Raw genomic sequence first — 143704 nt, 5'->3', positions numbered from 1 at the left:
GCTGTTGTAATGAGATTGAGCAGTTTGAGTAAACACAAACTGCAATGCATGAATTATTAATAACGCATAATCCCTGCCTGCCCCATCAGTGGTCTGCTTCTACCTCAGGTAGGGTTGGGGGCCTCACAGACAGATGGCTAGGTTAGTGTTTTAGAAGTGTAGTGTAAAAAAAGTGGGACAAAATTATTTAAATTACATTCTTCTAAGCAAAAGGTTGTTTAAAATCTTGTGAAGCTAGGAAACTTCTTTTGGTACGAGCATGCAAAACACCTTTTTAAGAAACTCTATCATCAGTCTTCACAGAAAGTCTAAAAAAGATGTTTTGATGAATATATATTAAAGAACAGATTTTCAAATTAATTTGTGTATCTCAAATTGTGAGTGACCCAGGTAGCACACATTAAGGGGACGTGGCTGTCTGACCTGCTGGGTGTCTGAAGCCATGTGCCCCCTGTAAACATACTAATATAATACTTGAGTTTTCCATTTGTGATGTTAAATGAATGGCAGGAGTGTTCATCACGTTGACTTTTGACTTGATGGCAAGCAGATGGGAGCAGAAATGGTTAGGTGTTCCAGCTGATGGCACAGCCGTGGTAAGAGGGTGGCACCAGTGGTGGTCACCGTGGGGAGGAGGTGAAGGGAGACCTTGAGGTCCATCTAGTGCCAGTACACATTAAGTATAATGCACCTGGTTCGATCTCACAATTTATATCTACTGTTTTTTAAATGTATATTTAACACCCTTACCCTCCCAAGACACTGTAAAAATATGGGAATCAAAAATCTTTCAAAATGGGAACACTCTACCCTTGTAAATCCTCCCAGGTGGGCAGTGGTGTTGTAGCTGGGAGCTGTACCGGGAGGTGACTCACCTGCCCTGTCATGCCAGCTGTACGTTGCCTATAGCTGGAGGTGGCCAGGTGCTGAGCTGGGGCTGGGGCAGCCCTGTGCTCCAAAGGGACAGGTCATCCTGCAGCCTGGTGTCCCAGCTGTGCTTGTAACCCTCCTGGGACATGTTTTTTTCAGCCAGTTTGACAGGTGGGAGAAATCCTGCTCCTGTTCACTTGTGGTGTCTCCAACATGAGTGAAGAACTGAAAAGAGCAACACGTTTTACAGGGAATGTTGGGAGTGCTCTAGCCACAGCACCAGCTGTATAAAAAGCCTTTTTGATACCCCTGCAAGACACAGGTATTGAAACAGCTGGGCAAACACAAGCTGGCTAACGATGCTAACTTGTGGGTGTTCCTCCCATTGTCTGTTGTGCTGTTTAAATATCTAGTGATCCTTGTTCTTACTGATATTATTATTTTGTTTATTTCAACTGAGCTGCCATCACATGGGGAGACTTTCAACAGGAGGCCCGAGGAATAGGCAGAGACCGTTTGTAGCTTCTTTGCTTTAAAAAGATTTCCCAAGGAGTCTGACAAAGCAGATAAATTAAAACGCTTTCCTTGTGGCGTTTTTCAGAGGCCGTATCATATCCGCTCCAGCACTTCCACAAATGAAATCGCTCACGTGTTCAGGACGGCCACAGTGATGTACCCTGCTGCCTGGTCTGCGGACATGGTAGCACTGATCAAAAAGGTGAGGGCAGCCAGGGAAGCGCCTGGCGCAGGGGCTGCCACATGTGGGTCCTGTCTGGGCACCTGCTAAAGCACCTGCCCTCGTGCTTTGTAGCCGTTGCAGTAAATTGTGGGGAGTCATCGCAAGCTGTGTCCAGACGCAGTGTTAGCGACCTTCAGATGGTGCCATCTGATAAATAGTCAGCTTTTAATGTTGTAGCCGCACTAGTGTAATAACCAGTTAGCAGTACAGCGTCCTGGGCTGGTGGGATGAAATCTGTGCCGGCGAGCGCAGCTGCTGCTAATGCATCTCTTCTAAGGTCACACGCAGTCTTTGCTTCCAGAGTTCCTCCTCTGACTTTGTCTCTATGGAATGACGTAACTTAGAAGTAGATATTAATGTATATGTCGAAAAATTTGGCCAAAAAACAGCATACATTTTTTTATTTTGAAAAAAAAATTCTCCCAACAATTAAAAGATTTGCAAGAAGTGCTGATGCTGTTGAAATCTTTCCGTGCCATGTGGTTTATGCACCACTGTAATTATTTTTTTAGTAAAGCTGTTATCAAAATTGCTTCAAAATCATTACTGGAATCATTCTGAAGCTGAAATCATGTTTGAAGTGGAGCCATAGCTTCAATAAACAAAACTATTGCTTGACAGTGTCAGACGCTGGTTGCATACAGTGGCAGCAAAGCTGAAATGCCAAACCTTGCATAACGGCACTAGCTGCGTGTTTTGGATAGCATGGAAATAGTTTTCTAATTTTCAAATGAGTATAGGCAATATAGTAGTACTTCATGTAGCTTTCATCTATTTTTTGTTCCAAACAGTATGAAGAAGTATTTTGCCGTCTCTAATGAAATACTCTCAAAAGTTTTAAATGAAAATGAGACATAAATTCTTTGCATGAGACAGAACCAATGGCGTATTTTCCAAGAAGAAAGTTGAAGAATATCTCAATTTGCTTAAAATGAAATAGAGCTAATATTTCATTAAGCCTAACAGTAATACAGAGATATTTACTGCAGATGTCCTCTGTGTTGTTATGCTGGAAGTTTTTCCCTGGACCACAGCGTGCCGCGAGCCATATAGGTTCCCTTGTGAATAAATAATGCAATGTCACAATTAAATTTCCCAGTGCCCCTCTGCAGTTGGTTTAACAGCCAGATGTATTATTTATGAGGCCACTGTGGTTCTGTCCTGGCTCAGACATCTGTGAATTTCTGTGTTTATTAATGTTCAAGGTAAATAATCGTTCCTCGCCAAGCCTCATTGCTCAAGTGAGGATGGGATTGCAGAGCTGATGGGAGCACAGGGCTGCACGGGGGGCGACCTGGGGGACACACCTCTGTGCCCTGGCTGCCCACAGCCGGTGCCCCGTGGTGGGGCTGGGGGGGTCACCTCATCCACCCCTTTCCCAAGGGTTTGGGTGGTTTGGTTTTCCTCCTAGGTTTTGGAGTGCATGCTATCGGGAGTTGATGCAATGTCAAATCCTTGAACTTTGGAGGCAAACCTCAATCATTTCTTTCCACAGCAGTAATTCCTACAGCAACGTTAAAAAAAAAATGCTGAAAATAAGCTGTGTGAATGCATTATTTCACACTGGAATTATACTTACGAATATTCCATTACTAGAGTGGGAAAACAGGGGATGATTTTCTGATACGGTGTTAAGTTGGGAAGACAAAGGCATGAGTTTAACTCCCCGTTCTGAAACAAATGCTTATTTTTAACCTTGGGCAAATTGTTTAATGTCATGGTACTGCCTTGTTGCCGGCTCCTATAACGTGGGTAAAAGTTGTTTGTAAAAATGATAATGAATAGAGTTAAAGACTGTGAGCCCTTGGCATCCACTGGCAAAGGGAAGCTGAGCCAGAGCACAGAGGAGAGGCACCCAGCTGAAGTGCGGGCGATAACGCAGCGGTCCTGAGCCCCGCTCAGTGCTACAGGCACTTCTGTGAGTACCTCATCTCTGACTTCGAATCTCAGGGTCTTGCTTTCTCACCTCTTCCATTTAACTCTGGCTGCAGTTGCTTGAGGTGAACCCTGAGAGGCGTTTTTCTCAGCTGAAAGATATCCAGGACTTCCCGTATCTGTCTGATGTGAACTGGGATGCTGTTCTCCAGAAAAGGATCATGCCAGGATTCATTCCCACGGTAAGGCAATTCGATTTTACAAGGTTCTCAGTGTGCCCAAGTCTTACACGCTGTAGCCTGCCCTCACACCTGGCACCACATCGTGGGACATTCTTAAACATTTCCAGAAGAACGTCAGATGTCATTGAGGACGGGGGAAAAGAGAGGCCGGGGCGACATTCTCACTTTCCTGTGGATGTAGTAAAGACTAATGGGGGATGACTACAAAGTGTGGGTGCCCCAAAATTAATCTGCTTTTTTAATAACATTCCCTGTTAGCAGCCTGGAGGGCACCCGCCGTTCTGCCATAATTGTTCCTTCCCGTAATGGCTCTCCCTAACAAGCCCATTGTTCATAGTAAAATAACACATACAGTAGATTACTGTTTCTGATCCTTTTTTAATTGGATTAAAACAGCACAGATGTAACATAACCCTTAGGGAAAATAATCCAAGGACTGTGGTGTGCAGTGCTACTCTGACTGTTTTTCAGCCAAACAAAAGTTGGGCTAAGCTATGAGTATTTGTTAATGTATTATTATATATTTTTAATAAATATAAATATTTATTATCTATTCCCCCCTCAGTTGCTGGTTTTCTCTGTGGTGGGTTTATTGCTTTTGCTATTGCTTTAAAACCAGTCCTGCAGGCTGCTGCACTCCTCCCAGCCAAGACACCCCGTCCTTGCTGTCACTTCAAAGCAGCCAAAGGGCAGAGTAGAAGCAGTGAGCACAAAAGGAGCACTTGTCACACCTTGACAATGTCCCCTGGCTGAAGGAACTGATAAAATATGTAAGAAGTACAGCAGGCATTCTGGCTATGTGTGCAGTTGTAATTAGTTTATTTTTTACAAAATTCAGCTCCCAGGCACGGTGCAGTTTGAGACACATTTCCAGGCAGGCTCTGATCACTTAGGGCCACCTTTTCTCTCCCCTCCAGAAAGGCAGACTGAACTGTGACCCAACCTTTGAACTAGAAGAAATGATCCTAGAATCCAAACCTCTTCACAAGAAAAAAAAGCGTTTGGCTAAGAAGGAGAAAGACACCAGCAAAAGCAATTCCTCCCAGGTGAGAGCACGCAGGTACAAGCACGTGGTCAAGGGAGTCCCTCATTTTGCAAGAAAGCTGTTTGTCATTTAGCTATCTAGCAAGACCACAGCAAACTGTTTAAACAGACCACTTTTTTCCCTTGGGACCAACTTTATTCCCAAAACTTTTCCATATCTTCCCCTGAGTGGAAGGCAGCATATATACCCGCCAGTCTGGTATGAGAGGAGAGTCTCAATGCCATTCTCCCCACTGGGGGGCTAAAGATGAGAGCTAAGATTTACAGCCATCTCCCCGTCTCCTTGAAATTGTCCTTGTAATGTCTTTCTGTGGCAACTGTGAATTTATTCCTCGTGTTTTTATTTTTCTACTTGAATGTGAAAGACCTGCCATCTTCAAAAGCACCTGGAGATGCTCCAGAGGGACTTCATTGTTTTCAACAGAGAAAAGTAAGTCCTGATGCAGAGGCAGTGTATGAGACCCTGGCCCTTGTCAGGGCCTCTGGCAGAGCCGGGGTGTGGGCACCCTGGTGAACAGGGGGGTCAGGGGCATCTGCCAGGGCAGAGGCAGCGTTTCTGGCCTTGAGGCAGCGGCTGGGCACACGGCCACCAGCTGCATTAATTGCCTCATTTGTGCACACGGACTGTTACTGTTGGGGCTGGGGGCTCGGAGGGCTGCAGGGGCTGGGGGCTGGGGTGGCTCGGGGCTGCAGGAGCCTGGAGCTGCAGGGTGCAGCCATGCAGTGGGTGGCAGCTCGGCCAGAGGACGGGATGCTCGTGGGCAGCCGTGGCGCTGCGTGGCTGGCACTGCCTGGTGTTCCCTCACGGCTCAGCCCACCCTTTCTCTCCCTAAGGGTGAGAGACCACCGGAGCGACACTCAGGAAGCCATAGCGCTGGTGAAAAGCAGAGGCGCCTACAAGGAGGACAACCAGAACAACCACCTCTGATTGCGGCACAGCCCCTGCTGGCTGTCCTGGGGGCCAGTGCACACCCACCCACTCACCTTCATGCTGCTGGGCCACCGAACTCACCTGCTGCTGCCGGGACAGTGCCGATGGCCCAGGGCAGGTGGCCGGGTGGGAGCGGGGACACCCATCCCTCTGCCTTCCAGCCCACGGCCGGCAGACCCTGGGTGTGCGGGAGGGGCTATGGGTGCTGCCTCCGCCGTTCCCCGCAGTCAGTTGGACTCTGTTCCTATTATTTTGCCTTTCTTGGCGGCAGGAATGTGACTGTGTGATCGTGGATGACAGTACTCACCCTTTGGCTCGGCTAGCCGGCATCACAGCCCTGGCGCTGCCTGCGCGGCGGCTGCCAACGGCATAACTGAAGGGCTGAGTGCGTGTTGTTCAGAGCGGTGTCACCGCTTGCCATCAGTCCTGGTGATGCTGTGAGACCAAGCTCTGGGGAGGGTGGGACTCCCCATGGGCTCACTGCTGGTTGCTCCAGCTGGAAGAAGCTTCTCTCAGCTGCAGGGTCACCACCAGTGCCCAGTGACAAAGGTGCCCTTTGCTTACAGATGCCTCCTGTGAACACCCCGTGAGTGTGGGCACGGAGGGCTGGAAGTGGCAATGATTGATCGATCTCCTTCCTTTGCTGGGAGGAGGCAGCAGTGGTTTCCCCTCCCTTCCCCCACTCTCCATGCTGGTTCCTGTTCCCATTTCTCGCAGAGCAGGACTGGCGTGGTGGGTGGTCAGAGCATGCAAGCAGATGCAGAAATAAAGAGGTAACAACCAGGCACTGGTAAATAACCAGCATCCAGTTGCTTTTCCAGGCCCACCTGAAAAAAACGTTGATCATCACATTAAACTACTGCAGTTCACTGAATCCAATTGGATTTGGCTTCCAACACCAGAGGTAAATTTGATTGTGCTTTTTTAATCTCTCTAACACTGAAATCATTCTTGATTTAAGCAGCTCTTGTAGTCCTGGTGCGGTCTTTGCCAATGCTGAGATTGGCCAAAGCATTTCTATTACAGTAATGCTGGGAATGATGTCATTATTTAAATGCTTTGGCAGACTGGAGCTTTCATGTCCTTATTTCACGTTTTTTCCTATACTCAGCAATATAATGAATTTGTGATGAACTATTTGCCTCCCATTTACCCAGAGGTGTTCCTTGCATCCCCTGTGCCTTCCTGTCTTTCTCTGGCTAAATCTGATCAACTCGAAGAGCTGAATGAAAGCAACAGCAAATGAAAGGCTCATGTGAGCCTTCCCATGGATTGCATTGGATGCCTGGGTCTCCCCTCCATGGTGGTGGTGTCTCTTGGGGGATGCAGTGGAGAATCAGGAACATTTCTGTGCTGCAGGAAGGCTAAGCAGGGCAGAGCAGTGTGGCCACAATGGGTCTGTACAGGGTCCTGACCAAGCCCTCTCCCACCGACTCTGGGGAACAGATGCTCTGGGCAGCCTGGTTTGTGTGGGTGATGCTGGAGAGCCCCAGCTCTGTGCTGAGAGCTCTGGTGTTTGCCTCTGTGCCTCCACCCTGCCAGCTTCAACCCTTGTGGGACAGTTTCTGCACTGCCTTTGCAGAAACTTTTTTTGCAATAATTTCTAACAGAAATGCGAGTGGCACCAAACACGGTTCTAGGTCCTGATACCTTTGTTAACAGGAGGGTACAGGGGGGCTGCTGGCACAGCAGTGCAAGCACCTCCCTGGGTTCCAAGGGGACCTGTTCCGACTTGCCCTGTGCATCCTCTTCCTGACATGGTGCCATGGCAGCATGTACCACCACCTGTGTACAATAAAGATAAGCAGTCCCCAGTTTTAGAAGACTACAGCCGTTTCTTTGCTGCCATCACATGAAGACGCAGGGAAAGGGGAAGCCAGTTCTGAGGGAGGGCTGCAGGAACTGAGGGCTGCAGCACTCGCTATGCAGCATACCCCGCTTTCCTCTGCCCAGCGGGCAAGGGCCTTGCAGGCACACAGATGGGTGTGCTGTGCCACCACCTTCCAGCACCTGGTTTGCTTTGCTCAGGTCAGGCTCTTGCCGTAGCTGCAGCACAGTGTGTGCATGCGGGCCAGGGAGCGGGGGCAGCAGCATTGCTGTGCATTGCTAGTGTGGAAACAACCGACCCTCTTCTGTCTAGGGAGCTGCAAAGCTGGAGTGGACTTAGTTCACCAGTAAGTGGTTATCCAAGAGTCCTCAGAGGGGGTCATTGCAAGGGGAAAGCCACCTTTCCCTGCTAAGTCACAGCACACCCCAATTAATAGCACCCTTCCCCAGCCACCCCTGCTTCTGAGCAATAAGACTTCCGAGCCGAGTAGGGGTCTCCATGTCTCTCTGCCTTCACTCTTGTCATTCCCAGGGAGGCTAGCCAGAGCACCCGCAGCACTTCCCATGGATTCTCTCTTCTTTGCCCAGTCCTGCACCAGGTCTGGGGCCAGGCACAGTCAAGAGGTTCTGTGCCAACAGCTGTACCCATCCCCTGCACAGCACACAGCTGTCACCACCTTGCTCTGGTGTGGGTGTTGGTTCGTACACCACCTGTGTTCATCTGGAGCCACAGACAAGGAATCTAGTCCTGCTCCTCCCTAGGGAAAAAACGACTGCTGTATAAATACTGTTGTACTGGCTGACAGAAAAAAAACCAACCCAACCCCCCCAAAAACTCAAGTACTTTAAATGGCACCTTTAAAAATCCCCCAAAGACTCCTACAACCATCTCTCCTTTCCCAACTTCCTCTGTAAACAGAGGCACAGTCTCAGCTTAATAACTACCAGGAAACAGGGAAAAATCTTTTAATTACTTAATAGCAGGACTTCACAAAACTTTAAAGTACGAACAGGTTTCCCTACCCCTGGCACAACTATTCTGGCATGGCCCCTTAAGGGCTGCTGCACGGACAACTTGTCCTGTCTGAGTTGCAGGCATGTAAAAATAAATATTTCAAGGTCAAATACTTAAGGAAGAAAAAAAGTATTTATTTAGCATAGCCTAAATTGACACATAATTTTTGTAAAATTTAAAAAACAATCAAGGGGTTTTTTGCATGCTTTGCAAGCCTTACAAGGCTGTGACCCTCAGTTTGATAAACACTGCTTGATAAAGGGGAGCATTTAACTCACAGGTGCCCACAGAAAACAGCCTCCAAGCCAGCCCCAGCTGGGGAGACCCAAACACGGCCCAGGCAGGGCTGTGCGGAGCTGGTCTCTTGTCACCACACAGGTGACAGGCGCAGCTCTTGCTGGCCATTAACAGCCTGTGGTAGCCAGGTCAGGCTGCAGCCAGAGACCAGACAGACAAACCAAATGGACTTTTACAAACACTTGCAATGTGGTCTTTTGCCAATAGCTTTGCTTTTGCCCATGAAGTTACACCAATACGCTGACACCTACAGCAGCAAGCACCCCACGCCTTCCACCAGACAGCCTGTCCCTGCACCACAGCTCCTCCAGCTCAAACACCGCCCAAAGCCCCTCCTGGAGCCCAGCCTGCCCACAGGGCACAGCTTCACACCACCCCTGCCCAGCAGCAGCAGCCTGAGGAATAAAAAAAAGCCAACCAGCAACATGAGTTGTTTGAAGGAACAACTTTTTTTTTTTTTAATAAAGTGTACAAAGTAGTAAAACTCCTTACATGAGGTGCTGTGACAGCTGTTACAGAGATGATTTGGGCTCCCTCATGGGCCTCATGGTGAAACTCCAACAAGCGTTGAGTGGAGACAAAGGACATGAACACGACAGAGACCCACCTGCCCCTACCAGCTCCCGTGAACCTGGCCTCCCCGTCCCACACTGTGGCTCCGGCCAGCCCCCACCACTTCACCTGCCTGGCTGGCTCACTCACACCGGGTTGTTTCTGCTGTCCCACATCATGGCATCCCACACGCGTTTAACACGAATAACACACTGAACCGAGCGACCTGTCTGAGCGGCATGCATACAGAAAGGAAGAGTAAAAACACAACCCGACCAAACCCACAACAACAGAATTTTAAGGCTATGCATAAAACAAAATGAAGCAGTATCTTTAAAGCTAGGTAGCAAGTAGCATTTGTGAAACATAAGGCTTGAGGCTTATTGATTCTTCAGAACAGGTTTATTTGCTTTTCCTTCTTAAACACCAATGTACCATTTTTCTTCCTTCACTTGAACAGGGATTTTGTTTCCTTCTCGGCAGGGGCATTTAACTCAGGGAGGTTATGTTGGAGCGGCCTCCTGGGGGTGCGACGATGCGCTTGCTCGCTGAGCGAACACCTTCATCAACCTGGGTACCTGGGAGAGGACAAGAAAGCACAAAAGGAAGGGGGAAAGCAAAGAGTGTTTTCTTCACAGGACTGAGCAGTCAGGCAGCCTGGGGTCTTGCCAAAGGGCATCCTGAGGCTGGCTGCAGCAACCTGTTCCCCCTCCAACTCCAGTAACAGCCCTGAGAGCAGCAGCAGCTTGAACGTCTCTGTAGACACTCCTCCATGAACAGACCCACACAGCAGAAGCAGGGTCTGATGCTGTGCCGGCACCTCCACAGCCACAGTCTGCCTTGCTTCTACTGCAAGGTGCAGCATGCCAGAGGGCCAGCTCCAGCCGTGGCCTTTAAGGGACATGGAGGGTCTCTCCCTGCCATGCTCCACTCATGCTCGGCTCACCCCAGGCCATCTCCCAGCTGCCTCCTGCCCCAGCCCAGAGGCTGGGACAGCATGGCCAGTGGCTCTGTGCTCTCCCAGCCCAGCCACCACATCTGTTCACCTGACAGGCTGAATCCAGACTGATGGAGGTTCCTGACGGGGGGTGTCTGCCGCGTGGGGGACCCCCTGGTTGACCCCGCAGGAGTGCCCCCCTTGGGCGTGGTGGTCAGGTCAAACACGGGTCCATCATACATGCCCCGGGGCACAGCATGCATCTCCGCCATCTGTCACCAGAGAGAAGACAGTGACATTTCTCTGCTCCCAGGGAGCATCCTGCCGATGGCAGCTCCACGCTCCAGCGATCCTTGGCTCCCCAGCCCCACTGCAGAGGCAATTCGCACTGCCAACCCTGCACCCCCCTCTGCCCTGAACACCCAAGACCTCCCTGCAGCACTGAAGCCTGGCACAGCCCCCCACCCACCGCAAGCTGAGGGCCTCCCTTCCCTCCCACCCTGCAGAGTGTGCAGAGCCTGGTGCAACAGGCAACCCCTCAGCACAGGTGTATGCTGATGGATGGGGAAGGTCATTCTGCCCAGTCTCTCCATTTTTCACTCTGCACTTCCCTCCAGACTCTGGCTGCAGCAGGACAGCAACAAGGGCACGCATCCCACACTGCTGACCAGACGAGCATCTGCCTCCAGTGCTAGCACATCATCAACGCTAAGGTCAAAGCCCTCTACCCAAGTCTTAGCTATCCCAGCCGTAGGTTCAGAATACACCAGTTTGCCACAGTTTCCAGGGTCCAGTGAGAACAGCAGCAGAAAACCAACCCGTTATTAGAGAAGAAGACAATTTGGGCTAACAGTGCCCCAGTTTTGTCTCTTGGCACCTCCATCTCCTCACCTTCCTCCTGGCTTTGATGCGCTTGTAGACATAGTCAGGGAAAGGGCTGCTGGGCAGGAAGCGTCCAGTCCCCTGGGTCACATGCAGGTTGCCATCCTCCAGCATGATCTTCCCCTGGCATATGACAACCAGCGGGGCCCCACGTAGCTCCATCCCTTCAAAGATGTTGTATTCAGCTGCCTGCAGCAACCAGAGGATGATGGTCAGGAGAGACAGGAGCACTGCCTGCCCACTCAGGGCTGTTTAGTCCCCACATCTCACTGCTGAAGTCACTAGTGCAGGGAAAGTAACAGCCTTCCCTGCCCCAGAGGATACCTCTATGTCACTAGTCCCTCACACTAAGAACCCACCAGAGCTCCCAACACAAACCAGGACCAGCTGCTTTAGAGCTCGTTGTGAGCAAGGACTCAAACAGCAGAGGAGGGCAGGACCTAGGCTTGAGGTAAGGCATGAACAAAGCATGCTGGCAAAGCCAGGAAAAATTTGTACCTGGAAGAGGAACCCAGATAAGGAGAAATGTGTGCCCCTACACCTGCATGGGCCAGGCTCAGGAGAAGAGCAACAGAGCAGGGTGAGAAAAGCCCTGTATGCAGAGCCCAGGGTTCACAGACATGCTACCCCACAGTCACAGCTGGCATCGCATGGAGCCTGGATTCAGTCCCTCCTCTTTGGAGCCCAGCACAGCAGTGCAGCACCACACTCGCAGCAGCCAGGCAGCCTTCACCCAGTGCCACTCGCACCCCACCCTCCAGCATTCCCACAGACAAGCAAAGGGCTTACAGATTGATGAGTTTTTGCTGTGACGATCTTCACTGCATCGGGATCCCATATAACCAGATCACTGTCTGAGCCCACTGCTATTCTCCCTTTCCGTGGGTACAGGTTGAAGATTTTTGCAGCATTAGTGCTTGTCACAGCCACAAACTGGTTTTCATCCATCTTCCCTGTGGCCTGCTCAGACAGGAAGAGAACTAAGAGGTCTTATGGGAAAAGGGAGAGTAAGAGCCCCGGCAAGTACCAGACTCACTCCCACACAAGCCACTGGCTGGCTGGACCCAGACCGCTGCGGCTGATCTTGTTATTGGTGCCAGACAAACTGAAACCGGGGAGCATGGCCACAGCTCCTGGTTGTTCATGCTGAACCCATGACAGCTGCCTCTGCTGCTCTGGCTTGTCCTGACTCTCAAAGCCAGAGAGGAGAGACAGGCAGCTGGGTGCTCAGCTCTGCAGGGGCAAAAGCACAGGTCTCAGGTGCCTGCCAACCCTGCCCACTCTGCCCTCTCCCTGGCATGACTCTTACCACTGCCTTGTCCCAGATGACAGACATTCGTTCCTCTATGCCATTGGTCCCTTCTGGAATCGCTGTGAAGTTGTCTTTTCCAATTGCTTTCTGCGCGGTGCTGAATGTACAGTGGGCACTTCCCGAAACCTGCAGGTCACCACTGAGGGGTGGTGGTAACAAAATCATCGTCAGTTGTTTTGCAGTCAGACAACAGCAGGGACACGAGGGCCATGGATCTCCTCTGGGCACGGGCAGCCCCTGGCTCAGTTCTGTTTTACTCCACACCCTCATTTCTACAGCCCCTCAGTCTGAAGACTTCTACCCAACTCTGCCCCTGTGGCAGCTGCGTCATCTGGGAGCACGGGGGCAAGAGAGCTCTGCCATGCTGTGCTGCCCGCCAGTGGCACAGGCAGTACCCTGCACACGAGAGGAGTCAGCAGCTTGGCTTCTGCAGGACAGGGTGGCCTTTGTGTCAAGCCAAAAGATGTCCTTCCATACCAACTCCATCATTTGCACTAACACAGAAAAAAAACCCATCCCACTGTGAGTCAGAAAAACCATTTCTGGTAGTTTGTCAGGTCTGCTTGGGAAAGCAGCCTTTCTGCTGCACAGGGAGGAAGAGCCTCTCCACCCAAGGACTGTCCCCCACAGCCAGCCCTTTCACCGTGTACTGCCAGCTCCTGCACCCCGAGGGGCAAGCACAGCCCTCCCCTGCCCCACAGGAAGCCTGCTGCAGGCTGGGACAGGGGACACGGCTGCAGGAGCGGCTTACAGGGGGCTGAGCCTGTGGGCTACCGTTGCTCACAATGCCAGCCTTCCCCAGTGAGGAGAGCACTTCAGCCCTGCTCCAGGGCTCTGGCTTGAGACATTTCCTCTGGCAGGAGCTCACCAAAGGCTCCTCTTAGCCCTGCATGGACAATGACAGCACGAGCTACAGCAGCCCACAGCGCAGACTGAGAAGGTGTGCTTGGAAGGGCAGCCTGGCCCAAGCTGCAGCATCTCTGCCACACCGCTACCACAAAAGTAGACGTCCCCCCTGGCCACACAAAAACTTGACAGTGGGATGAAGAGAGTCAGGACTCCCTGGAAGCAGCTCTCTCTGGAAGGCCCAGAAAAGCTTTACTACGATGCTCTGCACAGCTGCTGCCCTACACTGTTACCCAGAGCTCTCTGCCCAGAAGGGGCCACTGGTTGGACGAGATGCCCTGACCCATCCAGCTACTGACAGTGATGGCAGAGGGCAGGAACAGGCAGAGCAAGCGAGCTGCTCACAGGCAAGGCAAGGTGAGGAACAGCCCATGGCTCCCTGGAAGTCACCCAGCTGCTGCTGAGTCCTCGGGGAGCAGCAGACAGGCAGCAGCTGGAAAGTCATCGCTACTGGGCAAAAGGAAGCAGACCAGCTCAGGCCACCTCCCAGCACTCCCCGCAGGAGGCAAATGGTCCAAGCACCTGGGCTCCCAGACTGCCTGCACCTGAACCAGTGTGGCCATGACGTCTCTGCTCGGGGCTGCGAATCAGCCCTTAATCCACTAGTAATCTCCATCTTCCTCTGATAATTTCTGCCATATGTCTGACTGACTGCACAGCCACAGGCCCAGGCTGATGACACAACACGCTTCCTAATCTCCACCAGATTTATCCCGGTGGAAGAAAAGCCACCCAGCCCAGCTGGAGCTTCACAGCCTCTCCTCCTGCTGAAGCCTTACAGAAAACAGCAGAGGAAAGGTCTTAGGACAGATGCCTGTGGGCTGCAGGGACTTGCCTCTCTGAGATCTGGGGTGTATTTGAAGTGGAAGGGAAGGATTAGAAAGCCAGTTCAGGAGCTGGGCTCGCTTTTCCCTGCCAGTCCCTAACCTAAGGCCTTCTCCTAATTCATACATCCAGACCAAACAGAGGCATCTTTTACTCCCTGACCACAGCAAAATCCAGGGTGAGCTGCATATTCAGACTGCAAATGCACTGGCACCTCTCTTACACCAGCCATGGCATCTCCACCCTGGCATAACCCAGGTTTATCCTAACATGTCCCTCTGCCAAGACACCTCTTACTGACCAGTCATCCCTTGCTCATCTAGTCCTAGATGTTTCCAGCTTACTTCAAAGGTCATTTCCATTTACAACCCGCCCAGCGTCAGTCATCCCCTGGCTAACACAGGGCAGCCGCCACACACACAGTTCCATGTGCAAGCACCGGGTGAGAGGGGTGTGCAATTCACACGTGGCGCGTGGACAGGGCCAGCAATGAGCTCTGTGTCCCTAGCTGCTGTGCGTGCCTTGCCAGTGAGAGGATGGAGTATAACTGTGAAAGGTCAAAGCAAATCGCTGAAGTGCTTTTATTGTTTGCTCTCTATTTTCAACAAATCCCTGCCCCACCCCCTTGCCTTGAGGGTGAAAAAACGACCCACCATCCCTGTCAGATGTGCACGAGCTGCCCTTAAAGGCCTCCGGCACTCCTCAGGCTGTACTACTGCTCACCTGCACAGGCGTGAGAAAATGCCCACTTTGTATTTGACCAGTGCCCCCCCCCACCTACCCACCCCAACCTCTTGCTTCCCTACCTGAGGTCAGAGTCCACTTCTTGCCGGTAACGGCATTGCCCAGCAGAGCTATCACTCACCTGGCCAGGAGGGAGTTGATGTAGTCAGGAGTTGTTGGGTCTGGGCTCAGAGGTGGAGAGACCACAAATGCTGCAGCTTTGGCCCAGTTCTTGCTCCAGTAGTGTGTCCCATCAGTCCCGAGACTGGCCGTGATCGGCTCACCAAACACCACATTGCCTGGAAAGGGGGACAGAAAGGATACTGTTTTGGTGGAGCCTGGACACATTCTCTGTCCCACAGCACTACCAACAGCCTGCCGTGCCCAGAGAACACCCAGACCCATGTTGGGTTGTCCCACACTGCCTGCTTGGACCTCAGGTGCTGGGGGGCAGGCAGGAGGAACAGCAAGGCCCGCATCGATGTCAGGGGTGAGCCCCGTCCACCACCCCTGTAGGGCCCTCCTGCTTTAAGGGCACAGATCCTGCTGGTGCAGCAAGCCTGGCTGGAGCACAGTGCAGGAAGGCACAGCCACAGAGCTGTGTTCCCCAGAAGACACCACAGAGAGACAAACGACGCTTGCAACCTGGTCTCCTGTTCTAGCTGATGGCTGCTTTCCAATCTGCCCTGCCCCGGCCACTCTCCTGGGAAGTGAGGCCCCTGGTCCCTGGGCCCCCCCCTGCAAGCACTGGTGTCCCCACGCTGTAGCGGGGGCATTTCACCCCACGGACTTTCAGTCCGAGAGCAACAGTCACACCTCAGAGCTGACCAGCTGCACAGGCACACCTGGCAGGAGACAGGCAACCTGATAAGAAATGACAGCCCGCAATGGCAGGCAGAGCACAACGCTGACACTGAACCCATGCCAGACCAGCAACCAAGCCTCTCACCATGTCCTTCGTCATCGGCTGTGCATTCTTCCTCCCTTATCCCTCATAAATATTTACCATGTGCCACCATAGACTGGCAGGCTAGTCCCCCTCTCCTGTTCCTCACTCACCTTCTGGTGCCCCACGCCAGGGACAGCCCCGGGGAGACAGCAGCAGGTGGTGACCAAACGCTTTTTGCGGAGCAGGGCTCATCATGCTGCTAAGCTAGGATGGGGACTGAGAAATTGTGGTTTTCCTTCCAAATGCTCCACAGCCCGAGCAAGTACTTCTGGGAGACACTTGGCATTGCTATGTCCCACAGCTACCAACTCCACCAAGACCCTCTCTACAAATACATTTTTTACATTTCCCCTTCCCCTCTTCCTATAGAGGCTGCAGATCCTCAGAACCTTACTACCACTCAGCTAAAAGTTCTGTTCTCCCTGCCCAAAGGCAGGAGGGTGCACTGCTCCTTAACCCCCAGGAGAAACCCTGGTCCCAAAGCAGCCAGGCTGGCAGAACCCCCATGTCTGAGCTGGAATCAATGCACGTTGGCTAACCACAGGTACCTGCTGGTCACCCAGCCCAATCTGTGGACCAGCACCATCCTACAGTCCTGTTTGTAAGGGCGCCTCACTCACCCCAGACTGCACGTGTGCTCCTCTGCAAGCTGGCTGTGCAGCATGGAAGAAAGGTCCAGCTGGGCTGTTCCCAGATGGAAACCTGGGGTGGACACCGAGCGGTGCCTTTCAAAGTACCTGTGTGTGTTTACACGTGTCCTTCCTGCCAGCCAGGAGTGATGGACATGAGCAGGCAGCTGCTACTACAGGCACCTGGGGTCTGGCAGAGAAGAGCTGCCCACCAGCCTCCTCGTGCACCAGCTGATGGGGCAGGGGCACACAGCTCACTGAACGTGGCTCTGGATGTGCCATGTGCATGTGGGGAGTCCCTGTGCTCCATCACCGCTGACAAACAGAGCCTCCAGCCACCCGAAAAGGCACCCAGGTGCCTCAGAGGGGCTGGCACTTCAAAGGGAAGCCAGAGCTATATGCAGCAGCTCAAACCACTTGCACAGGGATCGGATTAGTCTCCTCAGAGAGCCCTTCGCAGCCACAGGCAAACTTTGGTGTTTAAAACATTGCTCCTACTTGCAACCCACATGCTGATGTCACTTGACGTGCAACAGGAGGTGGCTCCATGTGATCTGGTGCAGCGTTCCTGTGCCCTTCACAAGTCAGGTAAATCCCCCACCAATGGGGAAGTACTAGACTACACTCAAGGCACAGCCGTGGTCTTGGCAAAACAACCATGATGACACAGGGACCACCAAATCCAGCTGTCCGGGATCCCAGGGGCAACAGCAAGGCTGTGTGCGGCAGCAGCTGCCACTCACCTTTTTTTCTGGCTTGCGAGATGAGGTCAGCAGCGCTTTTGCTCATCACTTTAGTCACATAGAGAGGACAGTTGGTCTGGCTGGCAATAGTGATGGCCCGGAAGACAGCTTCGGCTTCCAGCTGGAAGACAGAACAGTGCATGGCTGCAGAAGAGCACTGGGTGGCCAGGGAGGAGCCCGTGCTCCTCTTGGCACACCATGGATTGCTGCCAGCACCCCTGGCTCCCCAAGGGCAGGTTAACCAAGGAGACCCGAGGGGCGAAGCTTCAGTCTCCTCGGGGCCTGGCCTCCCTGCAGGCTGCAGCCACAGGACACCTGGCAGGGGAGCACTGCCTGGTGCTCAGGGGCCAGCACAGAGCTGCATCTGCTGTTTTTTCCACTGCCTGGTTCCAGCTCTCCTGACAGCCAGAGAAGCCCAGGGACTGCTGCCCATGCCTGACAGCATGGCTCCCAGGCTGACGCCAGACAACGAAAGGGTCTGCCCTTCCAGACCACCCACTGCTCCAGGCTCTCCTGTGGCTGAATTTGGTTTAAGCAAATGTCACCCTGCCCATGGCTGGGGTGCAACGAGCTACATGCTGGTAGGTTGCTCCCGTCAGGGTCTGGCTGTCTGGGGCAGCTGCTGCTCATCCCAGCCTGCTGACACCCGCCCCATGCTTCACTGTCCTGCTGTTAGCAGAGGGTGCATTTCCATCACAGGGGGTATCTTTGGACTATTACATCAGTCCGTGCTCAGCCTGAGTTCAACCCCAGAGGTTCTCCAAGTGTTTGCTCTACAGTTTGGCTTCAAGCTTCGGCATGAGAAAGTTCAAAACAGAAGCCTTAAAAAGACAATGTACCAATCAGCCAGCTCCCAGGGGAGGCCAGGGCCGCCAGCTGCAGGGAACGCAGCAGCTGGCTGGGTAAGCTTCACTCTCCCAGCAGCAGCAGAATCAGACCACTGCACCCAGACACACGTGCATTCATACACCTCTAGTACTTCTGCAGGCCTATTCGCTGCACAGTGAAAACAGCATTTTCTCTTCTGCTTAAAGACATTTTAAACACAAATTTAAACAAGAAAACATTTTTGTCAGCACACTTATGGACTTGAGTAGTTGACAGGGTTTAGCATATGGACAGGAGCAAACAGAGCCGTCACTGAATACCCTTTAGAGCAGGCAACAATCCAGGACAGCACCATCCTGCCCTACCAAATCACCACCAGCACTTGACAGAATAGCATGTCTTTAACTCCCACTGAGGTCCCTCAGGGACAGAGCAGACCCACAGAGCTATGGACCGCTTCCCCTGTCCTTTGCTATCAACCTGAAGGCTTTATGGGAGGTAGAAGGGTTTTTGCGGTCTACCTAACATTTTCCCAGGTAGACTCCGTTCTGGAAAAGGGACAGTGTTCATTTTCAAAGGCAATGAGATCTGGATTTGGCTGAACAGATGGCACCTAGAGCCTTCTTCCACTGCCTTCATCTGTCTTATGCTTTAATGGCATTTCAAGATCAAACACTCAACAGTGTTTTACTGGCTTTGGACGAGAAGAGCCACAGTGCTATCTTACGATAATAGGACAGTTCTCAAATCCTGGCACAACCACAGCATCCTGCAATTGCAGGTTAGCTTGCCAGCTAGAGGCAATGGGTCTAGAGCCATAAAAATAAATGGCAGTTTACACACAGTGGGACTCTGATCTACTGGATTTGACACTGAGCGTCTTCCCTGTACAGGAAAATGCTTTATACTCTCATACTTCAAAGAGAACAAGCACTGTAGTACACTAGGCTATATACGTTGTTACCAGCCACAATACAGTCAACTTCTTACACTTTTAGTTTAAGCCAACTGATTTCTATTTCCTGAAGTACAAATATATCCCTGTGCTCCCCTGCTTGGCTTTGCTATTGTACCAAATTCCTATTGTTTTCTTCTTTCACATGCTGTGGAGAAAGTTAAAAGCACCTCTCAGCAGGGAGCTATCTCAAGAAAACCTATCTAAAATTAGACTCAACTCAGATTAATGGACCAAACAGAAAAATACTCTGTGAGCTAAAATTAGAAGTAATCTAATTAGTGTCTTGACAATGATTTGTAACCAGGGAATTTCCCCCCCTCTCCTTCCCTCCCACTCGTTCCACCAACGTCTTTGTCCATCTGATTTTAAAACACACTTTAGACCCTAAGCAGAGATTAAGCAGAAAGAGGCTGGAATCTGTCTGCACTCTGACGGACGTGAACAGTGAATTTTCAGAGAAACTAAAACTCACCATTTGGTTCTTCCCAGGCCTCTCACACCCGTGGAGGCACCTATACAAGACAAATGCCCCCAGACCAGCCCCAAATGCTGCTACAGCCAAATAGACCTTTTTGTTGATAGATTAATCTCTGGGAGGCTCAGAAGCCCTTGTCTCTGCTAGGAGACTTGAGCAAGACTGGAAAGTGTTTGTCACAAATGTGCACTTTGCTCTTTCCTGAGCTGCTGATGAGTAAGACTGTATTGCCTGTATAAATGAATACCCATGGATGCATACACACACACTGCTTGCTTGGCCCCACCACATACACTAAGCTCTACTGTGACTTGTGGGGAAAGCTCTTCAGTGCTGAGCAAGGCTGGTACTGTCCTTTGCATCTTACCTCCTCAGGTCTGCTTAGCACGTGGCCCTCGGGGCCAGTAATTCCCATCTCCAACATCCTGGTTTGTTCCTAGGACACCAAAAGGACAGAGGGACATTAGAAGACTGTGAAACTATCAACTACACAGAAAAGCAGATCCCTCCTGTGTTGAGCCCTTCTGTCAGGACTGCCACCACTTTATGTCCTGTGGGACCACCATGCACAGCGAGAGGCTGCTGCACCCTCAAGGGGTTTGGGGTTTGAGAGAGAAGAAAGGGAGGATGGGGAAACAGGAGGGCTTGGAGGGAGCACGGACACCAAAGGAAACCTCTTTGATGAAATGAGTGGTGTGGGTGAAAAACAGGCACAAAACTCCCCAGTTCCACGTACACCACTTGATGTTTACAGTCCCTTTCCAAGGCCCTCCCTGACTCCCCTTCTGAAAAGCAAATTGTCCAAGTAGAAACTATTGAGAAAACAATCATTAAAACCAGCAAAAAAATTATCCTCCCAAGGTTACTCGTGGGTCCCCAGTGATGTTATTTAATCACCTGGAAATCAGCAAGTGCTAAAACCTGTCCTGTGTAAATTTCTTTAGAAACGGGTGGTGTGGGGTGTTGGTTCCTGTATTAATGTTATTCCAAGTATTTTGCTGTTATAATTAAGACCATGGACAACTGTGTGTGTGCACCACATGCACTGGCCTGCCTATCTCCTGCCTGTACCCTAGAGACTTCTCTCATATTCCCTCATCTTCATCATCTCCTTTTGACAGAGGTCAAAGGAAACAGGCAAGGGGACTTCATGGTCTGCCCTGACCAAGGCACCTTTCTGGCCTTGGAGGCCTTGAGGCCTGGAGGATCTTTCTGACCCTCACATCTTCAACCACATGCTGTCACTGCCTGTGGCAATGCCCATGTTTGCTGCCACCCAACACCTGCCCTTGACTTGCAGAAACCATGTGCAGTTGCACAGCAAGCAACATTTCTCCAAGAGGTGTTGTGGAGCATGAAGTGGATGTACAGCAGCAGTAATAGCAAGCCTGTAAGCAAGCAGGTTTATGCACTTTTTCTTGCGTCTCCTAGAGTACTGAGTATATTATGAGAATTAAATAATGTCACCAATCTCTGTCAGGACTGTGTAACTCCAGCAACGATAACAGATGTGTTCATAGCTGTTGGAGGAGTGTATCAAAGGATGAGGCTTCACAGCAGGTAAGTGCTGTGTGTTACCTCCTCTGACACCTTCTCTGCTACAGTGAAAGCACCATGCAAGGACTTAACACTCCTAATGCGTCTTGCTCTTCGTCAAACAAGAAGCACTCTCTCACCACCTACAGCACATCAGTCTGAAGTCTAGAGCTCTGCTCATGTCCTATTTCTGTTCAGGCCATGCATCACATCTCTTCCCCTGCAACCTCCTCTCCCGTGTTGACCAAACTCCAGAGAAACACACAACCGCCCGGACCACTGAAAGTAAAATGGACTGAAATGACGAGTACAGAGAACAAATCCTCTGCTTTCTTCCTGGGAACCTCCACCAGCAGATGACCACAAGCATCGTGTCTCTGTGCTAACAACACTGAGCTCCACACCAGCTTGTGATGTTTCAATCAGTCCTGACAGAAGGAAGCAATTCCCAGGGCTGTGACGTGCTACCAGCTATTAGTTTTGGGGCATTTTGTGGTTAGGCTGGTGCTGAAGTAGAGGTAATCTCTAGGCAATACAACTCCTCTGATCACTCTTTGTATCCATGTGAAAGTGCCATACAATTGTGCACTGCAGCTCTAAAATGTCCAAAGAAAAACTGACTCTTGTAGTCTGAGAGGATGTTCAAAGAATGCCCTCTTAGTTCACACTCCTTCAACTCCCAAGAACGAGAGACAGGCAAAAACAAGTAGCTGCAGAGCATAACTGAGCAATGTCTTCTCTGTCTTAATGGAAATCAAAACATTTGGACTTTCTCTCATCCAGGACCAACTAAAAAGCAGCAGGCCAATACAGACCACCTACTTACACACCCAACCACATCCCTCATAACAACTCCCTCACAAATCCAGCTCCATTAGCCGGCTGCTTGCTTACAGCAGGGAGAAAATTCCTCTCTTGCTGCAGCACTTCTCAATACACTTTCAGTCTCTTAGCTAATTATGTGCAAGGCAAAGGTCTCCACCTCTCCACACTGAAGAAAGAGCTGTGGCTGGAGTGAACATACCATACTTGAGAGCCTGCTCTCTTCCATTTAAATTGCTAGTTTGCTATTTCAGATTCATTTATGGACCACATACAGCAGAAAATCTTGGTAAATGTGATATTTCTGCTCGAGCAGCAAATAGATCACCTAGCAAAAGACATCCATGCAGCTGTAGTCATTTTGCTAATGTCCCACACCGAACCTGCCTGGGACAGATTTTCAGTCCCTGCATACCAGAAGAGCAGTTAGTTACCTGTGCAATTATATCTCCATTTTCAGCATGAACTTGAGCTATGGCACCCAGTTCTGCCAGGCAGCTGAATATCTCGTACAGCTGAAATGGAGACAAGAGAAAATGATTGCCAAGCAAACAGACTGCCCAGGCTGCGCATGGCCATGGCACCCCCCACACACCCCCATGGCACCCCCACGGCCATGGCCCTGCATGGCCCTTCAGCCCGAGGCCCTGGCAGGTGCCAGGCGCTGCTCTCCGAAGACCATGGCTGCCGGTGGATGCTCTTGGTGATCTCCAGGCCAGACCCCTGTCTCCAGCCGCAGCACAGCATCTGGCCAGCCCACCACGGCCGCAGCCTGGGCGGCCCTGCAAAGGCGGAAGAGGAGAGGGGCCGCCTGCCACCCCAGCCTCCCTGTGCCCCCCGCGGCTGCCGCCCCCCGCTGCCCCTCATGCCAAAGGCATCTCACCTCGGTGTTTGACATCTGGTACGAATCCTTGTAGGCCATGTACACCATGAAGGAGTTAATTCCTAGGGGCAGAGGAGAGAGAGGTGAGCCAGGGCTCTCCCTCCCCGCCAGCCCCTCACAGGACAGCTCAAGGCTCCCAGCAGGCACCCGACAGCACGGCCACCCCTCAGCGAGGACGGGGCTGGCTGAGGCTGGAGCTGGGAGCGGCGGGCAGCAAACCTTTCTCCTGGACCAGGGTGTGCAGCTCCTGCCGGACACGGTCACTCCAGCGCGGCATGTCCACATGCAGCGCGTAGTCACAGCAAGCCTTGCCGTCGGCCCACTCCCGCCACCGCTCCAGCGCCTCCACCAAGCTGCTCTCGGGCTCTGGCACCACGTGGTCCACTGCAGGGGCACAGCGGGGGCAAGGGCTGGCAGGGGGTCCATGCCCCGGCCACCCCACCGCAGCCCTGCATGCTGCCGGCCATCCCCACAAGCCCAGGCTCGTCTCCCCAGCAGCTGCAGGGCAGCTCCGAAGATGTCCCCATCGCTGCCGTGGTGAGCCCTGCTCCTCTAAGTACATTTATTGGCAGGGAAGCACACAGAGCCTTTGCTTAATAGCCCCTGGCATGGGACCAGGGGCTTTTACAGGCTTCTGCTGAGAAATCAGCTGATAGCTGAAGGATCCTGTCCTTCCTCACCCCGACTTCCACCCCATTAGCACACAGCCTCCTCCCACGCCACAATACTAATGCACCTTTTACGGCCCACCATGTAATCCTCATGCCCTGCCACAGTCCATTTCGCACAACTTATCCTCTTGGCCCAGGGGGAAGGAGAACCGGTGCAGGGAGAAGAAAACCAGTCCTTTACTGGAAGGACGAACAGTTGCTCCTGCATCCCAAGAAACCCTGCGGTGCATGCAGCTGTGACCATTGCACAGCATTAAAACCTGGACCTCAAACCAGTGCCCAGCAGTGGCCCTCTACAGGGAAGGACCTCAGAATTCCCTTTCCTTTTTCGTTAGCACTGTTTATTTCCAGGCAGTGTGAGATGCCAGGACATTGCTCTGTTCCTCTGCTCAGAGTCATCTGAGCATCATGCTGCCCTATTTTTATTTAACAAGGAAAACCGTTACGCCATTGTTCCTTTTTGAGGGTCCCAGTGGCACAGTGGCTGCAGACAACGAAGCACTGCAGAACATCAGATCTGCAAGGGCAAGGGATCCTATACAAATCCCCTGTCCCACCCCTTCATTATTAATAAGGGTCCCAAAGATTCATCCCAATCCTCGCTCTCTAAACTGTATTGACAGAGATCGCAGAAAAGATGAGCGCGCACTGTCATGGACCTTTTAAGCAAAGATGACTGAGAAAAGCAAAGAGAGAAAGAAATAACTGGGCAATGTTCCAAGCATGCTGGGTGCTGTCATGCACAGGACCTGCCTGCTGCACTCACTGATCATGGTGGTGCCACCAGCCAGGGCTGCTTTCGTTCCTTGGAAGAAATCATCCACAGCTGTCATCCCCTTGTATGGCATCTGCAGGCGAGTGTGAACATCAATTCCTCCAGGGATCACCATCTTCCCGTTGGCTTCTATGGTTTTGACCCCTCCAGGGACAATCAGATTGTCTCCGATCTGCCTGATGAGATGACACCAAGATGAGTGAGCCCCCCACAAAGGACAACCAGCCACAACATAAGCAATGAACAGTCCAGCCAGGTCTGCTCGCGCCGGCAGCAGCAAAGCCACCCTCCTTCGCACTCCCAGACCTGGCCTTGCAGGAGCCAGCACAGTCAAACCACCTCACCTTGCAGCAAAATGCACACTTGTCCAGCTTGCTTAAACCTATGATTTGCACAGTCCAGGGGTGGCTGCCATCTGTCTGACTGCTCTAGTGGTGTCTGTGATGAGCCCTGCTGCCTGGGGCAGGCACAGGTTTGGGGTCGTTGGGGAGCATGGTCTGACAGGCATGCAGATCTCTGCAGCATATGGTGTGAAGCTGCCTAGGACACTTCGTACCCCACAGACTCACAAGTCAAGCTCCTGCAAGCATTGCCAGTGTAGCAGTCCTACCTGTTCACCGAGGGTGCATGCTCACAAAACCCAACACCAGCCCTGTTTCCAGTAAGCTGCACCCCTAATCTCTCCCCTCCCCCGTCCCTCTGCCCACCTTAAGTAAGGCTCAAGTCTGAGGCTTACTTACAAAGATGATTTCCCACTGTAATGCCACAACCGCTAGACCAGCTCAGGGCTCATCAGGGACTTGTAATGCTGCTCACAGCACAAGGCCCCGAGGGTAAAGGGAAGCCTCCCTCCAGGAAGCTGGGGAGGAGCTCACCAAGTGCACAGCACAGCCCGGCTGGGCTCGCAGCACAGCCTGGAAGTGCTGGGCTCACTCTCTTCGCAAGGAGTGCAGCCAGAGCCCTCCCCTCTCATGTTGTCACCTTCATGGCCCTGAAGGATGCCTCTGCTATCAGCAGGGCCACGCTGTAGTGAAGGCAGCTAAAATCCCAAGTACCTAAAAATATCTTCTGAAAACAGGAAACCTAAAAAGTTCCAGCATACGTGTACTCCTAAATTAAAACGCCACTATAGCTCTCTGGAGTTTGTACTGTTCCAGCACACAACAGTCTCCCCCCTGGATGTACTCAAGACCTCCTGCAGGCCAGGTCACCTGAACCTGAGGGCTCCTTTCACTCAGCCCCCTGCCCCCTCAATCCCTTTATCTGTCCATATGTAGCACCCAGCCTTCAAATCTCTTCTTTCAGAAATCCTATTTTCATCAAGCCTTCCTCAGTCTTCCCTGAATAAACCAAGACAAAAGACAAGTTGGTTTTAGTGGAAAACATCTGATTTCCTTGGGATACTGGGGAGGTAAATGAAGAGCAAATTCCATTTCTGCATTTCATTCAACCTCAGCCCTTTGCAGGTTTTTTTCCTTAGAATAACAAAAGTTCTATGGACAGAACTGCTGGCTCCAGTGTCCTCACAGCAATAAACCAGCCGCTCTTTCCACCACCTTTATTGAGATGAATCCATCACCAAAGGATTTAAAACTGCTTGCTCTATTCTTACCAGAATTCACTTGTGAGAGCATTTCACTTCCCAGGCAATGAGATTCTGTGACACACAAGGCTGCAGATGAGGCCAAGTGATTTGCTCAAGGATACCTAGCTAAGTCTGTGCCATAGCAAGACCTGAAGCTGGCTCTGATCCCTGCCTGGGTACAAGTACTAGTCAGTCATGAATGCTCTTGTCCACTAGCTAAAAACAGCCTCATAAAAATACAGTCGCACTGCTTGAAGTACTTCTCTGCTGCTGGATTTGTTAAATATACCACCCTGTTGGAAGGCTGGATATTTTCCTCTTACCATAGAGCAAGCAACACCTATTCAAGTCTTCCCGTTACGAACTATCACAGTTCTTTTAACTCACCCAGCTTGGGGTCCCAACATGATGCATTTGAACTGCAGCCTTTAAACAATGGAGTTATCACTGCACCTCTAAAACACACACAAAGAAGCTGGGGGGACCCAGAGGTTTGCCTGCAATTCCTGAAAATCTCAAGGCTGCAGATGACCTGCAGCACAACACTGTCCTTGTTAGTGCTAACAAATGGGATCTTGTGGGGCGTTGTTCAGGCTAATAGTGTTAACACAGAGCAAAACAGGAGTCAAAGATAAATCTTGTTCCTGGTGCAATTAAATACATCTTTGTTGTACAATGGATGCTGGATCACGAAGTCACCAGTCTGACTGCAATTCAGTCACTGGACTGACTGAGTAAACATGTCAGGCAATCATGTATGTGCTCACACACACTGCAGAGAGCTGAGCCGCTAACCAGAGCAGGCTATCAAGTTTTACTGGCTAGCAACTTGGGTACAGACCACATCCACAAAAAACCAATAACCACCCAACTTGAAGCTGATTCAAGGGGAGATGGAGATAACAGAAGCCCCATACTTACTTTATGAGGCCATCCTCCACGTAGATGTCAGCATAGAATGACTGGTCATCATTGACTATTCTCCCTCCTTTAATAAGGAGACGATCACTCTGCGAAGGAAAGAACAAGCAGCTGTCAGGAGCAGGCAATACAGGCACTTCTCAGCGGCCAGGACAGTGCCCTTCTTGGATGCTCATCAGTCAGCTCACCCAACAGCCAACACTGTGGAAAGCTCACATCTGTACCGACACTTGAAACGACAGGGCAAGAGCAAGGACTGAAAAACCCCCACACTCCTAGGGCTGTGTCTGAGTGGAACAGGTGCTGCCTGTTCACCTGAGACAAAGAGCCGCAGGTGAAGGTGATAGTGCTCCCCCGGTCGCTGCAGGCAGCACAAGCGAAGCACCACTATTTACAGCAAGTTTGTCACTAGGGGCGTGTCCTTAAATCCTATCCAAATACCACACAAAATAAGTTGCATTAAAGACGAGAATGTGTATCTCTCTAATCTGTTATCACCTCACAAAGACCACTAACAGGACAGGCAGCCCTGAAGACAATGCATCTGCTGTTGGAATCCATCCCGCCTCTGCAATGCTCAGGGTAGTCCTGAGGCGTTTCAGAAACGTCACAGGGCTACACAAGACCCAGAAGACATTAAACTGCATTTCCGACTCATCATTTACCACCTCCTCTGTTGTCCTTTCTACTGACCTAAAGTGGCCAGCAGCCTTCTCTGAAGGAGCGCAGCTGGATGGTGGGGAAGCGCCCAGACCACACCGGCTCTTACACCCTTCCTGTACACATGCTTTTGGACCTGGGCACCCCAGCGTATGCTGATGGGAGAGAACGGACCCTGTCCTGTGGGGAACAGACCCTGTCCTGAGGAGCTGGGAAGGCTGAGGTCCTGCTCTTCTACCTCCACCTGCACAAATCCGAACACTAGCTGCAGGCAGGGCAGGGGCAAACAGCCTGATCTCACACATGGCTACCATGAATTCAGGTGACATAAGCCAATCATGCTGTTCCAGAGAATATGCACTTCCTGACTGCTTAAAACATCTCCAACGACCCTCCAGCTCTAAGCTCCCCTTACCTTCCCCCTCTGCTCCCCCCTGGTGCCCACAGCCCAGGTTTTGACAGGTGAATACAACCTGTTCCACAGTCCGAGCCTGGACCGTGGCTGACCAGAGCCTTCGAGCAGGGCTCACACGCCAGCCTCGTTCTGTGAACCTCTTGCACAATTAATTCCCCTACAGAGAACTGGGTTTGTTCTTCATCCGCTGCCCCTGGGGTGATTTCTAGCAGTATCACCACAGTGGTGGTAATTTGCAGTTTCCTCCCTGGCAACAGAAGGATGCAGGAGAATCCCCCCACATCCCTGCAGCTTGCAGCAGCCAAAGCGAGGGGAGACCGTGAGCGTTTTTACAGCAATCTCATCCACACAGTCGAGACAAAGAAACTGGGTGGGGAAAGGATCAGAACGCACGGTGCGCTCAGCCCAGCAGCAGCTCAGTGCTGGCATAGGGGGAAGAGCCACGGTCTCCCCTCGCTTCCCAGGCAGGTGCCTGCCCACAGCTGCACCCATCGATGAGCAGCACCCCAAGTCCCAGCAAGCAGGACTTACCCCCACCCCCCCACCCCCACTCAGCACAGCGTAACACTGATCAGGAGCCTCGCCCCTCACCAAGAAAAGCGCACGTCCGGATTGTTCCTGTGTTCCCATCCGATCCACCATCCTCCCCGACGAGCAGACCTGGGGTCAGCTCCCCTTCTCCCCCAGAGGTCTAGCAGAACTGTGCGGGCTAAGCGGGGGTCTGGAAGCAAGGGCATGTTGCTGGTCACAGACCTCCCTGCGCAGCTCCCTTAAACAGCTAGCTTTAACAGATCACAAGCAGCACATGATGATACCGGCCTCAACTAGCGACCTGGGGGACCATCACCACCTCTCACCTGCAGCTCTTTGCCTCAAGTACAGCCGAGGCAGGAGGACAGCTGGGTACATGTTGGCACAGGAGTCCCAGGCAGCTAGATCTCAGCCTGCGCTGCATCTCTGCCCATCATCTGCAGGTGATGCTCAGCTTTGGGGCTAAGGACCCCAAGCACAAACAAATGCTATTGATGAGCCACTGATTCTCCTTCCCCAGCACAGGATACTCGTCCTTCCTTTTGTGTCAATCCAATTGTCGATTCACTAACAATACTGTAATTTTAAGTTCAGAAATCCCTAAAAGAGCAAAGCGTGACCCAGCCTGCTTATAGCCAGTCAGTGACAGGGGACAAGCAGCTGAGCCATGACTCCCATGCATGCAAATGATGAATATTTAAGTAACAGCACAAGAAACATAGGTAGAAACTACCAAGCAACAGTATCAGGTATCAGCCACACAAGAATCAGGGTCACAGTCAAAACACAGAGAAGGACTCATTGTTTTGTATTTCAGTCAACTGTACATACAGTTTCTCCCACATAACCCCTATGCCCTGGCAGATCCTCCTTGGCTTTACCTAGCCTACATAGTGAGAAAAAAAATGGGAGCCTACCTGCCCAGGTCCAGTAACACAACTGGGCTTCCACTTTTTTTTGCCTTTAAACCTGCCCAACTTGCTTTCCCAAAGGCCCTGGAGCTCGTTCTCACTAGAGTGCAGAAGCAACAGCAAATACTGATGCTGGCCTCTTCTCCCTGCGCATGGGACAAGACAAAGAGAAGGGAGACAGGCGCAGGCAGCGCGGGGGCAGGAGACCACAGCACTTGACCATTACTGAATAAACTGTTAATATGAACTCAGAAAATATGCCTGCCCACAAACACAAATGGTCATTCTGTGGCAGATGTGAAGGGCTGCTCAGTGCTAACTCTGTTAGTACACAGAACGGTGAGGTCCTTAATGGCTGGGGCACAAACAAGGCGTTCCTTCAGGGGATTGGGCACTGCCAGACACCCCCCGCACCCACGGAGAGCAGGGCGGCATCAGTGCCTACCCACCAGCTGTGAGGAAAAAATATAATTAAATAAAATGAGTAAAATCCAAGTGACACCACAGCTACAGGCTCTGGCACCATTCAGGAGGGCACCCAGATGCCAAGAGGCAGGGGAGCAAGAAAGGAAGAGGATGAAGCAGTTAGGAGGAAACAAGTGGAACTTAATAGACAGGCTTCTGCAGCACACACCGCCAGAGCAGCCTCAGATTACAGTAAATGCACTGTTTCCCCTGCCAGGGCTCATTTGTGCGTCTCCACACCCACCATGTCTCCCCGCCAGGCAGTGTTGGGCTGTTATCAGCCGTTGTCAGCAGATGGAAAAGCCCTCCTGCACCCTGCGCAGGGAGCACCTTGCTTGCCGGCTGGCAGAAGCATGGCGGGGATGGGGGGGGCGGGGGTGCATGCCCAGCCGCCTCTGCCTGCACACAGCACGTGGGGACCAGCCTCTGTGCAAAGGGTCCGGCATGCCAAAGCAGCAGCATGAGCAAAAGGTGCCACGCGACTGCACCTGACCGCTGGCACTGACCCGTCGGACATGCCGGGTGGGTCTCCTCCACTGACTGTGGCTCAAGTCTCCACACAGCCAGGGACAGCCCATTAGTCACCAGTGTGGTACCCTTCATGAGCATTCATTTCTACAGGCACAGGTGCTGTCCCACAAGGCCAAGCCTTGCAGCCTCTCCCCAGAACAGCTCTGCCAAAACCTGGTGGGATCAGCGCCAGCCCCGACACCCCTGCCCTGCTGGGAAGCCTTTCTGCCCAACACTCCCCGTCTCTCTGCCCATTGGCATTTGGGATTAAGCTTTCAAAACCATTACCCATTCCCTCATGCCCACACTCTGCTCCTGATGCTCTTAAGCATCACCTGGTCATTTGAGATCCCAAGATATCGGGGGGGTCTCTTAACATTTCTCAGCGTGACACTACAGAAGGGAGGCAGCAGCTTCCAGAAGGCTGCTGAATCCAGCCAAGAATAGTGCTCACCTTGTTTGCAAAGCCCAAGGGCATAATTAGTGTAGCATGGAAGCAGGTGTACGGCTTTATCGCCCTTTCCCTTGTAAAAGATACACTAATTGCAACGGTGTTTCACCAGTAGCTGGATGTCTCCTTACTCATGTACCACATGACAGCATGGAAAAACCCCTGGGTGGAATCACAGGGACAGCCAGCCAGCTGCCAGCTACACCCAGTGACCCCCCCAGTCTGTGGGCATGGTCACAAACGCCATACTGATTGCTGCCAGTTTACCAAAATCTGTCTAGTCAGTAACTGAGGCTTTTCTCCCTGCTTGCACCTCATACAACATACTAGCCGTCCCCGTGCAGACCTCATTGTCTTTAGAGATGCCAGAGACATCACAGAGATGGTGCTTGTGGGCTCTGACAGGGCGGTTGAACAGGACAGGCATGGCTTACACCAAGAAAAAATATGGTAACTCCAGTCTACCTGGGGTAGGGAAGGTTTCTGCAACCAAAACACAAAGACTGGGCAATTTTGATTCAACTGACAGCTCTGTTAACAGCTACTTTGTGAAACCAGGGCAAGGCATTTCACCACTTCAGTCTTCCACCTTTCTTTCCGCAGGGGTAGGAAAACATACTGTGGACAGCAGAAGTATTTTGATTGTATCTCCAAACAATCAAGGAAAAGGAACTAACAAAAAGTCTCTCAATAGACACACAAGGTTTGAAATTACTACTCTCCTGAGGTGGGCATCCCAGCATCAGCACACATCTGGAAAGTAATACTACGTTTACTGGTCTCTGATGCACTATGCACAACCTAAGCCACAGTGAAGAACAACACTTACATATCAAGCTGATGAAGCAATCACAGAGAAAGCCAAAAGACTCAGTTAACCTCTTCCCCATGTTTTCTCCACATCACAACCAACAAGTATGCCCACGTCCTGATCTTCCTTCAAGGGCTATGGTCCTGCCTGTCACACGTAGCTTTTGACTAGGCTTTTACAATTTAGTTTGGGAATATTTACCCCAGCAATTTATCTTGCACAAACACATGCACCCCTCACTCATGCTCCTGGCTTCTCCACTAAAATGGCTGTGCTAGAAAATACCAGAAATTGCTGCAAACAGATACAACAGGCAAATTGTGGTTTTTCACGTTATTATCAGAAACTAACTATGAATTCTGACTGCAGCACTGTTGTGTACAACAGGAAGGAGTGTTTGCACATCTCCAGAAAAATCACTAGATAGTTCAGACAATAGCTGTCAGGAAGTAAAAATACTCAAATTACCTAACTCCCACACAGAAGCCAAACCTGCTTATTGCTTGGGTGACAGAAGTGAGGAAGGCACTACTCCCTTCATATGCTATGCGGCTCAGTCACTGCTTCAGCGCTATCAGCTTTGCGATCTATAGGCGAGTCACCTGCCAGCATAAGGTGGCTCCTGTAATTCTCTGTATACTGTCATGCTCCCCAGATGTGATGCTTTAGATGCTTCCAAGGTCTCTGAGATGTCTTATGTTCTAATGGCACAACACAGTCCCCAAAATCTCTCTGTTAACAAGCAGAGCTTAGCTGACAATCTGCCGTGCCCAGAAGCTGCTATGTGTCTGGACATGCAAGAACAGATTCCCGGGTGGAAATCTAGGAAGAAGTAATAAACAAATAAAACAATCTGCAGAAAGGGACAGGAGAGGCTTTGTTCTACAGGAGACACCGTTGCTGATTTTCTTTCTGCCATTCCTTTGAACCAGAGAAGACCACCCAACACCTGACTTCACTTTGTTGCTTCCCTTGAGCCTCAAAGCATGGGTTCGGGACATACGGGTCATTTGACCAGAATTCCAGAGCAATCTCCTCCACCCCAACCAGGACACGATAACGCTGCAGAACAGGGCAAGTGAGTCCCGGAGGGCTGCCACCAAGCTGCAGAAGTCAGAGGAGAAAGCTACCTGTAACATCAGCTACACAGACACCGTGCGTCCACAGCACCTGCAGCCTCAGCAGGCTGAGGAAAGGATTTAACATGGAGAAATAAAGCAACTGGTGAGATTCTGTTACCACTGAGGTGAGAAAGCTCCTGCCAGATCCCAGAAGAGCAGGAACAAGCCCTGCATATTGTTAAAGCGTATCATAAAGGTCCTTGCAGAAAAGGCCCCAGAGAATGGGAGAACTCCTACCTGCAGCAGTACTGTTGTCAGCATGGTGGTCTAAGGATACAGAAAAGACAACATGTGTGAAGCGGTAATATTGCTTAAGAAAGGAATTCAATCTGGATTGACAAAGGGATTTCTTTTTACAGTGGTAATGATCTTTGCACTTCTTTGGGAGCACATTGTTCACATCTGTAGATTAAAAGGAGTAACGGAACTCAAGTGCTTTGTTTTCCCTTTATCTTCAAGGTGCCAAATCTGTCCTCAGGAGGAAAATCAGGAGCTATGCGAAGCCAGCAAAAAGCCACCTACAAGATGAAAGCCCCGCCTGCCCTCCCCGAAGAGAGCCCCGTGAGGCTGCCCTAGGGGGGCCGGGGCGAACAGCCGCCCCGCGGAGGAAGGGACAAGCTGGACCAGAGCACGGCAGCCGGGTCAGCGCCGCCAGGCACCGCGGGGACCCCGAGGCTCCGCACCGCCACACAGACCGTGTGAGCCAGCGCCTTTCTTCTCCCAGCCGTGCCGAGCCGTGCCGGCGGTAGGTGTGGTCCCTGCGCTACTGCGCCAGCCAGGGCCCGCTGCACCTGATGCGGCGACACCGGGGCGCAGCTGGGGATGCGGCGGGCGGCACCGAGCGCGGGGAACGCCCTGCGGGCCGGCCGGGCAGCCCGCACCGCACCGCCCCGGCCCCGCCGCGCCCCGGGAACGGCCGCCCGCTCCCCGCCGCCGGCCCCGCTCGGAGGGGCGCCCGCCCGTGCTGGGCTCGCCGGGCTCCGCGGGAGGCTGCCGCCGCTCTCCCCTGGGGGACGGGCAGCGGGTACCGCCGGACACCGGGGCACGGCTCCGCCCAGCCCGGGCTCACCGGCGGGGCCGGGGCACCTGTGCGGGCGGCGGGACGGGCCGCGGTTCTTCGTCTGCGCGCCGCCGCCGCCCCGGGCCGGGCCGCCTCGCAGCCGCACCCCCCACCCGCCCCGTGCTCCCCGGCGGCCCCGCGGGGCGCTGCGCACCGGCAGCGTCCCCCCCCCCCCACCCGCCCGCGGCACCCACCGTGATGCGCGGGATGTTCTTCTTGCCCTGGTACGACATGGCGCGTCCCGGCCCGGCCCGCCTCGCCGCCGCCTGCGCTGGCCTCCGCGCCCGCTCCGCACAAAGGCGAGCCCGCGCCCGCCGCACGCCGTGCCAGCCGCCACCGGGGCCCCCGCCCGCCCCGCCCCGCCCCGCCCACGCCCTCCGCGGCCGCCAGGGGGCGCCCGCCACGGCGCAGCCGGTACCGGCCACCGGGTACTGCTCCCAGTGCAGATAGTACCAAGTATTGGTTACTGGGCACCGCTCCCAGTGCAGCTGGTACCAGATTCCAACTATTGCTCCCACTACAGCCAGTACTGGGTACTGGGCTCCAGGTACCCCAGTGCAGCCGGTACCACATACCAGGCTGTAGGCACTGCTCCCAGTGCAGCCAGTACCGGGTACTGTGCTCCCTGTACTGGGCTCTGGGTACCGCTCTCAGTGCACTGGCACTGTGCACTGCCCCACAGAAAACTCCCCGCGCACTGACCGGGGCTTGCCACCCTCTGCACCTCAGGTGCTGGGCACCGGCACCCAGTGCCACACATCCAACTTCGCCCATTGCACAGCCGGCACGTAAGTAAAAGTGAAAGAAATTTCAAGAAGAATGGATTATTGGGTACTGCTGGAGTGCATCTGCATCACCCTAAGCTTTCTTTCACAGGCACACGAATTGGAAACATTTAAAAAATAGTAAAATGCACTGGAGGTCTGACTCCGGGATTCTTGCATCCTTTGTAAACACTGTGCGCGTCAGCAGTACTGAGGTCTCCTGTATCCCCTCAGCGGTGATCTTGGTAGGAAGGTTTGAACTGTGGAATTGGTTACAAGTATCCGCGTGTGCCAAGCCGGACGATGCTGGCCTGGGACCCCCCCCCCGCCAGCCGGCCAGACCACCCAGCCCGAGTCTGGGATGGGAAGAACTCGCCTGCCCTCTCCTGTCTGACGCGGTCCGATGCTGCCGGCAGGTCCCGCACAGTCACGGCCGGGCCTGAATCCTGCTTGCTCTCCCAGGCCAGCTGCGCCTCCTCTCACATGCAGAGCTCTGAACACCATCAGCAAGATCCTTCTACAGATCCTGCTGCTAATGGTGTGCCATCTGCCAGCCACATCCCACAGCTACACCTGGCACAGGTGTACATTGCTGTAAATCCCATTTCTAGCTCCTGCTGGAAAAACAAGCTGCCTGACCCAGCCCTCCCTTAAGTTCACCTTCCAAATTAGAACCTAACTATGGTTTGCAAGGGCTGCGGGACCTCAAAGAGCACCCTGCTCCCCAGCGCGTGCCTGGGCAAAGGAATCCTCACGGCACGACCCCTGGCACTGCAGCCAGCTCCAACTGCCACAAGCGCCAGAGAGGTGGGTGATTCCAGTGTGGACTGTCTGGAGTGCCAGCTCTGCTGCCGGGGTTCAGGGGAGGGTCACGCTCAACAGCATTAATCATACGTTCTCCTTGCTGAAGGGTTTAAGTACATCGATTGTTATGGCAGCTCTCCCTTACCAGAAGCTTTGATGTCTCTACTGGCTCAGAAACCCAGCCCACAGCTTTTATTACTCACCAAGTTTGTTATTCTGTGTGTGCTTCCGATGAAGCTCTTAGAAAGTTTACTGGATACATATTTATTCTAAACCCAAAAGGCATTCACCAGCTTAAAGTGAAAGTCATCAGCTTCTCTGTAACCTACTCATTACTGCCAGCACAACGAGGGTATCTGCAAAATTGCATGGGCTGCTTGGCCCAGCTGGACCACTGCCTCCGGCCTCCATTCCGTGCTGCCTGTGAGCTGCTGCACACCAGCAGTCGGCAAGACCCGGGCTGAAAGCCTTCCCACTCCTGGGTGGACCCGTGGGCAAGGAGGTGTCTGCAAGCGCCGGGAAGGGAATGGGGAAGCAGTGCTGCGCCAGAGCCCCTGCAACCAAGGAGCGTGCCAGGAGGACGTAAGGTAGCAGAGCATACTGTTCTTGCCATGATGCTGCAATGCTTCAAGAACAGGTCCTGGTCTCTACTGAAATTAGACTGAGTGGAGCTGGGACATGAGAAACACCCTCTATCCCCATCTCCAAATCTCCTGAAACTTCACTCACCCATTTTCCAGAAAGTTTAAGAGTATCCCTGTGCTGTGTGGTACCATGTTACTTTGTCTGGAGCCAGTAACAGAAAGAGTAGCAGTTAATAATAGATAAAAGACTACACACACAGATTCTGCTGACTTGAGCACTTAAGACACTTTCAAGCACTGAGCTTGCATCAACCCCCTGGATGCTGGCCAGCCACGGTGACTTCAGACCCCTCTTTTGAAGGGATGCGCTTTCCTTCTGGTTGCTATGTGACACTCGCACAAACAGAGTAAAACATGTTGCCCTGGGCCCAAAACATTCAGAATGGAGAAAGATTGTATTTTTTTCCATAGGACCTCTTCCAAGTGCAGTCCGAAAGTTGTTACTTGCATGCTTCGAAACATCCTCAATAAGAAAGCTGGTCAATTTGAAACTTATTTTAAAATGGCAATACTCTTACAGCTCATAACCTCCTCAGAAACACCTACAGGGATAACATGGCACTACATGTTTGTGGGCAGCCACGATGGGTGACAGGAACATGGTGAGGAACACCAGTGGTGTGAACATCGAATAGAAAGCACGTGCTGTTGCAAGGACTTCGTCACTGAAACAAACCCAGCTCTGACCGTGGCCCACCAGTGCTCAGCAGCCAGGCCACACACCTGTTGGAAAGACGAGGACTGTGCTGACCCAGCCCTAGTGCAAAGGCAGAAAGCAGATCCCACCAACCCCCCATGACTGTGATCAAGTAGCTCTTACAGACGGACACAACTGAGGTACAGTGAATATAACCAGACAGGGAATAATCAGGGCTCAAATGTCATCATGTTCAGTAGACTTGCCAGGACAGCCTGTCCCCATGCACAGGGTCTTCTCCTCCCCATACATATTCTTGACATAAAACCATCCCCTCTTCTCTCCTAGCAGAGGAGCTTTCAGGACCTGAGCTTCCTCAGAGCAGAGTGAATCCGAGGGATGGAAACACCGCAGCTGGTGCGCTCTCTCCAGGTGGAACCTCTGGCAAGATGTGGTGTCTCAAGAGGCTGGTCATGCACTCCTACCCAGCACACCAGGAACTTCCACCACACACAAACTTCAGAGAAGCTTTTCTTGCACTTGTGCCCGGAGGAAGGTGGTTACCGACCCAGAGCCGTGGCTCTTCCTCCACACTCCTTTGTGCCCTTCCCACTGGGATCCATGGGGTCACCCTTACTTCTGTGGGGGAGCCCAGCTCCAAGTGATGAGTGCTCACAAGCATTTGATGACCATGCTGTTCAGTGCTTCTGGCTCCAGCTCTCCCAACCTCTGATGCTCAACTTGAGAGCCAGAGCTGGAGGAAACTGGGAAGAGAGCCCACTGGCTCTGTTACTGAGAAACACAACTACACTGTCTTTCACACCATTCCCACCATCCACACCATCTCCCAGAGGCAATATGGAGCTCTGCAGCCTTGCAAACTCCCACTCTGGAGCAGACATGAATGGGAAGGAATCAAACTCAGCTGCTGGTGCTGGATGCACATAAGGTCTGCCAGGAGGCAGCAGGAGACTTTCTTTATGTTGTATGAGGCAGCCGGTGGGCACTGACACAAGTTTTTCCACAGTGGAGCAACTGCTGAGTTTTTCTCCTGGCTAGAATATACATCAGGGCTTTGGCAGTGGAAACAAGGAAGGAAATCAGCAGATGTATGGCCTGAAACAAACTAAACTTCCAGGTCAGCACTGAATGTTTTCAGGTAGGTGTTACCTCCACTCCAGCTGGATTACCGTAATTTCAATCACCTGTCCAAACTGACATCAGGGTGGGTTCAAGCCAGAATTTATCTGCAGCCTTATTAAGGATTAGAGGTCACAGCAACTTCAGGTCCATTCCCTTCTTTCTCCTTTGGACTGAAGGTGATGCCTTCCACAAAATCCTCATGAGGCAGCTTGCAGAGCCTGTCTGAGATGATGCTTCACAGCGGATAACAGAGGCTCTGTAAAAGCAGAAGTCCCTGGAAGGTATTGCCCTTGGCCATCAGGAGCCCACAGTGTGTCCACAGCAAACACCGAGACAACAGCCCTGTCAAAACATCAGTTTCCACCCGGTGGTCTGGGGACACCTTGAGGTCTGTGGGCTGCCTGGCACTGTCCCCATGAGACCACGGAGAACTGGGCACGGACATACTCAGGTGGTTAAAGCAGTTGGTAGCCTGATGCCCACAGCCTCAGGACTGCAGCCACACCACCTTGGGCTCCCAGCTGCCCCTCCTTTACACAATGGGATGTCAGTGCTTTAGACCGCAAAGACTGACCGGTTCCCCACACTGCAGCTGGGAAGTCTCGTCCCCATGGCACAAGCTCCTGCACCCTGCGGGCATGCAGAGGTGTCTGGCCAAGGGAGAAACAGCTTCATCTCTTTGCCAGAAATAAATCGGGTTGAAACCAAACATGTCAAATGGAATATGCTAGTATGTGTACACGAGTGACTGATGCTTCAAGGCCAATTAGTTCAATTACAGCCTGAACCTGCAGAGCAACGAAGTGCCGGTGACTTGGGTGGCTCAAAACGTGCTTCCCTTCCCCTGGTGCCAGGGCCGGCAGGGAGCCGCCAGCTGTGGGGGCTGCAGGACTGGGCACTGCCACCGCCCCTGTCCCTCTGCTCGGCATCGCTGCCAGCATCAGCAGCACCTGGGCGAGACACCTCACCCCACAGCTCCAGTGGGTCCTCGCCTCTCTCTGGTTCCTCCCTTCAAAGGCAGGATGGAAATGCGAGAGCCCAGCAGAGCAGCAGGCATTCCCTGGTTTTGTTACTGATCATGTGCATGAAGGGCAAAAATTGAATCTGCAAACTGCCTTGGGAGCTCAAGGGCTTAACACCTGGGTGAAGAAGTAGGGTCCAAATGGTCCAGTAAAGAAGCAGAAGTAGCAGAGCATACAACCAAGCTTGGAGGAAAAAACGAGGGGTGCCCCGAGAGGCGTTTCATTCTCAGTCAGAACTGTTCTTCCCCCATCCAGCCCCCAGCCCAGCAGAGCCACCCAGTGCCAGCAGCACGGGGCTGTGGTGGATGCTCCTGCTGCAGCACGTCACCAGAGCACAGAGCCAGACCCTCTGCAACCCACGGCTGGTGCAGCTGCTGGAGGGTGCTGCTGCCACCCTCCCTGTCCCTCCCTGCAGCCCTTCTTCCACCTGCCTGCACCTCTGACAGCCCCAGCCCCACTGACATGAGACCCCCAGGCCAGACAGGGTCCTCCCTGCAACACTAAGAGAAGGAGGCTCTTGGCCAAGTGGGTGGTGCTCCAGGGCACCAAAGAAATGCTCAAAAATAACTCTCCAGCCTTCAGCTGCGAGCAGAGAACCTGCTGCAGGCTGCTGTGCTGTCACAGCAAAGAGCCACATGAAAAAAGGAAGCCCAGGGACATCAAGACCTGGCTGCATCCCCTGCGGGAGGTCCGACACCCCTGGCCAGCAGACACAGGGAGCACACAGGCACCCCTTTCCAGCTGGAAAACGCCAGGCTAAGGAGAGCTCCCCTCTCCAGAGACATCTCTAACACTGAAGGCACCTGGCTGGGGCTGGCTCAGCTCACTGGAAGCATCATCTGTTTTACATCCCAGAGAAAACCAGATGCTGTAAACCATAGATGGACCCAAACCCCACCCACGAACAGATCCAGACTCGTGCCACGTGCATGATAAGTGCAGCTGCAATGGTGGCACAGCTCTTCTCCCACACGGGATCAGAGCACGTGCTGCGTCCAATGATGGCACCTCAGTCCCTTCTGCCTGTCTCCCCACTCCTTCATACATCAGTCTGATGCAAAGGGAAAGTTTGGGCCAAATTAGGGTCCCTCCTCACTTCTTTAATGTGTGTGTTGAGGAACAAGATTCTTATTAGGTTCAGCTATTTCACCGTGATGTTAAAGGCACAAGCTGCTGCTTCCTTTCTCCACTGACACACAGAACTTCTGCGAAGCTTTTTTGTGCAATTTGAACTCACTTCACCCTAGCAAAAGCACAGCCATTGCAACCCACTCTGCGTGTGACACGGAGCGGCCTGCAGACAGCTCTCTAGAGGTGACTGCCGAATCAGCAGCTACCCAAGCATTTTCAGGCACACCAGCCACCCGTTCCACTGGCCCGTGGCTGGGACAGGGTCTTGGCAGGTGCCCGAGCACACAGCAAGGATCTCGGGTCAGTGCTGTGACACAGCACACATCCTTGTGCATCCACGACAGGTACAGGGATGCCCTAAAGCTCTCCCTGGAGCGCTGCCCCAGAGCCCAGAGTAACAGCCACAGGCACCAGTGAAGCAGGATGCTATCAGCAATCATGGCAGCTACAAACAAAGAGAGCACAGCATGCCTGGCTGCTTTGTCATCTCATGATCTTTAATCCAGCATCAGTGTTCTTGAGGCCTGACCCACGGCAGCACGGCTGGGGATGCAGGCTCTCACCACACGAGGTAACAACCCCATTCTTTAGGACATATCCCGCAGACCCCACAACGACACCTGCAGCCACACCAGCAGCCGGCTGGGGCAGTGGGGTACCTGCATGCTGCGCTGCATGCTGCAATGGGGACCATGGTGCACAGCACCCCCCCACTGGAGATGCCTGCTCCCGCTGCGGGCAGCTGCATCCCTCCCTGCTGCACCCCGGCTAGAGGAGAACGCTCACCCTGAAACGTCATCCCTGGCAAAACGCTAATGCCAAGCCTGGAGGCTTCCACTTCATACTTGGCTCCCTCCGTGGGGTGAGCTTTGGCTACACAAGAGCATCTGGATTTCCACTGAAATGACTCAATCCCCTCAGAGCACAGGTGGGCCAGCTGAGCCCATGAAATACAGGTACCAATCTCGCCCCTTTAGGAGCAAGGACTAGAAAGGCCTGAGCTCTCTGTTCAGCGTCACTTCTCCCCTCTCAGCTGAACGGAAACACCCGTCACTGGATCCAAATCCATGCACTGTAAAATGGAGTTCGGCTGTTCCCAGCAGAGCCATGGGAAAGATGCTGCTGGATCCGACCCACAGCCAAGAGCCAGCCCAGCGGAACAAGCCAAGGTCCAGCTATATTTTCCAGCTTCTCAGCCCTGTCTCCAGGAAGGCTGCCGGCATGTTTGCTTTTTGTTTCTTCCTCCCATTTCCTCCAGCCATCCATAGCAACTGCTCCCCGGCAGAAAAATCAACCTTCTCTGCCTTCCACGTCTTTGCAGAGGTGACGATGGAAGGAGTCCGTGTAGCAAAAGCTTTTGCCTGAAGTAAAGAGGTCGAGCAAACGCAGCTCTAGCTGGTCTCCGCCATGGTTTCCCTCAGGATTAGGGCTGACCACCAGTGACCAGCTTTGCACTCGCCCAGACCATCTCTGGCGGGTAGGCCACATGTATGAAATCACTTTTCTGAGTCTCATCACAAAACCTCCTTGTTTTGATGCCACTTGCAACGGCATCGACATTTTACAGTCTTTCTCTAAGGCTGTTCTCTTGCACTTTTCAGAGCTGAACCTTTTTGTCATTCCCAGCTCACATCTCTGAGTCCTCAAGACCACATCGGGATTGTCCCTCCCCAGCTGGCATCCACAACACCACTGTCACCTGCACACATGCTGTACTTCTCCTTCCAGCTCACTAGTGACACCAAACAGTCACTTCAATGCATACAGCATTACAGATGCATACAGCTTCCCACCAAATGATTCCTACGCCCTCCCTTTAAGACCCACACAATTTTCCTACGTGGCTGTATCCGCCTAGACAATGTGCAAGCTCACGCTCTGGTGCCAGCCGCCCAGCTGGCAGGGTATACACAGACTCAGGCTATTTCCAGGTCCCCTCCCCTCACAGGTGAGACCGCAGCTTCAGCTTCTCCTGGACCACCCTGACCCACGTGCCTGGTGTGGAGGGCGCTGGCAGCCAGCCCCCAGCCCAGCCCCTGAGGGACCCCGGCTGCCCAGGCAGGACTGCGAGCAAAACCCTTCTGCAAAGGCGAAGCAGCGTGGCAGCACCCCAAGCACCCTGCGAGCCCGGACCCCGAGAAGATTGCTGGCACCCGCAGGGCAGAGCAGCGCAGTGGCGAGTGACATGTAAAAGCTGCTGAGCTACAGCCCTGTCACTCTGCTGAATCCTCCTGGAAGACCCGTACCCTGGCAGCTGCCTGTCTTCCAGCACGATGCCATGCCTTAGGAAAAGCCCCCCAGAAGCCTAGGCCACCTTGCCAACAGCAGCCTGGCATGGACTGGAGACAAACACTCCTCCCACCCGGTGAACTGGCAGAGCTGGGGCTGTTCTGGCCTCTTGGAGGTACTGACATCTTAGATAAAAAGAAAAGGAAAAAATTATTTTGGACAGAGCCTACTATTTTGCTGCAGCCAAACTGCAATGTTTCATTTCAATTTAAACCTACTGAAGTTTGCATTTGACACTTTCAATCACGTTCAGAAAAAAGCTCAGCATTTTCAGCACAACAAAGCCTCTTCCCAGTGAGAAAGCAAGGAGTCTTGCCTTGCAAATCCCAAAATGTTTAGCTGCTGCTTAGAATTTTTCATTGTTTGTGTTTCCTTCCCAAAACAGGGACCTCAAAAGTCACACAAAGTTGTGATAACCACAAGAAATGTCCATGTGGCTCGTGCAGTTCGGCTCCCAAAGCACGCTTGTTGGTGGAGCGCTGCCTGCCAGGAGGCTCCCAAGGCACCTCCGCATACCTCTGCCAGGCCCGCAGGCTCCAGCAGCCCCGCACCTCTGTGCCCCATCCCACCGCCAGCAGCTCGGTGGGGACAGAGGCAGCTCATGTCCTGCTGGGCTTCATCGCCCAGAGCCGCTTCAGAGGAGAGAAGCTGCTGCATCTCTGAAGCCACGTGTTGCTGCAGGTGTTTTTCTTGTGGCATCCCCCACCAGAGTACTGGGCGAGCCGCTGTGGGTCTGCGGGCATGGGAGAGGCAATCCCAGCCACGCTGGAAGCAACTCAGGAAAACAAGCCTTTCCTGACACAGCATCAGGTGCAGGTCTTGCTGCATTCTCTGAGAACTCCAGAAAAAATATACAGTATTAAAAGAAGCATCACCTCTCCTACCTGCTGCGACCGGCTATTGCTAAAGCATCTTGTAGACTTACTTCGTGGCATGCCTGGTGATGCCTAATTGCTTCCATAAAACGTGCCATGGCTAGGATCTATTATTCATTGTTAAACATTGAGAAAAAATATCACTGTCTTTTTATTTTAAAGGAAGAGTCTATGGGGGCATCATTTTGCAAAGATAAAGAGCGTTATAAACCCTCTCACGGACACAGAAAAGGCCTCCCTGCCCTGCACATGAGCCCCTTCTAAACCACCTGGACAGAACCCCTCTGAACACTGTGCATCCCCAGGGTTGTGCCCCAGCAGCAAGGCACCAGCAGAAACCCTCACCCCGCAGGTCGCGCCAGCCCACTGCCCGGTGCCCCCCGCCTCTTCAGGGGAGAGAGATCTGCTTCGGGAAGGCTGAGGACAGGCTGGACCAATGCGGGACTGAGCGATCAGTCAACCCATCTTGTTTACACCTGGCTGCAAAACCCAGTTTCTTTTGTGCATAAAAGTACCGGATAGACCTACATTTTCCTGGGAAAAGCATGAGGTTTTCCAGAACACATCACCCAGAATCACAATCACAGCATCCTTCCAAAGCCCCGGCAGCGCGAGCTCGGCGCGCCGTCATGGTGCCTTATGGATGTGGTAGCAAGGTACCGCCGTGCCCGTGTCCCCCTGCTCCCAGTGCACACCCACGGCACCAGGGCCAGCCGGCTGGCAAAGCCCTGGCCACCTGGAGCTGAGTGAGGACAGAAGGGAACCGAGCATTGTTGCCACGAGGTAGTGCGATAATCAAACTGCTTCCACGTTACAGTGAGGGTTTTGGCAAAACAAAGCCTCTTTGCAGCAATCAGGAACTCTTAAGTGAATTCTTAATTTCTTTAGAAAACTAACCCTACTGCATAACCCCCATGAAATCTAATATCTGTGTCTTCTCACACGGAGGGGTGGTTTATCAAACACTGCCGTTTTGCATAACTGCTGGCAACAATCTGTATCCTGGCACGAGCAGCCAAAGAACTGACTCCTTATTGTTGTGCTTCAGGCATCAGATTTCTCAAAAAACACCAAAAAACGTGCGGGAATTTTTTCAATTTTTTAGCATCAAACTCCATGAATTATAACATAGGTTTCGCTGTTGTATTTGCATTGTGGGAACTAGTTCAGTGGCTTAGGTTTGTTCCTATTGTTTGTAGAAATACCAGAAATAATGTAACTCCAAATACTTCTCTTAAAAAACAGTAAAACCAAACCGAAACCCAGAGCATTCTGCTGAATGGGGTGATACTGAGGTTATGAATTAATGTTATCAAAGTGCTTTATGACCCCTTTCACAAATGCCAGTCTTTAAACTGTGCTAAAAGGCAGTGCACAATGGCAGCTTTTTGATCACGCAAAGTTCACGCGTAAGAAAAGCCTGCAGCTGGCTTGGTGTTTCCGCTATAAAATACTGGCAATTGGAAAAAAAAAAGCTGAATGCTGAAGTCACAGCACATTTTACATGTGTCAAAAGGAAAACTAAGAGAGAACCGAATTAGTTCAAGCTTGATTCTCTATTTGAGGCAGCCTTGTGTCTCTTTCCAGGATTCATCACCACCTGAATCGGGGTGGTGTCACACAACTGGACACAACGAGGCACGCGTGACGCTGGCGACCTCCAGGAGAAAGCTACGGACTGGCTCCGGTGGGTCATCTGGAGGGATGGACCCCTCGCCTGCTTGCACTGCCTGGTAGTTTCCCTCACACTCCTGGCTCCGGCAAAGGGTGGAAGCCTCCTCATCCTCCTCCCCAGCCACCAGGCTGAGAAGCTGCCCCAGCCTGCAGTGAAGCTGCAATCCCGTGTTTGTGGGACCACAGCCAGTTGCCTTGGAAATGCCGACCTCACTGCAGAACCACGCAGCAAGCGTGTAATGAGCTGAGCGCTCCTGCCTGTGACACTGAACCGGCGGAGGAAAAAGCAGGGTCTCGGCACGGCTGAGCAGCGAGGAGGCACATGGAGGCGGCTACCACAGGCTGCTGGTTCACCTTCCTCCCAGGCACTGAGCACAAACTCCTTCCCCGCTCCTCAAACCCACATTGCCTCCACAGACGCCCGGCGGTGCAGCTCTCTGCTACCATCCGTACGCCGCTAGCCCTCGGAGAACATCCCGACCACAGGAATTCAGAGGGTGCTGCCTGCAACCTCCAGAGAAGCTCTCTGACTTCATTATAATAAAGTAAGCGCTGAAATCCCCTCTGGCAAAGGCATGGCAGCTCTCAAGGAAAACTGCAGGAAACTTCACAAGGGTAGCGTCCACATAGGCCATTACTGAAGGAAACCTGCGGCAAGTTAAATCGCTCTTGTAAAATCAGGTCTCTGCAAATAGCCTAGACCAGAGCAGAATGTGGCCCCCCAGCACTGCTCCTCCAAACCTTGAGTGTTCTGCAACAACAACCCCTGCTGCAGCAGATCCTTGTACCAGGGAGAGCAGGCTCCTGCTTGCAGCAAAGAGCACCCAAAAGGCATGTCTCTTGTTTGGGCAAGTCTGCACCAGGAGCGGGCACTGGGACGTGGCCAAGCCCCGAGAGCCCACCTTGCCCGCAGGGGCAGGCAGGCAGGCAGCAGCCTCGGTGGCCAGGGTCTCCTCCAGCCCCAGCGACCAGCCACTGCTCCCAAATTAACCAGCAAAGCTCAAATTCCCACTGACGAAGCAAAGGCCCAGCACCTAACAGCCCTTCGCCGTACCCCTTGCTGTACCGTGCTGTGGCTTCTCTGCACCCGAATCCACAGCTCAGCTGTTGTCCTTCTGACAGGCTTCGTGATAAAGGAAAGTGAGCCTGAAACACCCGCCTGGGCCCGCGTTACAGCAGCACATCGTACCACACCACGTGTTATCACTGGGCGGTTACATGCTGCAGTTGTCTTTCCTGCAGAAATGCCGGTGCTTTAACTGTAATTAATGCAAAAAAAAAAAAAAAAAGTATGTTGGTCTGTTGTACTTCCAAGAAACTGTTCACTGCAAAAGTTAGGAGACACATCTCTGCTGCCCTGTGCACAGGCAAGTCTCTTACTTTCAGCTTTCCTAATAAGTTGCTTGGTCAAGGGGAGATGACAATGTTTCTTAAGTCTGGGAAATTATTCCAAGAAGCTCCATTTGCCTTGACAAAAAGAGCCTTTGTGTGCTCTGAATGTGCAGAGTTCAACACAAGCGAACTCTCCGTGGTGGGGCAGGCACAGCACGGCTCAGCACACATGGCGCGCGCTCCCATCCTGGGGCATCCTACACTTCAAAGCTGAAGTACCAAGTCACACGATCCCTTCTAGCCACATATGCACAAGAACACATACATGAAGCTTCCCACCTTCTTAGGCAAGACAAGCAGATAAAAAGGGTTTGGTTCCTGGTGCTCATCAGCTGGAAGGCATCAGAGGAAGAAATCTAGGAGCAGAAATCCTCAGGAAGAGAGGAGCTGTTGAAGGAAAACCTCAGCTGCAAAACTCCAGAGATAAGGGTCTACTTAAGACCTTAAAAGGGAACAAGACTGTTCCAAATTTTTGGTATGGCTAATAAAGAAAAGCTCTGAGTAAAACCCACAGGCAGGCTGTCATGAGTTTCTGTCTCTTTTCCAACAAGCAGCAGCACAAAATTAACGCAGCGGTCAGAGTTCTGCAGCTGCTATTCAAACCATACAGACAAGGTCGGTACCGATAGCAGTAACGTTAGTTTTGCTCCTGACTGCGTAAAAAGGGCTGTAAAGGAGCAAAGCTCAGTAACAGGAACCAAATAGCATGCCAATAAGACACTAAAAAGCAGAGGCTGAAGAAATTAAAGTGCAATGAAGAAACCTCAAAGCAACCCGCTGCCTACCTAGAAGCTCCTGCAGAAGACCAGAGACATCAAGGACAGTCTGATGCTTTTCCCCAAAACACAGACAGGCCAAGCCACTGCCCTTCACTGCCGCTCTCCCACCAGGCTCCGGCTGCTGAGCTTAGTCCTCCAGGTCCCAAATGTCTGCAGTTTATCAAGGTTCATGCTCCGGACACAAGCAGAGGTTTCTGCAGAACCCTGAGACGGCCACACCACTTCTGCAGGCTCACTATTTACTTCGGTGACTTGTGCTTCCAATTTTAAAAATGGGGTTTAATAATTTGCCCTGTTCACCCTTGAAAACCCTTGCCCTTAAGATGACTATTTAGTAAAAATTTCAGCCCCCAATGAACTCATTGATCAAGAGGCCACCTAACGCCCTTACTTGCCTCATATGTAAATGAGCATCAGGCTCACCGAAATCCCAAGTCGGGTACCCACGTGGCACTGTTAATTCAATCATCCTTCTGCCAAACTCACGCTGGTGTAAATGGGACCAGAGCCAAAAAAGCATGACACCTTGGCCCCTGGCAGAAGGCACTACGCTGCGGAGGTGGTGAATCTGTTTATTACCTTGAGTTTGGCATAAGTTGAGAAACTTTGTGCCTGATGATACTTTCAGTGATGCCACTTCCAGATAGATGGGATGGTATAGAACCATGGAATGGTTTGGGCTGGAAGGGACCTTAAAGACCATCCAGTCTAGTGCACTGCCACGGGCAGGGACACCGGCCACCAGCCCAGGTTGCCCCCAGCCCCGTCCAGCCTGGCCTTGGGCACTGCCAGGGATGGGCATCACCTGTCCCTCACAGCTGATCTGGCAGTTGTGATCTGTGCCACTGGCAGATAAGGACCTGCCTGTTTGGACTGGCAACTCCAAAATCACACACACACACCCCCTTTTTTTTTTTTTTTTGGGGGGGGGGGGGGAGCGGGCAGGGGGGCGGTATTCGTTCATACGAGAAACCGAGCCGGCGGCAGCTCGGCCCTCCCCGTCGGGGAACGCGGGCGGCCGGCGCAGAGCCCACCGCCGGCCCGCCCCGGGCCCGGCTGCCCCGGGCCAGCCCCGCCGCGCCGCACCGCACCGCGCCCCGGCCCCTTACCCTGCCGTCCGCGGGGGCCAGGTCCTGGAGTCGCTCCTCGTCGGGGGCGGCGCGGGGCTCGCTGGGGCCCGGCTCGGACTCGGACTCGGGGCCGGGGTCGGGGCCGGGGCGGGCGGGCGGCGGGGCGCGGCGCTGCCCTACGCGCAGCGCACCGAAGTCCAGGGTCTTGCTCTCAAAGGCGCCCTCGACGCTGCAGAAGAGCCCCCCGCGCTTCTGCCGGGGCACGGCGGCCGAGCCGGGCCGCGCCAGGTACACCGGCAGCTCCTCGCCGCCGCGCCGCCCGCCCGCCGCCATGCCCGCCGCGCCGCGCCGCGCCGCCGGGACGGGGCGGGCCGGGACGGGCCGGGGCGGGCCGGGGCGGAGCCGCGGGGGCTCCCCGGCGGGGCGGGATGGGGCGGGCCCGCTCCCCGGCGGCGCCTGCGGCAGCGGTGCGGGGCTCCAGGGTGGCGGCGCGCGCTTGGCGGCGGCGCGGCCGCTCCCGCCGCCGGTGTGGCGGAGCCCGGGCTCGAAGCCGCGCGCGGCGGGGCCCCGGCGGCGGGCGGGGCACGTGCAGCCGCCTCCCGGCCCGGCCCGGCCCGGCCCGACCCCCGCGGGCGGCTGGCGCGGTGCCCCCGGGCCGCCGGTCCCGAGCGCCTGCAGCGGCGGGGTGCCAGCACCCCCTCCCAGACTCGGCAGGGACACGGGGACACGGGCAGCGGGGATTCGACGGGGCTCGGGGAGTCGCCGGGGACACGGGGAGCAGGGACTTTGACGGGGACGCGGACGGTGGGGACTCTGGGGGGGACACGGGGAAGGGAGACTCAGTGGAGGCACAGGGGAGCAGGGACTCGGGGGGGACACGGGCTCTAGGGACACGGGGAGCTGGGACACGGGGAGCAGAGACACTGCAGGGATCAGAGACTTGGCGGGGGACACAGGGAGTGGGGACTCGGTGGGGATCAGGGACCTGGTGGGGACACAGGGAGCAGGGACTCGGCAGGGACACAGGCAATGGGGACTCGGTGGGGATCAGGGACCTGGTGGGGACACAGGGAGCAGGGACTCGGCAGGGACACAGGCAATGGGGACTCGGTGGGGATCAGGGACCTGGTGGGGACACAGGGAGCAGGGACACAGGCAATGGGGACTCCGTGGGGATCAGGGACCTGGTGGGGACACAGGGAGCAGGGACTCGGCAGGGACACAGGCAATGGGGACTCAGTGGGTATCAGGGACTTGGTGGGGAGCACAGGGACTGGGGACTCGATGGGGACTGGGGGCTCCGTGGGGACACGGGGAGTGGGGACTCAGAGGGGACACGGGGAGCACCTGGCCTTGTACCCCACGGGCAGCAGCAAGCGCTGTGTGGCCACTAGCTGAGGCGCTGCTTTAAGAGCTCCGCTGTGACTTCGGTTCAGAAGTACAGGGGGACAGAGGGACAGCCGGGGGTCTGGCCTGCGTGGGTATCGGCCACGTAATGGAGTAGCAACCTGTGAAATCTATCACACAGCACCAAAACTGGAGTTTTAACTTTAAAATTCTTTCTCCAGGTTCTCATTTCTTTACACAGAATGAGTGTGGGTAGTACCTGAGCCCAACATCCTCTCCGGTGATTTCTCACACCACATATTTTTGTTACGTGATGTGGTCAGTGACACTTTTCCCAACTTTTTTTGTCCCTGCCAGTCCTTCAAGGGCAGACGTGGTTCTCACTTGTCGAAAAATTCCCATGGCACCTGCCCCGTCATGGGGACCAATGTCCCGGTTGTTACCCTGGGGGACCGTCTGTGGGCAGGGGGTGACACAGGCTTGGAGTTAGGAGGAAGGAAACGGTCTGGGGTTGTTTCCTTCCTTTCACGCTCTGGGAAGCAGCCTGCTCTTGTAACTGAACTTGTACCAGCGTCATTAACTCGGTCCCTATTTTCTCCACTGAAGTGGAACAATCTACGGGACCTTGAATTTGTAATCCAGGTCTGAAGAGCTGGGAGAAGGGAGGATGCACTAAATAATGTGTCAGTAAACTTCAATGAGTTACTTTCACAGCATTGTGTCACACAGCACAGTAAAACACTGCTCACTGTCTACCCTTGCTTTCCCTAAAGCAAGACCAGAGAGGGTTAAATCTGGGTTTTCTCATGATCATACATAAACTTTAATATGCAGCTGCCCCAGCTTTGTGGCTTCATGGAACTCACCACCATGGGCTTTGTGCCGGCGCCAGAGCCCTGCCGCTGCCTGGCCAGGGATGCACCAGGAGAGCCCCGTGCTGCTGCCCCTGTGATGTGTGATGCTCGCTGCCATGTTTTGGGTGCAGGGGCAGCAGCAGTGCCTGGGGCTGTGGGAGGAAGTATTCCTCCAAATAGCCAGAATAAGTTTGTTTTGTAGCTTTTCTACTGCTGCTCTCCTGGCAAACGCTCTCCCTCTGTAACTGGATGCTTGGCAGCCAGACCACCAGTACAGTCCAAATCGATGGACACAACGTGGCTGCCCAGCAGGTCTTTACCTTCCTAAGGGATTGCCTCAGCGTGAATGAATGCATCCTTCTCCTGCTGCAGGGTGGATCCTCTGAGCCGAAGCTGAAAACCATCTCAGCGAGTTTCTGCCCCTAGCAAGGGGGAAAATCTACAGATCTGCTGATTTCAGAGCTGGCAGCCAGGACAGACAGCGAGCAGAGCCCCCACCTCCTAGTTGCCAAGTAATGGCACTTGGAGTGAGCCTTTCTTGGGACCAAAAGCGAGCTGCAGCCTGCCCTGTGGCTTTGTGCACTGACCATGGGGAGGTCAGAGCGAACCCCTTGTTTTGGTTGGGACCTCTCCATATGGTTGTGTAGCTTTATGGGGAATTAAAATTCCTTGGAACGGGGCCTGGCCTTTGTTTGGTTCTGCAAATGTGCAAAAGTTTCAGCATTGTACTTTAATAGCAATATTTATTCAAATCCTGATTCTAATGTTTATCTTTCCTAGCGCCTTGCTGCATAAATGGTTGCACTGAAATTATCTGCACCAATGAAGGAGTATGGGGGGTCTTCTAAGAAGACAAGACTTTAAAATCTGGCCTTTAATGGCAGTTATTCACTGTATAAAAGAAAATTCTTTTATTTCTCAAATTGCCATTCACTTTTAAGATTCTTTTTGTTAGGTGTTGTAAGGCCTCTAATTCAAGGACACAAATGAAAACTGAAGTTTGGGTTCCGTGTGTGTTCACTGCAATAGCCTTGCTTTTTAGCCCAGCAGAATGCATTATTTATATTTCTGTACGTGTGTGTCTCAGGTCAGATTCGAAGGTTTTAATTATACAATGACAAAATGCCTGTCCCCTGTAATTAAGCACATTTGATTTTCTTTTAATCACATGTTTACATGCTATAGTTGACAAAAATGTTTTTCAGGCAAACGGTCATGAGTGATGCATCTTCAAATCCTGCTGGCAAACAAGATCTCCTCTTGCCTGCCTGTGCAAAGCAGATGAGATACAGATCAGGGAGAGGAGCCATGGAGAGGCTGTCTGTCCAGCCTGAGCCCCGCGAGGATGGAGATGGCAGGCGTTTCGATTCATGGCCGTGGGTGCTGCCGCGGGACCTGCATGCACGTCTCCGCCCCAAAACAAGAGTGCTTGTCCCTCACGGTTCAGGCACTGAGCTGAGCCTGCCAGATGGGCACTGCCGGCCACACCTCGAAGGGAAAGAAACAGCCCAGTATTCTGATTTAGGGAACAGCATTTATTTTACAGGAAATTACATTTTGTAGTGACAAGCTTCTAATTTACGTCTGACAAGACTGTCTCTGTCGAGTAAGAACTTTTTATTAAGCAGGGCTCAGAAATGGAAATCTGTCATGTTGTGGGGTGAACCGCACTAGTTATGAATGGGGGGAGTCGTGCAGCCTTCTTGGAAATGGTCTTTAGGCAAATTCCTTTCAGCAAAAGGATTAGTTAATAAGATGGGACATAATCACCCTGTCTGGGATGGGCGTTTTCTTATTCTGTGCACTCAGCGCCTGCATTGCTTTCCTTTGTTGTTCTCATCATCTGCTGCCAGAGCATCGGCTCGGTCTCCCATCAGTACCCATGCGGGGGAACTGTGGCTCCAAATGCCAACTGGCCAGGCTGCTGAGTAACCAGTGAGAGGCACAACATGCAGTATAATTTTCACAAGCATTTTCTCCATGAGGCTACCCACTTACTAAGTGTTATCTTTTAAATGTTTGAAGAGGAATTTAAATTGCCAACAGAATCATTCAAACACCAAAGGTATTGACAGAGAAGTCATATTAGGTCAACTTGCCTCTGCTGCCGAGGCACTGTTGCTCTCCGCTGGGTATTTTCTGATGATTTTGCTAATTCATTTTCTGTTTGTCAGGCCGGCAGGCAGTTTCTTGATTGGAAAACCCTGCATCCTCTGTTGGCAAACTGCTGTGCTTGTTCCCAGTTCCCAGGTGCTCTATGCAACATTATTCTCAACGTCTATAATAAAAACAGAAAACAATTAAAAAAAAAGTGAAGCACATCCCATATTGTGCCTTCTTGTTCATGTAATGTTGCCTGTGCCACTGGAAGTTGCTCGTTACACCAGGAAGTTAAGATCTTGTGTTTCCTTTGCCTCACCAACAAGGTGAAATCCACTGGCCCTCGCTTTAGTTTTAGTGAAGCAGAATCACGGTGCTAAATGCTACAGCTGGATTTTATCAAGCAGTGGATAATTTCAGGATCAATGGTAAATAGCTGGAGTTCTTTAGTCAGGTGATTTTCAGGAGCATCTATCGGTAAACAGAAGTCAAATACCATGTTTCAAAGCATGAGGTAGCAAACTGTCAAAAGGAAGCACCTCCCACCACGTACAGTGCGACAGTGGCAGAGGCACGTGCGTGGCGGGCAGGTGCCAGCGGCCGCTGGCTTGGGGGCAGAAGGATGTGGGGCAGCAGCAGGATGCATGATGCGCAGCAGCAGCAGATGTGTTGGCGCACCACAGGCACATGCTGTTTTTTCTCCTCGGTGGTCTCACTAGCAGCAATCACATCTTCATTTTAACCTCTATTTTGGTAAACTAAATGCCCTTCATTATTAACATTGAAGTTTTTGTCGTCTGCCATCTGTGTTAGAAATGACCCAATGTTCTGTCCTGGGTGACTGGTGAGAACATGAGACACGGTGTCACTGCATATGGGGTGTTTTCCCTTGGCTATGATGCTCCCAGCACCTGGGCAGCCCCACGGGGGACACAGCTTGCCTCTCATCAGCAGACGTCCAACTGTGCGGTTTCTGCACAAAGCACAGATGCCTGGCCCGCTGAAAAGGGCTCTCGCCTGCACAGGGATCGCGTCTGCGGCTCCGGGTGCAGCTCTCCACAGTTGTCCCTGCACCCCCAACGCCATTGGCTTGTTCCTCGGGCATCCGAGCACCAGCCAAGGACCAGACATGCTCACGGCAGCTAAGATGAGTTTGCAGGAATCAGACAGCTTCTAGTGCTTTCTAGCATTGCATGGCCACCAGTCTTCCCCTTTCACCCCCAAGAAACACAAAAACTTTGGAAGGAAGGAAGTCCTGCCTGAAATTCACTGTATTTAGTGTTCAGCTTTTTATTATTGCTTCTTTTTCTGGAGTTACTCAGCCTTTTTAAAGAAAGCTGAGGAGGTGGGAGGGAAGCGTCTCGGGCCCCATAGCTGTGACCACAATGCTCGTTAGGCTCTGAGAATGCCATGTTATTTAAAGGAAATAGGCTGTTGACATTAGGGGAGATCTGACACCCTCCTTCACCAATGCTCACAAGTTCAGCAAAGGAGAGCCATGTCCTGAGTGAGGACATTTCCTTCCTTGATGTCAAATCCATACAAAATGGTTTTACACTGGTTTTCCTGTGGGCCTGGAGGTAGCAGATCTCCAATTGTGCATGAAAGGGACATAATGGCAGCATAACGTTGCCAGCATGATAAATGCACATCTGGTTTCATAGCTCATGTTTTCTAAAGTCTGACGGTTCAGCTGGAGAAACACTGAGAAGCAGCAGGGCAGAGGTAGTGGCAGGTTAACACGAAGTTCTTCATCCCCATCCACTTCCTACAGGCTTTGATCAAATTGCGTCCCTTTGTTACGTGCATGACAAGTAGCAATGGCGAGATTAATTGGAGTTACCTTATTTCAGGCAAAGTTAGAGCTGCCTTCTCTTGCTCTGCAGCCCTGATTTACTCGGGTGCCCTGTTTTAGGAGACTGCCAGATAAACAGGATTGTTTTGCTGATTTGTTCTTGCAGCAATGCCACAACAGCCTCCAGCACTGCATTTCATGTGCCTCACGGAAGGTCAGGCTAAGGACAAGCACAGATGAAATAGTGAGAGCCAAACTTGACAAGAAAATCTGCTTGTCCTACTTAGATTTAGAGGCAGCGGTCAGAGATGGGTGGGTTCTTTCATGCCCCAAGAAATGGCACATTCATGAAGCGCAGGCAGTGGGTGAGCCTGGTGTCTCCATCGACCAGGGAATGCTAGTGGCTGGTGCTTCCATCACCATGCTCCAGTTTCTAAACTTTCAGACATAGCGGGTCAGAAGGTCAGAACAGGCCTTTGATCCTCCAGGCTGCTCTGCACATCAAGGGGTTCTCCATCTCAACTCTGTACATCTTTCAGAAAACCATCTGATCTTGATTTACGCTTCCAGTGCTGGGGAGTATATGACAGGCACAGTAAGGGCCTAAATCAGAATCCTACCCTTGCTGTTACAAATGGGCATCCCATATCTCCTCTAAATGTGCTCAACTTCAGGTTCCAGCAATAGGCTTCTCGTACACACCCATCTGTGAGCTTCAGGGGCCTCCTATATCAGGCATCCGCACCCCCATACTGGCACTTACAGACTGATCGAGTTGTTAACCTCTTCGACACGACGATCGTGGTGTTGTCCCTGAGACTGAACTACAAGGCATGTTTTCCAGTCCTTTTGCTGTGACTATGGAGGGGGTGGCAGTTTTGTCATCCCCTGGCAACGCAGGCAGCTAGAACCGAAGGCAGCGTGGCAATAGTACAGCAATGTTAAATACATCCATATGTGCTCCCATTTCATATGTCTGCTCACACACCCAAGGACTAGCATCAGTTGTCTTCACCACAAAGTCATGCTGGGAGCTGATGTTCAGCTGATTTAAAATCAGTTTTCCAGAACAGTTTGCAGTGCTGAAGGTATGTCTTTGTTCCCAGACGTACGGGTCTATGTGGGACCCTGTGAATGTGCCGTTTTGTGGGACTGGCCCCAGCCTTCCGCGGTATAGCCGGTGTGCCGCCCTGCCCAGCTGGATATGCTGTACTGGGTGGGAGAAGTTACAGGTGAGACTGGAAGGACATACCGTGCGTTGTCATAAACTCGAAAGGATGGGAACAGGATGGTTGTCTAACACAGAAGCAATGGTGGGGGGAAACACCCCTTTATACAGGGAAACGTTTCACCACAGGCACAGTCGTCATCTGGCGGACTGCTGTGCAGCGGCGTGGTGTCCTCCCTGAAATCCTTTGGCAAAGTCAAACCACTGCAGAGTTAGAAAGAAAAAACATCTGACCCTGTCAAAAGCCTGCTCAGTATTTCATGTCAAAGCCACAAGGAAAGTGGATTCATACCCTCTTAATTTCTGTTGCAAAATGCTGTTGTATTGTTGGAGGGTATAACTTCCAGCAACACTTACAGACGGCCTTCAGCATGCTGTCAGTCTGTCATGCTATCAAACATCACAACTCTGATGAGCAGTTGGAAGTTATAATCTTCTGTGATGGGTTATTCCAAGAATATTTCTGAAATGGAGTAATGCCTTTTGCTCCCAGATTGACTTAGTGCTGAGCAAAATCTATGGGAAGTTCCAACATTTTAGCATGTGGGTTTTTTCCTCCTGAAATGAGCTGATAGTCAAAATGTTAACAAATAATAATTGTGGAACAGGAGTTCTGAAAAGTTTTCTGTGGGGAATCTGTCCCCTCCTTCCTTCTCCCTTTCCTTGTCCTCCAAGAAGGGACTACTACTTCTCCTTCCATGCCCAAGGACCCTTGTGGTGCTGCAGGCATCACTATCAGGTGCAAACTGAGTCACTGAGTCATGAAGTTGTTGGAGACAAAATGTGCCAGAGATAAAGCTCTCAAAAGGCAACAGAAGTAGCATTTTGAAGAGGTTCAGAAGTACAGGTTTAGCACTAGTACAAAACCCCAAATATTCCAATCTAGGTAGAGTCTACACAGCTAGCTGGACCCACTCAAACTAACGAGGAGGAACATGTTCTGGGTTCATGCTCTGTCTCTCAAAATAATCTCTTTCCACCCACCCTGTTTGTTCCCTGCTTCCTGGGTGACATCATCCAGCATCTTCTCCCAAGCTGTGAAGCTGGATCAAGATCTCTGTCACAAAGGCCTGCGCTGTGACACCAAATGCTGATTTGCTTCCAAATGTCAGTCTGCTGTTGTGACTCCCTCTCACTCCAGCCAGTCCCAGGGACCACCAGCTGCTCCTCCCTGTGCTTGCTTTTATTCCTGGATGGGACTTTGAGGACTAAGCTGAGATTTCCTTGTTTCCGTGGGGTTGCACTTGACCTAATCAACCACTGCAGACCTAAAGTGGCCTTGCCTTCAGCCTCCCTGCCCACAGCTTCAGCACTGATGCCCTACAGCAAAACCAGGTGGTGTATCTAGAGATAATTACTGATTACATGCCTGTGATTACATGCTTATCACCAGTAATTAGACGTCAACAGGGTAGAATTATAGTGGATTTAAAGGTACTGTGTTTTTTTGTTTATATGGTGCCTTGTGACTGTGAGGAAGCAAGCAGTGAAATGTATTTTGGCCAGGCTGGTGACACAGGCAAGGCTGCTGTGTGTGCACATTTTCCCTCATGGCTGTCTAACCTCTGGTGTAACCCAGGACATAAGCACCTTAGCTGTGTAAATACCGCAGGAGCCAGGCTGCCACCGAAAGCTCCCCCTCTGCTTCCCTGTCAGTCCGTCTGCTAACACTTCAGAGGAAAAACCATATTCTCTGAACTGGAGTGCTGATGTCTTGCAGGAACTAGAACCTGTGCTTGCCATGGCCAGGACTGCTGCTCAATTTTCATTACTTCAGCTGAAAAGAAACTGGGTTGGGAAAAGGTTGTTATCTAATGATGTGTAAAGCTAAACTGTGCTAACCTGGTCCCGCGGTCCTTATCGTTCTGAGAAAGATGAATCCACTGCTCGCTGTCTAGCAGTGGTCCTGGCTCAGCGTTGGCTGCAGGTGAGTCAGGAGCAATAGCTGAGCAAAGTCTTACTATCTAAGAGAAAGGAAAAGTTGGCTCTAGCACTGCTTTAGGACTTGGCTTTTTCCTGGTGAGTCATGAATTCACTAGGATAAACTGTATTTGGAGACACAAATGGCTGCCAGCGATGTGCAGAGCAGGAGCAGGAGGCAGCCTTACCTGGCAGCTCATTCCGGTGTGATCAGCAGCTGAGAACCAGGCACTGATGAGTGGGTGATGGGCTCCTGGATGCTGACACGGCTTCTCCCTCCCATGCTGCAGAAGGAGCTGGTGGCATCAGGGCAGTGCGTGTGACATCGAGGACAGGGATCACCCAGGTGGCGTGGTCCTGCTCGGGGAGTGCCCAGGCAGCAGACTGGGGACTGGGGCGTGCATGGGACATGGCAAGGCAGACCAAGAGCTGAAAGCTCTGTCCTGTCACGGTAGATTAGCTGAAGAGAACTTAAATGTGCTGCGGTGATGGATACAGAGCAAGGACGCAGCTACAAAGGTCAGAACGCTGCTGGTCCAGAAGAAAGTCTGCAAGTACTGGTCTCCTCCCAAGCCAGGCAGCCAGCCCTGTGCTAACCGCTGAGCTTGTGTCTCCCATCTGTTGGAAAGCAAGGGTGGGGGAGGAATCACGGGAGAGAGATTTATCAGTGTTGGCCAGAGGATGAACCTAAGTCCTGGCTGAAATCTCTGTTTGTTGAAGGAAGACACTGCAGCAGAGAGTTATCTCAATGAAAAGAGATGTTTTGTGGATTTTATTTAAACAAAACCAGTGTCTTTCAAAGTTTTATGCATCAAAGAGAACTCCAAAAAGGCCCAAATGCAAAGATCCTTGTTAGATCCTCAAACATCAGACAAGTCACCTTCTGACCAGCTGAAGGTACTCTAGACATTTTCCAAAGCCTGTTTTTGCAGGTAAACTGACAGCTCTGAGGAATGACAATAAGCTCCATTTGCTTTCAGCTTTAATATACTTATGCAATTCTAACCAGGTTAGTAACAGCCAAAACATATCATGAAAATAATTTGCATTCATTTAATTAGCATAGTTCATCTGACAGTTGCAAAGTTTCAGGAGACCGATAAGTACCACCAGTACAGCCAGGAGTCAGTGACGGCAGCACAAGAAAACCTTGCTGGAGCCTCCTTGCCCTGTGCCCCTGCTGCTCCCTCCTCGGCATGGGGGTCCCAAGGGCACTGCGGTGCAACGCGGGAGCCGTCGATAGGCGACGCTTGGATTAGTCACTCGCCGGTGTGTAGTTTGCATTGGTTTGGTTTTCCAGTGCAGTGTACATCACACGCCTGTGCTGTGCCAGGGCAGAGGTGCGGTGGGGTGGGGGTCTTGGGGCTTTCTGCAGTGGCTCCCAGCCGAGCACTGCAGCCTTTGTCCTGTGGCTGGTGGGCACACTGATGTCAGGGCAGTGACGGTGCATCCGAGAGAGCTGTCGTCCCCCACCGGCACTCAGCCAGCGGTCGGGGTTGTCTGGCAGATGCTGTGCCTGCCATCAGGCACGGGCAGCAAAGGAGAAGTGCCGGGTCTAACTGACCAAACTGTGGCACCACCGTGGCAAAAGGGGCTGTTGGCAAGACCCCCAACAGCCAGTTGGTGTTTTCCTTGTGGCGAAGCCAAGATGAAAGGGGATGCTGACATTTCTGGTAGGGACTGACTTGCCAAGGTCATTTGGACTAAAATTTACCCATCCAAATTTTACTTCCATACCTACTTACTACTGCTTGCTGTCAAAAGTATCCAAAATAATGCTGGTTTCATCTCGCTGTGTTCCGCCTGGCTAGGAGAGTTGGTTTTATCACGTTCTTATTTTAACATTCCTGCTGTAAATCTGGGTTAACTGGAGTGTAGCTCAGTGGAGACACATTTGTGCAAAACTGGCTCACGAGGGAGCAGAATGAGGCTTGCTGTGTTTCGTAACAAAGCTAGACGGTGTTGGCAAATGAAAGATATCTGACTCCAGCAGCCAAGCATAGCAACTGAAGCTCTGAGATGCAGTGGGAAGAGAGAGGAAGGAAATGCATGAGCTCAAGGAACTTCAGGAAACTCCTCAGTGGGCAAAAAATGGTCAGGTTTCATCGGGTATAAAGAGCAAAGGAAGCAGGGCAGTGAAGACAGGCATCTTTCAGCAGACCCAGCGGCAGCAAGCCACACCTCCAGCTTATCTAGTGATATTAGTAATTTTGTTTAGTCTGGATTCACTGTCTCACCAAATTGCCCTTTGAAATCACTGCCAAGTTAGCCCACCCTTAAGGACTGGTGAGCAATCCCTTCAACACAGATGTTAAAATTGATAAACATAGATAACGTCCATCTATGTTGCTTGCTAAATATGTCCTAGGGAAAGGCGAGCACAGCTTATGGACACCCCTTTTCAGGGAACAGTAGAAAAAGGCTTCCGTACTGCTGCGATCTGCCAAATGCATCCTGCCCTTCACTCCTTTGCAAGCAGTCTTGGAAGAGGTTGTTCTGTAAACTCATCTTCAGCTGCTCACACGAAACCCAAGACTCTGTCAGAAGGCCAGAACCCAAGCTCAGATGCATCCAATACATCTGAAAAAGGGGGACTTAGCCCAGGGTAAATCCTGCCACATCAAGGTCAGCGTCAGGCCCGTGGTGTACCCAGGAGGTGGGGGAGCAGAGCAGGTTGTGCCAGTTTCAGATCACCCGGTGGATTCCTGTTTCCCAGGGAAATCCTCACCTTCCCGACTGGGTGAGCTCCCTGGCTGGACCGCGATGTGCCCAGCTGCTGAGGGTCTGGGCCATGGGGCTGTAGATGAAGGTCTCTGCAGGAGACCCCAAAACAAGTGGGATGTGCATGGGATACACATGCAGCATTATGTTCCTAGGGCCAAATGTTAAAGTTCTTAGTAACTTTTGCTTTAGGGGGCCAAAAAAGAGGCGATATACTATTCCAAAAAATGCTTTAAATTTTGCTGTTTTCTACATGATGTATTATTGTTCTGTCCTTTCTCTGTGGCAACTGATGGCAACAGGCACTTCAGTATCAAATTGCCCCTGCATGGTTGCACACCCGAGGTTAAATTTGTGACCCCACACCAGGGGCTCGAAGTGGAAGCCACAGGTATCTCCTACTCCTTTCAGGATGCTGTGATGTCTCTGGGCATGGTTCCGCATTGTTTTCCTCTGCAAAAGGGGATGTAAAGTGTTAGCAGGGGAGGAGGACACTCCGTTCCACCCTCAGCCCACGTACCAGTGCCAGCTGAAAGGGTGAGACAATAAAAATGTCGCCACCTAATCCCCAACAGTTTTGGAAGACTAGTTTAGAAGGGGTAGGGATTATCTGTCTTTATGGGATTACCGTGTTGCACAGACACTATATTAACATCAATATTTTGTCTTTATAAAATGAGTTCATACCCACCTTTGCTGAGGCTGAAGGGGCTTTGCCTAACTTCTGGCTTGGTTCTTTCATCTCAGCTGCTTTTATTTCTAGACCAACGGCTTGTCAGTGCCACACCAGAGCAGGCGGCGGTGAGAGCAATTAGACTGACTCATCACACCGCAGGCTGGTTCCTGTTTAATAGGGAACTGTGCACCACAAAATACCATTGTGCTGACTGTCACCACTCCATGAATTTTACCAAGTATGAAAAAACAGAGACCAGAGAGAGAGACACCGATGAACAGATAAAAAGCCAAATGCTTTTGTGCGGGAGAGGCTGGAACCCGGGGTCCAAGCTGCAGCATTTTGGTGTGGGCACTTTGCAGAGCACAGGTGAGTTGTGAATGTCAGTGGCTGTGAACTTTCAAAACACAGTGAAACGTTTTGGACTGGGAAGCTGTGAAAGGCAGCACATTAGTCACTTCCCTAGGAAAGCATATGAATGTTGTATCTGTTCATGATAAACTTCCAGTGTCTGGGTTTGAAATCAGTCTGCACCCCAGATGTGCTAATGCCTTAACTGCAATATAGCTTTCTCATAAAACATACAGTATTTGAAGAATTTCAGACCCATAACCGCCAAATGAACCACTCTCAGTCTGTGAAGCTAAAATCCTTTTCCTTGTCCCTACATTTGCCCATTACTACAGATTTGTCTTCGTAGAAAATGGAGAAGGACATGGCAGGTTATTTTTGCAGTGTGGGCCTTCTGCTTCACTGTGTTCGCCTCCTACCATTGCACTATTTCTGAGGTATTCATCGTGATATGGAAGTGAGGACTTGCCTGTGTCACACACAGATATGTGCAGGTGGTCAAACAGTTTTATGTACAATATCCATGGTATGTTCTTACAGGCTCAGACTAAGTGACTGCCCATCATTAGGGTATTCAAATCCTTCACTCAGTGCCTGGGCTAGCTGATAAAAAACCCAGTAATGGATACCAAGGTGACCTCTGGAAGTTTCTGTGCAGAGAATATACAAACAGAGGCTTGTCTTTCCTGCCAAGCTGGAATGCTGAATTCTTCTCACAGCCCCTATCAGTTAAGCAACTGCAACTGTACCCGCGGGTTTACCTGGGGCTTAAAGGGAGCACTTTGAGGTGCTGGCCATGTTAAAAGTTCCCTGTTTCATATATGAAGGAATCCAAACTGCTGTAGGTTGTTGTCATTTTATTATAATACTCAGTGGATATTGCCACCCTAACCTCATTCAGTGTCTTCATTCTCTGGAGTTACATAACACCAGTGCTTCCAGCTACGCCTAAACCCAGCAGCCTTGCCTGGTTCAGGATGAAGAGCTGTATGCAGGGTGCTTCCTGAGCATCACCTCTGCAACTCGTGACAGCTCAGGGGCACGGGAACTCCAGCTCACATAGCTGCCCATTGCTTTTCTCTGGCTTTCCTTATAAATGTGTAAAATGTTTGCCTTAACCCTGTGAAGGAGTGTGTACTTCTTCTGTCCTTCCCTTTGAAGCTCCAGTTTATTTACTTAGGCTTGCACAGTAACAGTTCCTAACTCATTAGCATTTTTCCTTTGAGGATTGCAAAGCACTTTCAGTGATGATGAGAAAAGGACCAGAGAGGTCCAGATTTTCTCCGCAGAGCTTCAACCAGGAGAAGTGGGGTGCTGGGGGCGGTGCGGGCATCAGCAGGGTATACTGCAGCTGAGGAAACATGTTGTTGGGATCATGGCAAGGAAAGCCCTAAAACATGCTGACTGAGAGAATTACAAGATACTATGGTTCTCATCCTGGAAAAATGTTTCACAGGTTCTACACTATTTATTAATGCTATTTATGTAGTTTAGAATGTTTACATGCTTTTAAGTTAAAGATAGTATCACAGCTTGCAAACTCAGGACCTACAAGACAGTTGCAGCCAGTGCTACCTGTCAGTGCAACCTGTTGCTTGGGTTTCATCCAAAAAAATATTTTTAGGTACCTAATGAAAACAGACTGATTTTCCTGTGTGCCAAGTACTTCCAAATCTGCCTCCATTTGCCCTCCTCCTTTTTCAGTGCTAACACTCTCCTTTAATCCTACAAACCATTCAGTTGTACTCTCTTCATGCCTGAACAGGAGCTCAGGTCCCTGACTTGGAAAATGCTGTTGAAAAACAGCGAAGTTTTTTTGCCAGCAAAATTTCTGGAAGGGCAGTGAATTCCCCACTGAGGGAGAAAGGCAGTGCTTTCAGACCTCCTTTATCTATCTCCAGGAAGTGAAGCTTATTATGTTTCCCCTGGACCATGCAAAGCAGAATAATAATCTTGTTTTGTAAAGTATGTTTTGTGTCAGGTTAATGTTACTGAACTTCTGGGATGGTTGAAAACATACAAAGAACGTACAAACAAAAGGCTGCCAATTCCAGAAGCTTTTCCATTCAAAACTCGGAATGCACATAACCTAATTAGGGCTATTATAAAGAAATAAAAATTAATGAGCCATTATTATGTGACTCTTACTGCATTTATATGGCAGTTTGTTCATAAAGGAAACAGACTGCTCAAGACCTGAGCCTTGAAAGCAACTGGGAGCCAGCAGCCGCTAACAAGCCGACGTGTAGCTCAGCCTCCGAGATGCTCTGACCTGTGAGAGTGTTTTCAGCAGAGCCTGAATCAAGACCACAGCAAGAAAGCACACCAGGAGTTTCTGCTGCGTCTTTAGCAGCGGGGAGAAGCACCTTCCCCTCCAAGCAGTACTGACAGGCAGCCTCAGGCAGCTTTGGGTGTAGCTGCTGGGCACTCAGGCGAAGTTTCAGAGCAAGGTTAGCTCATGAGAAGGATTGCACGTCCTCCCAGCACAGCAACTTCCCTGCAACAGATGTCTCCTGTGGGTGGGTACGGGCTGCGCATCTGCAGCGCAGAGGCATTCTGGAGCCGTGAGATCACCGCTGCGCGGCTGGCTGCGGGGAGGAAGCTGGTGGCCACCGTGGTCATGAACTCGCTCCCGCTGTGCTGGCGGATCCCGATGTCACCCACAGAGCAGACCACAGTTAATGTGCTGCCAGTGCAAAAAGCAGCGAGCAGGCACAGCCCTGCGTGTCACTGCCACGGACCTGGTCTGCCCCCTGCACTGCTCAGGCCCCCACCTTTACCTGGTGTCTTGTTTCTGCTGAACGGAGAGGGCTTTTCTTTAACTGCTTTTACTACTCACAGTGTCTCAGTTCTTTATGATACGAATTGAGCTATACATTCAGACAATTGTTAGGAAACCAATTCCAGAACAATTTTTAGTGGCTTTCTTCCAGTTTCCAACGCAATGTCAGATTCCTAGCACTTCAGTCATTTTACAGTTGCTAAGGCCAAGCAATGCCAAGTTTTGCCTTTCACAGTTTTGGCAGTCAGTCTTTGTTTTTCTGCTATAATTTTCATTAAAAAGTTTTTGGTCTGATTTTTATGAGAGTAGCTCATGATTTCTTTGGGTCTTGTGGTCATATTTTAAAATGGGTACCAGAGGTGAGAATATTTTTTGTCTAAATTTGTAAAACCACAGCTTCCCTGTCACATATTTCACACTCAAATACTAAAATGATGGACACGGACACTTCCAACCCCAGGCTTCACCCCGGCTTCAGGGACCACCAACGTGCCACCGCAGGGTTCCAGCAGGAAGGCTTTGCTGCCAGTTTCCTAACCACCTCCCCTGGACCCTTGGCTGGGCGGTTATCTCTGTGGCACCTCCGTAAATCGGGAGCATCAACTCATCCAAGCTGTTGCTGCTGCTCTCAGCAAGATCAAAGCGCATCCTTGTTGGTGCCTTGTTCTGCTGAAACCCAGCCACAGCGCAGTACTGAGCCAGCGTCCAGCTTCAAACCCGCCCAGGGAGAGGTAAATCGCTGGATAATGGTCTTGTTGTGGGAAATCCTGCAGCGCAGGCTGCCAGTAAGGGCTTGTGCCGGTCCAGTTATGCCCTGCTGGAGCGTATGCCGACACCTCTCACCTGCTCACTGTCTGCCCGGCTCTCGCACCATTCCAGTCTCCTTTCTCCTCCACAGTCCCAGGCTTTCGGGCACTTGAAGACTCGTTGCCCAAGAGCAGCTTAAACTGCCCATGAGTAAGGGGAGGATGCCCCGTGCCGTGGGGGGGCTGGGGAGGGGGTGCCCGGTCGGAACCAGCCGGTCCCTGGAGGTTGCAAGGCTGCTGGTGGCCGTTGCTGTGGCAGTGGGGAAATGGTAACAGTCAGCTGTGCCTCTGCACTTAATAATGCAATTTCATGTCCGACATCAGACAGGAATGCAATAACTCAGCAACTCTGCTTCAGGAAGCTAAAGGAAACCAGATGAAGCTATGCAATTTTTTTACAATATCCAAATTCTTTCTGCAAGTCACCTTGTTTTATAAGAATTAATTCTCCTCGAGTCCTCTGAGGATCAGAATCTAATAAAAGTGCATATTTGTGTGATTTTTATTTTTGGCTTGGCATGAGACCTCTGGACGCTCTTTATTTGCAGAACAACACTGTCTTATGAACCGAGTGAGATTCACTCACTAAGTCTCAGCTTTTAACCCAGCTTGCCAAGATTCTTCCCAGTAGCTATGGCATGCAGTGATCACCCATTTACACAGTGAAACACACACCTCAAACACTGCACTCTTAGAGATCCCAATCTCATGATTGCCGGCCTCCACTCCAGCAGATTAGTTGCTAGACCTCAAAACCCCATTTCGTACAGTCTGGCTAATGCTGTAATACATTTATTTGAATACTTAAATGCTTATCCTAGTTTGTGATTACTTGCTTTTAATACCATGTTCTTTTTTCTTTGCTTTTCTCAAAAATCAGGGAGAATGTGTACTAATATACAGTGAATTATAAGCCTGAATGGCCTAAGATTTTCACCTGAATCATTTTTAGAGTCGATACCCATGTGAATTTTAATCTGTGAACAGATAAGTATAACGTAACAGTCATTTACAGAGTCTGAAATTTGTACATTCTTTTGGCTTGCTATATATGTTCCCATGTAGATAAAAAGTATGTATGATCTATGTAATAGAATTTATAATTACCACGCAGGTTCATATTCTGTTTTTCCATAAATATTTCAGGAGCAAGCTCCAAGTCAGGATTATTTGGTGAAGATACTCATGGACCTATTGAATAGCAAAGACAGGCAGCCGCCTGCAGAAAATCCATCCATAGGAAACATGGTGGCACTTGTCAGTTGAAGTGGTATTTACAAATCACCCTATAGTCACCTGTAGTGAGGGAGGAATACGGCACATCCTTCCAACAGCCAGATGGTTACGCTGTGTATTATCAGTCAGGATGAGATATGCATTCACGTCAGCAGTGAGTACCATTTCATGATTCCTCAGGTGAGAGAATATTTTAAATCTAAACCAAATGCTGCCATCTTGCCAGGGCAGAGTGCAGAGCCCTTCTAACACCAAGCCTGGTGTTGGTCCGGAGACAGAAGGACTCTTCCCCTCCCAGCCCCCTGCAGTATTTGGCGCAGAAGACGCACCCCGCGCATGCTGCCACCCACGAGCCGTGCCAGACCGGCTTCAGGCTGGGCATGGCGCTGCGGGCATCGCGCCTGGCAGGCGGCAGAGCCACTGGCGAGCAGCGGGGCAGAGGTGCCGCAGGTGGCGGCTGAGGGCCGGTGGGTCCTACCTGGCCACCGGTGGTCCTGAGCTGGCAGCGAGTGGCCCCAGCACGTGCGGCCGGGGTTTGGCTGGCAGGGACCAGGACACGGTGGCAGGATGACTGGCGTGCACAGGAGCCACCAGCTTCCCAGCAGTCTGGAGCTCATATAGGCAATTAAGTCAGGCTTATTGTTGAAGTCAGCATTTTTGACTGGAGGCACTGAAAACCTATTTGACAACTGCATCTTGCCACATCCCCGGTTTTTGTTATTAATCTCTGCAATTGCCTTACCTTTACTCCTGTGGGTAAGAGATGTCCCCAAGGCATGAGTATAGATGGTGTACCGGAGTATGAAGTTGAAGAGCTTGAACTACCTGCTCCTACCAGGCTCTTGTGGCTCCAGTATGGGTGTTTCTCCTGTGTCGGAGGCAGCTGAGGAATTCAGACAACATATAGCATTAGGGTCCAGGCTCTGGTTGGTGTTCAGTTCAGTGATGGCTGTGGAGCTCAATCGGTTTCTGCATTTTACCAGATAGACTGGTATAGGATAAGGCTAGAAGTAAACAAATGAATTTTCATTAATTTGGGTAAGATGGGAAGTGGAGCAGATGCCTGCATCTTGGTCAGGACTGCTGATTTAAAGCACTGCTCATTCTAGGTAAGAGCTCCAGTGTCACCTCTGCTGGAGCTGCTTTGTCTCCTGGCCATTATCGTGTGGCTAAACCTGGAAATAAACAGCACAGGGACATGCTGACAGCATGGATTAGGATTGTTCTTAAGGTTAGTGATCTGCAATAAAGAACTGATGGCCTTAGTTAACAGATGACCCTTGTTTGGCCCATGCCAATGGAGTCACCACTTGGTTGCTGATTGCTTTAGTTCAGGGGTCCTCAGACTTTTTAAGCAGGGGGCCGGTGCGCGGATGAAGTGGCAGGCAGCCATCTGCGGCTGCTTGGTTTCCCCCCACAACCCCCAGCAGGGGAGCGGGGGGGGTCTGTAATACCAGGGGCCAGACTGTATCCGGCCCGCAGGCTGTAGTTTGAGGACCCCTGCTATAGTTCTTGTATCCCAGGGCATAGCATATGAAGGCACAGGCCCCAGGTGAGATCCCTCACTGCATACCTAAGTGCTGGTTATATACCATCACTTATCCACCCAAGTTCTGCCCTAGAATGTGCCCATGTGCAGCAAAGCAGCTTTGCAGCCAGCTCACACTCCACCGAGCTGTTTGCTCCCTCCAGGCTCACCTGAGAAGGTCCCTTCTTCCCCGATACTTAAGTGGTGGGAGGCTCTGGGCACACCCCTTGTTGCAGAAAGGTGTGCACAGGGTTGGTTTGAGGTGAGCTCAGAGCATCATCGCTCAGCAGCCTGGCACCCAGACCATGGACAAAGCCTTTCTCAGGAAGGGCCCTTACCACAGGGCTCAAGGAGACCAGCTGAGCGTGGGGCTGGAGTGAATATCAGGGTCCGGCTTTGTGGGATCTGTAGGTCTCAGTGTATGATTTGTTATACGACTGACTGGGACAGAATTAGGCACAAAGCTGCAGGAATAATGAGTTTTCATCTGCTCCAAGACCAGGAGTCGGTAAGATAGGACCATACCGGGATGAGTATTATGGTTCATGTTGAGGTTGGTGTTGGAAGGTGCTGAAGAGCTGACTGTGTTACTGATTCTGACAGGCTTCCCTGTTTGTGTTGAGAAATGTGTGGCTGACTGACAGCTCATCCTTGAGGGAGAGTGCCTGTTGCTGAGGAGCCTGCTTGGGTGAGGCTGTGGTCCACGTCCATGCCAGATTCTTCTGGGCCTTTTCCAGCACTGCTGTCAAGATCTGCAGTGGACCAGAACTCCACGCAGCATTCCGAGACACGAATGAGCGAGAGGTTGGTACAGTTACATTTTCCAAACTCTGTTCCTCCCCTTAGTTACCCCTAACATGGTGCTCGGTTCTCAAGCACTGCTCTGCAAGATCCCTGCCTCCCTCGGCTGGTAGTGCCTCTCAGAAATGGTAAGTGTCAGTCTATAATTAGGGAGTCTGTAATCTGTAGATTAGTGGCTCCATGCTCCAGAGTCTCCATCTGCTGTACACACTGAAATCATTTTATCTCTAGTCTCAGTCCTGTTCCAGGCTTCTGAAATGGTTTTCACAGGATTTTCTTTGTTGTGCAAAGCAGCTTGTTCATGGCTGTCATTGGGTGGCTGGGCACTAGAGCAGACATCGCACAATGGCCTCTTGTCAGCGTGGCACAAGCTGCAGGATGCTCCTCTGTCCAAGCAGGAACAGGGCTTTGGAATGTATTTTTCTGCTGTGTTCAGAGAATCAGCCCCCCTCGACAGAGAGCAGATGGCACGTTGCCAGTTATTAGGGTGTTTACTGTGTTTAGACGATCGCCCAAACAATGGAAATCTACTGCCATCCTAATGGGCTGCAGAGACCGCACATAGGAACCTTCACCGTACAGCCATACAACACACGAACCTTCACTTACAGCCATACAACACACGAACATTCACTGTACAGCCATACCTCCTTCTCACACACCACGAGCCCAGGCCGTGCCTGCCGCTGTGCAGGCGGTAACACAGCTCAGGGCTTCACCCACCAAAGCCCTGTATAATGGTAACAGGCTGGGCAAAACGGGCATGCCCCGAGGTCAGCCCTGAGCTGCAGCCTGGCTCTGGCTGCCATCACACCGGGGTACCCCCACCTAGGGGCGGCTGACGTGCCGCCATGTATCCAGGACAGCCTCACGCCAGGCTTGGCCGCTCACAACCATAGCACGGATGGGACCCCCTTGCATTGTCCCCTCTTTGCTATTGTCTCGTAGCTGGAGATGCCTTGCAGCTGTCCCAGAGAGACACCCAGAGTTCTTGACCCAAAATCTGGTGTCAGAATTCTTGTTATTATCATAAAAATGATCTCCTGGATGGCCGTGCTTCCATGCATAGCAGATGGCAAAATCAGACGTAACAGTTGTTGACACCCAGGCTTACCATTGAGTTGTATCAGTTCAGGATGCTGGCGTCATTGTGCTGTATCTTCATTCCTTCAGCAAAGCACTCCTGCTTTACACCAGCAGAAGTTCAGGCTCAGAGATTACACAGTAGCTTTCCTATACCCTTACTGATCTGGGTCCAATAAGGAGCACCCTGCCTGAAATACATTTCTAATTGTATTGCAGATTTGTAAAAGAGTAAATGAATCTCCTTGTCTGATAGCTGGGTAGCTGCAAGCAATAGCCTTATTGTGCTTTGTTTGGTAGAGGGACTATTCCATACTGGCACACGAGCTGCACTCCACCGCCTTATCTGGAAAGGACCTGCAAAGTCTTTCTGAGCCAGCCACACTGCTTCTGTCACCTCACAGCAGGATGCTGCTGACAGATATCTGGGGGAAATACGGTTTGCAGAATTTCTGCAGCATCCATGACCAGCTAGCACACTTCTGGTATTTTAAATGAAAATGTCCAGTGGAGCAAAGCAGCCTTTCTCAGGCAGGCAGTGTGACACTCATGGAATCTGTGGAAATTCTGGGGTACAGAGCTACCTTCCCAGCCCTCCAACACCACACTTGCTACACTAATGAGTTCCCACTGTGAGCTCAAGGGGCCAATTGAAAAGCTACAAATGAATTCATTTTCTACATAGGTTCAATCACTAACTTATACACAGCTGTCAGAACTGTAGGTGAAGACAGTGGTAGTGATGAGGATCTTTGTCGTACGTGTATACGCATTAGGAACAGCACAGACCGAGTAGCCCATACCCAGGCAACTAGTCGGGACACATCTGCTCTCACTGACATCGGAGCATCTGCGTTCTAGTGGATGAAATGGCGTTCCTCTTGTGCATGAGCAGCAGAACATTGAATATGGCCCATTCTTTCCCAAATGCATCACAGTTCATTTCAGTAACGACATTCTGGGCACAGGAGAGTCTCCAGAGAAGCGACTGCTAGAGCAACACTTGCACCTTAGACAAAGAGTGAGCATTTCCCTGATTTTCAGTCCTACGACTCACAGCACCCCTTGGAAGACTCCCCAGGATCTTACTTCACTAGCTAAAGTAGTGCATTAGAACAGTACAGCCAGGAAATTTTCTCCAATTCCTAACAAACCACAGCTAGCTGGGATGCATTCTTCCTTCTGTCAGCTTTGTCCTTTAGCTAAGAAGTCCCTCTGGCTGTCAGTGTTTAACTACCTTGATATATTTGCAGGGCAGACCCATGCCCTCACTGTGTTGGTTTCACTAGGTAAAACAAGCTAAGCCTATTCCACAAGTCCTGTAGCGCACATCAATTTTATATGCATATATATTCCCTTTGATTTAATTCTGAATTAGTGCATTTTAATATTAAATGCCCCTTCCATTTTTTCTAGCCAAAGGAAATGAGACTGCTTGGCTCAAGTTCTTGGCTTCATTCGTTATTTGAAGATCATTGTGCAAGGGGGATGGAGATGAATATTTTTGAACTCTGTAATAGTACAGATTTAAATTTAGACCCAAATTTCAGTGTCTTGGATGCATTTAATGTGTTTCAGTCTCGTAAGAACACTTTCAAGATATGAGGTGCGGTGGATCTTGGGAAAGATAATGGGTTTGGGTTTTTTTAAATAAAGTATACATTCACATACTGGGCTATTCTGCTGCAATATAATGCTCTTTAGCTTAGATTTTAGCTTAGATTAGCGGGGATTTGAGTGTAAAAAATGGGATAGGCGTAAATACCTGGCTACAACTTTGCACTTCCAAAATGTGCTTTCCATTTCCTCCCTAACATTTTCCTCAGCAATTTCCTTCCAAAAGGGTTGTTGGTTTTTTTGCAGTGCACACAGCTTCCAGGAGCTGTGCTGCCTTTCACCTCTGGGATTATGGGCTCTCCAAGCAGCGCTGCATAATATTTTGTCTCTCTGACAACAAATGCAATAAAAGCACCGCTGTTCACTGCTGCCCCAATTCTGATCATGAAGACTCTTCAAAATGAAAACCCCAGCAGAAGTGGGAAAAGTCCAGTCTGTTCTCCTGAACAAGAGAAGGCTGTGAAAACCCACGAGCGTGCTGCACCCAGGAGTTACCCTTAAATATCCTCCTGCTTATCCCTGCTCCTGGTGTGTGCTGGCATGGCAGCACAGTGCCCAGCTGCAGGACACCTCCAGCACAGCGGTTCAGCCCCTTACCTGCTGGTGGGCCAGCAGCACTTGCAAGAAGGGATGCTTCAGGGGAAGTTAGCCTTGGACACCTTGGGTGGCCTGTGTCCAGAGCAGCTAAATGGCTGCAGTGATGTGTGGCAGGGGCACGCCTGCCCTAAGGCACTGCAGTCTTTACAATGCCCATCTCTGGTGAAGCCAACAGGCTTAGGCACTGAGGTGAAGTCCCCACATGCTGAAAAGGTACCAAGACAGTCGTTCAGAACAGGGCTGCTGTAAAAGTAAGGACCTGGTAGGAGCTGGGAATGGTGGGTGCTAGAGGGGGCCCCAGTGTGGCCATGTAAACCTGGGGTTCCCAGTGCTTGCCGTAGCCTGGGCTCTTACCGCTCCTCTTTTCCTTGATGTTCCTGCTGGCAAAGATGAAGTGAAACTGTCTAGGAATTTTTTTTAATTTTTTTTTTTTTTGCTTGCTGAGTTGCCTGGTCTGATTTTGCAGACTGGGTTTTAAAACCAGCAGATGTTTGCCCTGAAGAGGACAACACACTGCTCAGAGATGGCAGCGAAGCTGTCCCTGCTCCTGTTGTGTGAACGTGCAGCCAGGTCAGGCGAGGTTTCGGGAGCTCCCAGGAGTTCAGCAGCTGCAGCTCATTTGTCTCCCCTGGAAGTCAAGTGCTCATGAGAAATCATAAACCTCATTTCCAAAATCATAACCCTTATAAGGGTTAAAATTTAATGGGAAAAAAAATAAATCGTTTTCAGCTCTGCGGTTCTTCTGTCTTCCAAAGAAGGTCGCTTTGCCTGACCGCTAACAACACAGCACAGCTCGGTGTAGACATTTTAGCAGTTTTACTCTATCAGCCAGCCCAGGCCTTTGCAGTGATAACCCACAAGGCAGGGCGCAAACCTGAATTTCGGGGTCGTTACCCCCCCATCCAGACACACCCGGCAGCTGGTCCAAGCACCTGGCCGCCTGGGCCGGGCCGGGCTGCAGCCAACGGGGCCGTTTGAAGTCCGTCCCGGGGTGAGGGCTGGCCCGAGTGAAGGCTTTGGCACAGCGTGGCCCGGAGCGGAGCTCGGCCGCGCCCGGCACCGGCACCGGCACCGGCACTGGCACTCGCTGCTGCTCGCCCCCACGCCCGTTCCTGCGGCGGTTCCGCTTCGCTTGAAATGACACGGGACCCGCCGCAGCGGCGGGTCTGCGTCGGTAACGGCCGGGGCTCCGCGCTGCGGCTGCCCCTGCGGCAGGGGAGGGCCGGGCCGGGAAGGGCCAGGCTGAACAACAGCCCGGGCGCCCGCAGGGCCGGTGGCGGGCCCGGGCCGGCCGGCGGAGGCCCCTGGTGCGGCGCGTTAGCTGCGGGCGGAGCGGCGCGGCGGCCGTGGCAGAGGGCAGCACTGCCCCCTGGCGGCTCCGCCCGGCCGGGGCGCGGGGAGGCGGCTCTGTGGACCCGCCCCGCCCCGGCAGAGCCCGCCCCCGGCCCGGTGCCGGTGCCGCTGCCGCTGCCGGTGCCGGTGCCCCAGCCCGGCGAGACCCGCGCTGCCCCGCACGCCCCGCCGAAGAGCCGGGGAGGCCGCGGGTGCGGCAGGGCAGGCCCGAGCCGGCGGCTGGCTCCGAACCCTTGGCCTCGCTGCGCTGGCCCAAACGGCAAATGGCCCAGGATGGGTTTGCTGGGCAAAACCCCTGTAAGGTCAAATGTGGCGCCATGCTGGGCAAGCTGGCTGCCCCCGCTGCCCACTCCTTGCCTTGGGCTGCCCACTCTGTCCCCCCGCTGCCTGCTCTGTCCCCCCTGCTGCCGGAGGGGCGAGCGGGCAAGGCGGGCATGTGCCTGGCTCAGCCTTAACACCATTCCTTGAACAGATTCCAGACAGATCTTGAATAGCTCCATGAATGCGAGATTATTTTTTAAAAAACACTGCTGTTTTATTTTTATACAAACTAAAACACCAGAGGTCATTGAATCCTATATTAAATACATAAATTAAAAAATAACCATTCATAAAACTTTACATACAATAAGGATTCTCTTCTACACGTTAATACATATAGTACAGATACATGTCCAGTGTTTATCAAAGGGTCATTCTGCCAAGTCATTTACAATGGTGTTCTGCAACAGACACCAAAAAAATTGGGAACAAAAGTGTAAATATACATAAAACCACACAGGTGCTGATGTGAGGGGGGCAGGGGAAAACAAAAAACCCTTTGAATCACCAGCAACCGTGTGGCTGCCCGCTGATCCTCACCCTAGTAAGAAGGATTGCCTGGCATGTTCAGTCCTCGTGGGCTGCCACGGAATGGAGAGTCTTGGGGTTCAGAGGGTGTTTCCTGCTGAGATGAGGGCAGGGAGCTGGAAAATGAAGAACATCTACAAAAAAAAGTCTCCACGGTTCTCCAGGCACATCAGTAAGAGAGGATGGAGCTGTGAGCCAGGCTGATAATACTGCAAGACGCCCTATTTCCTTCTGCAACCCCAACTACCCAAACCTTTCTCACCCAACTAGGCCCCCCACTGAAGAGCTTAAATTGACAGAATAGTCTTCAAAATCTCCCAGCTGGCCAGTGGAGAAAAAGCAGCAAGTCACGTTTTGGTCAAGCTGGCTTGCGCTGCGTCACACGGCTCACCTGCTGCTCTGACAGTACGGGTAGCCTGCAGCGTCATCACTCCTGCCACAGCGGGGACCGACGGAGGGGAGGAATCCAGGGCTACACTGGCTGTCCTCAAAGGCTGTAATAAATAGATTTTTTGCTGGTTCATTTTGGGGAGGTGAGGTTGGCTGCAGTGACTAATTTGAGGGAGGATTCTCAATACTTTGCCTCAGTGAGTGTCAGGAACAGCAGAAAAGCCCTGGATAAACAGCTTAAGCTTCAGGACAGAGAAGGCAGGAGACCCCAGAAAAACAGATCCAAAATCCAGTTGCCCATGAGATGTAAAACCATGAGGAGTGTACCAGCTGCGGCAGCTAAACAAGTCTAGATTCAGTTCCCCGTTCCTAGATTGGAATTTACTTTCATAAGCTATAGCAACAATTTACTATATACAATAGGGAATAGATAGATATATGCATATACATGTATATATATGTACATATACATATATGCTATATATAGATACATGTATATATATATACACAAACATCAAACTCAATTTGATCTGGCTGATAGAAAGTGTGTATTACTCAGCAAGTGTGTTTTAGGCATGGCATATGTTATGCTGCAAGGAGAGCAAAGCGGCTGTCATTCAGCTCTCTGGAGGGAATCCAGCAATCTTTCAAAGACTGCAGACCAAGATAAGCTGTGGACTGTCCACCACCACCACCACCACCCACACCACCACCCCCCTGAGCCCTTGGAAGTGGAGCACCTGCATGCATATGTATACATAAGAGCAAGGGAGGGGAAACTAGGCAAAAAAGAGAAGTGAAGGAAGATGTGTACAACACGGCTCAGAGGGCCTAAATGATGAAGCCTGCCGCAAGATCAGTCGTATGTTCTGAAGCTAGGGACTTCCATGTGCCATGACCCTTCCCCACGATTGCCTGAAACAAATGTTTCTAGTCCTCCTTTATTTTTTTAACCAACAGTCCTCCTTTTTCTTTTAACCAAAGCGGAGGCGGGAGTTATTGTACCATCACAGAAAATGAGTGCTGCTCATTCTTCTGCAAGAAGAGCTGAGTTTCAGTTGCCGGCCCTAATGCTAGGGTGAACAGTTTCCAGCCTGTAGTTACTTGCAGGACACTGCAGCCAAGTGTCCTTGTGAAATGTGTCCAAGTGAAATGAACTGGTGCTGTAACAGGGGGGGAAAAAGAGAGGAGGAAAAGGGAATAGAGAGGAAAGCCCCCTTTTTGTAGCTAGCAAGATGTGGTAAAGTTGCTTAGTGATCTAAAGGTGTCACAGGTGTGGGATGAGAGTCTCAAAGGGCCTGACTCCAGAACTTCAGGACTTAACTGGTAGCAGCACTCTTGGAAAGCACGTGTACGTTTGGGACAACCTTATCTGCAGATTCTTGTGCAGGGGAAAAGGAATTTGAACAAACAGCATGCAACGTACCTGTATTCATTTAACATACCTGCCTACAAGCCTGTTTTTTTAAAAATGAACCAACAAACATACAGCTGGTGCAGAATTCAGTAAACCCCTTGACTAAAACAGACTGCTTCAAGAAGATGTGGTCATTCTGTAATATAAAGTAATTTTAAAGAGCAGGGGGAAAAATACTTGCTAATAGCTTCTAACCTTTGATGGAAGGCTTAACACAATCTCAGGGCATGCAAGAAATGAGTACATTAGGAGTCTTTGTGGAGAAATGGAGCCCAGCACTGCAATCCAGTTGGGTGAATGGACACTAATTATTAAAAGCTATTCTGGCCAAAAAAAATCCATGAGGGGCAGGCATCGTCGATGCTAGAGGAACTTCATCCCTGCTACGGCTGAGGAACTGCTTTTGACCTGCTGAGCTGCTGTGGTAAGTTACTTCACTGCTTTGTGCCTCAGTTGCTTCATCTGTAAAAAGAAGCACGCAAACAAAAGAGAGACACTTTTAAAGCTTCTGATGGGCAGAGTCTGTGTGCGTAAGATCTTGGTACGTGTGAGCCCCATTTTGAAGGTTTAAGTAATGCACAGGCTGTATTCTGGCCCTTGGTTTTCTATTTTTAATACAGACATCCATTTCTCCCAGTTAAGGCTCCATCGTGAAAGACAGAGCACAAATAAGGAGCCTTGCCACAGGAACCTGAAGTCTAAACAGGCAGGACTCCATTTCCAGGGAAATAAAAGCAGAGGCACGAAGTGCATTATCAAGCCTGGTTCATACAGTACATCAGTGAGAAAAGGGAAAAGATGGGTGCAGCTGGTTGTGTTGCTCCCAGCAGGCACAGGAGAGTCACAACACTTGCTGCAGGTGTGACACTCCCCAGCATTCGTTTCTTGCTGACTACAGGGGGGCACGGACCCGTGAGCCTCAGGAAGACACCAGGACTGGGTTCCAGACTTTGTGATTAGAGATCAGTAATGCTTTGAAATGCAAACTACTTCTAGTTACTCTTAAGTGTGGAAAAATCTAAACAGACTAGTGATATTTCTTACTTCTAATAACGATGTGTTCACAGATTTTTCCCCCATTTTTGGTTTATGTATCATTGATCAGGAAGCCAGCTAACAAAGTCAGTTTGACAAGCCAAACCAAAACATTTATTCCAAGCTGGGACAAAACAGTTGGAAGCTGACACTTTCTGGATCGTAGTCCATAGACAAGGGGGTTGGCTTTTTTGCCCTCTGTCCTCCAACATACTACTTCTCTTTCTCAGAAGCTACTCTGTAGGTCAAATCCAGTGTTCCTCAGTGTATTATTCAAATAGTAAACCCAAGTATAGTCATTATTATCTCAGTGGCCGTCTTTAAAGATTATGAAAAGTATCTGACAATAGACAGACTGTTCTTCATGGAGGGAGGGTGAAGAGAGATAAGGCTACAACTCCATCAGAAATCCTCCTTACACCAGACACCCTCTTCTTCCCTTCCTTTGCAGAGTAGGGTGGTGCTTCATTATGACCTCAAGCGCAAAAGGTGGTGCCCTGTCCTGCCCATCCTGCAATAAAACAGACCGCATTTTTCCTTTCTTCCCTCCACGTTGCAGCTGTCATTTGTTCCTGAGGTTAAAACCAAAGGAAGGAGAGGAGGAGTCCCCGCAGTGAGAAAGCCAGACAGTTCAAACTGAAAGCTTTGTTGTCAGCATCTGTCCACAGCTCGTGTGTTTCTCCTGCTCTGTCCTGTTAACTTCAGATCCATTCGTGGGATGACAGTGTCACGTTTAAATGACTGCCCTGCACAGCAGGGATAGATTTTTCTGTTGTAACTTTGGTTACACTGACTTGATCAGCTGAAAGTGGTTCCTTCCCTTCAAGTTCTTCCTAAGTGATGTAGGTTCAGAGTTTATTTTTTTTCTCCTTTTGTAATTTCAACATACAGAATTTCATTAGATGCAGCATATACCATAGCTTTAAGTAACAAATCTTGAGTGATGGCTTTAAAATACAAGGTGGTTGCAGTCTTGGCTATAGGTTGCTCATTTTTATACTTTTTAAGATAGGTGTAAACAATGTTCTCTTCATCAGGGGGGTGGAAGCATTTGCCTTTATAAGGATTTATCTGTGTGGTCGGGCACTCTAAAAATAATACAAAAAAAACCCCAAAAACAGCTGTATCAGATAAATGGTAAGTTCCTCTGCCTACCTATCCCAGCTGACAAGATGCAGTCTTATCAGTCAGAAAGTTGATCAGGTCTGTTCTTACAGTTATCAGTATTAAACTGTTCATTTGTATGAAAGACATTTGTGAAAATTCTGGGTATTTTGCTAAGTCTATTCATTTAACCCTACGCAGTACTAGGAGTGGCACCACACACCAGCAGGCTCTCAGGGGTTGTAAACCACATTTCAGCACTCTCTGATGCTCCTTGTCCTCTCTATGAGGAGCAGAGACAAGCCATTTGGACTAGACCCTCACCCCCTCCCCAGGCCAGCCTCTATGCAGCAGTGATTCAACAACTCTTCTTGTGTTGGTACTGTGTTACAGCAGCCTTCCTGGGCTCCATGAAGTCCTACTCGATAAATGTGTGAGTGCATCAAATTAGTGCAGAGCTTGTGCTAGATGTGACCCAGCAGCCACATACAGGTAGAAGAGACTGCAAACAAGTAATAATAAATCTGCTAGAATTTTGGAAGGAATGTAGCAGCCAATATCTGCCCTTAAAATAGGCCAAAAGTAATTGTTATCAGCAAATGTGGAGGTTTTGTTGTATTTTTTTTTGATGGTCCTGATTCTTCTTTTATATGTGTGGTTCTCCCCTTCCTGCTTTGAGAAGAGGGAAGGAATGGCTCCTCTGCAACAAAGAATTCTGTCTGCCTTTAAATACATTGCAGAGCTAATTGTAAGGCTGTTAAAACACACATTTTTTTCTTAGTATGCAGACACAGAAATGTTACAGGCACCTCAGACACAGGCTCCAACACAGAGAGTTAATCAGCACTGCTGGAATTCCAGTGTCAGAATAATAGGGTATTTTTTTTTCTATTTCGGGAAATGCTTATTTCAAAAGATACTGGTATATACCGGCTATTCCTGAAAAGCCAAGTGACTCATTCATGTTATGTCTGTAATTCTCCTCGCCCTCCTTTCTTTTCTGTGCTGGCATACCAAAACCACGCATACAGCCTCAGGAAGCATCCGCTGACATTTTTGCCCTGGCACTCAGGATTTCCTATTCTAAGTTCAATTACAGGTGGATTAAATTTGACATGTGAATGATCTTTTTCTTTCTAATGAAAAACGTCATATCTATGAACAAAAATTGTTATGCACTTTTTGGATATTTTTGGCATTTCCATCTACCACTGAGGGTTTTTTAAAAAACTTCTGAAAAAAAAATATTTTCAAAACTAAAAAGTTTAAAAAAAAATCAGAAAGACACCATTTCCTCATGAGTTCTAATATTAATGAAAATTTTAATTTGTATTTCTCAGATGTATGCTCTACTGAAAAGACTTCACTGGGTGCATCACCTTAAAAGAGACAGGATTAAAAAAACTGTTCAGTAGTTTAATGTCATAAATGCATTTTTAATCAAGGTGATCTAAACTGAGCAAGGAATGTCTTTTGAAGCATATTTTCAAAGTAGTAAGAACCCCCTTGGCTTCTTATTTTTCTTCTACCATAGCTGATACCAGCATTGGTAAAAACTAGGATGTAGCAGCTTCTTACCAATTCTGTAGCTGTACCAGAAGCAGCAAATAGTCAATAGAAAACCAATTCCACACCCATACAGGTGGAAAATATAGGCGCCAACTGTATATACAGAAAATTCTGAACCTCTTACTGCCCCAGTTTTTCTCATGTGCTTTACAAGGGCTTTATCATAGCTGTGAAAAAACTGAAAAAAGGACAACAGTATAGGCAAATGGGAAAAACTCATGCAAACAGCTTCTTGCAAATATCACTATTGGTTCCTGTGAGTTTTCAGGGTGCACCTTAAATCCAAGATTTTTTTTAGGTTTTTTTTCACTTTCCTTCTAGGCTGGCACTTGTTCTGGACTCATGATTCTGTGGTATAGCAAAGGGACACAGTCATAAAAAATTATTTGCTACTACTGTGTACTGTGAAAACTTTGGCTTCTTAAAATTAGCCTATACATAATTTGGCTGTTTCAGAAGACTCTGATATTTTTCCCCACTAGGAATAAGCAAGAAACTGTAAAATCAAATTTTCACCAGTCATGGCCACTCAAAACATCTCACAGCTGCTGTGCTATGTCATGGTTTCCAGAAATCCTGCAGCAGGAACATTAGTAAGTATGCAGTCATAACTTAGTCTGTTTAATGCTTACAGGATCAAGGCAGTATGTTTTAAATAGCAGCAACTCTATAATGATATTGGCTACTGTTTACAAGAGCCTTGATCACTGATCTGTCCACATTCCTCTGATTCTTTCCCATGGTTCATTCCCCATTCAGTCCAACCTCCGTGTATATTGCTGCCTCAGCCCATGAAAACATTCATTTTGAGGTCTGGCCAGCCAAGGAGGCAGTGGATTGCAGTTGATGTGGCTAATTCCGAAAGTTGTTTCTGCATCAGCACAAAACTGCAAGAAATCATTGATCTAGCTGAAATGAAGCACAAGACTGGGGGCTCTCCCTTAGAGAGAAAGGAAAACCCACCAAACTGGACCCATGCCACTTAGTTATGATCAATACCTTGAATTGCACCTGGAAACAAAGGCTGAGCTAGTACAAATGGTGGGAGGGCATGGCAAAACATCTCATGCAATTGTATTCTCAGCTTGCCTCAAGTGCAGGGCAGAAGAATTTATTCACTAACAAAGCTCAAGCCAGAGCCAAGAGATACAATGAGAAATTTAACGGTATGGGTCTGTCCCCAAATCAGAAAATTTTTATCTGTCATTACATCTCTTATTCTATTATTCTACTTCTGTTATCCTGGATCAGAAGAAAGATCCTCCTAGTCCAGCATCCTGATGGTTCTGAAAGTGGCTAGTCACAGAAAGAAAAATGTGAAGGCCATGTACATTACAGTTCCCTGATTTATTTCCCCATCTTCACATCACTTTTTGAACTCTGAACTTTCAGCTGCTAAGCATGCTGTGGCAAAGACTTCTTTACATCCTACATCATTAACTATCATTTTTTGTTTAAACTTATTACGTGATAATTGCTTGTACTGGAGGAGACAGTGAACGATAGCAAACTATCCGTCCACCCATTCTATAACAAATTTTCTAGACCTCACCTGTACCTCCTTTTAACAGTGTCTCACTTTCTGAGCCAGAAAACCCCTTCCACCTCTCTGCCTCCCTCTTCCTGTCTCTCAGCAGCCGAACATTCTTTCTTGTCCTTTGTATCTCTCCTGCTTCTGGGCAGTGAGCTCTACATGTTATAACCTCCCAAACTATTTCCTGAGTGTCAGTTCAGAGCCCATCACAGTATCTATATGGTTGAGATTTGTAACTGTTTTCCACCTGCATCACTTTGCAAACATTGAGTTTCACCTGCAATTCTCTTAGCTATTTGATACTGTGAAATCCTTGTTAGCTTTCATTTTTACAATTCTGGATAGCTCAGTATCACCAGCAAGCTTTGGCAATTTCCTTACAAGTACACTGGATGGTGTTGGTGTGACTGCAACTCCCTCAACTCCCTGTAGAAACAGCTGTGTGACTACCCTCCTTATGAACTATTACAGACTAACAACGACCTGCTGAATTCTCTGACTCCAGACATACACAAGAACATACAAGGATGTGATGTGATCCTCAGCTCTGTGCAAGAAGCGTTAGCTTTGAGGAAACAAATAAAATAGTCTTACCTTTCCAAGAGGCACATTGACATCAAGGCCAAAGAATAAAGGCAAGAGAGAAGAACAAGAAGAGAAATAGAAACTGCAGAAGAAAAAGAGGATTGTGTAAAAACTAGAGGTCTTAGCAATGTAAGCATCAGAATTATTTTTGCTCTCTGTAGGACAACTAGAATAACTATGCCTTTAGAAAACACTGTATTTCCCTAGCTATTTCTCTATGTACCATACCACCTCCCAGGCTTAGAAAATAGATAGCATTAATTTTGGTGATAATTACAATTGCCACCATATTGAAAGCCTGAGGTATAACTGTCACTATGAACCACCATGGGCTGACTGAAGTCACAAAGCTGGACATCAAAAACAGCACAGGTAATATTTTTAAGTGCATTAAAAAACAGTGCCTGCAATCCATGCTGCAAATAGTCTGGGAATATATATATACACACATACATACACGCAGAGTATCAAACCCTAACCATTAAATGTTTAATAATATGTTCTTGGAGGTCTCATTTTAATCATGAATATATTGTTTTCTGAGATGTAAATTTTTGTGAGTTTAAAGCTCTTCTGAAAACTGACACTAAAAAAAGTCTCCTGTTCAAGGTCTCCAGTTGATCAACAGCATAAGTTTTGCTTTCTTTATTTTCATCACAAATTATCGTCTGTTATTTTCCCAAGTTATATATATTACAAAGAAAGACACTGAGTCCTTGTATCATAAAAATACTGTCAGAAAAGCAGAAAGAATTATGTGTATCAAGTTTTGCATTACGCCCACCTGTTTCACTTTAGGGACATACATATAAACTTGAAAGGGCTCATTAGCACTACTGTCATTATATTAACATAGCCATCATTCCATATTACAGTTTACACATGGATGTTAATATTCACTGGTGTAAGTACACCAGCACGGCTACCACTGGAAATGCACCTTACACCGGGCTGGCATTTCTAGAAAAGACATCATGGGTAGCAGCATGCTGTACCCATGCCATCATCTTTCTTCAACAATCTAACCTATCTGCAAGTAGCAAAACTCAGTGTGACAGAGTTGGCCTTACTCACCAACAAAAATGCAGTGCTTATTTGAGAGAGAGAGAAAGTATGTGTATGTATATATATATAGTATACATAAGAATGTGCACATATAGTTCTTTTGACAGTTCAGTTTAAGGGCAAGATTCTGGTACCATATTTACGTTGCAGTCCATTACAAGCTTCAATAAAGAGGACAGTGTCAGAACCTAAGCTCCCTAGTCCTGCCAGATAAGGACAACCTTCAAATCTTCAATCAATTTCATTCAGTCCTTCCTGCTTGCCAGTCTCACCTTGCCTGTATACCAACATGACATTTAACAGCCAAATAAAGGCTTCATCATTTGGTACAGTTATCATTCACCATAATTAAAAGTGTTTGGCATGTATTTTATAAAATGAAAGGTTGTGGAGGAGACTCTAAGATTAAAGTCTCTATATACTGAAACACAAACTGAAAGGAAAGCATAGTAGGACACCACCAACAGGTCCAACTGATGCAGCTAAACAAAAAGGTTTTGTAGTTCAAGAGAACTAGGTCATTACTTTCAAAAAAGTTGATCAGCATGCTTCAGAAGCATAACAGAACCAACCTTTTCCTCCAGATCCTTAATTTGTCTCTTTTGGATGTCAGTTTTATCTTCTAAATCTCGAATCCTCTGAAAATCAGAAAAGAAAGCATCTAGACTAAATTCTCAGTAAATCTGCTCTGCTGAACAAGTTAGTTAATGTTCCAAGTGCCAAAAGCCTAGAAATTAACAAGTCCGTTTCTTTGGCAGGGATAATCTTGTGTAGTACTGCAACTCCATCCACTAACCCTGCCTAACCACAACTTTACTGTGTGCACAACTGTTCAAAATATGCTACTGCATATATATGTGTCAAATGCTGGAAATCAATATCAATAGTGGAACTGCTTCATATTACCTATTTTATCTTAATTCTGTGTTAAATAGATGGAAAGCATAAGGTCACGTTTATACTCTTTAGAATTATATCATGATTCGTTAAAATTTCTCAGTTTGATGTGTTGGAAGAGGATAAAAGTGTTATTAGATCTGAAATTATTAATGTATACATTTATACATTCATTCTGTGGTAAGTGGGATATATGTAACTTATAGACAAGGTGTATTTTTTTAGTAGAGCTAGGAACTTCTAGAAAAAAACCCACCATGTAACATGAGTTAAACTTTTGGCCCCTTGGGCCAAAACAGAACAGGTAACAGATCTGCTAAGTATGAAAATGATGTCTTGAATCTCAGTATCTATTCAGTCAGGGCCTAAGACAGCTGGACAGCAAAGAGCAGAGATCCAAAGAGGCAAACCTGGAGACACCCAGAGAGCAGATGGCACTCCTGTGACCAGCTTTCTAATTGTCCGGAAGTGAGATGACTAGCTGATGAAACTCTTCCCTTCCTTGCCTTTCAGCCTTTCCCAACCCATCTGCAACTGAGGCTGGCTAAGTTGTTCAGAGAAGCCAGAACTGCTGTGGCAGTATTAATCAGGGCAGCAGTCATGGCTGAAATCAAGAAGCTCCTCACTCTGCGAAGGCCTGGTAAGAAGTAAGGGTGGACCCAGTCCTGAGACTCTGACTCAGGATCTGGCAGCACTGTGAAAACGAAGTCCTGTGAACCAGAAACCCTAACCACTGGGTGTATGTTTTCTCTTACTCTCATAAACATTTCAGTAAGTTTTGTTTCATTGTGCAACTGTCACGTTAATCAGCATGCTGTGACTGCTGTTTTGCTCTGGAATGTCACAGCTTGCAAAGTAGCAAACACTGGTCTTTGAAGGTGAAATGTAGGACTGTATCTCAGCAGTGAAACATAAAAACCGCCCACTTTGCAGGGGACAGAGCAGCAGTGTCTGGAAAAACAGATAGCTCCTCCTGTGTAACACAAGCCAGAAGCATTCATACAGTTCCTCTTGTGCCCAGTCCAGTAACCAGGGATGATCATTCTTATTACAAAGCCAGATTCATGTGGACAGAATTCTGCATGAAAACTTTGGTTTGGAATTTTAAAACTCAAAATACACCAAAACAATCCTCCACAAGCTAATATCACATGTGTTTGTGTACACAGTAAAGACATAAAATATGAAACAAAAAACTAGATGCCAGGTGCTCTCATGACCTGGAGCTTGTCTAAATTTGATCTCAGCTGATGTTCCCATACAGCAAAGCTGAGTAGATATACATGTGTGTGGTTCCTTTTTCTTACCTGATGAGCCTGCTGGAGTAGCTCCATCCTCTCCTGAAGAATCTGGCAATCATATTCTCTGCTTTTCCTCAGCATCTGACGTCTTAGTTTTTCTACTGCTGTTCTCAGCTCTTCCTGCTGTTTTTCAGTGAGTAGCTCCCCAAACTTTATCACCGTTTCTTGCTGCAAAGCATTGTACAAGGTGGCTTCAAGTTCCTGGATCCTCTGGTTGATGCAATACCAAAAGCCAGTTAGAGATGAAACATTGTTTAAAACACAGTGGGAACTGGGGGTTGGTGGCAGATTCAGGCGCCTGCATGAGAGGTGGTCCCTGTGCTCAAGTGCGCAAAAATGTGAAAAACAGAACTCACAAAATAGTTCAGCATTTTGACAAAAGGACACGAACTTTTATTTTTAAAATATTTTAATATTAATTTTCACGGAAATCCCTCACACTTTTTTTAAGCAGTTACAGAGATGATTAGGAGCTGGATAAATTTTCATACCTATTTTATAAGTGTAAAGATGAGTATTTCACCAATTCTAACATATTGACCCATTGTACTAAAAAACAAAAGAGGAAAAGTTGAAGGTCACTGTCAGGCTACTTTACTCTTAAACCTGCTAATCAACAAGCATCCTCATTAACTTGACAAACCAACCATGATGAACTTGCACAGCCAGTTATCAGACCTATGTATCAGAATTTGATATAGCAGTGTTTAGAGCAGGAACTCTTGCTTTTTGTGGCATACTGTCTTCTTGCTATAACATATGCAAAACAGCCAAGATTCCAGATCAGAGTTCCAGTTGGTTGCACTGACTCTAGTTGCACAAGGTGACATTAACGAGTAGTATCTGCCTTTAACTGACAAAAGAGTTTCACACTTCAGGAGACCTGCCTTTTTGTGACATGAAAAAACTAGGTGTCATGTTGAAGCTGTGCAGATTGCATGGTAGTGCATTAAAGGAATGGGGAAAAACCAAATAAATCTAGAAAGATACTACAGAAAAGCAAGAACCTCTCTTCCTGATCCGACAGGAGCCTGTGTCCTGTCACAGTGCTGGCCAATATGTGCTGTAGAACCTCCTTTGTACATACCATGTATGCTTGGTCAAGAGCTTGCTTCCTGTAGTCCAATTCTTCCTCCAAATAACCTTTTATTTTGCAAAATTGCTCCTACAATGAAGGGTCATTTGGACAGAAAAATGAATTAGTTACTCAAAGTATTTCACCAAGTTTTATTAAAGCAACTACAGATATCTGACTCAGGAGTAAAAGTCTTCAACTGACACTCTGCAGAGTTAATATCTGACTCAGCTAGAAAAGGCGGAAGGGAAAATAGCTGCGGATTGCTTTTTATGATAATACATCTGATCTACATGGAAATAAATCTATCATCTCGTTGCTGACTTCAGTGATATCGCCTAGCATTTCAGTAGTGTAATTCAGGGGTTTGTGTGTGATTTTTCTAAAGACACCTCCTCTGGTGTCATGGACAACTCCTTTTATGCTTTCTATTTTAGAAGTGTGGAAGTGCAATAAACAGGAACTAAATGGGCATATTCACATTATTTGGGCAAAGCTGCTGTGCTTTAACTTCTCAGCCTACCTTAAGCTGAACTGACCTAAGCATGGACATATTATAGGAACAGAACGTAAACCACTATAGCTACCCAACTCTTCTAGTTATGCTTGTTCATCTTGTAGGTTACTTCCATTGACTAGCATAAGAATAGGGTAAGGTACTAACTTTACTGGTGCTACAGGAAATTCAGTTCACCTGTGAATGTTCTGCCCTTCTGGATGATATTGGCTTAAAATGTAATGAAAGAAAACAGTGTGATAGTTCATTAGTTTCCCACGTACTGGTACTGAATAAAATGTGATACAACAGCTGATGTTTAGACTGTGAATCTTACAAGGCAAAAAGCGCAGTCATTTGCATCGCTGAAAATCACTGAGCAATGTTTGAGCCCTCTGTACTTATTAATACAGTCATCCTCATGGAAAAAGAAAGTTTTCAAATCTTCAGTATTTCTGTTTCTATGTTAGTCTGCTGTTGCATGTGAACCAAACAAGTAACAATTTTTTAGATCCACCAATAATCAGAGAAAGCCTACATACTTGTTTTGCCAAAAGGCTTTTTCAGTTATCTTTCAGCACACCAAGTAAATGTGACACAGTCAGTGTCTTGCCCCTAAAATGTGTATTAAGGAAAGTTCACTTACCATATCACTTTCCAGTTCCATCATCTTCTGATGCAGAGCAGCTTCAGCTCCCTCAATCTGCTGGATCCACTGGAAGGAAGACAATGAGAGCTGTGACCTGCTGTGTTTTCTAGGCACATGGGCAGTGGCAAGTGGGAGCTCTACAGCATCTTGTTAATCTATTTTTAGTAACCTACTTCTGGGCCCATGTTGATTAGGTAGTGCTTCACAGAGAAGCAGTAAGAGGATCACCATTACTGGATCATGGGAAGATGGAAAAGCATACTTTCTTGGATAGACAGGGAACCTATTTCATCCCATGGATAAGGGCCCATGATGGGGCTCTAGCATCTCAAAAACAGCTTAGCTGTGTAGATGGCAATTTACTTTGCAGAGGAGAAATTGCTAAGTAGAATCCTTGGAAGCTGTCATGTTGACAAAATTGTGTGCTGCATTTGAGCCACAGAAAGCAATTTTAATCTGCCCTAATTTTCTTTTTAATTTTCAAAATAAGAAACTTTGACACATTATTTCAGCGGGAATTATGCATACATATTCCTTCAGAAGTTTTGAAAATCTCAGGACCAGAAATCCCACACTCCAGCTAATTATGGTTTAAATGTCTGATGGTTTCTCATTCCATTTACAATAACAAGTTTCATTTGACATTATTTCTGTATTTGCAGTTGTTTTGAGTTCACAGCTTAAGCCAGCTGAGTCTGATATTTTTGCTGCTTTAGCAAGGTGTTTGGGACTGTGCTGGCAGTTGGCTTTACCTGGAGAATCGCTTCCTACACTAGAAAAGTTTGACAATATTGACAACAATAACAGAGCAGAAAATATCCAGTCTTAGATGAGGCCTTAGATAACACACGAGAAAAGCAAGCACACAATTTACCTTCTCTGCCAAGGACAATACAGTGGAAGCCTGAATTATGGCCACTTGTTCTTCATTTCTTAAATTCTGTGAAGAGAGAGAGGGAAGAAGAAAATTGGCAGCACCTTCCTGCATGAATAAAGATAATTCTGGCTACAGACTAGGTCTACAGTTTTCAGGGGATCCCTGTAGTACCAAGTATCCTATTCCCATCAAAACAGCCTGTTAACATATTAAAAAGAACACTGCTTTTGCCTTCCTCCATGATATGGACTATATGTTTTCATCCCATTGCATCTTATGAGAAACAAACTAAAATTAGACCCATGTATCTGTTTTCATGCTAGTTTTACAAAGCTGACTTTCCATTAAAGTTTTTGTAAAAATAATGCTGATTTACACCAGCATGTGAAGAGATAATCACGATCCTTCGTTTTTATTTCTTATACATTTTCTTAAAGCACATCTAACATTGGCCAGATACAGGATGATCTCTTTTACGTGACTAAAGTAGGCAGCAATGCCCACTTCGAAAGCCACAGGGAATTTGACAATTCTTGCCTATTAATGAAACTGTTTGCAGAGGAATCCAAGTCCTGATGAAGAGCAGTTGGCTCAGACTGCCAAGTTAATTCATGTGCTTTCCTGAATGACTGGAGTGCAGTCAGGCCCAGTTCCAAATATGAGTGACCTTTGGACACTCTTCCCAGTCTGCTAAACCAGACATTAAGGCTGCTACTTCATTACTAGTTCTCTGACTATTGAAATCTCACAAATCCTTAACTCAGAGAAACAAATACTCCTTAAATTAATTGTTCTGATATTACATAATTTAACAAGTATCTTAGAAAACAGTCATGATAATTATAGATTTCACTTACTCTACTGTACAAAATGCAGCTTCTAAAGGGAAAACACCTCCCACTTTAACTTACCCCATTATCACCTAGGATGTCTAACTGCTTTATGAGGTCTGGGATGCTGACATCCTGCAAAGACAGAATAAGGTAAAGGCATGGCATGCACATTTTATTACAGCTGCAATATTCATCCCTTCTATGAACCACGTTGAAATCAACCATATTGTTTTATCCCATGGAAATGCACCACACACTGATTTCAGTTGCCTTTGAGCCAGGTTTTATCATTACGTTGAAAATTATGAGTCCAATTCAATTGTGTCAGTCATCACACACCCTTACATTAGACTGAGTTTAAGTGCTTAAAGTTTAGTGTAGTTATTAGCAGAGATGAATGTAATGGGTTATAAGGGCAGCACCATCCACTCCTGTAGTTAGAAGTGCTGCCTTATAAAACTGACCTACCTTAACTCCTTCCTTCATGCAGTAGATCTGTAGAGCACTCACACCATCTGAGAATGGGTGAATCTGGAGATTAAATGGTGGGGAGCGTCTCTCTCTTTCCTGGAAGTAAATTGAAAAGATGCCAGAGAACATATTAGAATGAAGGAGATGCACACAGAACTCATTAAATGCCATAGCTACTGTTTATATCATTCTTCACAAATCCAAGCTCTTCATTTTACAAGTCAAAGAAACAAACATTTAGTCTTAGTCTGAAAAACAGTGTGCCAAGTGGGATAGGATCCTGAACCCAAGCTAACTATTTTACAGGAGACTATTTATTTGATCAGTTATTTTCCTTTGCAAATTGTCTGTGAAAAGGCTAAGAGACTCAAGTGCTTTGCTTAATGAAGTGCTGAACAACTACTTCTTGTAAATACACCCTTTAGAAACAGGTATTTGACTTAAGACTGCTAGGATACTCAGATTACACATTTGCTCATCCTGGTATGCTGCATGTTCTGATATCTGTGAAAGGTAGCAAGTTCAAAAAGGTTGATCAACTTAGCTATTTATACACCTTCATTGCATAAAATCTACAAATATTTGTCCAGTTTTAAAGTACCAAAGACAAAAATAAGAATGTGAAGATGTTATTTCCCTTTCAGGTATTCAGGCAAGCACAGAAGTGAAAATCAAATTTCACTTTCAAATATATTTTTTGTTTATGAACATGTAACTCACTTGATCAGTCCAGTTCCATGTCATATGAAAACACAGCTGTCACATAAAACTGTAGGAAAGTTCTATAAATATGGGACACATCTGTCCCAGCACTGACTCAGGAGAGCCAGGAAAGGCTCTGTGTTACCTACAAGCTCTGAATGACAAGTATATAAGGCCTTGGACAGCAACTGAAAAGAACAACTGAGAAATAAACCAGCTTATACTGGAAAAAAGACCAGGTGGAAGCAGGCACGCCTAAGAATCTATAACTAGGGGCCGTCTGGGAAGAGGGACACTGAGGTTCAACCCAGTCCTCTGGCTGCCTGCAGGGGCTTCTGGAGCTCCTCCATCACCCTACAGTGTCACCTGAGGGACCTTTCTTACCTAACACAGCTCACAAGAGAGCTCCTCAAGAAGGAACATGTCCAGTGCCTGCAAAAGTGACAGTGCTTGCAAGCGGGCAGACAAGCTGTCTCTATTCACTGTGCAAGGGCCTACAGCCTCCAGATGCAAATTAGGACAACTCCAGACCAAGCACTATATGCAACACAGGTGGGTGCTGTTGGCTTTTCACACATGCCAGCACTGGCAAGCATGATGATAAAAGGCTGCAGGAGCAAGACCACATTCACCTATATAAAATGTCTCTTACCCCTACCACAGTGGCAGGAAACTAAGGCACAGAGAGATTACATCTAAAAGGGCCTCAGCAATCAATAGTACAGAAGCTGTTGCAAACCACTGTGCAGGGAGCCTGTGCTCCTTGGGCACCTTGGCTCTGTAGCCCAGCTGTCCTCAGGTGCTCACAGCAGGGCAGAAGCCCCCAGCACAGCATAGCCCACAGCTGCAGCCCCAGGGAGCCCCAGCCATCCCCCAGCAGGGCTGGAGTGCCTGCGGGCTCTCAGAGACCTGGCTTCAGCTCCCTCCACCACACGAGCCGACGTGCACAGTCCTCTTCTGCAACAAGGAGAGCTCTAACCACCCAGTACAGATTGGTTTGAGTAAGACAGCTCCCATCTCCTCTCACAGCCCAGTGCCCACAGAGAAAAGAATTCAAGATTCACTGGCTCAGAGAGGACGAGGTACAACAACCCTTTTACCCCCATGGGTACGGTACTAGAATACAACAGCCCTGGGTCCAATACTTTCTTACAAATGCTTATGCAATTTCATCAATCATTGCTGATTCAAACTTCAAAGAGTTCCAGTCCTTCAAGCACAGGGCTAGAGAGGTGCACTTCTCACAGCAGCACTCTCAATGAAATTTGAACTCTTGTCTCATCACCCTTGCTGAAAGAGGGGAAAAGAACAAAGCCATTGTACATCAGCATTAAGGTTTTCTCAGGGGGAAACAGGGCTTTGAAGACCCTGAAGAGGGAACTGTACCTGCATCTCTGACTTCTTAGAGGAACACTCTACTCTTCAGCTATTAGAGATAAAAGCACGCTCAACATTTCTTTCTCCTCCAAGACCTGTTCAGGTTCATAAAAAAACCAAACAAAACAACAACAAAAAAACCTGGATGCCTATTCTCAGGAGGGATCTTAGCTGTGAACCAGGATGCAGCCCTGAGCAAGGTACATGAGGATGGGGTTTAAGCCTTGCTTATTCAGTTAATTTAAATGTAATTAATTTCTGTCCATTTTAGTAGACTCCAGGCCAGCAATAAGAACAAAGCATGTTCACAACAGACTGCTCCAAAGTACTGGAAAAACCATATCCACAGGTGGGGTAACCAAGAGCCGTACTGACACTAGTCAGTTAAGCTCATTTATGCACACTGGGCACCTAACCCAGAGAGAGGTGAACCAGTCAGGTATGGAACTTAGTATTTCCAGGACTTTGGAGCTGACATACTTCAGCTCACAATCAAAAATTCTGGGCCTTATTTGTTACTCTGTTCTATCACTACAATGTTTGCGTAAACACTTGATTAAAGTTGGTGTCCAGTACAAGTGCACTAGTTTAATTTGCTACCAGCTCTACTGTAACTGAGCTCATCCATCACCTCCAGCTCAAGGTTGCGGAACTCCAGCAGCTCATTCTGGTCTCGGGCATCCTGTAGCTCCTGTTGTAGACGGTTGTTTTCTGCTTCCAGTTTCTCTATCTAATAGAAATACGTAAATTCAGGATCTGTGTGACTGTTACAAGAAACACTGAATATCTGGTGAGTAACAGTTGAGGTAGCATAGGCAGAGCGAAATCCAAACTCTAGAGATGGTTCACTACTTGCTGTTTTACCTCAGTGAGTCTTTGGTTTACAGGTGAACTTCTTGTCAAAATCCTAAACTCATAAAATGCTTAGGCTGGAAGTTTTCCTAAAAAAATCCAATACTAGGGGAGATCAGCAGGGAAGTTAACTCTACAGAGGTGTCAGGTTTGCCAACAGATTAGTCTGCACTAACTATTAAACACACTATTCTTACAGAAAAACACTGGAATAGATTGTCTGGGGAGGGATGCGGAGACATCATTGTTGGAACAGTTTGGATAAATGCCTGTCAGGAATGACACAGAAACAGCTGCCCCTGCCTTGGAGAAGAGCTTGGGCTAGGTCAGAGATTCCCAGTACACGAAGCACAGATGCCAATGGAGGGAGAGCTGTCTTTGTGGAGAGTTACCTGAGCAGCCATTCCACCCATGCAAGCACCTGTGTGAACTGCATGTCAAGCATCTCCACATGAGTAGTTCTGTCAGTTAGCAGGTAAGATTTAAATACCACCACAGCTGTCCCTAGCTTGCTTGTTGTGGACAACCCCACCACTAGCTCTTCAGCCTGCTCTCTTCTGCAAGTCTCTAGCCGGTGCCAGGACATGTATTTTGCAGTCAGGTTGTCCAAGGAGGGCCCAGACAAGGACAGCTAAGGAGCATGGTAAGCCTGAGGTCAAATGAGCCCCCATGGGTCAGTCTGTCTGGATGGGGAAGGATGGCACAGGACTGGAGACTTGTTAGGGGCATTTACGGAAGGAGAGAAACACAGACTAAGAAACCTCATCTGGGGAGGTGAAAGACAGCAGGAGACATGGTGCTGGTAGTTATCACCTCTTGCTGATGGCAGTCATATGTATGACCAGTGCTGTTACTGTTGGCAATACACAAGCAATGTTGAAGTCCTTCATATCCTTATATTCCATGATTAAAAATACATAAATACAAATATATATACACACACAAACAGGTGATATTCCTAAATGCATCAAGGGACTGAACAGTGCAAGTTCTGCTGGACCTAGGGATGACTTTAAGCCCTTAACAGAACAGGGACTAGGAGTGTGAAAGGGTTAGAGGGTGACTGCATTTCTACTGCTATTTCATTTCAAGAAGCTAAGCTCAGACACCTTGCCAGTGCAGCAGCAGCAGCAGCAGCAGCAGCAGACCCTTCAGTGCAATTCTACTGGAACACAAAGGTCTGCGCCAGAACGACGAGCAGAGCTTCCAGCTCTACTGGAGCTTATCAGCCAAGCTGCTGCACCAGCAACTGCCAGCAACAACAGTGCCTAATCAGAGCTGGAGAGGGCTTGTCTTTCCGTATGTTATCCTGTCTGTATTAATCTGTGCTGTTCTATCCTTATACTATCCCTATAAGCACCAGACTGCATGTCCAAAAAGTACATTGCAGAATCCAGATTACCCTTCAGAGTGACCATGCAAAACTTGGGAACTTACCTTGTCTAAAAGCTCTTGGTTCCTCTTAATGAATAGCTGTTTGTCTTCCACCCAGTGTGAGTCCTGTTGGATGAACAAGTACTATTACAGAATAATCAAACTCTGTGAGATTGGGCGCATTTATTGAAAATTGGAGCCTGTTTACTGAACAGTGACATTACATCTCATGGAAGTCCATATTGAAATTGTGCTAGGTATTCTGCAAACAGAGCAGATAAGAACCAAAACAGAAAAGGAAAATACACAAAAAGTGCTTACCTGCCCTTTCTGTGCCAAAGTTTTCTCCAGATCTTCTATTTTGGCTTTATATCTCTGGACTTCAGCTTGGAGCTGCTCCTGAGCCTGTTGAAGTCAGGCACAGCATGAAATAGTAAAAAAAGCAGCAATGTGACCAGTATTAAAAGAAAATCAAACACAGCAGAGTCTGGGTTTATGCTGTTGCTTCCAATGAGTGAGTAACCTTTATGAAGACTGTGGCTCAGCGATGTTTTGTGCCACTCCTCAGACTGGCATACAGATGACCCAAGGGAACAGAGAGGTAACAGATCAGTCCCCTCTCCCCACTCAAGCCTATTATTACCATGTATTGCATTAGAGTAGCAAAACACAAGCTCAGGTATTCAGGGTGACAGGCTTTGCTCAAAGATCCTTGTAAGGGGCAGTCTCTGAATTGAAAAAAAAGTCCTTAGTAGATGAGAGTGCCAGAAGCTAGCAGAAAGAAGCAAGTAAAACTGCCTGGGGGGCTCTTCAAGAGCCAACTCAACAAGCTGTGATCTCACAGCTGACACTTTTAAGCAGGAATTTGGGCTGGAGACCATTTGAGGTCCCTTCCAGCCTGAACAATTCTACAATTTAATCAGAGGGACAACATTTTTAGCCTTGGAAGATTTACTGTAGTCTGCACCACACTTAAATTTGAATGTAATTTGCATTTCTCTGTTTGACACATCCAGGTGAACATTCCTGAAGCTGGCACATATGTGTGCCTTTGTGAAAACCCACAGGCCTCTATTTTCCTTTAAACCCTAAACTCTCACACCTGGACAAAAGATGAGAAACCCCATGTGATTCTGCACTGAATTGCAGAATTGCCTGCTTTGGCATTCCTGCTCAGCTGTAGTTCTCAGGTTCAGGCAGAGGACAGCCCCTTGTAAACTGAGTGATCGCATCCATTCTTAATTGTCACTCTCTTTAAATGTACCCAGCAAATGAGTGAAGCAGACATCTCTCAGTTGTATGGATGCTGTATGTAACTCCATTACCTTGTACGTCACTTTGAGGGGTTTGTACGTCTTGATAGCAATGAAATGCTTTCACCCTCAAACAAATACTAACCTTGGCTTCTCTTTCAGCATCTATGATGCCTCCTGTCTGCTCCTGCAGCAGTGCATATGCTCTCTGCAGGGCCTGGTACTCCTTTGTCAGCTGTCGAAACCGCAGCTCTGATTCTTCCGCTGCTAAACCGCACTGCCAAAGCAAAGAATGTAAGTGTGATTTGTTAAGCACAACAGTTGGTTTACAGGTCTTGATTTGGTGAGCTTGCTGTGATATGAAGTAACAAGAATGTGGAATTTATACAGCGTTTATAGATCTTGTAGGTTAAAGAAATGTGATGTTTATTTTCTTGAAGGGGGAAAGGAAAAAAATAATCTCAGATTGCGATGACGTCATAGCTGTAGACTCTATAGATTATGTTTTGAAGGAACCTCTCAGCGTTTCAGTAACCAAAATTGAGGCCAAACTTAATGAAGAACTTACCACTCAATATGCACTACAAAAACCTAACTTTTTTTAAGAGTCTGGCCACTTGTTTTGGAACTCAAAGTCTCTTGAAAACCTGTCCATGCCTATGGAAACAGTCAGATCTTACCTCATCCAGATCATCATCTGGGGTTGCTGGTGTTCTGTCTGTTCTGTATGAGGCCACAGAGGATGTTTCAGAGTCCATGGAATCATCATCGTACCCAAAAACTGTATCTACCACATGTCTCTAAAGAAGGGAAAACATGATTTCTGAATCTCCTTGGTAACAGGTAGCATGAGTTTCTGATGCGGGGGAAAGGTTCGTTCAAAATCACACTGCTAGTTACTTAAAAAAGGCAATATGAAAAAAGAGCAACGGGCTACCCCTGCAATTACTATCTCCAAACAAATCCAAAAGGAACTATGTTGAAGATTAGGTCTTGTGCTGGTGACGAATGAGTGTGCCAAGTAATTCTGAGCAGAGGATCTGGCTCAGTCTAAAACTTGGAAAGCATAATGGCAGCAGCAACACGCTGAAGTCTCTGCCATTGCAGGAAGGCAGGAGCATTGTCTGTTAACCCCAAAGCTGTTCAGAAGACATCTACCAACATGCAGACTGGTGGCAAACCATATGGTGTGTAACACCAGAAAGAGCTGGAAATGTGTGCAGACTAGTGAACCCTCCTCCTTCTCTCACAAACACCACTGGTATTTTTAATATCACAGTGCTTTTCTCACCGATATTGCTGTTGGAGTAAGTGAGTGAAAGCTATGCTAATACAAAACCAGCGTGAAGGAACTTTTCTCTCACACATCTTTCCAGTACTATAGTAACTGCCACGTTGTAAGAGATTGCTCGTGCTACACATTTTGGTTGTATGTCTGACACCTCACTATCTCCCATCTCAGTAATGGAATTAAATCAAATTAAAACTGTGAGTCATGTTCTATGAAGGTACAGAAGCTTGACCCTGCAGGCTTGGTTTCAGGGTACAGATCTGGGCATTTAAATACTTAGCTTATGAATAATTCTACAAACTGATTGACAAGCATTTCAGATGCACTTCTGCTTTGCAACACTTTTCACTTTTGCTGACAGGTTACAACCTTCTAAACATGGAATTTAAATCACACAAAAAACATGTACCAAAGATGCCAATAACCTTTTGCATATATTATCTTTTTCTGTTCATTATTTTTTTCAAGTGAAGACAATAGCCATGTTCTCCCATATTATAATCTCTGGCTTTGAAATAAAGTTGACTGATAAAAATACTTTTTAGTCCTTGTCTCCTTACGTCTGCTGTACATTGTTTCAAAACCCATACAGAACAATGTGATGATACATCTAGGATTTACTGGTCTGAAATTCTCTGTGTGTAGGATAGCACTGCATTACTTTCACAGAACATGGCTGACATACTAAAGGATGTCCTCGGAGGACAAAGAACAACCAAGCTCTGTTTTCTACACAGTATTTCCACTTTCTGGATCTGAGACGTGGCTGTTGCAAAATCATTCTTCACACTTAGATGATAAAGGATCTACTTGAACCACTACTGACTACTTGGCTCTAAAATTGTAAATTATACCAGCTTCTGACTTGACCCAATTCCAAGTAATAAAACAGGTAACCAAAGGCCTGTGGATCTGAGCAGGACAGAATAACACTCAATTTCTCAGGGAGAAACCTCCGCTTCAAGAATAAAAATGCACAAGAACTTTGTTTTAGCCCATATGTGCTGTGAAAAATAGACAGCAAAAGATAGATGGGAAGATCTCTGGAAATGTAAATACATCTCAGCATAATAGACCTTGAGAACAATATTTATAGAAACCAGATGGAAGGAAAATTGTTACTATTTCAAGGGGAAAAAAAGTACCATTTTTCTGAAAATAAAATAGCTATGCACCCTTAACTGAATTTCCAAGTGGACTTAAAAAGCTCTCCCAAAGTAACTAAGGTGTTTATAAACCTGATCACTAAAGCAGACTGTTATAATCACAAAGCTCTCTTTAATCAGATTGGTAAAAGTATGCTTTCCTCAGAGCCTACTAGCTCTGTATATAAGCTGAAAACAATTTTTCCTCTTACCTTAATTGGCTTTGAGCTCCTTTTATGTTTTCTGCGACGAATGAGTTTCTCTCTGTCCTAGAAAATAAGATTTAAAAGTTACTCTCTCCTCTTTTGTTTGCAGCTGTAAAAGGACAAATCTACAGAGGAAATAAAACACTTGGCTTCTATCAAGTCTCCATTCATACATTCAAATAGGAATCTGATTCCAGGTGGAACAGAGGATTCATATCCAAATCTGTACATGTGTTGGCCGAAAACTACTTGAAGAAGGGAAGATGGGATATCTGAAAAAAAAAACCCACCACCCTCTCGTTTGACAAGACACTGATGGATTTCCTGTTAAAATCACTGGGAGGCCTGTTGCAGGCTTGGGCTTTGTGTAAGAGGCTGTCTACCTTCCCTGCAGAAGGGATGCTGCTTCTGTCTCAAAGTCATCAAATGTTGGTAGTGATGATCTCACCAGTCCTAGCAATGATGTCTTAGAAGAGGGAAAAGCCTGTTTTGGAGTCTCTCTCCTTCCTCTCGACATCATAATGCAAAGTCAGGTGAAAAAGAAATTGTCAGTATTAAGTGACAGAAGAACTACTCAATCACCCTCTAGCAGCTCACACTTCTCCAGCACATGATATCGTACTGTGTGCCTGCCTCTTGTTAAGGAAACTTTTTAATGGTAGCTTAGTTATACCCTGCCTTGTGAACATGTAGCTATCTTCCCAAGCTCCACTGTTCTTAGTCTGTGTTCATTTCTAGAGCTCAATTCACACACAAGAGTTATGCTTTTGAGTTGTAGGGGCTGATGCCCCACTAGAAATTCAGTTAAACTGCACCCATGCATACCTACATCTAAAAATTTGCAGGTGTTAAAAATAAGATATTAACCCTCACACCTCTAGTTAGAAGACATACTATCAGTGGTAAACTGTGCACAGGAATCCTCCCTAGTTTCCCAGTGCTCTGGACATACCCTTGTTAACTCATCAATTATGTTCTGTTGTTCTATGACTTGAAGCTTTAAGAATTCAGTTTCTTGTTCCTCATTAGCCTGATCCAGGTCATTGAGAGATCTTAATTTCTTTAGAGGAGGATGTGATGTCATTTTTTCTCTCTGTGGCAAGAAGAAGAAAGAAATAAAGTAAGATCCACCAATCAGAAGACAAAAAGACCACCTTTCAGTCAAAAATCAGGCATTATCTTTCATTTAAGTTGTACAGCCCTTTAAATATACTTCAGCTACGCCATTTTTATAATTTTATTAATACTTGTCAGCACTTCTTAACAATAAAGCAGCACAGAAAGGCTGAGTTCTTCAACCAGAACAACAAAGCTTTATCTATTTACTTATTGCGTGGCATACAACCTCTACAGCAGCACTTAAAGGTCATATACCATAGCTCTTCCTTTGCCATGCATCAAGATGCCTCAACACATGGCAAATACAGTAGAACTCCCTATCTTTCCAGTGGGTATGCAAATAGTATCTACACCCATGACCCCATGCCCTTACTGATACCCATCGTATCACCACATACAGTGAGGAAATGGACATGCTTTAATCATGTGAAATACATGCATCCAGTCAGAACAGGAGAAAAGGCAAAAGATGTGGTACCAGATCTATTTTAACTGGAAGTCCACATCCCGCCTGCTCCTGAGCATATGTGGGAGAAAAGACGACTACAGCCCGTAAGAATCACTCTAGCCACCCACATCTTGCTAACTTACATAATCTGGGCATTTACAGAGTAAAGAGCAGATGTCAGGGACCTAAGATGTGCTATGCCTGCATATATTCACCAGTGGTGCGGCTCACTGATGCCTAATGCATGCAGATCCAAAGTCCCTTCTCTTTGCTGTGGGAGAGCCCAGGGGGCTGTGATCTGTACTACCACAGCTGTGGAAGAAGAATTCTGACCCGTGACACCCACAGTAAGTTTATTGGTCTTCTGGGCATGGGTGAATTGCAGAGTCTTAAAGTGGATTAACCTTGTAACACTAAAGCCTTTTTTCTTTAAGACAAAAAAGTGAATCTGACCATCTCATCCTCACTGGCAGGAAAGCTGCGTTCATTGCAGAACAGTCAGCCTGCTCAAGATGAGAACAGTGGCTACTGCAATCCAGAGACAAGGCATGCAAACACACTTAGCACAGGAAGTCATCTCAGCCTGCCAGCTTACATCAGAACTTCCGCCTCCTTTTTCTATTAATGCCAAAGCAACAACAGCGCCTGCATAGGGACTGCATTCTGACTGATACTCAGGACAATTCCATTTGAAGGATACACTGGCATAACTGCTTTGACCCTGCTTCATGAAAGTGATAACCCTAGCCAAACTTGTAACACCATCACTCTCCCTGTCCCATATCCATCTACCATGCATATGCTTTATGGAAAGATTGTACATGCTCAGTGCCAGAACAGAATGTTACTTTGCCATCATCAGATCTAAAAAGAACAGGTACATTCAAAGACAAACACCATGCTGGCTGAAAACATCACTCTTAAGCTTCCTTTTTGAGTTCCAGATGCAAAACAGCACGGTGGGATATGACTGAATGATTTGACTTTTTTTTCCTTTTTCTTTTTTTAAAATTTGAAACTCAATATTCTAATTTTTGAGGATTGTTAATTATGCATTCACTTAAATATATTGCACACGTATGCATAATACACAATGCTACACTATGCAAGTCCAGTATATACAGACTTAAGCACGGTTATATCTTATCAATAGTATTACACACTATATACAACACGTTTTCTCTATGTATATATATGCATACACTATGCAGATGTGGCCACCGTAACAGACATAGATCATACAGTGATCCTCATTTTGCTCTTAAGTACCAACCATTTCTATATTTTCTTTAGTGACTGCTTTCAGTTTATCTTCCATGCGCTGCAAAGACTGCATAAGTTCATCATTTCTCTTCGTGAGGCACTTGTTCTTTTCCAGAAGAGGTTTACACTGTTTCTCAGCTTCTCGGACACGCTTCAACTGGGTTGATAATAACAATTAATGATTGTAAATTATCCAAATAAAAGGTATATTTTCCTCCCTCCTTTCTTAAAAGTACTTTCGTTAGTTCCCTGTTGGACTACTGTCTGAGTAAAATGCCAAAGTGATCTAATGGAACTGATGCTTACAGCTTCCATAACTAGTTTTACCTGTAAATCTCAAAGCACAATTCTGCATATCTGTTTCCAAAAGACGGCTTTATCTATAGGAAAATTCAGACATACAGATAAAGCAACCTTTTTTTTTTTTTTTTGGCAGTTTACCTGCAAGAAACTCACTGATTTTCTCATTGAAAGACAGATTTGCAAAGGTACCTACTCAGTCTGGATCACAGCAATACCAACATAGTTTTAAGTGTGGTTCTTAATGCCCCCCAGTGAAATACTTGTGCACATGCACAAGCACAATGAACTTTGGTTTAAATAAACAAATTACATAACATTTAAACAACAGATCCCATAAGATAGGAAGGTATCTTAGGGCATGCTTGGAAGTTCCAGTATTGGTACAACTAGAGTTTTAACCAAGATCTCTTCCTCTGAAAAATTAGTTCCAAGCAGTAATACTGAGCGTTTTATTGATATTTCTTTTTCTAAGAGCGCCCAAGGAAGATGGCATGTGGCTGTGGAAAGACATCATCTTTGTGTCCAGATCATCTATCAAAGGCACTGTCCCAGTTCTCTATTACTGTTTGTCACTGGGAGGTTGCAGTTCTGCTGAGGAAAAGACCAAGAGTTTTCTGTAGCTATCAAGCACAGTTAACCACATCTGCTTACATCATCGTAGCATCTCACATTAAACTAACCCAATGATTTTGTCTGAAGCAGGTAAGCAAGTACTGGGAGACCCCTCCTGCTAACAGAAAAAGGGGGAGCAGCTAGGAAGCAGTTACATCTTTGACCAGCACAGCTGTGGGCAAAACAGCCATCTGTTCTACCCTAAGAATGAAGTTATCTGTTGCTAGTCTGAATGTTTCTTAAAGTGTATGGTATTTCCAGCAGTACTCCTGGTCACATTTAACAAAATGTGTTCACTGTAGTCACATTGTGCTAGATACAGCTCAGAAGCCTTTTAAAATTATTTTTTTTCCTTGTGAAAAAATAGGCTGAATATTTAATGAAAAGCAACAGGTAATCAAGCTGACTCAGACTCCAAGCTATTCAGTATCACAGAAATTTGGGGATTGAGAGCTTTTCATAACTGAAAAGAGACACATGAATATATGTCTAATTTGCAATCTTGATATGACATTATTTTGCAAATATTACATTAAGAACATTGAGGAGACTGAAGCCAGCTAAAGTGATACGAAAGGAGTGCATTAGGACTCCTAGCTCAGGATAAAAAAAGTAAATTAAAAAAAAAGTAATCAAGAGCTGAATTTCAGCACCGTCATCTTTAATCACAGACGTAGAAACATGGACAAGTTAAAAAGCCAGGGTGCTGACTCCAACACACAGGTACCACCACCTAGGAGTAAATCAGATGAAGGGATCAATTCACCATTGCCCATCCTCCCTTGATCCAATACTTAACTGTTCTCAACCCGGTCAAATACTGGACTACAGACATTATTTAATTTACAAGATAAGTCTCACCATACACTGTTGTATGCTCAAAAGGTCAAGGAGGGAACATAAGCGTTCATAATACAAACCTACAAGCCTCTCTCCTCAACTTTCATTATGATTTTATACCACATAACTTCAGTGAAATTACTGTTTAGTTCTAGGATTAAGAAAAAAAAAAAAAAAATCACCCTCAGCCTCCTGAGTGACTAGACTGAGAGATGGAAAAGGCATATTCATCACTGGCTATCATCCTTGGATCCTCCCCTCTTTGCCTTTCCCTGTGGCTACCGACCTCCTCTGTCTGATAGTGCAAAGCTCACACACCAGTTCGTTTCGTTCATCAACAAGCAACGTGTTCCTGTCTTCCAGCTTCCGGATTGTGGCATTCAGCTCTGCTATCCTCTTCTGGTTTCTGCGCAAGTCCTGTTCATTGGCAACAACATAATACAGTTACTGATTTTTTTTCAAAATGCATGCTTGGGAAAAAGAATCCTCAAAAACCACACACCGGTCAACTTAAGCTGTCATCAAGAAATTACATTTATGGATTTTTACAGCATTGAACATGCTGGCAAAAATACACATATTTTTGGAAGAATGTATCTGGTTTGGGGGATAATTTAATTGAAAATTTTTACCTCCTTAAAAAAATAAAGAGAAAATAACCAAACAGATATCAATAATTTTTTTTTATGATGGGGAAGAAAAAGCAAAAAGCTAAAAATTCTAATTTTTATTGCCTTTTCCTATACATCTGCTGAGCTGCTATGTCAGGTGAAAAAGTAAGGACATTCCTTTCAGTATCAATTGCATTTACTTTTTTATTCCTCATTTGTATATGTGTATATACATGTATATATACACATCTGTGGTGTAAACATATATTCAGTCACAGAACCAGTGAGTTGCATGCTTTGTGAATGACAGCAAGGGCTGTATATGTGGAGAATAAGACAGAGAAAGAGGAGGACCTCCTAAAAGTCTCCTGGATGCCACCCCCACCCCTTCTCCCTGCCCATCTTCCCAATTCTATCTGTTTTTGAGCATGTATGCTAACGAGGTAGTTATGATCATGGAACAATTCTTTCAAATGGGCACTAATTATTTAAGATGTTTTATATCTGTAAAAAGAGCAACTGAGGGAACAGCCTTACAAAGCTTTGTTGTCCCACTAGCATTCTCTCTGAAGAATCTATAGACACAACAACTCTGTAGTGACTAAGAGTGGGAATGTTTTCCCAGGGCCTGAAAAAATCTGAGCACAAGAAACACAGCCATGTTTCTGTTTTGCAGGGGCCAGTAAAACCTGCGTACAGGGCTGCTGCAGTGCTCTGAACCATCTCCGGCCCTTCCTGGGATCTCTCTCTTGGGACTGCTCATGTTACACTCTGCCTCCTTCACCAAGAAGAGCTGTTCATCCAGAGCTTCCTTCTGCAGCTGCAGCTTCTGCACATAGCCTGTCTGTGTCTCCAGCTCTTTCTCCAAGGAGAAGATGATCCTGTCTTTAGCCTTGATCTCATCCATCTGAATAAGAGAAACACCAGAACGATATTACTGGGTAAAGGCAACAGCATTCTTCAATCTAGCAGTATATAATTTACTTAATAGCAGTGTTCACCACTTAAATCTGCTATATCATACTGCATCAGGCTTGTAAAACAATACACTTTGAGGTTTCAGCCATAACCGTACATTGGCACAGCAGCAGATTCACCAGCCTCACACAGAGTAAAGCCCAGGAACTGAGCATGATACGACGTGTTAACAAAAAGTTGGACGAAGAGTTCAGGCTTTCACTTGGATTTTGGTCAGTTATTTATACTAGTAAAAAATAAGTACAGACTGACAAACTCAAAAAAGTTTAGACTAGCTCCTGCTCATGTAAACAGAGCTACAATAGCTGAGGCAGTAGAAGTTATGGTCCCATTCTCACAAACAAAAGACCTGTGCAGACCCAGTATTTCTTAAATCTGATTGTCATGTTATTAATCTTCTGCTGAGTGCAAACTCAAGGCTATCCATTTTATTGTTACTTCATTTCTGCCTAATAGCCCAGGGCTATCCAATACAAAAAGTAAGTCTAATTTCACCTCATAGCAACTTTTTAGAACAATGGCTTATAGGAAAATTTGAGATTAAAACTTTAGAATAAGATTAGCCCATGCAAGCCTTGCAACCATAAAAATTGATACAAAACCACTAACATCATTGAGCTCAAGAAAATTTGGTGAACCAGAACTTGCACATGCTCGAGCGAAATAAAGCTGCTGTTGTCTGGAAATTGCATGAATTGCTCCCTGAAAACAAAAATGCTATCTATGCTAAATTTTGCCTGAAGCTGCCAAAGATACTTTCTGGTCTTGCAGCTTTCTAGGCTTGCTGAAATCCTACCCAAAGTATTTTTCAATGACCAGGGCTAAATTCTGATGTCCATTAACTAGATGTCACTCTGAGGTAATCTCCTCCACTCTGATAGCAATACAATGGAGGTGGAAAATATTTGTCTAAGTCAGATAAAAGTAATTCTGGACTTGTTCAAGGCTCTTATGCAAGTAAATAGCCTTCAAAAAGCTTTTCATCAGCTGCTAAAGACAAAATCACACAATACATAGGTGGAACCTGAGTTGATCTTAGTGTTACTAAATGGCTCAGTTTTATCCTGAATTTCACTATAGTTTCTTTTTATATTAAAACTCTAAAAATGGATCCTCAATTTCAGATGAGAAAAAAAGAAAAGTAACTTGTCCTCATGGTTAGAAGGGTCAAAATTCAGAATACAGATATGAAAAATCCCCCACTATTAGTCTGTACTACATTACTGAGCATTTTGGCAACATACGAACATACCTCCAGTACATGGACTTTGAATTGGGGGTGAGGGGGGAATCAAGGCAGGGGGGAGAATATCTTTCTGGACAGTTTAAATTACCATTTCTCTTACTTAACTGTCAAATCTTGAATCCCAGTTTTCAAGCCAAACTGTCCACCACTGCATGCAGGTCCAGCTCCCCAGATGATAGGGAAACATGGCAACTTGCACCATTGCTGATGTGGGCCTCATGTTGCCCATTTTCCCCAGTAATTACTGAAGACTATGCCAAGACCAAAACAAAAGACATCTCCCCTTCTGCCATGGTTTAATGTGTTCAAGATACCATCACAAGGGCTACAGAAACTAGCAAACTGCAAGTGCAGATGCAAACGCTTTTTCTAACACTTTGCACTGCACATGTATTAGCATCTCAGCAAGCCAAATCCTCATGGACTAGGCCCATCACTCTCTTACTTTAAGGTGTTAGCTACCATCACGGTGGTTGCTCTAGCTGACTCACCATGATCTACTTACTGCTGAGGAATGACAGTGAGAAGTTTGTAATACTTTTGCAAACTAAGGTGCATTGCAATGTTCTGTTTTTCAGAAAAAGTTAAGAGGCACAAGAGGCAAACTCACTACAGCCTAAGAGAACACATGAATTGTTTCGGTTACTGACCAGGCGACGAATATCCCTTTCGCTCTCCCATTTGATCTTGGAAATGGCTTCCTGGTGTGACTGATGCTCACTCCGAAGATCCCCTGCCTTGATCTTATCAGCTTGGATCATATTGTTAAGGGCCTCATCTACCTGCTTTTTGGCAGACTTCAGTTCAGTAATTTCCTGCAGAAGCTTAAGGCGCTCCGAGTCAAACTGTTTTCTGGCCTCTTCACGAGCCTCAATAGTCAGCGCTGTCCTTACTTTATCACTGCTCCCATCCCGCAGCGCGCACAGCGCTGACTTGAGGCGCTGGATTTCGCTGTCTCGGACTTTGACCATCCGCGTCATCTCCTGCTCGTGCTGTTTGATGAGGTTCTCCCTCACAGCCTGCAGCTCCTTCATTTTCTCCTCATGGAGTTTGGCTTTTAGCTCCGTGATCTGCACAGTCTGCTTGCGCTGCTCCACCTCACGGATACGCTTAGTTTCTTGAGTCTTCTCTCTTTCAAGTTTAGCAACCTACATTGAGATAAAATGAAAGTCACCTGCTACCAACGTGTTATCAAAACAAGCCCACCCAGACACAGAGCCATGCCAAACGGAGGAAGACCTTGCTGCAGACCCTAACCAATCCTCCACCCTCCTACATCAAAATATGGGCCAACTCCTAGGGCACTGACCTAGATTTTACACTGTCTTTACTCAAGCCAAAACAAGCCTTCTCCAGGTGTCTTGCCTCATGCAGTGACACTACATGTACTTCCAATAGTTCCTTAGGAAATAAGACTCCATGATATGGGTGCATTTGCCTAACAACTTTTTAACTCATCAGTCAACATCAGTCAAATTCACCAGAAAATTAGAGGGCTCAGAAACAGCAAGGTTCCTACAACTTTCATGACCATGGACAGTCAATCAGATGAGAGAGAAGTGCTTGCCTCTGTATGATCCCAACAGGGGTAAGGTGCAAGTGTGAAAGTCCAGGAAACATTTCATCTTTTACAGATGTTCTTATCCATACAGAGAGCTTTATTGGGCATCTGTAGTCACTTCTTAGACACATATCTACAGAAAAGCATGCTTCATTGTTTATTATGCTTATGGAACAGCTAGCTTTACTTGAAATACGCCCTTTGCTACTCTTCATTAATGACAATTTTTAAAAGTTCTTTGTCCATAGCTTTGGAGTCAAAGTTACAGAGCAACCAACCAGTCCTCAGTACTGAATCTCTAGGTGTAACTTCACACCTCTGAGCAATTCCACAAAAGAAACCTACGCCAAAGAAAAGTAATGGATAAAGAATGATGTCAGTTCAAATCAAACTCGGGTTTGTCATTTACAGTGAAAAAGAATGTGGTTTCAAAGATTGTATGAACTTCCTTGTTAATTCCTTTTTAAATAAAGACCAAAAAGAACAAAGAAGAGTGAGCAAACCTTTCAGAAAGAAAAAACAGTGGAAAACCCATTCAATATGAATAAGCATAGTAGCAGGCCACCTGAAAGCCCTCCAAGAAACACTGGTGGTTTAGCCTGCAGGCCTACTAGATTACTTAAGAGAAGATTTAGCTAAGGTAGGAAGTGCTTTCAGCTATTTGCAGAGCTGATTGACTTTTGGGTTTTTTCTCCCACGCTATCTCCATCTTATTTCAGATACACCTTTCCCAAAATAAGCCACTAGAAGAGTTTGAAAGCATAGTTTTCAGTTTCAATCACCAAAGTCATCCTGACAAGTAACAGACTCTACAAATGAGAGGAATCTTCCTCAGAAGGCTCCTTGGAAAACAAATCTGAAAGATTTTCCTAGAACTCCCTTCACAGGGCTCTGTGAAGGCCCCTTTCCAGTGTTACTCGAGCACATAAAACATATTTCAGATAAACTTGTTTTGATTTTGTTTTCAAGACTTTTCTACTCTTGTAACTCTCATTATTTTGGACCATCCCTGAACTGATGTCTAGTAACAAAAATCTGCACTGGCAGCTTCCATATTGGAATTCCATAGCTGCAGTGATAATAAAAGCAGCAAGACTCAGAACGTAGTGGAAAGCATTACAGAAACTCCCTGGGCCATCAGTTTTCTGGCAGCCAGCCTGTGGCTCCTTAAGAGAGTAAGTTAAGCCTTGCCTGTGTGCACCACATGAAAGCCAAAGCCTGCAAGGCAAATGAAAGAATCAAAAACCATTTTTGCCTTCAAGACTGTCATTGACCATTTGACAAAGAAAAGGATGCAGAATGCGTTTGAAAGAGTGACGATATCCGCTTTGTTGCCATTTTCAAATCTTGTCCATTTTAAAAGGCTGCAAAATAACAGCTATAAATCTGACTGGTAGGTGAAGGGAGAATGCCCCCAGAGATTCTTAGAACATCAGGTAACACAGAACTGGCTATTCTTGCTTTCATTTAGCTTCTCCTAAACTACAGAAACCAACTTCCGCTATACTGGCTAACACGTGTCAGAGATTACCAGTATGATTAACCTTGATATATTGGCATGAACATCTGTTCCTAAAAGAAATAAATTATCAAAAAGACCTTACAGGCTGAAGGATTTGTGGTTATTCAGGTTTGGAAGCTAGAGGCAAGTCATTCTGGGTTTATTTGCCCAACATATATGCTTATCTGTGAAGGAATCAAAGAGGCAGGTTGATGGATTTCAATTATATTCCATTTGGAAAAACAATATATCACTAGGCATCATCCTTTGATAATGTGGCTGCCACCAGGCTGCAGGTGGGGGTTGCCCAGGTGCAGTTAGTACTGCCTCCAGTCCCCTTCATGAAAACTCACTAGGAGTAATTAAGCAGAGATTTGTTATCTTTACTGCTTATAAAGAACACACTACTAAACCTGAAGACTGCCTTAATCACCACCCATGTGCAGGGAACTTTAGCACTTACCACAAAAGGGTTTATTGCACAAAAGCCATACTCTGACTATAAAACATACAGTGCTTGCCACTAGAAGCATCTCTAAATGAAGAGGGAGAAACACTGTGGAGAGCAAAAAGTACACTTCCTTGCAAAGCCACTTTGGCATCAGCTGCGGGAAAATTGGTGCCACTTGCAAGGATTTTAACAGAATGCGGGCAGGGTATGTGCAGAGTAGGTGTAAAACAACAGCTAGTATTTTATACTTGGATAACACCCAGCCCATTACCTTTTCACAGTTTACAAAACTAGTAGTGTAAACAGGTGATATGTGTTTCGCAAGGGTGGCCCCAGCACAGACAACGTAGGAAAAGAGAGTGAAAAGTTAAGCAGAAGATGAAGGCAAGAGCTGAAGCCACAGCACACAGCCCTGAGGTGGTACCAAAGGCTTCTGAAGTATATGGGAGGCACCTCAAACCTTCACAGGTACATCTGTCCCCTGCATGCATTATACTCAGCTGGCTTTAGCCTAACTCTACACATCTGAGACTGTAACTCCAGCATACTGTTAGCACCTGAACAAGCTTTAAATAATGCATACATATGCTAGCATATACAATACCGTTTGGCTGCACTGGAGATGGATTGCAAGGGTTGACATGGATTGTCATGCTATACACTTAGGGAATACTTAACTTCAAAATAAGGGCATGCCTTGCTGAAATATCAGCCATTCAAAAAACAGCAACAGTACCCAGTTTCTAAACACCAAGAGGGCAGGATGAAACCCACTAACTGGAATATGGCCAAAGATGTTACAAAAGACATATCACTCCCATTTGAGGGCCAAAGACTTCTTAATCTTGTACCTCAGTAAAAAAGAGGCTGTTCCACAGAAGCAACAGGACATCCACCAAAGAAAATGTTATATGGGGGGAAATTATCATACCACTGTTCTAGGAAAGAGTTGCATTGCATATGTTAATTTCTGTGATATTATTTTTTCCATGTGTTTCCCTCTTTCAGTGCAGACACTGTTATTTAAAACCAAACCCTCACTCACCTTGGATTTCTCCTGATGCAGCTCAATTTGAATGTCTGTTAGCTTGGTCCTGAGTTCCTCATTGGCAGCCTGTAGGGCAACAATCAGCGCCTCAGGCTTTTCGCCCTTGCTACGTCCTTTCTTTGACATGGTTTCTTATCAGCAGAAGTCCACGTGTTTAATTATTTCAAATATGGTCTGCCATCTTTTTCTGTTCCTTTCAGTGCCAGTTAGTTCAGCACCTACTGCGTGACATTCCTTAAGGTCCTGGACTCAGCTGCTTTGGAAGCCCTGCGAGAAGTAAGACATACTATTATTTGTCAGTGGACACTGCAGCATGACAGCTCACATGGTTACAGAACACAAGAGATAGCTCACTTCTCCAAACACTGCAATCTCTGTCTGAAAACCTGCAAGGGAGATCCCACACAATCAGGCTTCTGTATGCAAGTTTGGCATACTAGTGGAGATTCCACATATGTCCTTTTTCTGTTCTCAGAAGGGACGCCATGCAAGGAAGATAGGAGTTTGTTTACCATAAAGATTAGTGCTGTTAAGAGTACAGGACTGGAAAGGGCTGGCCACTTAATCCAAGACTTGCAGTCAGAGGTAACCACAAAGCAGGCACTTCAGTCTCAAGCATCTACCAACAGTATCTTCCTCTTACCCTTCCCAACCCTTGATCCCCCACAAGACCCCGTGCCAAACTCAGACTTCCCACAAGACACCTACAATCTCCCACAGGAAGAAAAGGAAAGTGCTGAAGTACTCACCAGTGTTCTGGATCTCCATAGAATCAGAGAACTAATAGCATGCAAAAGCCTGTATCAGACTAGAAAATGTCCCCTTTGCCATTTCCAAGAGAAATTTAAAAAAAAATAAAAATCCACCAACGGTTTCCATTTTTGGGGTAAAACTCTGTCCTAAGCCAAAGTGATGCAGTAAGCTTAAACCCATCAGCAAGGTATGCAGATCAGGAAGCCAAGGGTTTTTTCCACATCACTATGAATATGGGTATCCCTCTGTCCCGTATACCTATTAGGGTTTTGGTTGGTTTGATTTTGTGGGGTTTTTTTGGGAGGGGGACAGGTAGCATTTGTCTTGGTTACTGGCATTGACTGACAGCTTTGGATAAAGAGGTATTCTGTTGATATGGAGAAATAGTGTGAAATGGGGACAATGGACACCGACTGATTGTATATGTCTGCTCAAGGAATGTGGGTACGGTGACTAGTCATGGGTGCGGTTGAGGAGACGCCTGCCCTTCTTCCTCTAACAAAGGGGAGACGGGGAGACGCTGCCCTTCTTCCTCTAACAAAGGGGATATTTAAAAAAGAATGAGAAAAGGATGAGAGACATTCCAAGGCTATCTAGAGGGAGGGAGTGCTAAGTCTCCTTGCTGGAGAAGATCGGATGGTCACAAGGACATGAATCACCTACAAACATGCAAGACCACCGCATTCCAGGCAAAGGACTGATAAGCTAATTAACATACGAAGCGGGGTTTAGGTAACGAATATGTATAGGCGTCAATTGAATATTCATTTGTTTTATTGTATAAATGTGAGATGGTTCGTCACTTCGGGCATGCACGCTTGTGGAGGAGCGATCCCCCGTGTATCTGCGCGCAATAAACATACCTACTTTATAACTTTCGAGTTATAGAGTCTAATTCTGCACGTCACTAATTGTGGATTTAATAAGCTCCCTAGAAAGTTCTGTGCCCATGTGTCTCAGCACTAAACAGGAACTGAGACAGTGCCATGCTCATGTTCAGTCACACTGACATTCCTATCACATCAACAAAACCTGCAGAAATGACACATAGCCTTTGAGACAACAGCAGAATCCTCAGTAAAGAATGTCATTGTAAACTGAACAAAGCAGATTCACTTCTTGCCACACTGATCCTGCTACCCTGAAAACACTGTCCTGTATCACCCAGGGCTTCCCACGCTGCTCCCAGTTACAGTAACTCTGAAATCCTGACATTGCATTGCACATGTACAACTACAAATGAGAGCAGGATCTGATCCATATTTCCCACAGTGCCTCATATTCAATACTGGTAATAAAGGATCTAATCATGCTAGTTACACGAAGACTTTTTCACCAGGAGAGCTGAAACAATAGAGATTTCAGTACAGCTGAAACAGAGCTGAGCCTGCTGTAGGTGCAGACGATTGAGAAAGAAAATGGGCTTTAGAAAGCAGTTAATAAATATGGCTTGTTCTTGTCATGTATCATATGACACAGCACATACAGATCTGATTTAGTGCTGGCTTGGAAAACAACCAGGTCAGATGGGACAAAAATAGTCAAGAAAGCAGAAATCTTTGGCTGTCAATACCAAATGAATAATAATAATACATGAAGACTTGTTGGGTTTGAGCAATGGATGACACTTTAGCCAGATTAGGCATGCAAAGGATGGCTTTCAATAAAGAAAACAGTACATAAACAAAGCAGTAAGGATAATAGATTTGAAAAATCACAGAAGATTATCTCCTGCATAGGGGAAATGCTTCTTTGCTGTGTCGTTTATGATCCTCAACCACCCTGAAAGCAGAAAGCACTTTCAGATGCTCCTCCAGCCCAGAGGCCTCTTCAGCAGACAGCACGAGAGACTGTGAGTACACGTGGCAGCTCCTGCTGGCTGAGGCTGCCCCCACAACGGGCACATTTCAATAACTGCTGCCACACAACACCAAGGGCAGTCCTACAGTCGCAGGCACCACACCACGTCATGCAACGAGCTGCTGGCAGGTCTGCCTCCCAGAGACCAGCAGCAGTTCATACCAGATGAATGTTTCCATGCAGGAATAAGATACCTTGTAAGTTTACGCTTGACAGAATAAAGACATGCAATTACAGATACCATCACCCTGCAGATGGAACGCTGCGGTGCTACCCAGTCACTGCATATGGACAGTACAGACTGGAACAGCAGCAAAAAAGCTCAAGTCAAACAGCAACAGAGCATACACACTTCAGTTCGGAAAAGAACACAATAAAGAGAAAATCCAGAATGAGGTGCAAAAACCACAATCTCAGTCTTCTACAAAAGGGTAATTTACTCTCTAACAGCTAATCAAACAGGCTTTGATATTTTTTTCTCTGCAGATGTAAAACACAAGTTTAGCATTTGTAGAGAAAGCCATTCTAGAGGCAATGGTGACATGCTACAGGCTGAGATAACAGAAACTTCTACTAATGTACCAGGGCCACACAGCCCAAATGTGGCTTGGATGGTGTTTACTGGGGAGCTCTTGTGATCACTTCTGCTTCCTCTTTCTAGGCATGGAGTCAGCAGACACAGCTCTAGTGCTGCCAGGCTTTTCCAGTTTTCCCTGAGAGAAATTTAGAAAGGTAATCAATTAGAGATGGATTAGGGGGAAAAATATCCACTGAAAAAAGAAAAAGAAACTGAGGCAAAATTTGTTACCTGCAAGATGGTCTCCAAGAGACATTCCTGACAGTGGAAAATGCTTTAATAAAAACAGAGAAGTGTTTCAGAGCCTAAGACAGCCAGTACTACAGAGGAAAAAAGAACTGAGAGGGACCTAACTGGTCACTTCCATCTTGCAGTCCTGTTCTTCATTGATTAATGAAATCAAGTAACTACCTCCCAGGATGTCAGAGTGATGCTGTTAGGCCTACAATACATTAACAGAGCTGAGGTTACAGCAGGTACAACATACATATGAAGCTACACTGGAACAGGCTTCCTGGAGAGGCGGTCGATGCCCCGTGCCTATCAGCGTTTAAAAGTCATTTGGACAATGCCCTCAGCACGCTTTAGCTTTTGGCCAGCCATGATGGGTCAGCAGTTGGACTAGGTGATTGTTGGAAGGGACCTACAACTGAAATATTCTGTTTTAACAGACCAGATCAACCTTACAAATTTAGTCTATTGATCTGGCTAAGTATCCCATTGAAGACACGGGGAGATCCATAATTGTGAAGCTATGTTATTACTCTATGTGGAGCAGCTCTAAATAGGTAAAGATCAGTCAAAAAATGTACCCCAAAACTGCTTTTTCACTGAAACTTCCATTTGAGTAAATTAATATTTTTGGCAAGAATTATCTTCTTTCTGTGGAATTATTTTTCCCTGAAAGAGCACTACAATATTCAGATGCCTACAGTTGTATCTTTTCACTTGTCAGGGCGGCCTACCATTCCTTCAGAGGGAAGGCCCAATGAGTTTGTCAGTTCTCCATCATACTGCTTTTAATGCATAAAGCTTGAATTCTATGCCAAAGCATTTCTAAATATCTGCTTTACCAGTGCTGGCTCACAGACCTTCGCAGACTGCACTGAGGGAATAGCCCTTCATAAAAAACCCTGGTATCTTGCAATACCACACACTCCGCACAGGGTGCTAATTATATTACTGAAGAGCACTGCACCTGCAGTCTGCTGTGGTAATCTAGGCAAGTTAGGAGGCTAATTTCACTGACTGCCATGTCCTTGCTACACTGAGCACTCTCAGTTCCAAAGGAGGTAAGGCAGCCAACAAGATGTACTGGTTCTCAGCAGTACACATTACCAAATCTTTGATTTGAAGAAGAAACAGGTTAGTTCCTTAGATAAATTCCCTTGTTTTCAATGGGACACAGCCTTCAGTATATAGACCTCTATGAAGTACACAGGGCACTGTGTGGACACCATTAGATACATCAACTCAACAAAATTACACCACAATAGTATTCCCAGATTGTGGGAATAACACGACCCTAATAACTGTTTCAAAACCTGGTAGTCTATTTGGCAATGCAACTATTCAGAGATTGCAAGAAGCATCTGTCAGATGTCTCTAAGCAAAAAGACTGGCAGAATTATTTACGATGAATGACTGCCAAGTACAATAGCAGCTGGAGTGTCTCCTATCAGCTTTGCCCTCTACCAGCATGTGTCAGTATAATCTGTAGGAATTATTGTTGGAGCCCTTGGAGCCATGAAGACCTCTGGTTATGCAAAAGAGGGCTTAAAAAAAAAATTAAGAAATCCTATGTACAAATTTCCATCCAAGATGGCAGGATAAAACCCATTCCTAAAACATAATAAATTCAGTCAGGAGCTCATCAGGAAAGATTCCATTTTGCCCCTCAGAAAATCCACCCAGTAAATTCTGAAGTAACCGCTGCACACATTTCTTTTGTGACGCATCTTGAATGAGAATCTAAATGAAGTAATGAATAATTTGCCACCTTTTTTTTTTATGAGAAACAGCAACACATTGCTACAGGCTGTGAAGCGTTTATCAGCAAGAGATATTGGCTACACTTGAACTTAATTGGAATTGGTACAGCATGAAACAGCACATTTGAACCGCAAGGTTTGCTTGTTGGTTGGTTTGGGGTTTTGTTGTGGAGTTGTTTGGTTTAAGATCAGTTCAAGCTTAGCTGCATGATATAAGCAGGGAGAAAAAGTATTCACACTCCCAGAGGTCTGAAGCAAATATTAGTCTCATAGTTGGGACTTTGAATGTGTGGATACCGGTGTACTGCTTCCCATGGCAGAACGAGCCATTAAAAAAAAGGGGGGGAAAAAAAAAAAAGTCTCAAAGAAAGCACTCCATAATCTTTAAGACTGAATGTAAACAGGCAAGTACAACTAGTGGGATAAGCAATCCCACTAGAAGTGTTTTTCTACCTAGTCTCTTTAATCTTCCATTTTCCTTCCTACAAATCTCACCCATTCCTATTACTATTCTTTTGGCTTACATGCTTTTAAAATTATTTTTCTCCTTTATTTGCTGTTTGCTCTCTAGTCCTTTCTTTTCCATGGCAGTCTAGGTTACGTTCTTGTTAATACCTGGGTTTGGTAATATGCTAGCAAAAGCACAGAGGAAAACTATACCTATGCATACTCCCAGATAACACTATTAGCCTTTACCTGAAGTGGCCAGGGGATCTACTCTGAACATTGCTTCTACTGATAATCTATGGTTAGTCCATTTTACTTCCTTTCTTTGCTAGTCATTGGTCACTTTGTTTTCCCTAAGACAATTAACAGCTTATTTACAAAAACAGGCTTTGCATATTATAGAAGTGCCTTTACAAGGGACACCTAGGGATAGAAACACCTCAGAAAGAAGAAATGAGCAATTTGCCACCACAGCCTCTACCCTACTGAATCACAGTGTTCTGAGCCCTCAGGCTGGTGCAGATACAAGCATTTCAAAGCCCTGTGCCCCTGCTCCAGGGATGTTTGGGATCATAGAATCATCAGGGTTAGAAGGGACCTTGGAGATCATCTAGTCCAAACCCCTGTTAAAGCAGGTCCCCCTAGAGCAGGCTGAACAGAATTGCATCCAAGTGGGTTTTTTATGTCTCCAGAGCAGGAAATTCCAGAACCTCTCTGGGCAGCCAGAGATCTGACCCCAGACTTGCCTCTGCAAGTCTGAGCAGGACCTGGATATACCCCAGGCTGCTTCCCCCAAGGTCACACTGAAAGGTTAGCATGATCCTAGGCTAAACAGTCTTCAGCCTCTGAGACGGTGAGGCCAACCAGGACATATTAGTAGGGCAGGATTCATCTGTAACATAGGTTTCCTACCTGGGCTTGTCCCCTGAAGCTGCCTTTGCAGTCAGTTCAGAGACATGCTTGCTTGCTCACATTAGGATAAGGTTAAGTCATACCCCTCTCATCTAAAAGGATCCAGGACAAAAGAATCCCACTGAAGATATCTGAAAGTCTGGGGCAGGGTGGAGTTTAGCAGCCTGTATGAAAGCCTTCCCACCATATTTTTCAAGGCTAGAAGCTCATGCAAACTGCACTCAGACACGTTTCACTGGATACCCTTATTAGCATAAGCACCAGGAAGGCTCAGCCCCAAGCAGAAGCGCTGAACAAGTCTTACATCCAAGGCAGTCCAGAGGTGAATGCAGGGGAAGTGCTCCGCGTTTGTATTGTGGTTCTATAGTTATGTGGAAGACGCTTTCTAAAGAAATTATCAGCAGAAAGCCCTCTTGCTGCCTGCCTTCCCTGTAAATATGTAAAAATCACTATTATCATACGGAATGTTAATTTGATAAGTTGGGGTCAGACTTCTTCAAAACAATGTGTCTTTAGGGAAAGCCTTTGTCATGAGAGCTGAAGGTTCAAATTGGCTCTTTTCTCTGTTTTGGTTTGCAATGAACGAGGCAAGTTGCAGAAAATGCCTTCCCAGTCTCACTGGAATAACAGCATAAGCACAAGAGAAACAATACACTCTTTGCAGGGGAAGTTCAGCTGAGTATGAAGAGGCTCAAGCACGTACCAATCAAACAGCCACAGGCATGCTCCAGTTCGCACATCTGACAGGCGAGCCTATATTTATGTTACAGGAATTGCCTGGGGCCTTGTCAGGAAAATAGCCGAGGCCATCGTTCTCTTACAGCATTGCAATAGCTCCCTGTTTGACTCTACCCACTTGTGCTAAGAATCTTAGCCATTTTATCTTGTTTTACTATAATAAAGTGCATTAGTGGAATCTAGCCAGACAATTTTTGTCTTCTGAACCATGGGTTTGCTTTTCCCATGAATTACGTACAAGATCCACTTGAAACGTGATGCCCAAATTGTGCATTGCAAAATGAAATTAACATAGGGGACAAACATACTACACACGGTGGATGTAACTCGACTGTGGGTACAGAAGGTCAAGGTCACACACTTAGAAAATAATATGCATAAAGTGAATTTTGCTTGTGCCCCAGTAAACACACTATGTTACACATCTTTTATGTGTGGCTAGACATACAGGCCTATGTTCAAGTGCATATACCTAATGACATAACTTCAGACTATGCATGCCTTTTCCACATAGTAGTTACTTGGTAGTTTGTCTATGAATTTCAAAACAGTGCAAACCTATGAAGCCTTTAAAACACAAGTCCCAAGCTCCTTCTAGCCACAGATAAGTGATCCTGGGCACGTTAGGACATATTTTACCCTCTCTTCACCTCAGGTTTAAATTGCCACATCCATGGGTGACACAGGAGGGTTTCACTGGCAAGTAGTGACTCAGAAAAACTGCACCAGCCTGATAAGCCATTAAAAAAAAAAAAAAAAAAGAAAAAAATTATGTTGTGCTCCCATCACTCTATCACTCTTGCCTACAGCTGTTGTGAAAAACAAGAGAAAAACAGTCCCCAAAACATGATCCCAGGGAAGCTAAAAATCAGAACAACGGGAGAACACAACGAATCCCAGTTTATTTCTCATCTCAGTTGAAAGAGACTTGCTGTTTTATTTTGGGAGCTCCTTGGGAGGAAAACTTATGTTTTTTCTTATGGGGAATCAGTTTCAAATAACAATTGGAAGAGATACCAGGCCCCCAGAAATCTGCCTGCCCCAACCACTTCTACACCCTCACATGCTCCTCTCCCTCAGTGCTCCGGGGGAGCTGGGGGGGGGGGGGGGGCAGGATGATGGGGATGACATACGCAGATAATTAACAGGTAATCACATACACCCAGGCAACATCTAGCCACGAGAACATGGGCTCTGGCATTCAGCGTTCCCAAAACAAGACCCATGTAGCCTGCCCACGCAGCCAAGGGAAGGCAGCTATCTGGCCCACACACAGGCCTCTGGGCACCTAGGCCCCTTTGCCTTGTCTCTCTCTCAGCCATCCACATCACTACCTTCTTTAATCGACTCTCCAAAGTACTGGGCCTGGACAGCCATGCAGTGCCCGATGACCCGTGCAGTGAGGGAGCCCTACCTTCTGTCACTGCAGCCTGAGAGAGGCGGCCAGCCATGGCTGTCCCCTAGGCCACCGACAGCACAGGGCTGCAGCACGTGGTTAGAAGTGACCGTGGTGAGCTTGGCCACAAGGGCCAGGTTCCAAAACGTACTTACCAAAGTAACAGGTGATTTTGTCTAAAACTGCTGTCACCTCTCCAGGTGAGCATGCCGGGGCACGGAGGCTCGCAGGCCGCAGCCCTCCTGCGGCCCAGCTGGTTACACAGTGCTGAGGCGAGTTGGCTTCTTGCTGCTGTGTGCACTTCCTAGGGCACCTCCACACACACAGCCAGAGCAGAAACACGGCTTCAGCACACTCAGAAAAAGCCAGCAAATTGGAATTGATCTGGGTGATGGGGGAACAGTCGAAGGCTCTGGATGCAGGAGAGCCGGGCGAGCCCTGCAGGGCGCGTTCCCCAGGCCCCTGTCTTTGCTTTGGTCACTCTGAAGTTCCTGCTTAGAACCAGGACTGTAGCAGCGCACTCCCCTGAAACCCAGCTGGAATTCTTACTGAAAGGTCAAGAAGCGCAGGGTTTTACACCTACATTTAGCAAGGGCAGAGAAATCAGCTCATCCCAATGATTCTTTCATCATCTGGCCTTCAAACACATAACAGAAGTGGACCCAAAAAAGAGACTAAGAATGCCTCCTCCTGCGTATTTTGTGCCAAAATACTCAGTGGAATTTGGGCCCATAACTCTTTAAGCTTTGTGAAAATTCCAGCTGTAATATTTTCCTTTAAACAAATAAAATCAACAGTGGTTGAACAAACCTTTTTTCTCTTTAGTGGTGGGAAAATTGAAAGCATTTAAACTCCCATCCATCAGAGCTCGGCTTGCTCTGACAAGCAGCACCTCGGTACAACCCACTGTTCAGTATATATTTTGTTTTCCCCTCTGTGCCTGATCCAGAGAACAGAACTCTCCCAAAGCTACCATCTGTGGGAATGCACGACCAGATTTATAAAGGTAATAAAGCACCAAAACATTCACAAGGGGTTCTCAGCAGTGCCTGGGCTCTAACTTAACTCCCATGTGAAGTGGGGACACTTACCTCATGTCTTTCAAAAATACCACCAGTCTCGTCTTCACTCTTAATGGTCTAAGTAGCTTTAAAATAAATAGTCAGGTCCTGCGTCCTTAGGTTTACACTTTAACATCTCAAGTTTCAGAACCTGAAACCTCCAATTCAGGTCCTAGCAATAACTAAGAGAGCATCCTCTTGTTTGGCAGCTTCTTTTTTTCCAGTCCACACCTGAGCTTTAACAGCTGATGTCTCAGTAATGAGCCAGATGCTCAAGTAACAAAAATTCATTGCTTTTGATGATCTGGTCCCATCCATCCTGCCAGCTTCTGCCCCTGGGAAGGATTATGCCTGACGCCAGCACAAACTGGGAGAGGAGTGGCTGGAGAGCAGCCCTGCAGCAAGGGACCTGTGGGTGCTGGTGGGCAGCAGCTCAAGAGGAGCCAGCAGCGAGCCCTGGCACCAAGAGGGCAAACCGCATCCCGGGGGCATCAGCCACAGCTCAGCCCGCCGGTCAGGAGGGGACTGTCCCACTGTGCCCAGCGCTGCTGCGGCCTCACTTAGAGCGCTGCCTGCGCCGCTGGGCCCCACCATTTGAGAAGGATGTGAAGGTCCTCGAATGTGTCCAGAGAGGGCAACGGAGCTGGTGAGGGGCTGGAAGGCACATCCCGCCAGCAGCCGCCCAGGACTCTGGGTTTGCCTAGTTTGGGGCAGAGGCTGAGGGGCGACCCCGTTGCTCTCTGCAGCTCTGAGGAGGGGACGTGGAGAGGGAGGTGATCTCTGCTCCCTCAGATCCAGGGACAGGATGCGTGGGGACGGGGACGGCTCAAAGCTGTGCCAGGGGAGGTTCAGGCTGGACAAAAGGGAACGGACACATTTCTTTACCGAGAGGGTGGTCAGACACTGCAACAGGCTTCCTGGAGAGGCAGTCGATGCCCCGCGCTTGTCAGTGTTTAAAGAGGCGTTTGGACAATGCCCTTAATAACACGCTTTAGCTTTTGGTCAGCCCTGAAGCGGTCAGCAGTTGGACTAGACTATCATTATAGGTCCCTTCCAACTGAACTATTCTATTTATAATTCCAGAAAGCCTCTGAGCGTGTTGAGCTTCCAAATAATTTGTGCTTTCTAGCTACAGAATAAGGCAAGATACTGGCCACTAAATCTAAGGCACAGGCAATGCAAGATGTTAATCACAAGGATTTATTTTCAGCGTGTAGTATCTTACAATGTGCCACAGGGTGAGAAATGAGTGCCTGTATCTTTAGGAGGATAAGATCCTAGCTTAAAAATGACACAAGGAATGGCAATATCACACCATAATATAACCACAGAAGTTTTAACATCTGGTTGTTAACCACACAAAATAAAATACTGGACATTAGGCAAACATCATCATCATCCCTGTGTTCACTTTCATTTGATAGCATTATTATTCCCACTTGCAGATGCAGACAGGGAACGTTTGGAGATCTGGTTTGCAATGTTGGAAAAGATCGGTTTATCTGTTTGGAGAAGGGCAAAGTGCTGAAAAATGAAGCCTGCAAAGACAGGGTAGTGCATACTGCAGCGACAGTGGTAAAGCTTTGTAGGAGCAACAAATCGGCACTCTGATGCTACATTCCAGGCAAGCTTTCTTGCATTATTGTCAGGCTGCACATTAATTTTCATTTTCTACTTACTTCAAGTACAAAACAAACAGATCATAATCACCTGTATTCAAAAGAAGTAGAGAGGCCTCAAAGTATAAAAGTCTGCTTAGCTCCACAAAAACCTGCATGCACCAGTGGGAGGAAGGGAAAGAAAGTAACTTCATTTCCCTGTGTTTTTAACCCAAGAGGGAATTTTGAGGCTGTTTCAGTGAACCTGATCAAACCCTCATCTGAAGGTACAGCATTTCTTGTGGCTCTTTACTCATCCCTGTTCTTCTCTGGAGTGCTACAATGACAGCATCAGGACATTATGACAGCAGCTTAATACTAAGGCTGATAGGAGAAGGTCACTTGCAAACTGTGGACCACGTTCCCTAGCATGCTGCAGCTATGGAGTGCTGTTTGCAAAACCAAAAGCAACCACAGACCTTGTTTAGCCAGAAAATCAAATGGGATTTACCATCAGTATCAGAAAGCAAAGCAGACAAAATACAGTAACATATCTCCTTTTAATGTACGGAGACTGATATGATGTACAAAATTCGAACCTGTATTTCAGAACAAAGGGTCCCGGTTCAGCAATACTATTTCAGTTAAAACCACAGCAGCAATCTCACACACTAATGAATCCTTAGAATTAAGTCTTCCTCAGTTATTACGCAGCATAGCGACAGACAGAGGAAAAATTAAGATGTAGTCACTGACCCAGTGGTCTTAACTTGTTCAAAAATCCTATTGCAATTACTGTGATGAAAGCACTTTCCAAAAGACAGAAAAACCTACCCCTTTTCTAACCCTGGGTGCTGCTGTCCACTTTGTACACCATGCACAGCATGCACCTGTGTAACAGTCATCACAGTCACTTAAGTCTGTCACTACTGCATCTCCCAGTAGGCCTCATTACAGAAGAATATGCATATAGATGTACATTTATAGCAAAAAGGAAGACTCTGCTAATTATGCAACAGCTGCCTAATGAGGGCCACCAAATACAAGAGGTATCTGAAACTGCAGAACTCAGAGAAACACTTGTGTGAAATAACTTCACAGATAAACACTGAAAAACTGTTGTACTGAGCTCTCCGTTTCCCTCCCCCTAACAAGAAGTTCCAATCAAGTATTTATCTACTCGGCTACCAAACTGCAGTTAAAAAAACCCAAACTTACTTGAAATATGAAAAAGTGCCTTCAGTTGAAAACTACTTTACCAGTATGCCTGAACAGTGCTAAAGTAAAAGGGAACTTTGTGACTGACTGCAACAGGAGCATAAAGTAGAAGACCAGGATGTCTCCCAGGGTAAGTGAATTTGTAAGATGTACAGCTGAGCCTGGGGACTTAGGGAAAAAATAATGAAACAGAATTCTATTTACTCTTAGAATCTTAATCAGCCATGCTGCCTTTCATCTTGATGAACGAATAAATTAATGTACTAATATTTTTTCTTGCTCTTTGAAAAATGCCACACGCGTACTAGAGTGCTGTAGTGATGCGTTGGCGGTGAGAGGCTGAGAACTCATAGCTCTGGTTTGACTAACAACACTTCAGCTGCGTTAAACAGAATTCAGATTATTCATAATGACATGTCTTAATTTCCTCTCCCCAATGAGATCCACAGAAGCATCATTTAGCCCAATTAAAGTTTAAATACAAAATAAGGTTTAAAGTGAAACATAATCAAACAGTCCCCTTTGCTGTACAGCTATTGTCTGCCCTAGATGTATATTGAAGATGGGCACAAGTACCCAACTCGCACCTCCGCTGAGTAACCTCTCCAGTGGATGCTTGGGCTCTTTTCAGTGTCACTCCAGCTTTTCATACCACAAACATGAATGCTAGAAGACATATACTGTAATCATAGATGTGTTTTGACACACCAGATTGAGATTCAAATAAAATAACTTGGAACAAACTACACAAAACTCTGGCAGTGCAAGCTGCAGAGAACAGAAAATATTCACTAACAGGTGTTGCATTCTTGAAGGGAGATGAATATAATGGTACCACAATTCAAAGCAGTGATTTATCCGATCCAGCCACAGGAGTCCTAAAACATCTTGGGTTATTGTGAAAGATAAGTACAGACTCAGCAGTCTCCTCTCAAAATAGAAAATCCTTTTTCCACACAGAAAAAAAAAAAGTATTTTAGCTGAGGGATCTATGAAGTATCTTTGGATTCAAAGCAAAATAAGCAAAATAAATCAACTTATGAAGTTAAGTGTGGCTTTGGCTGAATAGCTAGCATAGGCTATAGCTGGTACACAGTGGCTGAACTCTACTTTTGAGAAATCCAGTTTTGTTTGTGTGATACAAGTTTGTCAAGGAAAAAAATGACAACCAATCATGATTATAATTTTCATTTCAAAGAAGTGTTTGTTTTAAATCCAAGCATATATCTACACATAAAATATATAGTGAAGTATTTTGGATAATTGTATCACCCCAGGTTTCTGTTTTATGAGGCATATCACGCTGCTTTTTAGGCGTATTACTGATTTCTGGAGTTCGATGTGGTACACACAACACTTTGCTTTATCAAGAAGCATCAGGTCAAAACATTGCAGAATACAATAAATTCTGCTCAGGCATAGTTTTACGATCTCATTCCACATGGTGGAATTTCAAACATTTAACACATTTTCTGCCTTTCCAATGCAGGAGGTAAATAATACCAATTATTTTACCACTTCTGTAACAAAATAAAGTGTTAGCTGTATTTCCAACTATGGTATTTGCTCCCAGTTACTAACAGGATAAAACAAAGTGTATGCATAACTGTGAGAAAGTGTTATTCATGGACTTTAAGCCCCACATAGGGATATGCCCCATGTAATTTTATCACATCCCACAACGATAAGATGCAAGTGCAATAATAAGATGGGAAAGGTATATGGTTTTAAACTGAAAGAGGACAGATTTAGATTAGGTAGTAGGAAGGAATTCTTCACTCTGAAGATGATGAGGCACTGCAACAGGTTGCCCAGAGAATCTGTGGATGCTCCATCCCTGGGAGTGTTCATGGTCAGGTAGAATGGAGCTTTAAGCAGCTTGATCTAGTGAAAGATGTCCTAAATGATCTTTAAAGATCCCTTCCAACCAAAACCATCCTATGGTTCTATGACCTGAAGACAGTGATGTTTTCCTGGCTAGGTGTTGAGAGATTTCCTGAACTTCTGTGTTTCCTAGACCGCTCTTCAGTAGTGCTACATTTTCAACTTGTAGAATCACAGTTTGCAGACTTCTAATTTGGGCAGTAGTTTGGCAACTCCCATATAGACATAGGGAATTTGATGCTGTTTTTCTTGAGCACTGCACAGATTATTTCTGTCAAGTCTTAAGTGACAGAGGACAGTGTTTTACTAGAACTGGATCAGATGTTTCAGTTACTTGCTAATACATTGACTGTTCCCTGACATCCATACCTTTTTCCAGGTCCTTGAAAACAGTTATTTTAACAACAAACACATTAAAAACCATTATTCTACTTTCTGTCTCTCCTACCTGCAAAGGAGATGATAGAAGATTCCCCCCACCCTCAAATGGCATCTCCATCTTAAGCCTATGCACATCCCTAACGTATTATTCTGGCATAGCAAAGGTCTGTATAAAAATTTGAAGTTCTTCTTAGTGATCAAAATCTTTACCAAAAAATACGAAACTACACTTCATGGAGGAAATTTTCATTATTAGCCATCTAGGAGACTTACTGGGCATCCCGTATGTACTGTTCATACAGTTGTGAAATAGATATATGGCCTTTTGCCAGTAAACATTCTCTTCAGGCATCCAATTTTAAAGACCCAAAGGAAAATGTATTGCCGTTTTGACAGGCTATGCCCACCAGGAGGTTTAAGTGTATACGGTGTTTTTGAAAACACATTTGCTTGTATAGAAATCAAAAACTAGTAGTTTCAGCAGCCACTAACTGTTATTCCTTGGCATCTCTCAATGGTTAATGTATCTCAAACATGAGCCTTACATAAATTACTTGATGGCAAATGCCCCTCTTCTAGGACTTCTCAGAGGCCCATGTGTCCATGGGAGGGGAGATAGAAATGTATTCCCAATTGATGAGACAGTGCACCCCACTACCACAAGGGCAAAAGAGGATCAGACACCTGTGCATCTTCGCACATACAAAAAAATTGCACAGTTCTTCAATAGATGATAGCTCCTTTTAGACAGGAGGTATCCTTCATCACTTTTGGAAGCAATAGTTTAGATACAGGCAGTGGCACAGATACAATAAACAAAGAGACAAATCATGCTAAACATAGATTAGGCTAGGATTAGGAATACAAAATGTTGACCAAGAGACAAGCATGTATTTATGCATTAAAAAGCCACATGGAAGTCCACTGTCATAACAGTATTTACTAATATGCAGCACAAAAAGCATAATATTTTGTCATATCGCTAAAAGTAATGAGAAACATTAGGCTTGTGGTTTTGTTTCCAAACCTAGCAGTGTTATGCTTTATTTTCTTGGTCAACATCATTTACTTCTTTGTCCCCCCAAAGACCCCAGCATCATCAATAAAGAAAATAATTATCTGCACAACGCATCTTCACAGATCCAAATAAGTTCACAATATGACCCTATTAATCATCTGGCTGCATCTGTCCCTAAAATTGTACTGACCCTGTTGAGTCTGAAGGCATGGAATTCTAGACCAGATCATGATTAATACTGTAAGACAAATCCGCTCTGTGTAATTTCTAAATCTCTTCCCTTCTCAGCATTAAAAAAATTAGAAAGTCCTGCAGGATGAGGGGGAGGGAGGAAAAGGGGTCAAATCTAAGTAGGTTTCAATATAGTCTCAAAATCTAGAGTTGGTTTAAAAAAAAATATCATAATTTATGTAGTGTGGGAAGTCCTGAAAATTAAGAATTTCCCTGCTGAACAGAAAAGAAATGGAAACTTTGATATTTCTTTTTTGGAAATACTGAAACAGTCTTATTAAATTGCCCTGCTATTGTGAAATCAATGCATCATTGTTGAGAATACTACTTTGATTTATAAACTGTCACACTTAAAAATGAAACAGCTGTGTCAAAACCAAGCAACTCCATCAAACCAAGCACTAATTAAATGTTGTTGAAAACTGTAGCAAACGGGATGCTTCAGTTCACACCACCTGTGAGTTCTGTAAAGATTTATTTACCAAATCTGACATCAACTAGTTGGCAGAGCAGTTTTTACAGCATAAAGAAAAAAAATCTTAATAGATAGCAACTACTTTTCACCAGTTTCCACTCTTGCGCTGATCTATAGAGCTGCCAGAAAGACTTGCTTCCTTCATGAATAAGGAAAGCAGACTAAAGAAGCTGTAAACCCTTGTCCGGTTGGATTCCAACGTGCAGTATCACCAAACATACACTTCAAATCAAATCAACATTGCATGCTAACTCTGGAAAAAACTCTGCCTCCATGTAAGTTATTGTCAGGCCAGCCCCTTGCCAAGTTTGGATTTTGTGGTCTCACTGAACCTAGGCTGCAGTTCAGAACCTCATCAGCATTTCTATAAGTGCTAATGCTCCCCTTGTAGCAGCAGAGTAAGGTGTTTAATGCACATATGCTCGCTATCCGTACTAGTATACTTGACTCTGTGAGGCTTACCAAAAAAGAAAACTTATCAATGGACTCACGATCTCCAGAGTGGGAGGTCAGTTTCAGCTCCTCCGTGCATGGGAGGACAGCAGAAATGCAAGTAAACACTGAGCAGTTCAGCACAACTGACACTGACAATCACTACTCAACAGTATTTAAAAGTTAATAGCTCAGTGAACTGTTAGTATTAACCTGTTCCACCAACAATGAGAAACATGGCACATGTGACCAAGTATTCTTCCTTACTCCCAGCAATATTCAGTGATACCCAGTGTGACATTCACCTTTCTCAGAAGTCACCACCACAAAGAAAAAAATACTTCAGAAAGGATGTTGGTGCAAGCATCAGCTCTTATCTTCTGTCCTCAAGAGATCAACTGGTCACCTGTAACAGAGCAGACTAATCTGCTTTTCATTCTCTGACTGAATCCTCCAAAATCTGCAAAGTCCGGGAGGAAGTTTCTGGGGATAACACAGCACCTAAAATATTAGGGAAGGCCTATCACAAATTCTTGAACTGTCTCGTTTGTCTAATCACCTATGTTCTACTAAAGAGGAACCTGTCACGTGGGCAAGTCATTTTATCACCACTGAACAAGTTGCTTGTATCTGAAATTGCACTTAAAGGAAGAAGCGCTTTTTTTTTTCTTGCCCACAGAATGGTCTCATGCCACCTGATCTCATGCTAAGGGTCATATTTCTATTTTACTTATATTTAAATTTTCTGCTTTCTGAGGGCATGAGCAGACAGGGACCACAAGTCATACACATGTGCCTTCCCAAAGCCCTGCTACCAGACACACAGCTCTGCTCAAGGAGAGGGTGACATTCATTCCACTGTGAAGTGGATTTAGCTATGTGAACAAACAGAAACTCTAACCTAAACTTGTTTTCCTCAGGGCCCAGAGCCAGCACTTCAACTCTTGCCATGGTAAGGATTAACATGCTAATTTCAGAACTCCGCTGACCCAACTCTCCTCCAGAAAAGGGTGCTGGGATTCAGGTGAGGTAATCCTAACATCAGGGGATTTTCCAAATAGAGACTGTAGATCCAAGCACCCTGGCTCTAGACCCCAACACTGATTCTAGAACCAGAAGTTCAGAACACAGCAACTCAGAACACCAAATCAAGCTGTTACGCCTTTCCATCAATTACAGAAGCCTGAGGGCAGTTCAGGGATAAACACTAACACCCACCCCTATGTCAGACAAAAAGACAACTTCTTCTGCAAGCTTTAGACAAATAAAACTCTGCGGCCTTTAGTAGTTCTTCCCTGGGTTTGCAGGTTCTTAATGCAAATTAAGAAAACTAATGCAAATACCACTGTGAAGGTTTTTCATCCTCAGCAAATCCTTGTGGCCCTGCTTTATTTCACCATCTCTGCCAATGATCTGGAACAATTTTGAGAGACATTTTCCACTCCCACAAAATGGTGACACTCTCTTGGAACTGGAGTAGTAGTTCCAGTGCTTACCTGCTGGAAATTTCATTCCAGTAGCCAGACTGGATCCATGCTTGTTCATTGATCTGGTCTTAATATTTTAAGGAAATAACATTTCCACGTAAGCCAATTCCCATCACTGCAACAATTCTGTTAGCTACAAGGGGAACACTGGCCATATGCAACTCCCTAGCTCCCCAAAACCTGTCTCGTTTTGCTAGTGGGATTCAAACAAATCCAAAATTAAGGTTTTGTTTTGTTTTTTATTTACCAGGTTTCACCTATGCTTTGCGTTATTTCAGAATAAAATTCAAGCCCTAGTTATCGCATTCCACACTGCGTGTGTTATACCACATAACAGAATACATGATTCATGAAAACCATGGTTAAAAACCCAATTATTTCAGTACAAAATTATAATTCAACATCCCAATAACAACCCAAAAACTCAGCTCAGAGTTGCTGCAAATATTTGCAGCATTTACACAATTCTGTTCTGTATTTCATCTTTTATTCCACCAAATGGTGATAAACAGCACTTCAGAACAGATCCTAACCTAACCACCCCCTGCTTTTGATTGCACAAAAATCACAGTACTGTAGTAGATTTTTAATCAATACCACAACAATTTTCAGGAATATTAAAATACCTTCAGAATGGAACTGGCAATATCCCTTAGATTCAGGGCTCTCTCTGCACAAGGAATGCAGGATGAACCTGATGCTGCCAGGCCGCTCACGCTAAAATTGCCATTGGCCCTCACTCTAAAACATGAACCAAAAAACCCTATCCAAGTTGCTGGCGGCTCCATGGAAACAGTCAAAAGGGGACAGAAGCATTATTGTTATCCGCAGCAAAGCTGAGGAGATTTGTTAAACCAATATTCTAGTATTCTGTGGCTAAAATACCATCTGTCTCTTTTTCATACAATTATTTCCCTAGAAGTTCCCATAAACAGGATGCACACTGAGAAGAACACTACCAGTGAAAACACACAATCTTGCCCTGTCCTAAAAGAAAATGGAAATTTTCCGGAATTGATATTTTTCAGCATGAGATGTACATGGACACAGATTAGACACACTTTAAGAATGGTGGGATTGTCCAGAAAAGGATGGACTCTACCAACCTGCCCAGCTCCTTGCTAGACGAGGGCCTAAGAAAACATGTCAGTGGTTTTGTTCTCTGAGCATTATTCAAGGCCTGTTCTTAGTTTACTGAAAAGATGCTTTTGTAAATGTATTTTACGCAAGTAGGGTCGCACAGCCACTGCCAGAGACAACATGTACAGCCAGAAACAGAAACACTGCGGTTCCTGAAGTTTATAGTAGCAGGCTCTCCTTTCTTTGATTTTGATTGTAACAAGCCAGCAAAACCACATTTTAACTGAAATGCATATAAACAAGAAAAAACCAAACAATGACAGAAAGTTCATGTCCCATATCTTTCTCCTGGAAATGCTTCCTTTTCTTTCTAAGGCCATAACCATGATTACCTATTGTCTTACAGGTATCACAGGAGGATATTTTACGTCCAGTACTAAAGATCATCAGATATTAAAGAGGATTAACTTGTGAAAGTTTTTGCCGTTTTATCTCAGGTCTTGCTAAAGCAAATAAAACTAGAGAAATATGTCAAAATAAATCAGAAAAAATCTGCATTCTGGCCTCCTGCATTCACTTGTAACAACTTAGATCTCTACAATGAAGTGTTCTAGACACCTTACTTCCAACCAGATTACTACCATCTCACAGTTTCTTATCAGCTTGCAGTTCAATATAACTTCAAAACATGTATTCTCTTTTCCCACCATATCACCATCAATGCCTTTGCAGAACCTTGTGTCCATGTTGCTCTAATTTCCCACGTCCTGTATCCCTCTTGTCCTTTCTGTTTTCTGGGAAAAGAATCTGAACATTCAACCCATCACCTGGGAAGTTTGGCAAAAACTAAGCCAACATGAATTACAGTTTGTGTGTTCACATCAGCTTTTCAGCAGAAACATGCATGTAAACATCCCATTAGCCATTTCTATCCATCTTCCAGAGTCAAAATACCTTTAAAAATATAAACATTACAAGCAACGTTCACTAGAAAGATTCAAGAGTTGTTCTTTTTCATTCTGAATTGTTGTGGTTCTCACCCTTCTATCATATGTTGAAAGGTTGGTTCCTTCAACATCCCTAAGGTCTGTAAGCTCTTTAACAATGGTCCAAAACAAGACTTTCACCAGGTAACATCAGAAATCTTCTTTTTCATCAATGACATTGATCAGCTGAGGGATTATAGTAGTAGTAACTGTCACTCCCTGCTCTCTCAACAAATCAAATCAAAGCATACCAAGTAACCTTTTTCAAGTAACACCATACACGCTCACTTAAGTAGCTCTACTTGTAATGGGAAGAACAGGAATCGACAAATAAACAACCAGGAAAAAGTGAAACTCACGTTAAATGTAGAAGTTATCCTTATAGTCTACTATTTGAAAACTACCCATGAAATTTACAGGATGATTTTTACCTGAACTGCACTGCTTTAAAAATGGAAGCATCAGCTAGTATAGATCAGGGGAGCAGCATTCTCCTCCCATGTAAGCTGGGATGGGTCAGATTCTCAACTGGCAAAGGTGTACGCATGAAACAGCACCCATTAAACCCAGCTGAGATGCTGGTTCATACGTGACAAAGTACAAAAAAACCTAAAATATTTCACCTGTAAGACATTCAGGATACTGTCCTGAACACACAGATTTCCATTAAGGCTACATCTGAAACCAGAATTCACGGTAATTTCAGAGAGATTAAGCTATTGTATGTAATTTCAAATCAATTTCCAAGGGCAATTCATTGAGTTCACCTAACAGGCTACCACGCAGATCACTGACTGCATATTCCAAAAAAATGGTAACATGTAGGTCATTCTGTGACCCACAAAAACATGTGACACAATTCAAAAGGGATCTGCTCACACTGAACCTTGCGAACATGGGCTGAACACCACTAGGTCAGTAATACTGCTGGATATGCACGGATGTTTATTAGCTATCAGTTGTGCCTCTGAAACACTTAGGAGACACCCTCTAAACCTACAGGTTTATTCCTGAAAGCACTTCCAAATTAATTAATGCAAACTTTTGCTTAGTTATAAGCCACCAAATAGTCACCAACACAGCTGCTCTTTCAGCTGTAAATAATTCCACATTCTTCAAGTCAACAGTCCACATATACTCTTTCTTCATCTAAAACGGATTATAATTTCCCATCAGAGAGGGAAGATGAGAAGGGGATATCACTAAGGGTTGCATTAAATCAAAGCAGATTCTCCTCGCCAATTCTCAAAACCCGACTACATCTCATTTTGTTCTTTGCCAATGCACAGAGACAGAATACAGAAGTTTGCAGAACCTTAAATATTAAGTACAAATAAATACAGTGTAAAAAACCCCAAGGACTTATCCATGAATAACAGAACTTCAGGAACAAAAATAGCATTCATATTCATGAAAATATAAGTGTCTATTATGTATTAATACAATTTAAGGCTTTATAAAATTCATCACTAACATATCTGTACACCAGGCCTACCCCAAATACATATAAAACAGTACAGTATTGATTCTAATTAATTTTTATTACCGGTACTATTAAGAGTTATAAAGATTTTGCATACACCATAGAAATTAATAAAGAAAAATTTCTGCATCCATTTAAAAAAATAGGAGGGGGGCAGGAAATCAATTTTAGCAAACCAGCACACACACAGGGGGGAAAAAACCCTATATCCAGAAGCCCTGACTCCACCATTTCTCCCAACTTTATTTGCTCATTCATTACTGATTACTCTAAACCACCTGGGACCTCAATGCAATTTCCAACAGCTGTTTCTTCTTCTCAGTTTTAATTTCCATGTTACTTAGACCTTTTGTTTACAGTCTATGCAATGTAAGGTTTAACAAGTCTTTCCCTTAAACACTTAAGAATAATACAATAAACAATTTCAAAAAAATTCAACAACTGTCTTGACAAATGGAGCACAGGTGTTAAACGGTAACTGTGAGGTATTACTGGTGGAGATGGAAGGAATGCATAAAGTGAAAATGGGAGACAACATGCATTTCAGCATCAATTAATTCAAATAATTCATTTTTTTATTTTTTATAAATAAAAAACTCTGAGATAATGTTATGCTTTGCATTATAATTTTTAACATAAAAGATGACCTGGCATGCCATAGCAGATATTCTATCTAAACAATTTTTTCAAGTACATCACTTTGCTTTATTATTCATCATAGAGAGATATTTCATCCAAAGTTAGAAATGGAATTGTGCTCTATCCAGCCTTCATTTGTATTCCTTATTTTTTGGTGTTTGTTAAACTGTTAACTAAGAGGATTTCATTATGCAGCTGTGAAATAAAAGGTTTGCTGCATTCAGTTGCCTCTTTCTCAACTATGCTATGTAGATGGTCACGTACATCAGTTCACTTTGCTTCTCTTCTGACAATAGCTGATTTAGACTATTTAACATAGAAAACTGGCTGTGATGTCTAAATGCAATATTCCAGATAAAACACAGGTCCTAAAGTTTCCAGGATGCCTGACAGTGTCTCAGCTACGCAACAGCGACCCAAACGCATGGCAAGCAAATCGTACAGCACCATCAATTTTGGTGAGATAAGCTGAAAGCCTGCATTCCTGTAAGTGCTTACATGCAATTATTTTTCCTTTAAAGTTCACTGGATGTTTTAGAATCCAGACTGCAGAACATGACCCACGCTGTTTTTCTGTCATTTACAAAGAAGCTGTATTTATGCTCATTTAACTTGACAGCATTCAGTGTGGCTAGACCGTAGAGCTTTTTAATGACATTTCCAACATGCTGTTGAATTTTCTATATAGAGCCCCACCTCCTGAGGCAAAGATTGCTAGTCCTCATATTTTAAAGGAGAAATTCAAATAGATCTATAAAAACTTGAAGTACGACAAAAACTACATTTTTCTGCCCTCATGGATTCTGGATATTGAGTGCTGACAACACAGAGAATTGCGCAGATGCTTTGCACAGATGTAGACAATTACTAAAGAGATAGCAGCAGAGAATCCATCTCTGAGAATGGGAAGCTAAATTTCTTCTCATCTGGTGAAGATCAGATCTTCAAGTGATACAGATTTATAGCGGAACTTTGAAGCAGTTACCTGCTGGGAATCTGAGCAAGCTATTGATTTAGAAACACATTAACACAAACATGTCATTGTAAATTCAAGTAAAATAATTGGGCAAAAACATTTGTTCTGTAGTCTTGTAAATGCAAATATCACATTTCCATGCACAAAGATTAAAAAGAAATCTGATGGAACCCAGAAGATACAAAGAATGACTGACTAGAAAGTCACAGGTATCTAGTAAGGACTATTTTGCTGCCTTACAATTTCACAAACCAAACAGAAAGCACAACTATCAACGACAATGAAAACCAATCACGACTCAGTAGTGAAAGTCAAAAAGCATCTTCAGTCTCCCACAGTTTGGTTAAAAAGAAGGGACAGGGGGGAAGATGCTATAATTAACAAACTATTTGGATTTCAGTTGCTCACAGTTACACCTGGGTTATACCAGCCTTATGACAGTAGAATCCATCACCATACCTTTTTTACAGTTGGAGGACTTTTTAAACCACAGTATCAACGGTCTATCAAATGGATGAATAGAAATAAAAATTAAAAATTATTCTGGGATCATTTTGCCAGTTACATTTCACAATATTTTCCTGACTTGAATACCCTGAGGTCACTTATCCTTTGTAATGACAAAGAAACTATGCAGCATCTTTCCAGCTACATTAATTAAGGTCCTGATACTAAAATGTCTACCAGAACCCAGCACACATTTACAAATTACAATAGCCGATCACTTCCTTAACACACAGCCATCCTTTAGCTGTACCTTAGGTTCAATTCCTAATAAGCAGGGTACAAAAGTTCTTATTCAGAAGATTATTTAGCTGGGAATGGCCTCTGGAAGCAGAGGCATTATCAGAAGCCCTCAAAGGTTACAGGGAGGAGGTTTTCAAAAGGGAGGCTGAGGCAATGCATTAGCACTTGCAGTATCACAGAGCCTGAAGTTAGGCTTGGGGGTGGATGCTGTGGAAGTACCTGGCTCGAAAGGGCCATGTTCCTCTACCTTAGACGCTAGTAGTCAGTCCAAGATTAGCAAGTCAAAAAGGCGGCAGCATCTGCCATTGGCAGCCTGGTCCTCTCAGCTAGGAGCTCTGCTGACAACCAGAGAATCCTAGCAGTCTGCCACACTGCCACAGCTCTGGGAAAGGGATAAGGCCAAAGAGGCAATCACATCCACAGCTCCTGGCAGCCAGGCAACTCCGATGGAAATCCCAACAGCAGCTTTCCAGCTTTTCCCCCAAGGCTCCTCCTCGGGACTGTGCTCACTGTGGAAGCAAGGGTGGAACTGGCTGCAACCCAATTAACTTGATTAGAATCACAGGCTATCTCAAGTTGAAAAGTACCCATAAGGATCATTAAGTCCAACTCCCTGCACCTTGCAGGACCAGGTAAAACTAAACCATACAAAACTAAGACTGCCATCCAGACTCTCCTTGAACTCTGACAGACTTGGTGCCATGATGACTTCCCTGGAGAGCCTGTTCCAGCAACCGACCACCCTCTCCACAAAGAGCCTGATGTCCATCCAACCTGAACTTCCCCTGGCACAGCCTCACCCCATTCCCCCATGTCCTGTCACTGCTCACCTCAGAGGAGGTCAGCACCCCCCTCTCGCTGCCCTCCTTGAGGAAGCTGCAGGATGTGATGAAGCCACCCTTCGGTCTTCTCTTCTTCAAGCTGAAGAAGCCAAGTGACCTCAACCACTCCTCGTAAGGCTTGTTCTCAAGGCTTTCACCAGCTTGGCCACCCTCCTCTGGACACACCAGCAGCCTGATGTCCTACTGAGGCACCCATGGTGTCTCTCCATTGCTGCAGAATTACTTATAGACCACTCATGTCTTACGTCCTCCTCGACAATTACCAGCTAACCACTCTCAGACTCCACCAATATTGTAACCATTCCCAGAGAACCTCTTCAAATCACCAGATATCCACCTCACTCAAGCACCAATCTGAAACTGGTTGGGTGCCAGCAAAGCTAGTGTTCACAGTACAGCAGGCCTGGAACAGAAATCTGTATGTCGAGCAGCAGGCCAGATCAACAGAAGCAAAACCTGAGTCAGAGCAGAAGCAATAAATCTTGTATTATTGTTTGAAAAGGGACAAGCCAGTCTCCTGATGGGCTACCCACGCCCAAGATGAGCACTAGTGCAGAATTTGACCCAGTAAACGGGAGACACTGAGAACGGGACTCCAAGTGGCACCTTATAGCGATGCACAGGACAGCATCAGAATGCAAATGTTTGAAAAAAAAAAAATACATCTCATTCACGTTTTCCTCACAAGAGCTCAAATTAAACTTTTAAAATATATACCTATGTCCTCAGCATCTTTTATATACTTGCATTCACAGCACAAAAAATAGAAGCGGACTGCAAAGGAGTATTCAGCGCCATACGCCAGCCCAAACGCCCATCTCTGGCAGTCCAAAGTAGCCATAAGGAAACCGAGGGATGGCAATCCGGTCATGCAAGGATAAATCGCACGCCAGCCCAAGAGGCACGTTTCAGCAGCTAATGGCTGGGGACGAAGGCATGTGCTACACGTACAAAGGGATTCATCTTGCAGGGTCTGCGCTTGCACACACCCGCCGGGGGAAACACCCGCCCGGCACCCCCCGACACGCACGGGCGCGTTGCTAAAAAGACACGCCGGGCACGACCCCCGGGGCGACACCGCGTGTGTAAATGGCACCGGCGAAGATGCGCCGCGAGCCAAGATGCCCGCGGGGCGCGTGCCCCGAGAGCCGCCCCGGCCACGCCGCGCCCAGGCCTGGCCCAGCCGCCCGCCGCCCCCGCCGGGCACGGCCGCTCCTTTGTGGCCGCGGCCCCTCGGCAGCGGCGGGGCCGACAATGCCCGGCCCGCCGCAGTGGTGCGGGGCCGGTAGCGGCTGGGCGGCTTCGTGCGGCGCTGCGGGCTGCGTCCTGCCGCACCTCTCCCTCCGCCCCGTCACCGGCCCCGGCTCCCTCCATCGCCCCCGCACCGCCCCCCCGCTCCCGCCACCGCCCTCGCCCCGGCCCGCCGCTGCCGGCCGGGGTCATTGTTCCGCCGCCGCGGGGCCCGGCCGCCGCTCACCGTGCCGCGGCCAGGAGAGGATGCCGAGCGGCGATGGACGAGCGCGGCGCATCCATCTTCCAGCCGCCGCGGCGGCTCCAGCGCCAAGCACCGGGTCCTCCTGCGCGCCGACGCTGAGGGCGGCAGCCCGCCCGCCCCGCCGCCTCCCCGCGGCGGAGGCCTGCGCTGCCGGGCCGGGGTCTGCGGCAGGCCCCGCCCCGCGCCGCAGCGCGCGCGGCCGCCATGGCAACGCCGCGGCGCTGAGGGGAGCCGCAGGCCCGGCGGATGCAGCGCCCGCCCAGGCCGCCCGCGGCCCCCTCGGGCCGACCCCCGGCGTGGGGCTGACCCGGCTGTCAGGCACCGGGCGGGGCGGCCGGAGACCCGCAGGGGCCGGGCCTGGCGGTGCCCACCCGACGGCGGCTGAGGGCGGCGGCCCCGGCCCTCGGAGGGCAACACGAAGACGCCACAGCCCCCGGGGCCCGCGGCCGTTGTGTAGGCCGGACCGAGGGGGGGTCCCGCCACCCCCCACCCGTGGCCGCGCCTCGGGCCCGGAGACGCCCGCCCGAAGAAGGAGCCGTCGAGGATACGGGTGCTGGACAGTGCTCCACGGGGCCTCGGTACATGGCATCTCGCAGCACTCTGGGGAGCGCCCCAGCCCGGGCCGAGCGAACCAGAGCTGGAACCTGAATAAACTGCAGCAGCGGCCCTGCGGCCTGCGCGCCACCCAGACACCCGTGAGCAGCAGGCCCAGCGCTGGCCGAGGGGCCCCGCACCTCGAGTTCGTCAGAAGCTGCCTCATCTCCATCCTTCTGAAGGATGACCCTGGAAGAGGTCGGTAGGCAGACAGTAATGAACGCATCAGGAATTCCAATCGTTATCCTTTTGGCACTTTATGGATAAGTACCGCTATCAGACCTGGTCAGATAAGTTCTGCAAAAATAGTCACTTCTTTTGTGGCCAAAGTGAAGACAAACGCAGTATTCTGGTCTTTTTTTTCCTAACCACAGCAACATGCAAGAAAAAACATTTTTGGAAACTAAAGGGTAGTTTGGTTGGGTACTGGGTTTGCAGCTTATCTCCATTCTATAAAGTTGTTCCCTGGTCGGTGGCAAAATCACAACAAAACCAGTGAAAAGCCTGACATTTGAGTCCTCCACCCTGAACACCAAATTCCGTCAGAGTTCCTCTTAACACCTGCTTGTTAGGCCTCACTTTTAAGTGCCAGTGTGTCAAACCTTTGCCATGAAATCTTTCAGAAAAGGAGAAGAAAACCCAGCACTAGAAGCAGAGGTCTCAGAGTAAAGAGTCTGGCACCATATACCTGACTCATGGCTGACCAGCTTCCTCACCTGTAAAGTGGAGGCATTTAGTGTTTCTCAGAGCGATGTAAGAGATTGAGTGAATGGGGTGTTTTGAAATGTTGTTCAGCAGGATCTGTAACATGATACCAAGGGATCCACTTGAGCATTAGATGTATGTAGTACAGTCTAACACTTACCAAGGGGTGCAATAGGTTCGTTCCTCTGTTCAAGCCCATGTGAGCTCTGTCCTTACACACCTGAACTTGCCTAAAAGGAAAAGCACTTGCCATTTGTGTAACAAGCCCCAAAAGCCTGAAGTGGAAGACACTATAAATGGGCTTTATAAAATTACAGTGTTTTCATAATAAATATCCCACGAAAAGTTAACACATTCAGTGATTGAAAAAAGTTTCAATGCCCAAAATAAACCCAAGTTCTGTATTTTAAAAGTTGCTGTCTGTACATGTCTAGCTTTATTTTTCATGTCTTGGCTGATTGCACAGCTCTGGAAATGGCCTTATGAAAGACCAGTGCAGTGGCTGTACAAGACAAATGGAAGGTCTGAAGTATATAAAAAAGGGAAAGAACAACTGTAAAGAGCATGATTCCTCTGGAACTGCAGGTACAAAGAGACTGTAAAATTAGCCTAGCAGGTTCTGGCAGTCAGTTCAGTGTCGTAGGGGATCCTATGGCAAAGAGTCAGCAAAATACCTTGTAGGCCCCTTCCTCTGTCTGCAGGCTCCTTGGGAGGCAAGACTGCAGTGTCATAGAATCATCAAATGGTTTGGTTGGAAGGGACCTTAAAGATCACATAGCCCAGCATGCTGCCACAGGCAAGGACACCAGCCACCAGCCCAGGTTGCCCCCAGCCCCGTCCAGCCTGGCCTTGGGCACTGCCAGGGATGGGGCACCCACAGCTGCTCTGGGCAGCCCGTGCCAGCGCCTCACCGCCCTCACAGGGAAGGATTTCTTCCTAATATCTAATATAAGTTTACCCTCTTTCAATTTAAAACTGTTACCCCTCATCCTATCACGGATGCTAATGTCCCTGACACGTGTGAGCCTTATGGAGTTCATGAGATAGTGCGCGCCTGCACTTAGCTTAAACTTAAAAGTTTACATACACTAAGGTGCATAAACTATTTTTGTTTTTCACTGAGTATAAAGGCAGGCAAGCTTTGGGACTGGGCAGAAGCTTCACCCACAGGTGGACACACTGCGCAGGAATTTCCCAGTTCCCAGAGACTCCTGGCACTGGCTGCAATGGGGCTCCCAGCCCAAGTGCGGGCCTGGGTGATGTTAAGGCAGTAATTGGTGATGGATCCTTTCCCTAGTCTCTAAAGCTTTGCAGGAATTATTTGCTGCTTCACTCCTATTGCTCTTTTATCATATTGTGCATAATATCTAGTGCTGTTTCCTTTTATCATATTGCATGCTATTTTCCTTTATTATATTGTAATATAATAATCTGGATTTATTCTTATATTTGGAATTCATTTTTGCTTGGTAACCAGTCAATCAGGAAAACCCTATCTCTACCTGCAAGTAAGAGCACTTGCAGCCTCTAGTAAGAGGGGCAAAACTCCATGGTCTCTATAATGACTGAATTATCCAGTTAGTTGACCAGAGTGTGTCAGGGAGCAGCAAGGGTTTGCTGCTGTGCGAGGGAAGGTGAGCCAGGAGCAAAGTGTGACAACAATTTTACAGTCTCATTCATATCCTCAGGCTTGCGTGGAGTAAGAGTGCTTGCAAAATACATCCAGATCCAGTTTTGCTGCTTAAACCTATCTGATGTAGAAATGCTGGTTCAGTAAGTGCTAAGGAACATAAAACAAGACATAGTAATTTCTAGGGATGCCTAGAACTAGGAAAAGGGATCCCTCTGTTATATGCACACAATGTAAATGCATTGTATGGAGAACAATGGTGTGATGGTGCTGCTTTACCTTGCCTGCAGGTTTCCTGGTATGCCCACCTGTACGATCAGTCTCACAAAGCACAGGAAGCTATGGATAAATAGGAAAGGTCTTATTTAAAAAAAAAAAAAAGGTCTTTTTCCTTGAATAAAATCATGCCACAGCCATAGGGATAAGGCTGTAATAAATTTATAGGGGGGAATCAGGACACTAATTCTGAAACAAGGGCATAGTTACATCTTTGCCTATGCTGCTGCAGCTTTAATTACAAGGCTGACACCAGTGGTACGTCAACTAGTGCTTCCAGCCATCTCTCCCCAGATAAGGAGTCACTGTCACCATCTTACAAGAGAATGGTATGGCCAGAGCATGCTATACCACTGTTACCATCATAGCTTGGGGTTCACTCCTGTCCCTCACCCAGGGGATGCTCCCTCCACCAGCTGTGGGAGCATGGTGGGCAGCACTGGTGCAAGAGGGGCCGCACTAGGCAGCACCTGCACATGTAGTTCAGCACATGCAGCCTTCAACCCCTTGTCAACATCCTTCAAACATATTGCATGGTCTTCTGCTCACCACTCTAGTAAGGGAGAACTTCCAGTATTCAGCAGCCTCAGAAGTAAATGTACCTGAGCTGCAAGCACTATACCAGCAGCAAGGATGATAGGGGCCAGGAGGTCTCCCAGGAGGTGGGTCATGTAATGAGAGGTGTGCAAACAGCCCAGCACACTCAGTACTCTGGCCTGTATTAGCAGGTGTGCACAGGAGTCCTGGTGGAAGAAGTGAGGGATCATCCCTCCTCACTGAGAAACATCACAGCATTTCCAAAGAAGGAATGTTTGTGATGCTCCTCCACACTCCCCTGCTGGTTTAGACTGTTGGCAAAAGTTTGTTTTCCACTATACAGGCATTTGCCATAGCACAGGTAATTTTTGCCCCCCTCATTATTACTGGTTAGTTTCAAAGAAAATCTAGCATGTCTTTATTAAGATGTAAATATCAGTGGTTTTACCACACAAAGCTCAGCACCAGAATAATTGTAAAAATACCTCAAGTGCATATGGGTTTTCCCCTGTTATTTTTAAAGATGAAAAGGAAATAAATGCATAGGGGCCACAGTAACACAATGTTACACCAAACATCTGACCTGAATAAGCACAGAGATCTTATACAGTCCCGTAACAAGACAGGAGGCACAGTTAACATACTATATGGCAGGACTCATGTTCATGTCACTGGGATGGGTCTCTGTCTATAACCAGAAAGTAAGTACCCAGAAGCAGCAAAAACAGGGCACTGGCTTACAACCAGGAATATTGGCATGTAGGAAAAAGCGCCTAAATAACTGTCAAATTTTGGTTACTATGGTACTCAAGCAGAAGACAAGAGCGGAGTTGTCAACATAACATTCAAAAGTTGACAGCTGAAAGATCTTGCCCCAGATCCTGCATATTCCAAGGTCATTGTCTGATCTGTTCCTTCATTGCCGTCTGTCTCCTCGTGACACTAATCACAGGCTGAGGAACAAGAACACATTAGCAATGGTGGACTGAAACCTGAATGGTAGCAAAAAGTACAAACTGATCACTGGCTACATATGCTAATAAAATAAACATCAGAGATAGCTATCCAACTAGGCCACAACATCAGAACAGTAGAAGATTTAGAAAGCTCCCAAACAGCAAAGAATGGAATGCAGAAAATGACATAATGTATCAAGGTATCAGTGAACCCCCACGTAGATACCTCAGAAAATGGCCAGTTGTAATTCTGGAAACAGAAATACTACAAGAAAGACTAAAACAATCTTGGAATAAGCCATTCCACTAATTGCAGTTAAAGCTTTGGAAGTGTTGCAAAAATGTAATGATCAAATTTTTGTTTTGTTTTACAAGGTGATCGTCCAAAGGGCAGTAACTTGAAGAGAAGTAGCTAGACTTACCAGCATTCTTGATTTCAGTAACATCCTTGTAAGCAAGTGTGGCAAGTACAGAAAGACTCTAGGAAAGATTAACAATGAACAGCAGAGTACTATGACTGTACCAGGGTGAAAATAGACTGAACCAGCACAGAGGTAAGGCTGTGTCAGTCAGTACCAGAGGACACATATCTGTCTAGGAATCAGTTTGTTTCCAAAATGTGACCCTATAACACACAGTTTTAACTGGTAAATGTGACTGATGTAAAAACCAGTATCTCCTTTACAGAGATCTGTCAATATAGTAATAAAATAGAACATTTGGAAGTTTTTTTCCCCACAAACTCTCACAAAGTATTAAGAAGCCAATGTTAATAGTTCTCTAGAAGACTGATTGCTTCTAGAAAACATGAAGCGTTTGAAAGTTTTCTCCAATGCCTCAGGTATTAAGAGTGCTGTCATAGGTGTAATGATTATTTATCCTATATCTCAAGTTTGTGTTTTACCATAAGGGAAAGACAGAACTAATAGATTTGTTTTGCTGCAAAAATTGTTTCATTTACATTGTAAGAACTTGCTGTTTATATGGCATAAGAATCAATCAAATGTAATCAAAAACTACTGGGTTTTATAGGTCACTGATGTTTGTAACAAGATGTGACACGTTATTTATGTATTGTAAGATATTAGAAAGCCAGTAGACTGGCTTGTTATTTTAAATATACTAATATGCCATATTAAAAAAAAACAGGAGGCGGTCCCATTACATCTTCAGTTGTAAGATAGGTAACCTCTACTTACATGTAGTTTTCTCCTTATTATTTACAAATCCCTCCCACCTTGTGCAACGGATGTCATTACCCACAGGGATTGTCAGTTTCAGAGCAGGCGTGTCAATGAGCATACTTTCATCAAACACAAGTTTCTGAACTTGGCATTCAGTGCCATTATCTAAGCTAAAATACACTTTTATTAATCAAACAGTATTGTTGCCCATTTTCTGTATCGCTGTGCTCCTTACCCTGTTCATGTACATGTTTGTTTATGTTCCAATAGCAACCCCAACTGGGACTAGCCAGCAAACAGAAACCCAAAATCTGTAGTCCAGGGTCAAGCCTCAACAAGATACCCAAGGTCTAGACATGGATACAAAAGACTTTAAGGTCATGCGCAGAAACTGCAGAGACCAGAGAATGTGAACATGTACTTAAGTCACTGAAAGCATATACATATGTTCCACTGGCAAATATAAGCAAGTAGGAACAGGATCAGGCCACTTCTACAGTTTCTGTTTTAAGTAAGTGCATCCAAGGCACTGGCCTCTTGTTTATGTTAGTATGGCCATCTGTGGTCATGGCTGTAGTAGGTGGGCATACACATGCATCTTTGAAATTCACACCGAGCCTTACTATTGGCTGGCAGTGTGAACAGCGACAAGCAGCAGCTCTGCAGGGGAAGAATCCCCAGCACTATACTGTCCATGAGACGCGGCAATCCTTAACAGAACGATCCATTATGGTTCATCCAATTTCCTTTGGTACAGTATGCATGAAAACTGCACCATAAAGAAGCCCAAGGACAGTAATTTAACCATTAAGTTTTTTAATTGTGCTATCCCACTGGCTGCCTTTCTACTGAAAGCCAAAGTATCTGTCAGATCCACAGACAGAATGTCAAACAGCTGTCACCTGCAGCTACCTGGAGTTCCTGTGACACTTCTCAGTCCTTCAACAGAGACATGGCACCTATATGTGACTGTTGGTATCCGCTGCTTTAGTGGAACATCTTCTGTGTAGTTCAAGACAAGCAAAAGTCCTTAAGTAGCCAGGCAGGTAACAGTTTTCGATATAGACAGCAATGATACCACTAAGACGTCATCCAAAGAAGTTCAGTAGAGACCAGAGGTAATGGGGCAGAATTAAATTTCATATGCTTTAACTCAAGCAGACAAGCTCTTCCCAATCCCTCAATTAGGAGTAGTCCTGTGTATTGGAACACATCTGCCCTCTGACTGGAATGACTTGGTGAGAAGTACAACAGGTTCTCACATCTCAGCATAGGCACTTTCGCATAGGCTGCACCTTTGTCTGCTGGGGCACATCCATCTTCAGCTGTGGGCTCTGGTAACGCCTACCCTTCACATGAAGGCAACAACGCATGTAGAAATTTCACTGGAAAGAAGTAAGTGGTTGCAAGCCCCATCCTCAATGTCACATTCAATGCGCAGGCTAGAAGTATTGGCATTATTCATGGTGTTACAGAGGACAGATTGAGTGGGGAGACACGACGTGTAGGAGTGTTGTTGGCTGACAATGATGCAGGGAGGAAAAAGGGAGCAGCAATATCTGTGGATGATGTTTCTCCTTGATTGCGAAGCTGTAAGATCTGCCGCAGCAGGGCCTTTCCTTCTTCCCTAGTCTGAAAACAATTTGGAAAAAACAATACATGAATGGGTGGGTGGCTCCTGGGTCAAATTCAGTATGTCAGCAGCATAAGTTATGGTGGTTCATAATTTTGTAAGGCTGCAAGCTATAAAGAACATCCTCATTTCTTTTTTCTTCTGCTATTTACAAATGTTAAGGTATGTCACTTTTTTCTGTATTTTATCTTCCCTCCTTTTATTCACCTGATTTGCACCTTACCTGGGTATTTCAGAAAGTGGTACCATCAACCACTGAGTCTAAATATTCCAGAAAAAAGTACATAGGAGAAGCTTCAAATAAGCACCCACTTGACATCTCAGAATACAGTGTCACATACAAACGCCAAGTACTGTTACATCCCCTGCACTGTCTACACACAGAAGATGAGAAAAAATGCAGTTATGTGAGTACCATCACTACACACACAGTGTGCGAGTCTGTGAC

At 47.1% G+C, this 143704-nt stretch overlaps 4 protein-coding genes across 6 annotated transcripts in view; 1 reads left to right on the top strand and 3 right to left on the bottom strand.

Moving 5' to 3' along the window:
- Nucleotides 1-7663, top strand: part of STK32A (serine/threonine kinase 32A) — a 34658-nt gene extending 26995 nt beyond the window's left edge. The window contains exons 8-12 of one of the 2 annotated variants that reach the window (XM_056350185.1): nucleotides 1472-1588; nucleotides 3601-3726; nucleotides 4644-4772; nucleotides 5136-5200; nucleotides 5605-7663. In XM_056350185.1, coding sequence (XP_056206160.1) covers nucleotides 1472-1588; nucleotides 3601-3726; nucleotides 4644-4772; nucleotides 5136-5200; nucleotides 5605-5698 — 531 coding nt within the window. In that variant the 3' untranslated portion in view covers nucleotides 5699-7663. The remainder of the gene's footprint in view (nucleotides 1-1471; nucleotides 1589-3600; nucleotides 3727-4643; nucleotides 4773-5135; nucleotides 5201-5604) is intronic. The other variant, XM_056350184.1, reaches the window with a different exon arrangement.
- A 1606-nt stretch (nucleotides 7664-9269) lies between these two features.
- On the bottom strand, nucleotides 9270-48282 carry DPYSL3 (dihydropyrimidinase like 3). 2 transcript variants are annotated; one of them, XM_056350182.1, is made up of 14 exons: nucleotides 47951-48282; nucleotides 26753-26841; nucleotides 24238-24422; nucleotides 23020-23184; nucleotides 22801-22862; nucleotides 22352-22432; nucleotides 19927-19995; nucleotides 17299-17419; nucleotides 15120-15276; nucleotides 12521-12662; nucleotides 12001-12171; nucleotides 11221-11400; nucleotides 10439-10601; nucleotides 9270-9970 (listed from the first exon to the last, which is right to left on the bottom strand). In XM_056350182.1, the coding sequence occupies exons 1-14, from the start codon at nucleotides 48242-48244 to the stop codon at nucleotides 9882-9884; spliced, it is 1968 nt and encodes a 655-aa protein (XP_056206157.1). In that variant the 5' UTR covers nucleotides 48245-48282; the 3' UTR covers nucleotides 9270-9881. The 2 variants fall into 2 exon arrangements, with proteins under 2 accessions (XP_056206157.1, XP_056206158.1); XM_056350183.1 differs by lacking the exon at nucleotides 47951-48282 and adding an exon at nucleotides 33882-34032.
- A 24962-nt stretch (nucleotides 48283-73244) lies between these two features.
- Nucleotides 73245-135853, bottom strand: JAKMIP2 (janus kinase and microtubule interacting protein 2). The gene is made up of 22 exons (XM_056350281.1): nucleotides 135724-135853; nucleotides 109032-109301; nucleotides 105124-105621; nucleotides 102947-103156; nucleotides 101957-102055; nucleotides 99894-100040; nucleotides 98006-98146; nucleotides 97060-97116; nucleotides 95092-95211; nucleotides 94557-94688; nucleotides 93480-93563; nucleotides 93222-93284; nucleotides 91564-91662; nucleotides 88851-88949; nucleotides 88461-88514; nucleotides 87547-87612; nucleotides 86670-86738; nucleotides 85540-85617; nucleotides 84459-84662; nucleotides 82827-82892; nucleotides 81199-81271; nucleotides 73245-77485 (listed from the first exon to the last, which is right to left on the bottom strand). The coding sequence occupies exons 2-21, from the start codon at nucleotides 109158-109160 to the stop codon at nucleotides 81221-81223; spliced, it is 2466 nt and encodes an 821-aa protein (XP_056206256.1). The 5' UTR covers nucleotides 109161-109301; nucleotides 135724-135853; the 3' UTR covers nucleotides 73245-77485; nucleotides 81199-81220.
- Nucleotides 135854-142422: 6569 nt separating this feature from the next.
- Nucleotides 142423-143704, bottom strand: part of CDC23 (cell division cycle 23) — an 8735-nt gene continuing 7453 nt past the window's right edge. Inside the window, exon 16 of the mRNA XM_056349847.1 lies at nucleotides 142423-143255. Within this exon, the coding sequence (XP_056205822.1) occupies nucleotides 143085-143255 (171 nt within the window). The 3' untranslated portion in view covers nucleotides 142423-143084. The remainder of the gene's footprint in view (nucleotides 143256-143704) is intronic.

Source organism: Falco biarmicus, chromosome 8 (assembly GCF_023638135.1).
Source record: "Falco biarmicus isolate bFalBia1 chromosome 8, bFalBia1.pri, whole genome shotgun sequence".
In the NCBI taxonomy this organism is placed as follows: Eukaryota; Metazoa; Chordata; class Aves; order Falconiformes; family Falconidae; genus Falco; species Falco biarmicus.
The sequence above is the reverse complement of the archived record's forward strand: the minus strand, read 5'-3'. Positions and strand labels throughout refer to the sequence as shown.

What these genes read in the sequence shown, in the direction of transcription:
- DPYSL3 (XM_056350182.1), bottom strand. Translation starts at nt 48,244, where the DNA reads ATGGCGGCGGGCGGGCGGCGCGGCGGCGAGGAGCTGCCGGTGTACCTG. An exon ending in ATGGAGATATAATTGCACAG is followed by an intron (nt 19,996 to 22,351) that starts GTAACTAACTGC and finishes TTGGTGTCCTAG; the next exon opens with GAACAAACCAGGATGTTGGA. An exon ending in CTCGCAAGCCAGAAAAAAAG is followed by an intron (nt 15,277 to 17,298) that starts GTGAGTGGCAGC and finishes CCCCCTTTCCAG; the next exon opens with GCAATGTGGTGTTTGGTGAG.
- JAKMIP2 (XM_056350281.1), bottom strand. Translation starts at nt 109,160, where the DNA reads ATGTCAAAGAAAGGACGTAGCAAGGGCGAAAAGCCTGAGGCGCTGATT. An exon ending in ACCAAGAGCTTTTAGACAAG is followed by an intron (nt 91,663 to 93,221) that starts GTAAGTTCCCAA and finishes TATTTCTATTAG; the next exon opens with ATAGAGAAACTGGAAGCAGA. An exon ending in TCCGCAACCTTGAGCTGGAG is followed by an intron (nt 88,950 to 91,563) that starts GTGATGGATGAG and finishes ATTTACTTCCAG; the next exon opens with GAAAGAGAGAGACGCTCCCC.